The 117,297-nt window shown below is 37.9% G+C and overlaps 3 protein-coding genes across 5 annotated transcripts; 2 read left to right on the forward strand and 1 right to left on the reverse strand.

Moving 5' to 3' along the window:
- The first annotated feature begins 3,575 nt into the window (after nucleotides 1–3,575).
- ZDHHC2 (zinc finger DHHC-type palmitoyltransferase 2) lies at nucleotides 3,576–60,852 on the forward strand. Of its 3 annotated transcripts, none has more exons than XR_004315424.1 (14): nucleotides 3,576–3,904; nucleotides 30,664–30,690; nucleotides 31,802–31,896; nucleotides 38,526–38,646; nucleotides 40,594–40,663; nucleotides 41,321–41,353; nucleotides 43,671–43,791; nucleotides 45,969–46,101; nucleotides 48,076–48,202; nucleotides 48,477–48,569; nucleotides 52,340–52,452; nucleotides 54,011–54,085; nucleotides 56,390–58,514; nucleotides 60,051–60,852. XR_004315424.1 is itself a non-coding variant. In XM_032468663.1 (14 exons), the coding sequence occupies exons 3-13, from the start codon at nucleotides 30,669–30,671 to the stop codon at nucleotides 54,049–54,051; spliced, it is 969 nt and encodes a 322-aa protein (XP_032324554.1). In that variant the 5' UTR covers nucleotides 3,786–3,904; nucleotides 26,326–26,424; nucleotides 30,664–30,668; the 3' UTR covers nucleotides 54,052–54,085; nucleotides 56,390–60,852. The 3 variants fall into 3 exon arrangements, 2 of the variants coding, with proteins under 2 accessions (XP_032324552.1, XP_032324554.1); XM_032468663.1 differs by adding an exon at nucleotides 26,326–26,424 and having other exon boundaries at nucleotides 3,786–3,904; nucleotides 56,390–60,852; XM_032468661.1 differs by having other exon boundaries at nucleotides 56,390–60,848.
- A 2,227-nt stretch (nucleotides 60,853–63,079) lies between these two features.
- On the reverse strand, nucleotides 63,080–78,201 carry CNOT7 (CCR4-NOT transcription complex subunit 7). Its single transcript, XM_032468664.1, has 7 exons — nucleotides 78,001–78,201; nucleotides 76,284–76,494; nucleotides 74,496–74,689; nucleotides 70,995–71,156; nucleotides 68,333–68,477; nucleotides 65,989–66,099; nucleotides 63,080–64,741 (listed from the first exon to the last, which is right to left on the reverse strand). The coding sequence occupies exons 2-7, from the start codon at nucleotides 76,398–76,400 to the stop codon at nucleotides 64,613–64,615; spliced, it is 858 nt and encodes a 285-aa protein (XP_032324555.1). The 5' UTR covers nucleotides 76,401–76,494; nucleotides 78,001–78,201; the 3' UTR covers nucleotides 63,080–64,612.
- Nucleotides 78,202–78,296: 95 nt separating this feature from the next.
- On the forward strand, nucleotides 78,297–111,332 carry VPS37A (VPS37A subunit of ESCRT-I). The gene is made up of 12 exons (XM_032468660.1): nucleotides 78,297–78,655; nucleotides 89,254–89,328; nucleotides 91,162–91,276; nucleotides 91,784–91,884; nucleotides 98,864–99,089; nucleotides 100,466–100,536; nucleotides 103,514–103,641; nucleotides 103,722–103,780; nucleotides 103,854–103,922; nucleotides 106,858–107,001; nucleotides 108,054–108,134; nucleotides 109,734–111,332. The coding sequence occupies exons 1-11, from the start codon at nucleotides 78,531–78,533 to the stop codon at nucleotides 108,132–108,134; spliced, it is 1,194 nt and encodes a 397-aa protein (XP_032324551.1). The 5' UTR covers nucleotides 78,297–78,530; the 3' UTR covers nucleotides 109,734–111,332.
- The last annotated feature ends 5,965 nt before the right edge of the window (nucleotides 111,333–117,297 follow it).

Consider the following 117,297-nt stretch of genomic DNA (forward strand, 5'->3'; position numbering starts at 1 on the left):
CAGAGTGATCTGCTATATGGACAAATGTTCTTTTAATTCTTTTCAATTTTCTGAATATGTTTTTATTAATATTAGCCACTAAATTATAGCATAAAACTGTATAATTATAATAATTAGTTATAAGCATGTATAATTGATCATGAAGTTATAATTCATGATTTATAATTGGCTTGGTTAAACTAAGGGCTGATGCTACTAAAATCTAAGATACCAGGAGAACTGCACTGTGTGGTATGCGCCTGCCATCTAGTGGCAAGATACATTAACGCTCTCCTAGAGACCCCGCAGGGCTTGAAAGGCAAGATTGGCCAGAGACAGTTTTTCCCACTTTATAATTTTCCCAGTGTTTTGACCTAGTCCACCAGACACTCCTTAGGCCTTTGAAATTCTCTTCCATTATATTCCATTACATTCCAGGTTAACTGCAAACTATAAATCTCTTGAGAACCAAACTGTATCTCAGCACCACTTTGAAACACATTCCCTAAACCAAGTTCCCTTTCTAAGACTGCTTTAATGTTACTTGTGTCCAGAAATGATGTGTGGTTTGGGCATGTTATGAAGGTCCCACAGAGAATATCTTGGTTACTCTTACACAAGTGCAAATTAACACTGGAGTCGTTGATGTCACAGATTGCTGAATTCTAAAGGAATTTCTCCTTTTTCCCCCAAGAATGATAATCTTAGTTTAAGAAAACAATGAGGGAATCTATCAGTATTTTTTCAGACCGCTTTAGGGTGGTTTGGCTGCAAAAATGAGATGAGGTTGGTACAGGCAGCATGAATGGAGGTCCATGGCTCCCTGGGCTTGGTCCATGCCATTCTTGATTCATACTATGAAAGGCAATAGGTAAACATTTTAATCTGGATCTGGAAGGAGGAGGGAGATGTGGATGACATAACCATGGTGACAAGCTAGACTGGAGGTTTGGGGGAGGGATAAGAGGAAGATCAAGTTTCCCTTGTGGGGGCAGGGACCTGGTAAGAGGGGTTTTTGAAGGTGAAAGACATTGATAAATGGGTGGGTGGAGCATCATGGCAGAGGCCTGCTGAGGGCAGAGTTATGGTTCCTAGAGACCAGGTGGGCCAGGTAAGGGGACTTCCTCTTCTTCTCAGATGCTGCTCTTGCCCTCCCGCTGCCTGGCCATTCCTTTCCTCTTCTTTCCCTTTGTGTTGCCCTCTCCCTCCCTGGCTGTGGCTGACTCTCTTTTTCATAAGTGGCTGTAGCAGTTTTATCAAAGTTTATTGCCTGGAAGTCATAATTTGATGTCATTACTGAGTATCTAAAATTGGTGACTCGGACCTTCAGTACTTCTCTCTAACGAGTAAGTCTCCAATGAAGTTTCTTCTTAACTGTTGATAAACTTCAAACTGTTCTTCTGGGGATGCACAGCTCCAAATAAAGCAAAACAAGGGATGACATAGCTCAGAAGTAGAGTGAGATTCTGGGTTCAATCACCAGTACCTCTACTAAAATAAAAAAAATTCCTGAGTTAGACTTTCCATTTTAGATGAGAGTGATACCCTAGGAGAACTCAGTAATGGTAGTACTCCTAAAATGACTCAAAATAAGTTGCAGTTATTCCACAAATACTTATTATAAATATGAATAATTAAATCACATGTTAGATACTAGTAATAAAAATGTAGCCTCCTTTAAGGATGTTACACCCGCATATTCTTACAAAAGGGTAAAAGATATGAAAACCATCAAATGCTCTCTCCATTGCCCACCCCAAAGCCCTGTAAGACTGAAGAGAAGCCGCACAGGGCACTGTAGTGTTCAGTATCTAAAGAGGCACAATTTGCACTTTCTTTTTTCCAGTCTGGCAAAATTGATCCCCTACTTTCATTCCTTAGAATTCCTCAGTCACCTTCAACACTGATTTTCTTATCTCTGTGGAGGTGCCTCAGTCCTGGTATGAACTTTCATTTCTCGTTTTTAGAGTCTTCTGACTGGGAGCGTAAGTTGAGGTTTCCAGGGAAGTTATGTTTTTATATTAATCTACCCTACCGGATACCCATAAAGGGTATGAGGTGCTACACTAATATAAAGTGATTCACTGGGATAGAAATGACCTCATTCCAATTATTTAAAGCCCCATGGAAACTTGACTGGCTTTTTCTATGCATTTTAAAATAGATGTGCAGAGATTCTGGTGTGTGTCTTTAATATAATAGCTATTTCAAGAGAGAAGATCAGCTTGCTGTTTAATCTAGTCACAGGAAGATAATCGCAAAGACATAAGAGCTTAAATTTCTTTGACTGAATTTATGCAAATCAGTACTTCTTTTTATTTCTTCATTCTACAGACGAATATGAAGATGAATATAAAGTAATTTCATCCAATATGGTTGCCGTGTAGTGTAAGCACATATCCATTAATGTTAAATAAAATTATGCACATTATATATCATGATTATGTATATAATTCAGGGATGCTACATTTATTGAGGTGCTTCCACGTGGAGTTAGGTGCGTTCATAATCAGTTGAAGGGAAAAAGAAAATCTCAGAAGCATTCGTATCTTTTCCGTTTCATCAACCAAAGTGCCAGGGCTTCGGTCTCATTACCTCTAGGATTCTTTCAGGATTTTTAGCAACCACTTTCGAACCAGCTCTACGCCAAGTTGAGAACTGCCATCACAAAGGAAAACACTGTAGCAAAGAACCGGCTGGAGTACACAGAGGGAACCCCCGGACTCAGGAGGGGCGGTGGGAATGGTTACTCTTATAATCTCTAAATGACTTAAAAGAGTTCAAATTCTCACAGCAAATAAGTGTTTCTAACTCCGGGGGGAGGGGGGTCTCTGGATTCACAAGCCAAAGTGCTCCTTCCTCACCCACCGTGCACGCAGAGTTCGGCTCCGCAGCCGGACGTCGCGGCGCATTCCCGAGGCCCCCCAAAAAGCCGGTTAGAGAGGAGGCTTCCCCGACGGCCCGCGCTCCTTCAGGTCTGGAGCACCAGCCCCGCCCTCGCGGTCCTCCGCCTGTTTACCAGGACCCGCAACTTGAAGCGAGAATGTTCCAAGAGGGAGGCAGGGACCGGGCCCTCGGTGCCTAAAGACTTTCTCGAGGTGCAGCCCACGGGGTGGGCGGCTCGCCCCCTCCGTGCTGGGCAGGCAAGGGGTCCACTCCGCGCAGGCGGCTCCCGGGGCCGCCCCTCCCGCCCCGCCCCCGTGCGTCTCCGCGCCCCGCGCGCCGCTACCGCCGCCGCAGCCGCCGCCGCCAAGTGCCCTCGCCCCCTGCCCGCTTCACCCCAGCCCAGGGGCCAAGCAGAGGGCGGAGGGGCCAACGTGGGTCCCTTCACTCCCGCCTCGGGCGTCCCTGAGGTGCCCGGAGGCGAGGGCGCAAGGGCTCGCGTCGCAGCGGGGACCGCCCGGAGTGCCCCGAGAGCCCGCCCGGGGGCGCAGCGGGCCGCGCCGGGGAGGCGGCCGCGGGTGGGGGCGGGCGGGACGCGCAGAGGCGGGGCGGAGGCTCAGCCGTCTCCTCCTCTCCGTCCTCCTCCTCGCTCGCCTCCTCCTTCCCGTCCGCCTCCCCCTCGCCCTCCTCTCGCAGCCACCGCCTCCGCCGGGCTGAGGAGCCGGGAGTCCGCGGCGCCGGCTCGGGGCTGCGGGATGGGGAGTTAGCGCCACGGCGGCGGCAGTGGCCGCGGCGAAACCGGCCGCCGCCCCCGGGCCCGTCCCGCCGGGGACGCCGGGCGCGGCCAGCCCGCCCCGGAGCCAGGCCCGCGGGCGGCGGCGGCGGCGGAGCTGGGCAGGTGGATGCGGCTGGAAGATGGCGCCCTCGGGCCCCGGCAGCGTCAGGCGGCGGTGCCGGCGGGTGCTGTACTGGATCCCGGTGGTGTTCATCAGCCTCCTGCTCGGCTGGTCCTACTACGCCTACGCCATCCAGCTGTGCATAGGTGAGTGCGCGCCCGCCGGCGCCCCGGCCCTCCCGCCGCCCCCGGAGGAGCAGCCCGCTCGCCCCTCGCCCCCTCCGCCGCCCGCCTCGACAGTCCCGGGACGCGGGGACCCCGAGCGCACGGCGCCCCGCTCCCGCTCTCCCCACCCCGAGACCCCCTCGCGCCCCGGGCGCCGCCAGCTAGCTGCATCTCCGCTGGCACCCCGGCTGAAAACAGCCCCGGGGCAGCCTCCTGTCACTCGCGCTACCCTTGCCTTCCCCTCACAACTCTCGGGTCACCATGTCACCACCGCCCCTACGCACAGGCAGCCCGTCCACCCGCTCCGCCTTCCGCTAACCACCGCCACCCCAGCCACACCCCCTACCTCGGCAGGACGGTGCCCGGGAGAACTGTGGTCCCCGCTGCCCGCAGCCTCCGCGGAGGGGTGAGGCCCGGGGAGGCTGCGCTGGAGGCTGGAGGGCTCCCAGCTGGGCCCAGGATGCGAGCTGCGCCAGACCCGCGCGGGGGAGGGTGGCCTCGGCCTCGGGTGTCGGAGCTAGCCCTTTCTGGTTGTCCTTAATCCACTTTTTAAAAATTTGTGACAGAACTCAGGCGCGTTTTTGCTGCCTTTATGATTCGAGGTTGCCAATTGGACACTTTCTAGTTAAGAGGAGGTGGAGGAAACGGGTGAGCGGGCTACTGAAAAGTGTTTTGGAAGATATATGCAGTACGCAAGACCAAAATTTAGATGTTAGAATAATAGAAGGAGGGGTAGGAAGGAAGAGGTGACCATATCCGATGTTTTTTCGCGCAGAGAGCCAAGTGGCTCGAGTCCAAGTTTTAGGCTCCTGAATTGCTGTATAGGATACTGTCAATGCTGAAGATCAGAAGAAAACTAAAAGTTGATGGTGTACATTTAAGGAATACCAAATGTCCACCGATGTAAGCAGGCTTCTACCTTAGAGGGTTTGTGAAAGATGATCTGTGTTATCAGAGAAGGCGTTAAACCAGAGGAGGATGACCTTTCTGCCAGTGACTTATGAATGCTTTTTGTGTTTTCACCCTCCGGAGCACGAGCTTCCGGAGAGACAAGGAGAAAGGTTAAGTCATGGCCTGTTGAGTTGAACCTTCTCCACTCAAGCATATTCAGAGCTTCAAGATTCAGACATAGAATCTTGCCTGAAGCCATCTTACCTCAAAATGTTGCCTTTTGTGAGAAATAGTAGGTATCAGAATAATATACTAATAATTATTGACAGTAACTTTAAAGAGTATTGAGACTAACTTCCCATTTCATATAGCTTTAAAATATGATATGATTACTTTATTGAATTTAGAAACAATAGTTTGGTACCAAAAAAGTGAGTCTTAAAAAAAAAGGATTGAGTACTGAAATCAAGACAGTGCAACTAAAATATAATATTCAGGTTATCAAAGGTGTATAGGAAGAAAGTTGTCAGATAATAATACCTTTGTATTCACTGTTGATATTAAAGTAGCTTGTCTTACTGAGATGTACTGTTTGTGTTGCATAAGTATTTAGAAACCTTCGTTGTTTTTCATTCCTTCAACCTTTTAGAAGCCAGGAGCAGTTTCAATTAATGTGACTGGTGCACAGGCAGGAAGTCTCAGAAGGCCTCAATTATCAAAAGAGACAACTCATTCACTTGTGTTATCACATTACGCTAAGAAGCTCAGCCTGATACAGTCTCACGCCTATCAGGAGGAAGCATATGAAGGCAGGGAGAGCTTTTCTTCCCTTAAAGTTTCCTCTGCCCTGGCTGAGGTTCTACAAGGGAGGTCTTAGTGCCTTAGGTGGACAGGTGATCGGGGAGGAACTAAATGGAAAATTGCTGTTTTATCTGGATATTATTTTTATATATACTCTCTGTAAGTTTAAGATTAATCTAAAGCATCCATGAAATCCACATCACTATTTTAGTAAGGGCCTAAGTGACCTGGCCTGTGTTTGATACTTTCCCTGCTGATCAAAAGTGAAGGCTCCTATCACTTCTCATTGCTGCCTGCCTGGCCTGGTACAGTGCCTGTCAGGTGGAAAGCAGTCAATAAATAGTCTTGAGTAAACAGCCACAAAAGAATGATTCAGAGGCAGTATCTCTGAAACTGTCAGAAAGTAGTTTTCTGTTTTATTGCTGTTGAAACATATTGTAAGTTATCATATGAAAGGTCTAGATGACAGAGCAGCTTGAAAATGAATTTGCTAGAAACTATGGCAGTTCAGGAATGGTAAGCTCTAAAAGCTTGGATAGCCCTGGTTGGGTGGGAAGCTGAAATTAACTGTACAGTTCCTTTACAGGCACTGAAAGAGCAGGCCACTGGTGTGACGGGCACGCAGAACCAGGCTCCTCTCTTTTCACAGAGAAAACGCATGGGAAGGCCTGCCCTAGCCACCCACCCCCGCCCCCCCAGCATTATTCGTATCTCAGGCTGCCCTGCCCTTTGTGGATTCTTTTTCACTTGGAAGTTGCTTTTTACGATCAGATTTTCCAAATTTCACCTATAAAACTTTGGCCTGGGTTGGGACCAGAGGGTGGGGGGTTGGAGGCTGGGAACGAGCAGGTAACAAACAGGATAGAAAAACAGGGCGGTTTACCCTGGCTTCCTTCTGCATCTGCTGTCAGCTGGGGTGATCGTGAGTATAAATTACTTTGTGCCCTTTGCTGAATTAACTGCAGTTGAGGAGTAGTGCGTACCCTGGTATCCTTGGAAACGGGAGATAATGATTCTCATTATAGTTAGTTTCTATATTTAACAACGTGGATGTGTGGCTCTCGAGGCACTTTTCCAATTAGCATGTTTCCTTAGTGTTTGTATTTTTGGAAAATAAACTCATATCTCTTTTTGGAATGTGTGTATATTAAAAGATATGTAACATGTGCATATATTGTATGAGAGCCAAGTACTTGGGGGTTGACTTCCTTCGTCTACTAAACAGGAAATAAAATAGACCTGCTAATATTGGTGATCATTTGGAACATGTTTATCTAGTTTATTGATTAACTAGTCTCTTTTATTCATATTATTTCTCCCCTCCCTCCCCCCTTCTCCCTCCTATTCATCTCTCCACCCAGGCTTCTTTTGCATCTTATCTGTCTTTTGATCCCTTGAATTATTAGACAGCTCATTTTCCATAAAGTAAGACAAATTCCAAGGGTAAAATTTGTTAGGTGGTGCTTTAGGATGCAGAATAGAGGGAGAGGGGTGGCCTCAGGTGTGTGTGGTTCAGTGGACATACTAAACCTGGTTTATATGTTCTACAGATCCATTGTGGTAGGTACTGTATTAACTTTGTTGAGTAAGATAACTGAAGTTTTCCCTTTTAAGTGCTAATGTTTAAAATTGTTTTAACTATTTTTTACCTTTTTATTTGATTATAATTTTAAAGTTTCAAGAGTAGTACAGGAAAGCTCCACATACACTTGTTTAGTCCTTTTGGTTTCTCCTTTTTTTTTTCCCATTTTTTTATTGAGTTATAGTCATTTTACAATGTTGTGTCAATTTCCAGTGTAGGGCACAATTTTTCAGTTATACATGAACATACATATATTCATAGTTGCATTCTTTTTTGCTGTGAGCTACCACAAGATCCTGTATATATTTTCCTGTGCTATACAGTATAATCTTGTTCATCTAGTCTACATATGCCTGTCAGTATGTACAAATTTCGAACTCCCAGTCTGTCCCTTCCCATCCCCCCCTCCCCCGGCAACCACACGTTTATATTCTATGTCTATGAGTCTATTTCTGTTTTGTATTTATGTTCTGGTTTGTTTGTTTTTTTTAATTCCACATTTGAGCGATCTCATATGGTATTTTTCTTTCTCTTTCTGGCTTACTTCACATAGAATGACATTCTCCAGGGACATCCATGTTGCTGCAAATGGCATTATGTTGCTGTTTTTTATGGCTGAATAATATTCCATTGTGTAAATATACCACATCTTCTTTGTCCAGTCATGTGTCAATGGACATTTAGTCTGTTTCCATGTCTTGGCTATTGTAAATAGTGCTGCTATGAGCATTGGGGTGCAGGTGTCATTTTGAAGTAGGGTTCCTTCTGGATATATGCTCAGGAGCAGGATTCCTGGGTCATATGGTAAGTCTATTCCTGGTCTTTTGATGAATCTCCATACTGTTTTCCACAGTGGCTTCACCAAACGGCATTCCCACCAGCAGTGTAGGAGGGTTCCATTTTCCTCACAGCCTCTCCAGCATTTGTCATTTGTGGACTTTTGAATGATGGCCATTCTGACTGGTGTGAGGTGATACCTCATTGCAGTTTTGATTTGCATTTCTCTGATAATTAGTGGTTTCTGCTTTTCTAAAATGTATTATTTCTCTGCTGTCACCTTAGGCAGGTGCTATGAAACATTTATTATTAAGTTGTGTGCTCCTGCATTTCTGAGTTTGCATGTGGATTTACTGAAGTCATTTCAAACAGTCGTGAAGATTGAAAAGCTTAAAGATCATCTAGGCCAACCCCCTCTGACTTCTGTAGATGAAGATGTTGATTGTTGAAGAGTTGCTCCAAGTTCTGTGTCCTTTCTCCAGATTAACCAGCTGCTGTGATTTAAACATTCAGATGTCTCCCTTTCTTTGCAAACCCCTCACCAAATTTCTCTAGCCCAGTCAAATCATTTATCAAGTCTGTTAAACTTTGTTGTTGTTTAATAAGAGTTAACACAGCCCTGAAAGTAAGCTAAGAGCCTTTACACAATAATTTCAGAGTTTTCAAAGGGTTTGTAGTTTGAGCCAGATAGTTACAGCTACTCAACTCTGCTGTTGTAGCAACTTTAGGTAGTATTTTAACAAATGGGTTTGGCTGTGTTCCAATAAAACTTTATTTACAAAAGTAGTTGGCAGGCCAGACTTGGCCCTTGGGCAATAGATTGCTGACCCTGGCGTATGTTAGAAGTTAGACAATTGGAATATTGGGGTTTTACTCATGATTTTGCAGTCTTTATTAATAAACATCTCCCCTCTTATATTCCACAATGATTACTGAACATATTCAAGAATTAAAAGAATTAGTCTACATACCTAGGAACTGGTTTGGGAGCTATGCAGTCACGTTTTCCTTCTTTTAAAGATATCTTTAAGGATAAACCATATAAAACCTCATACTTGGATTCTGTTATGTTGTGGTCTACCATTAATTCAAGGCCATGGCAAGTTCAAGAGTGGAGACTGAATGTGGCTTTAAGTTGCTTTCTGTCATGAAAGGAACTTGAGCCCCACAGAGAAAGAACTGTGTTCTTGTTATTGGTAAACTATCATTTAAAAAAAAAATTATGCAGGACTTTAAAGTTTTTCTTAGAAGAAACTATAGACAGGTGATCTTGGGAATAAATACTGCTAATCTATAATTATTAAAATAGTTTTAAATGACATGGAAGGTACATCCATAGAAGATGGATGTGTACAAAATGTTTAATGCCTAAGTACTTAGAAATTATTTCTTGTTGACAGTAACGATGCAAAATATATTAGTTCTATGACTTTTCTTGGTATTATCAAATATTTTCAATATTTTAAATTATCTGAACAGAGGGATTAAAAACTCAACATTTCTTCATATCTAAAACTCAAATGCATAAAGTATATGCTCCAAATTATTGATCTGTATATCTTTTTACTTTAATCTAACTGGTCAGTGGGAAAGGAGAAGAAAAGAGACTGCTTAATGCTTTCTTGGTTCCATTTAGTGTGTCAGAAAATTATTTTTAAGTTATATATTGGACAATGCAGCATTACTGTTTGTTATTAAATCCTGTTAGAGATAACATATGCAGGGCAATTACCATAGTATTTAGCATGCAGAGGTGCTCAATAAAAGTTGAATGAATTAATGTCTGATTTTTACATGCAGATGTATAATATAAATAGGTAAGAGATTAGGGTCTAGAAGTCAAAACTCAATTTAAAAAGTTGTTGTAAAAAAAAGTTTGTTTTCACATGCTTTCTGAGAATGCCATCCATACCATTAAATTCAATACTTGCCCAAGTGTTTCTAGTAATTAAGTAGAAGCTGAAGGGATGGTTTCTTCAGTCAAGATAATTGTCTCTAGAGAAGGTGCATTTCCACGAGGTTAGAAAGAGGCCCCAGCTTCAGAAGGATTTGAGGGCTGACTTAGAGGAGATCTGAGTGGAGATCTTTTCCTAATAGCTAGGGGGAAAAAAAATTGCCTCTGGAAAAGCAAAACAAAACTGAATCCTTCTGTCCGGATTGGACAGGAGGAAAGGGTTGTTAACTTTCAGAATGCCACTCCACCGCCCAGGGGCAGGAGAGCAGAAGTGGGAAACGAAACACCCCCCTCCTGGGAGCCTGTGAATTGGTTGCTGGACCAGTGTTAAGGAGTAATCGATACAGCAGGTAAAAGGAGCTGATGGGGAGCACTTCAGTGGTAGTGACTGTCTCGTCATCAATCTTCCCACATGGAAGCAACTCAGAGCAAGGTGAGGACCTGTCGTTTTCACCCCTGCCCTGACCTGCATGGCTGTTTCCACTTCCCGGTTTTGTACCTGATGCATGGGCCCCTTTCACTCTGCTCCCAGCTCAGGGCCTGTGGCTTGTGAGTGAATGTGAGGAGACCGTCCATCTCAGTGACTCCACGGGAAGACTGGAGGACCAAGCTTAGAACATGAGCAGACACTGAGGGAAGGTAGGGGACGTGAGGCTGACCTCGTACCAGAGGAACGGCCATTGGAGGAGCTGCTGCCCTAGCAGCCAGCCAGCCCTGAGCTCCGGGGCCGCCACTGCTCCCTGTGACCTGTAAAGATGGCTCTGCGAGCACCGGCTGGCTGAGCTGGGGTGGTTGTGCCCACGTCCCAGACGGCAGGGTTTAGCAGGAGCAGGTGTTTGATCTCTTTGGCTTGCATGGTAGGAAGAAGTGCCAGGAAGGCAAAACACAAACAAACAAAAAAGACAAATATTCCAGAGATTAGTATAGATGAGGAGTTCTCAGTGAGAGGATTCTCAATGATTTCAGTTGTTTGTTTACTTCATTCATTTTTCTTTTTCATCTTGATAGACAATTTGTAGTTTTTCTTCTCAGAAATGGAGCCATGACTTACATGGTATAATTTATAGTGCTGATTTCATGCATTTTGACAATTGTAGCACCTCTCTCAGCCTTCTTTTCTCTGGAAAGTGGTGAGTTCATGGGTCCCCTGTGATGACCAGAGAAATACTATCTCATCTTACCTGCATGATGATAGATTAGCCATAGATTGTTAATATTTACTTTTGGGAAAATGATTTTCCAAGTATCGTTTAGAAAGGTAGTCTTCATAGTATATGGACTCCTATGATTTTATATTACAATGTAGATATATTACAGAGAATGAATAATAAAAGTATAAAATAATTGAATTAGGTTCTTTAATAGTCCATTAAAAATTGTTGAAATATTTTTCTCTTAATTCTTTTAAGAGTAATATTATTTTATCTTAATTGTTAGTCAAATGCTGAGAATGGAAAAAGGTGGAATTTGCAGGGCATGGGGTGGGGTGAGGGCAGCAGGGAGGAGACAGATGACCTGATTTCTTAAGAAGCATATGTTAGCAACAAAGTGACTGCCTATGATTGCTTGAAATTTTTCCTTTCAAAGTTAAATCACATTTTGAAACATTTGTGTAGCATTTTTCCTAGTTTGGCTTTCATCTGACTGTGACTTTTAAATTCAATTATAAATATTAGTGCCAGGAATGTTAAAAATCCCCTTTTATTTGGGAGACACTGGAGCAAAACGATCTGCTGCATTTATCATCTTAGCTCTGCTCTGCGCTCTAAAACGCATGCTTGATGGTAGTTCTCTTTAGATGTGCTGTTGATTACATTTTAAAATGCAAATGAAAGAGAATGCTTTTATAGATGACTGAGCTTTATTTCTTTGCCAGTATTTCTCCATGGTATCCTGAAATTTCCCCTTATAGGAAGTGTCAGTTAAGCTTTCCTGCCATACTTAAAGTATTTTGATTTCTTTGTCTTTATTCAGTAGCATTGCCACCCTAGAGGAAAATGGTCCGGGTCAGCGTGTCAGTAAAATAAACAACACGCAATAGTCAAAAACCTTTTTCTCTACATCCTTTAAAACCAAATATCCAAAGAGTATAGTAGTTTCAAGGTAGTTTGTTTATCTTCATGGTCATCTTGTAATAGATGTAATCCTTGTGAAAAGCAGTTCATGTATTTCCATGCACTTTATAGATTTATTTGATTGTAATTCAGTGAAATTTGGCAAACCGAAATGCTTTGTCATGCTTATCTATTTTCTTATATATATAAAATTAAATATTTGTCTCTGTTTACTGCATTATGTAAAAAGTGGATTTTCACCATATTTGAATGAGTATGTTTAGAATGAAGTGACTTTAAAACCCAGACTAGACTGTGTCCCTGATGCTCTGGTGGCCCAAAGATCATCTCAGAAGAGGTGGCAGGTGGCTGAATCTGAAGTGTAGCTTTTCACCAGATTTGTAGGGTTGTGAGAGATGGTGCAACTTCAAGCGCAGTGTCTGTAACGTCCATAGAATTCAGCATTGGAAATGCCGTAGTGGGCAGAACAGCTGACATTGAGCTGTAATGAGACACCTGATAACATTTACAGAGAAAAAAAAAAGATTTAAATTTTATGAGCCTCAAACGGAAAGTCGCACGCCTGCTTTGAACTGCAGGGGCGAATTTGTGATCAGGTTTATTACTCAGTGGGCATCTCCGTGTGACATGTCTTAGGAAGAAAGGCAGTGAGGGATTTATGTACTTAACTGTGATGACGAGTGATTATCCAGGGCACCTCCAGGGAGGTCCATTAATGTGAAAGGATGCAGGGCAGAGACCAGCTGGACTTAATCAAGGTTTTAATTATAGCATATTTTTAATGAAATGAAGTTTGTTCCAGGACTGGGACATACTGAAAACTTAAGACGTGCAGAACTGAGAGCCGTGTGTCAGTTGGAGGGGGTGGAGAGGCGTGATTCATTACAGGCCCCTGTAAACTTGCATTTTAGCAAATTCTTTTAAAAACCAAGAATTGAGTGCATTTTAGCTGTCCATAATTTATTGAATACACTTTTAGTTTGTTCATTAATTCAGAAATATTTGTTAACTACTCTTCAAGTTTACATTCTAGTTGGGGGATGGGGAGAACAAATAAGAGACATTTGCTTGTGTATAATGTGTTAGAACGTCCTAAGTATCGTAACAGAAAAACAGAAAGCAGAGTAAGGAGGTTCGGGAATGCCAGTGGAAGTTTTCCCTTTGTTTTCTTTCCTTTTTTTTTTTTTCCTTTTTCTTTTCTTTTCTTTCTTTCTTTCTTTTTTTTTTTTAATCACCATAATAAGTCTAGTTGTCAGCTGTCACCACATAAAGATACTAGTTAATTATTGACTATGTTCCCCACACTGGACTTTTCATACCTGTGACTCCTTTATTTTGCAACTGGAAGTTTGTACCTCCTAATCTCCCTCATCTGTTTCTTTCCTTCCCTCTGGCAACCACCTGTTTGTTCTCTGTATCTGTTTACTCTGTTTCTTTTTAGTTATGTTGCTCATTTGTTTTTTAGGTTCTGCATATAAGTGAAATCACACAGTCTGCCTGTCTTTCTCTGTCTGATTTATGTTGCTTAGCTTACTGTCCTCTAGGGCCATCCATGTTGTTGCACACAGCAAGATTTCATTCTTTTTTATGGCTGAGTAATATTCCAGAGTGTATATAGATAGCACATCTTCTTTATTCACACGTGTGTAGTGTGGGTGTGGGGCAGGGGGAGCAGAGTGGTCAGTGAAATTTAAGCAATGACCTGAAGATGCTGAGGGACTCATTCATGCTGGCATTGGGAGGAAATGCATCTCTGGCAGTGGGATGGGTCAAGCTGAAGGCCTGGAGGCAGGAGTGTGTGAGCGTGTTAGCAGAGGAACAAGATCGTTTTGGCTGGAGGGGCGTGAGCAAGGGGAAGGGAAGTAGGTGACAAGGTCAGAGATGGGCAGAAAAGGTACTGATGACAGGGCCTCATGGGCAGCGGTGAGGATTTTGGCTTTACTTGGAGTGAACTGAGGAGCCAGGGCAGGCACCGAGTCCGGAGTGATAGGCTGTGTCTTAGTTTAGAAAGGTCGTCTGGCTGCCGCGTGTGATCCAGGTGAGACATGCTGGTCTGTGAGACCGCGGTGGGGGTGCTGGCAACAGGGAGACGTGGCCAGCGTCTGGATGTGCTTTTAGAGACAGCAGGATTTCCCAACAGACATTTGTGAGTGGTTAAAGAAAGAAAGGAACCAGATGATTCCACTGTTTTGACCAGAACCATCGGAAGGCTGCAGGTGGAACTGAGTTGGTGGAACTGGCGTGGTCTTGGTGACGGTGTGTGGATGTTGAAACAGAGATGCGGAGGAAGCAGTTGCATAGATGAGTTTGGCATTTTGGAGAGAGTCTGGACCGGAGGAGTAAACTGGGGAGTCCTCAGCATTTAATAGATTTAATGAAGTCACACTGGATAGTTGTTCCATCAAGGAAAGGCATGTACACTAAGCAGAGATGTGGCCCAAAGAGGACCACTGTTGAGAGTTCAGGTGACACGTAGGAACCAGCAGAGAAGCCTGAGAAGGAGCGACTAGTGAAGTGGGGGAAATGGAGAGAGTGGGGGCTCCTGAAGCCTGGAGAGGAAGAGGTCTCCGGGAGGAGGGAGCAGTCCGCTTGGACAAACAGGTTCATGTGTTAAGTGAAATGAGGACTGGGAATTTAACAACGTGAGAGTGAACTCTTGCTTTGAATTTATTACTGACTATACTCAGAAGACCCCAAATTTAACTTTAAAAGGTTTACCAAAATGAAACACGTATACCAGTGTGTGGGATATCTCCGTCTGTTCAATCCAAATTAAAAAGACTCTATTCTATTAGGCAAGCTTAACTGTCTTATTTTCAGAAGATAACTTGTGGAAAGCCACGAGAGTGGTAACCATGTCTGATTACGGCTATAGCCCTGGTGCCTGACACAGAGTAGCATTCGAGAGGTACTTTTCTTAAATGAATGAATGCTGGCTGAACCTGTTTCATGGAGCCTTTTGTGAGCACAGAAGACATTTCAAGCATCAGAGAACATAAATCCTTTATGAGAGAATTATCTGCTTAAGCTTTTTTTTTATTTCATTACTCAGATGTTCATAAATGAGTTTCTAATATTTTTACAGTTTTACAATTCGCAGTCCCCAGGACCTCAGAACATGGCTGTATTTGGAGGCAGAGCCTTTAAAGCGGTAATTAAGTTAAAATTAAGCCATTAGAATGAGCCCTAATACCATGTGATTGGAGGAAATTTGGACTTAGACACGTACTTAGGGAAGACCATGTGAAGACACAGGGAGAAGACGGCTGTCTACTCGCCAAGGCAAGAGGCCTCAGGAGAAACCAAGCCTGCTGAATCCTGGTCTTGGACTTCTGGCCTCTGGGGTTGTCAGAAAAGATATTTCTGTTGTTTAAGCCATCCAATCTGTGGTACTTTGTTAGGGCAGCCCTAGTGAACTAATACACAAATGTAACAATCAAACGCCCCTTTTTTTCTTTCTGAATATTGAAATGTAATCATCTATAGTAAGGGCTTAGATGATAAAATTATTTGTTAACCCATTTGAAAAATTTTTTTGAAAGTCAAGAATAATTTAGAATATGCAAAATATTTGCCTGTATTATAAAATAATCACTAAAAAAACCCAAAATAAGTGAAATGTATTTGTAGGAGGCACCCAAACTTAGCCAGCAGTTGCCCAGAGATGCTGTATTCCATTTTAATAGTTTTCAGATAACTAAAATCTCCCCTTAGAATGCTAAAATGTTTACCCATTTTAGGTTTAAAAAAAGAAAGACTTTCCAAAAAGAAAGACTTCCCCTTTCCTTGCCCCAGCCTTCTTAAATAGAGTATACTGTAGATAATTTAATTTGAGGCTGACAGTCTGAGACAGATACATGTATGAAGTTAATATCCCAGAATTTCCAGGACCCTTGAAGTCTTTGGATTTTACACTCACAATTTCATCTATTTCCCGTTGACTGGAAAAGGCCAAGGAGGCATGGAATTGGTCATTTTGCAGGGGCATTCTTCAGAATCTCAGACACTGAGAATCTGGGAAGATTCATGAATGAGCCACTTCAGTAGAAGTGCCTAGCTAGACATCTACAGCTCGACAGAGCTTTGTTTTTCTCTACTCACCACTTCTGAGCTTGCTTGCTTCAAAGTATTAAGCAACAGAAACCCTTCATTGTGGAAATTACCAGAGATGGTAAAGAAAACTTCAGCTACTGATGAATATTACTTTAATGTGTGGTTTGAGAGTAGTCTCTGAAGCAGGTTTTTTTTTAAATTTTTTATTGTGGTAAAATATACATAATATAAAATTTTACCATTTTACCCATTTACCATTTTAACTGTGCATGTGGAGTGGCATTAAGTGCAGTCACCTTGCTGTGCAGCCACCATCACCATCCATCTCCAGCACTTTCTTATCTTCCCCAAGGGACACTCTGTCCCCATTTAGCAATAACTCCCCATTCTCCCCGATCCCCAGCCCCTGGCACCCACCATTCTGCTTTCTGTTTCTATGACTTCTACTATTCCAGGTGCATCATACAATTGGATCATGTATTTGTCTCTTTATGTTTGTTTATTTCACTTAAGCGTATGTCTTCAGGGTTCATCCATGTTGTAGCATGTGTCAGAATTTCATTTCTTTTTAATAATCTGTAATATTCTGTTGTATTATATACCACATTTTGTTTATCTGTTCATTGGTTGGTAAACATTTTGGTTGTTTCCTTCCACCTTTTGGCTATTGTGTATAATGCTGCTGTGAACATTGGTGTGCAAATACCAGTTCAAGTCCCTGATTTCAGTCCTTTGGGTACATAGCCAGAAGTGGAATTGTTGGATTATATGGTAATTTTGTGTTTAATTTTTTGAGAGCCGCCATACTGTTTTCCTGGAGCAGGTAATTTCGGATGGACCTGTGATTCCAGAGAAGCCTAGATGTGCCCTTGGAAACATAACTAAATCTGAGGTCTCTGGACGGGTCTGTGACGTCGGTGTCAATGTCACCACAGCAGGTTTTAACCACCTTGCCCTTTCATGGTGCAGCAGGAAAGCTGGTGGTCAGGGAGTTGCAAGTAATCCCATCTTGCCCGTACAGCAGCCTTCTTTCCTGGGGACCGTGTACCTCGTGAGAACACTGGCCATCACGTATGGCCAAGGCAGAAATGTTGAGAGCTGCTCGCCTACTGCGCTTAGTGTAAAATTCAGTAACTGTTTTGGGGGAACCAGAGCACTAACACTAACTGGTAGACATAATATCTTTTTAAAGAGCCACATGTTAGCAGGTGGTGCATTCACTGGGTAAACATGAGCCGGTGGGGAGAAGAGGCAGACACGTACCTGTTTCTGTGGATGTGTCAGTAACCCACGGTATTAACCGTGAGCCAGATCCTTACCCACAGCACAGGGCGTGAGCACGATTCGTGAATGAATAGAACGGTATTTGTTTTGCCTGCAGGTCTAGGGTAAGTGACTGGTGGTGTTAGGAACAGAAAAGAAAGATCAATACATACCATTTGAGGAGAGTTTCCGGCAGGAAAGCTGAGATGTAGCTCACACACTGAGCAGAGGAGGAGACTCAGTCCAGGTATTGATGACTGTCTTCCTCGTTCTGTCCACCGTCTCGTAGAGCTTCCCACTGGTGTTGATGAATACATCTCATGTATAATTAGGTGGAATTTGTATCCTGTTGCGCTGCTGTACTGTGTCTTACCGCGGTGGTGGTGCAGATCTTTCCTCTGGGACCTGCCGGTTTAGGATTATGTCAAACTTGCTTTCGCTGCAACTGAGTGTACGTACTGTCACTGCAATTACTGTCAGGCAGGCTGTGCTGGTGCCGTTGTGAGTGCCATATGGGCCAAGGACGTGATGGCTGCAAGTAAGAGGAAAAATGCATGCTGTAATTCAGGCTGAGATCAAAGGAAGATTGTGTGTCTAAGAAGTTTACTTCGTGAACATATGACAGTGAAGAGAAAATACCGCTTCCCAGTGACCCAGTACTGAAGGGTGAGGCAGTGAATAGTTTGATACCCTTGCATGTTTTAAAAAGTATTGTGACCCAGTGCTCTACTGCAATAATTACTGCTGATGCTAATGTTGTTTTAAATCTCTTAATTCATCCCTTCGAGTGTGCCACTGTAAATTCTATTCTGACGAGCACCGTAAACACAAAGGCTGGAATTATAGCTTTGTACAGTTCCTTTCTCTGGAATACTTCTACGGTAACAGAAGTGTCAAATAATTTACATGAACTTAGAAATATTGGTTTAATTTTTAAATGTGTTGTAGGTGCTCTGTTATCAGTACTCTGATCAAATAGTACTCAACATGTGGCAGCTAACCCTGGGAGATAGTCTTAGAAGGTTGTCTGTTTCCATGGAGAAGCAAACAAGAAGCGTTCATTTTTCTACTTAATAAATCAGAAATCTGATGTTTGGTAGTGAAAAAAAAATTCTCTCAGCATTATCATCTCTGTTATAATTCATTATCATCTCTGTTGCAATTCTGAGTATACCAAGTAATAAGAAATTGATCTAATGACATTAAATAATGCACTACAAAAATTATTTCCACCTGATTTTATGTATGTATTTTTAAATGCTAATGTAACCAGAATACAAGTTAGATTTTTGCTTGCTACCAATAAATAAATACATACCTATATAGGAAAGTGGTTACACTGGGCAAATCAATAATCATTAAGGCCCTTCCAATTCTGAAATTTGGGTCTGACTAACTAGGGAGATGTTTTCAGGACCTAAAGTCCCAACTTGACCTTCCCCCTGAGAGTAGACTACCATTATTGGGGAACCAGGTAGAACTTTGCTGAAGGTGTAGTGTCCAGCACCAACCTGCATGGTTCAGAGAAGTCAGTCATGCCTCGCAGGGCCAACCCAAAGAAGGGCTTCTGGAACTGGAAAGGAAGGAGATCGGAGTTGAGAAATCTGTGCATTGGAGGAACTTCAGTTGTAGCCATGTGTGGAAGTGGGAGGACCCATGCTATTCTATCTAACAGGGTAAATAAACTCACCGGCACTGAAATCCACATACCTTGTTGGCACTGAGAATCTCTTCCATTTTAATTTGAGACAGAGGGATTATGGGAATCCATGGAGAAAGTTTTGACATGAGGACACCAAGAGCAAGGGACCAGCCCTGAGATCTGATTCCTTATCTAACAGCACTGCTCAGTACAGTCAGTGAGTCAGGAACTGCCTCTCTCTTTGCCAAGGGGAAAGTGGCAGTGAGTGTTTTCAGAGCCACAGTCATGAGACAGAGTCTTCATTCTCCTTTTAAAACTGATGAATCAGAAGACCTTCACGTGCCTAATGATTAAGCACAAATGTGCAGTGACTGTGTTCCCAGCCTTCAGTTTGGCTACCTTAGAGTTTACAGTGTCAGTTTCTTAGAGTAGAGCTTCTTAGATATTTAGAGCAATGATTTGGTCAAGTTGCTGAAGAATGTTGAGAGAGAGAGATGAACTTCTAACTTGAAAAGTTAGAATTACAAATTACCATTCCAAGACAGATGTACGTTCCATCTCTCCTCTGCTAGTAGGGGATAAGCCATAGGAGTGTTTCTGGGGAGTTCTGACCTCAGGGTGATCTTTCCCTCTGGTGCAGAGAAGGGAGGTCGGGAAGCCCCTGCACATCTCCCAGTCTTCTCCCCTGTATCACCATCTCACTCTTGTCCTAGGAACACAGAGCTCTCTCCCTGCCCCAGCTCTTGAATTGAGAGCTCAGGAAGGCTCGGCTCTAAGTACTAAAACATGACCAAATACTTGAATTATGTGTGTCCAGGGTTTGTAAAACGATCTGTTTCCAGGTTATGTTTAAGTTGGTTGGCGGAGGATGGGTGACAGAAGAGGACATCTTAAACCCTGATCTCCAGAGCATCCCTAGTGAGAAGTAGCAGGTAGTGGCCCAGGTGGTAAAAACAGACAGGCAAGGATGTGGGAGCAGCTGGAGGAGACAAGCTGCCCAGGACGAAGGAGCCCAGAGGGGATCTGCGGATCCTGGGAGGCCGGGTGGAATCCTTGAAAGAGTTTTGGAGTCAGAGTTAATATTTAGATCCTACCTTCATAGGTTATGACTGAATGACATTAGAAAAGTTATTTTACTTCTGTGAGACTGTCTTCCCAACTTTTAAGATTATGATAATAATGCCTTTTTTACAGATTATTGTAAAATTTAAATGAGGTAAGCATTGGAGAGAACAGCACGATTCCTGGCCTGGAGTAAATGTAGAAGAAAATGCTCCCTTCCTTCTGTTTATTCTCCCCCATTGCCCAGGCCCAGCCCCTCACCAGCCCTCTGATGCCCTCTCCTCCCCAGCCAGCCTTCGCCCTGCTCCATCCACAGGCTTATTTCAGAGAGTGTCGCGGGCTGAATCGTGTCTTCCCCAAAATTCATAGGTTGAAGTCTTAACCTGCAGGAGTGGAGAATTTGAAGGTAAGGCCTTTAAAGAGGTAATTAAGTTAAAATGAATTCATTAGGGTGAACCCTCATCCAGTATGACTCATGTCCTTACAAGAAGGGGAAATTTGAATATAGAGATATACAGAGAGAAAACCATGGGAAGACACAGGGAAAAGATGGTCGTCTGCAAGCTAAAGAGAGAGGCCTCAGGGGAAACCAGAACCAGCCCTGCCGACACCTCGATCTCAGACTCGTATCCCCCAGGACGTGAGAAGCCACCCAGTCTGTGGCCCTTTCCCAAACCGACTAACTCAGGGGTCATCGCTGAAGACTGAGGGGTGGGGGTGGGTCTGCTCTCGCAGCCTCTTGTTCCCTGTGATGAAAGGGAGGTGAGTCTGAATGTTGCAAACGCAAAAAGGCTTCCCTTGACACAGTAGCTGGTTTTTGTAATATTATTAATTTGCAATTTTGTAATATTCTTTCAGGTACATTAAGCATTAGAAAGGCTTTTGAGGGCTGATACAGAGGCCTGACCCCCAGGTAACACATGACTGGCATCACCTTTTGGATCATAACCTATTCTGAAGTGAGAGACTTTCCGTGTCTTGATTTATAGTCTGACACTGTGGTTTGTTTTTGTCTTTGATGTTGCATTGTGGTGTTCCTCAGGAGAAGGTGTCATGGTGGTTTAATCATTTCTAACATACAAGATACCCAGTTTAGATCACTGTAGTTGGTTAGATATGAATTCTGGGGTACAAGTAGGGGGAATGTATCAGACCACCTGGGAAATCCTATTTCTCCCCAAATCACACAGCTCCCCTGCTCCTCACATTGAGACTCTGGTGCATGCCATGCCGGCTCAGTGCCTGGACAGGCCGTGGGAGGTGGGTGGGGGGCTGAAGAAAGAGCCTCTGGAAGGAGTAGGGAAAGAAAATGTAGTTTTAAAATTCACTGGTTTAGTGTTTTCTCATTATGTTAATTTGCCCACATTGTAATCCACCTGTTGATTCACACTCAGAAAGGTGTTCCAGCAATTTATTCCCAACCACCTGGCATTTCATTCTCCAAAGAAACTATAGCTCTACCGTAAGTTTAAGATGCAGGGTCTGCTTCTTTCTCCAGATTGTTTAAAAAACTGTTAACTCTGAAGCTTGGGGAACTCCTACTCTTAACATTTCACTGTTTAGCAATGTATTTATGCTCCATATTCAGCTGACATTTACTGAGCCCCTAGTATGTGCCAGGTTGTATTCTAGGCGCTTTTACTTGCATTACCGAGTTCATTCCCCCAAACAGCCCAATGAGATGAATATTGAGACAAGACTGAGAGAGGATAAGTAACCCGGCTGAGAAAACATCCCACGGGGCAGAGCCAGGATGCAGACCTCAGTGAGGGTCATGGAGGGGAAACAAATAAAAACAATTACAGCTTGTGCTAAGTGCTCAGAGAGAAAGCGTGTTGTGATCAGGACTGTAGGGGCAGACTAGACAGCGGGCCTTGTCTACGGCCATACCACCCTGAACGCACCCGATCTCGTCTGATCGCGGAAGCTAAGCAGGGTCGGGCCTGGTTAGTACTTAGATGGGAGACAGCGGGCCTCTGTGAGAGCTGACGTGTAATTGAAGCTGAAGGATAAACAGGGGTGAGCCGGGAGTGGCGCCAGGTGAAGGGGGTAAGGACACTAAGGTTTAGTGTGTTCTGGGAACAGCCGGAAGGTCAGCCTGTGTGCAGCTTCGTGAGCAGGAGGATGAGTGGTGAGACGCGATCTTGGAGAGGTGGGGAGGAGCCTGATCATGTTCCAGCACTGCGGCTTGAGTGAGGAGATTGGACTTAAGTTCATTGCAGAGCCATGGAAGGGTTTTAAGTGAGATGACATCATCGGTTTACATTGTTAAAGAGATCATGGTTTTCTTATTACAAAATATGTTCAAGGAACCGTATGGGGATCCGATGCAATGGGAAGTGTAGATTGCCTGGCCTGTGTTCGTGGTTGGGGCTGTTAGGAAGGCGAGGTCTGGCTTTTAGGTACCTGAGAGCCCACATTGGAAACCACATGTTGAGGGTCCAAGTGATGTGAAGCCTTACCCTTACTCTTTGTTTCTGTTCTGAAACTTTTACCTGTCCTTGACAAAAGAGTTCCTACAAACTCACCAATAAATTTATTTGTAGACTATTTTTTGCCCTAGGTTTTTCAAAGTCAATGATTTTTTTCAAAATACTTGAAAGTAGGACTGAGGGTAATTTTAGAGTTGGAGGACCCATCAAGATAAAGTACAAATTTTTGTTGAAACAATAGAATCAAAGCACAGATCAGCTGAATATCATGATCAAGTTCACACTTACTGGGAGGATTGGAGTCTGAGTCTTCTACCACACAGTTAAATGCAAGGGCAGAGGATCTAGAGAGGGGACGGTGTTGGCATGTTTAAGAAGCAAGACAGCCCAGAGTGGCTTAAGCCCCGTGCACAAGAGGGGAAGTGGCATGAGATGAGGTTAGCGAGGAAGGCAGGAACTTCTGCTGTCGGTAAAATTACAGTGCATGTGAGGATCACCAATGAAAACACAGTTGATAAAGACTTAAAAATGTAAGTAAATCTGTAGTAAAGAAAATAAATTCAAAAACATTTATTAGGAAGAAAAGGATGCCGTTGAATTGCAACTGGAAATACCGTGTAAATAATATGTTTTTCTTGGGTCTGTCATTAAAATGATGTGGCACCGTGTCACTGGTATTCATGGGACTGACTTGATGTGTCTCTCCTACCACCCAAATTCTGATCTCCAATACATTACAAGTGAACTAGAGCTTCTTGGAAAGTAGCTGAAAGGACAAAGGATCCTGCTTCCAGGGGGTTTTCTCTGGCCAGTTTCATCAAAGAATTCACTGTCGGTTCAACAAAGCATCTCAAAAACAGCCTAATTAATTCTGCTGGTATAACTCAAGCACCAAGAATTAGCAGTAGGGGGGTTGTTGGTGACCTTGACAGCAGTGATGCCAGTGGCATGTTGAGGCTGCAGACGCAGGTAGTGTTTGGTGGAGGAAGTAACAAGAAATTAGAAGGGAGAGGCAGTGCATTTGGATGACTGTTAAAATAAGTTTTCCTGTGAAAGGGCCAGGAAAATGGGATGGCAGCTAGAGATCTGAGGTCAGAGGAGCAGTGTTGTTAGTACAGGGGATAGTGAAGCTTATTTGTAGTACTACTCCTGTTTTTGTCTTGAGTTTCAGAATCTGATCTGCTTCTGTTCCTTAATTGAGAATGTTTTAATGTTTCAGTGTCCTTGTTTTTTCAGTTAGCTTTAACTTCTAACTAAAATGGTCCCATAAACTCTTAAGCTTTTTGAATAGAAGAATGGAGTCTTATTTACTATTTTATCCTCAACAGTGCAAGTATGGTATAGTCAGTGAATGTGTTTCAAAAAAAAAGAGTTAAAAATAAGCAGAAAAAAAAGAGCTTGTCTGTAAAGTTATCCTTAAGATTTATTCATTGGAACGGATTCTTTATTTTTGGTATTCTTCGTTATCAGGCTGAGTATATGGGGCTAAGATGTGTCTGTGTCAGATGAACCTGGAAATAGCCTAGTGGATTTATAGAGAAAAGATACTGAGTGTATGCAATAAAAGTAAATTATTCCTCCAAAACAGGGAGTTTGAGTTTCAAGGTAAGAAAAAGAAAATTCAGATTAAGAAAAAGATAAAAATAAATAGATGAATAAATTCATCACATATACATTTGTGATGAAAATACCCCAAAACCAAATTGTTCTAAGAGCAATTATGTAAGTGTTCTTTGCTAATTTAAGGGGGGAAAGTACATTTTAAAAAAATAATCTACTATGAAGGCGTATTTTAGCATCTGAAGGTTTGGATTTTGGATGCACTTAGAACTAAAATTTGAACTAAATTCAAGTTACTGACAGTGTAACAGTGGTGGGCTCCAGCTTATCAAGATATCGTTATATAGATACCATTATACCTTGTATAGATACCATTTTTGACAGCATACTCTCAATTGTATAATCGCTTAAAACAAAATTTTAAAAAAATCAGTTGGTAAAATGCAGAACTGGGATGATCTTTGAGATGAACCTTTGCTTTTAATCAAGATCGAATTTAAATCAATTTAGACTAAATCAGGTCTAATATTTTTAGAGCTCTTTAGAGAACAGGGTTGGTAGCACCCTTAGGCTGTCATGTTAAGTGTGTATATAAAGTTAATTTGGATAGAATTATTTGCAGTCAAGTTTTTAGAGTATGACAGAGGATTTTATTATTGTTTTCCCTCTAGCAGATACATAAAGTTAACTTATGTAGTTACTTTGCTAGATGTAATTCTAACTTATTAATTTATAGTAATAAACCTGGCTTAAGAACTGATGCAAAAGATCAACACATATCCTTCTTAGAAGAATATTTCCAGAGTAAAAATGAATTATAATTCAAAGTATGATGATATTTTGTGTGTCATCCGGGCCAGGCTGTGGTGGCCAGTTGTCTAGCTGTTGCTGTGAAGACATTTTTTAGATATGATTAATGTTTAAATCAGTGGACTTTGGGTAAGGCAGGTTACCTTTTATAATGTGGGTGGGCCTCATCCAATCAGTTGAAGGCATTAAGAACAAAGACTTAGGTCCCCTGGAGAAGCAGTTCTGCCCCTAGACTGCCTTTAAACCTAAGGCTGCAACATTAACTCTTCCCTGGCTCTCCAGCTTGCCAGTCTGCTCTGAGATTTCTGACTGGCCATGTGTGCCCATCCTTAAAATTCATTCTCTCTCCTGTCCCTCCTTTTCCCTCCTTCCTGCTCTTTCTCCCTCTCCCTTTCCCTCTCATATATATATGTAGATACATACACACGCACACGCGCACACACACGCACACGCCCATTGATTCTGTTTCTCTGGAGAATTCGGACAAGTCACAGGGGTTGAAAAGCTTTCTCTACAGAGGACTAGACAGTAACAGTCCAGGCTCTGCCAGACATTCTCTCTGTCCCACCTACCCCCCTGCCGTGGTAGCGCAGAAGTAGCCGTGTAAGTGAGTGGATGTGTCTGTTTCCAGTAAACTTTATTTACAGAAACAGGCGGCTGGCTGCCTTTGGACTGAGGACTGTCGTTTACTGACCCCTGGATTAAATGACTTTTTGATAATTCATGCGAAAGAGATAAGTGAGGTATACGTTTTTAAGGATGAATACTCAAGCTAGATTTGGAAGAAGCAGCAGTTTGTCCTCCTTTTGTATATTAAGGGTTTCTACTTTGGCTGACAGACTCCTCAGCTTTGGTTTTACCTATTTTATTTTTACACAGTTTCTTAAGTCAGTACTACAGCAAAAGTATCACTCAGCAGCTCTAAGCTGATGCCTGCCCAATCAGCCTTTTCTCTGATGCCCCATTCTGCTTCTTCAAGAAGTGATTAATGAGGGAGGAGGGGGTTAGGCAGAAAGGGCAGCCAGAAAACAGAACTGGCCCCTCAAATGACCAGCCTTGCAGTATCTTGATGGTTCCACATTCCATGGTGTAATTCTTAAAAGCCTTTTTGCTCTGGCGCAGCCTCGGTAACACTTGTAATAATTTGTCATTCCCACACTCTCTCTTCCAACACACCATCAGTGCCAAGAAGGTATTCCTTTTTGTCTCATTGTATTGCAGTTAATCAGGGAAGTGTTATAAGTTCTGCAGGTATATTGGAAAGTTAGACATCTCTAAAGCAAAATATTATCATTGTAGGCTATGGAACTGGAAAGAAATTAGGCTAATCCAAGATGAAATTAGGCAAATAAATTTTCGAAATGAAAATCAAATTGTGACCCACAGTGTTACTATTGTACATATTTAGGTGGTCACTAGATGTACGAAATGTTTTATTGTGATAGTAACAGTGCTCTTATTCTCAAGAGCAAATTGCGCCTAACTTCTTTGCCACATCAAGGATGAAGTTTTAGTCTCCTCCTCGCCCTGTGTTAAGGATGAGCACCGCCACGTTTGTTTATGCTGTCCAGTTTCTGGAATGACCCATCTGCATAAAGAGGTGAGATACCGAAGATACTAAGTTATTTCTCACCTTTCCTTTTTCACTTGTTAAAGTCTATTTTCAGCCAAAATTTTGCATCAATTTCTTTCAGCAGTCTGTACAAATACTACTTTCCTCTTTGTAATTTTTCTTCGTTGTGGGTCCCCTTTCCTATATGTTACATATTACAGTTAGTTATTAGCAAAATCAAATACTATGAATTGTTTGTACACTGGGGGGCTTACTGTGTGCCGGGCACTGTGATACCCACGTTACCTACGTCATTACCTGTTTTAATTCCGCAGCAGCGCTGATGGCACTGCTGCTGTTGGTGTTCCACTCACGTGGTGACGGACTGCTTGTGTGGAGTGACTTGTGTAAGCCCCCAGGCAGCCGAGCTGGAATGGAGCTTTGCCGGTCTTTATCCAGAGCATTTGCTCTTTAGCACCATTATGCTTAGTAAGATTCGCTTTCATTTTGACAAACTGAACTAGTGAAAAGTAAAATGAAGAGCCAAAACCTGGTGGGAAAGACCCTAGGAACGTATAAAAGTTTTCTGTCTTCATTCAAAGTTGCCTGAGGCCCAGTTGAAGCTAGTATATATCTTCTTCAGCTTTTCCTTTTTAAAGGGTCGTGAACACTTGATCTTCCGTCTCTCCTTCCTTATTTATATAATGAGGTTCTGCCTTCATTTCTGGGCACCTGTGCGAGCAGGTGAGTACAGGTAAGATTACTTTTGGTTTTCTAAATTGCTAGTGGAGTGTCCGCAGCGTGCTAACGTGACAGGTGAAAGAAACAACTTCTTTCTTGAATTGTTTGAGCCTACAAAAGAAAGAATTAACATTTCTCATAGGTCTGCTTTGGGGTTCCTCTTCAATGTGATTCAAATGAATGGTATTTTCTTCTGTTTGCCTTAATCGCTTTTTTATTCAGTAAACATTTATGGGGCAGATGTTCTATGCTACTTGCTGTGCTTTAATGAGGAACTAATTTTAATAAGATCCAGCAGAGCCTAAAGTCATAATATTTTTGTCACATGCATAAAACTAAGACTGAAAATTAACTAATGTGCTACTCATTGTGGCTTGGAGTAGAGGTCATCTGCCTCCATTTTCTTTTAATAAAAAATAGAAATAATTACTAATTTACCTCAAAAGCTGGTTTTTAGAAAATATGATAGTTGGTTATTAAAGATTTGAAATTTCTGTATGTGTGCAGTTGAAGAATAAGTATCACCATAATTTTTAAATTGACCAAACTGTGAAATTCTGTGAAATAATAAAATACCACTGGGTAAAACTCAAAATTCACACTAAAGCCCAATAGTTACTTTTGGAAGATCTGTCAATAAAAAATGATTGGTATTGCTATTTAATTCTCATGTTTGTGTAAATAATTAAATTACATTTGACCTACCCTCTTGTTTTCCCCAAAATGAGTCTGTATTTTCCATATACTATCTTTGTATACATACATATATTGAAACATATGTGGCAAAATCACAGCCTTTTCTCAAACACTTATGAACAAAAATACTTGCATTTGCAAATAACGTTGTATTCTATGTGTTTTTATAATGAGAAAGGAAACATTGAAATTGACAACTCTTTTGCTAAATGGAAAACTGTGAAGTGATCATTGACCTACTAACCAGGCAAACATGGTTGAAAGAACATTCGTTTCCTCAATATCGTAAAGCAAAATCAAGTATAGTCCATGTGTCTCTTAACAAAAGAGGTCAGTGTGAAGGTTTTGATATTGCTGTTTAATCGGGGATAAATCATAAGATTTTGCTAATATTTACTAAGTCATTTGGAAGTAGTTATACATGACGTTATTTACATACGTAACAAATATGGGATTACTTCCCAGAATATATAAAAGCCTCTCAGTAAATAAAAAAGAATAGGGAAGTGGTAATTCAAGTAGAAGAGATAGGGAAAACCATTTTATTTTTAATAAATCTTACTTCCTTTCTTTGTTTTACGAGGGGGAGGTAATTAGATTTATTTATTTATTTATATTTGGAGGAGGTACTGGGGGTGGAACCCAGGAACTTGTGCATGCTAAGCATGTGCTCTCCCACTTGAGCTATACCTTCCCCCCGGTAAAACTTATTTTTCTTAACTTCACTAGTAATCAGGGAAATGAATTCGAAAACAATGATTTTTATTTTGGCCTAGAATGTTGACAAAAACTGAAGGCATGTTATGTTTATAGGAAATTGGATAGGGTCAGAATTTTTGTGGGTGTGTAATTGATACAGCCTTTTTAGAATTTCACATTTTACTCTATAAATGTTATCTGAATTGTTTACCATGAGCATGCATCCAGGAGTAACTTGTTTAATTGGAAAAAAGAGATAGAAGATCTGTGAATTTTGAAGTACATTAAGAGAAACACAAGCTGTGAAGGGCAGAAATAGCTATTCAGAAGGTGTCTTTGAATGCATATCCAGCCAAAAGAGTAATGGTCCAGGTCAAAAATATTATCACCTCATACGAACTGTACTTCTTTTTTTAAATGTCACTTTGTTTTACTGTTTTCAGTTCTGACAGCTAGAGTCATGGGTTAGCAAATACATTTTCTTTAAAATGGCAGCATCTCTGAAATGGTCATTAAGGGTCATTCCTACATAAATGCACAAATGGAATCAAATTACTTTTGCATTTCCTTAGATTAGCTGGAGGATGGGAGATTTGATCCAAGGAAGAACTGTAGTCAGTTTTGGAGCACTTTGAAGACAGGGAAGTCAGTGCCTAAGGAGAAATGCATGAAGGATGTGGTGCGGTCAGATGTGAAAGACAACTTAACTAGGGTCCTTCCTCTGCCCTCACGTGAACCACTTCAGGATCCTGTGAGAAAGTGCACTGGGACTTTCTAGCCTCTGATTGACAAGCACACTTGCGGAACAGGCCAGGTGTAAGTAACGATCATCTGTGTCTGCCTGACCTGTGCTGGAGATCAGAAATGTTGAAGGAAATTGAGAGACCAGGAAATACTTAAAGGAGCCACATCAAGGTTGATGAGAAATCTGGAAATCATCTGTTATTTGGGCTAAAAGAGAACATTTAAGGGGGATGCAATAACTTTAACTATATGAAGGTCTGCCGTTTAGATCTCTGCCGTTTAGATCTTCTGTTTATTGCTACAGATTGGAAGCCCAGATACCATAGGTAGAAGCCACAAAGAGGCTCATTGCAGCACAAGCTAATCTTACAATCATTCTTCAAGCAATCCAATACGGGGATGGGCTGCCCTCCAAAACCGTGGCTCCTGCTGGCTCTAGAAATGGCTAAACTGACTGGCTTTTAGTAGCTTTCTTGGGAAAGAGGTTGGTTGGATCAGGTAATCTTAAAAGTCTCTCACACTGTTACCCTCTGATACCAGTGCTTCTTAAGGCAATGAAATTATATTCCAGGACGAAGGCCTGGAATACCGTACCCCTTTCACTAGCCAAATAGGAACAAAAAATACATAAATAAAGTCAAATCTTCCCTTGCTACAGCTAAGATAGTCCAAAACTCCCCAAAGACTTCAGTACAAATTGAGGAAGACCAAAGGGGAAACAAAACAAGCAGGCAACACAGAAGTAAGAAAACTGCCTGGGTTACTAGGTGGGGTGTCTTGTCCCAGCTTGTTGGAGCTCTGTGGTCCCTGCCCGAATCCACCTGCCAGCTTGGGATATTTACAGCAGCCCCTCAGGGATGGCAGTTTCTCAGGAACGTGGCCTGGGCCCCTCATTGTACAGTAGGGAGCGGTCAGTCATTGGCAGTAAGCATTGGTACTTTTAGAAATACGAGAAGGGAAGTGTGCACTGTGGACACAACATTTTTTCCCTTCTGGAGAGTGAACTTGGTGGTTGCCAACTTGTATAGAGCAATAAATGTCTCTGGAAACGTGATGAGCTGGAGAACGCTGCTTTTATCCGAGCTCTGTAGTTGAAAGGAAAACCGAGAAACTGATTAATATTAGGAGTAAGACCTACGAGGGCCACGCTGGACAGGTCTGGTTTTCGGCGTGGGAGCCAGGGCTGCAGTACCAGCAGGGGCGTGGCTGAAGCAGCCTCCAGTCTTCCCTCCCCCCGCCTCCCCCTCCTTGCTGGCCTCTCTTCTAATCCAAGTAGAACAGATATGTAAAGAATGTTGGTTTGAAAAGGAGCCAGATTAAACTGCTCAAGTGCCTGTGTCTCTGTCAGGCCCTCTGTTTGCCATCAGCTTCGCATAACCTATCTCTTTTTTCTGTTTATTTCTATAGTATCCATGGAAAACATTGGAGAACAAGGTAAGATATTATTGCTTTAAATATAAAACTTCAAAAAAAATAGCTTGAAAAACCAAACAGCATTCATTGGTTGGAGTTAATCAGTTATACTTTGAGGATGTTTGGGTCAAGATGGGGTTAAAGACATCTCATTCTCCTAGTCTCCAGGCTGAATTCTCTCAGACACTTGGCAGGGAGCTCCACCCTGAAGTGGCAGTCACTGTGCCAAAGACTCCTGTGGTTTCGAGAAACAGGAAAATCAACAACTCAGAGTATTATCCCATACCTGAGTCACCTGTGTAATTCATGAAATACCATTGGCTCCAGTCATCTCACACTGATTTAAGTGCCTTATTAGATAATTGAATGTTTCACTGATTCTATGAGTATCACCATTTTTGAAAAAGTTAAAAATTGCTTTTAAAATTACCAAACATGCTATATTTTAAACTAACATATTTTGTTCAACTGTATCTGACTGAATTAAGTTATATGTTAATGTATCTGACTGAATTAAGTTATATGTTAATGTATTATCCAGAATTAATTGTTATCATTCTACACGAAGTTAATGTTAGTTTTGCAAAGTACTTCAAGATTAAAACATCACACAAAGTGTGTTTATGTACATAATCTAAAAAAAAGTATTCAGAATGCTTTTCTTAACAGTTGTCCCATGTGATAACTAAGAAACTTGGACTCCTCTAGGAAGAAATCTCTTTGTTCACATGGTCTCTGTTTAAATGTTTTGTCACTGAAACAATTAGTGCCACCTGATTGGACTCAGGCTGAACAAAATAAGCAGACAGCTTCTCAAGTAGGAACTGCTTTCGCTATTCTTTGTTAGTGAAGCACAGTTCTTAAAGCCTGAGTGTTTTACCATTTCTTTAACACTGTGTTTATGATTTAAAGTTGCATACATAACTGCCTTATTTTTACAATCTGGGAGAGGTCCTTATGGCCATTTTGCCAATAGATGGGCCTGTTTACAGATGAGAGGATTCTAATCATGGGGTATTAATTAAATAATTAACTTATTTTGTTATTTTAGAACAAGCACATCTTTTGTGAATACCCTGGTTTTAGTTATGTGTTTGCATTTACAGTGATAATTATGTTTCTCTCATTTTAGTTGTGTGCCTGATTGCTTATCATCTACTTTTCGCAATGTTTGTCTGGTCATATTGGAAAACTATCTTTACGTTACCAATGAATCCTTCAAAAGAAGTAAGTTAAAATATTAGTATAGTTATCTCCTAAAGATGGAAATCTGTAATACTGATGTCTGAAGTGTATTTTGTCTTTTTATTAATGTTGCAAACTTATTAAGTGTAATGATTTTTCTTATATTAATGTGTTAGTTGAATACTTGAATTTTCATTTGGTAAATAGTATTTTTGCACTGAGTGAATATTATGTTTCTAGAATCAAATCTGTTATGTGTTCCATTTGTACTTTAGAGTCAGGATGGATGGATGGATAGATATGATAGAGCTGAAGGCAGACATGTTTCTATTATAATTATCATACTAATGGTGCATTATTTGGCTGTCAGCCACCAGAAACAACAACAAAATAACAATGTAACTAATCTCTACTTTCAAAATCTGTAGCTAGTCTACAGCTGCCCAGGTACCCAGGCTCCTATCCTGTTGCTCTGACATGTGTAGCCTCCATCCCCAACATTTCCTCTTGGCCTAAAATAGCTGCTCTAGTCCAGCCATCACATCTGCATTCCAGCCAGCAGGCCAGAGAAGGTAGAAAAGAAGAGTAGAAGTAAATGTCCTTCTCTTTAAGGACGCTAGTAGAAATTGCTGATACCATTTCCACTTACGTTTAGAACTTAGTTATATGGCCATATTTACTTGCACAGAAGGCTGGAAATTTAGTCTTTATTCTCAATGGCCATGTTAACCATATTAACTAAGTGAGAAGAAGGACAGAGTGGATACTAGGGGACAACTAGCAATCTCAGCTACACAAGGTTTTTCAATAGAGTTAAATGGCCAAAGTTGCATTTTGAAAAGATCATTCTTGCTAACTTTGTTCCTAGGTCATTCAGTCCTGGTTAAATGTTTTTGAGCAAAGGACTGTGTCTTACTCATTTTTGTATCCTTGGCACTTAGTCCACGTTGTTGAATAGAAATTCTTTGCTTCAGTAATAATAGTGTGGTTTTAATAAGTTAGCTTAAAAAAAAAGTCTAGGCATCACTGTAAATTGTCTACTGAAGTAATCTGTTTGAAATGCAGCTGTGGTCAAAAAGGCCAATGAATATTCTATATGAACTGGGAAAGGATATTAAAAACAAAACCACAGATATTTGGACAGAATTAATGGCATGTATGGCCTCAAATGTGTTAGAAATAGCCTTTTTTTCTTCTATTTTTTTTTCTATGTTCTTTTCCTCCCTCCTACCATGTTTGCTTATTTCTTATCATCTTTCTTACCCCTATCCTGGCCCTAGTTGCAGGTTTGAAGGAAAATGCTGACTTTTATCGTAGGCGATCTCAATATTCTCTGGTGATTTACCTATGACCTCTACGTGGACCATTCTCAAATCTATTTCAAGCTCCGACCTCTCCCACCCATTTCAAACTTAGATATCTCCCTGCCAAACACAGCTCTTTCCTTCATCATTCCACTGACATCACAGATATTACACCTCAAAAACAGAAGTCACCACCCTCTCCTTCCCCAAACCATGACTCATCTGCTTCTTATACTGCTTCATACCACTGCCAACCACACTGTCATTCAAGCCAGAAGCTTGGCAGCCTTGCCCCTCCCGAAATACCCAAATCCTGGAATGTTTCCACCTCCTAGTTGTTCTTTTTCAGTCACAGCCCTTTTCCTTTATCATTGCCCTAATTCAGAGAGCCTCAGTCATCTCTTTTGCCTGAGACATTGCAGTCTTCTCCATGGCGTCACTCTTTACCATCTTGCCTGCGTTCCCTTCCGAGAACCCTGTAAACATTCATCCTTCATCCTAAGCTGAAGTTTAACACTTTCATTCTCCTGCTTGTGTCTATTCAGTGAGTCCATGCATCCCACAGGGGATTTTGTGTTTTTGTTGTTGTTGTTGTTGTTGTTGTTGTTGTTGTTGTTGTTGTTGTTATTGTTTTGAGCAGAGAAAGATTTATTGCTGGGCTGAGCAAGGAGAATACATGGCTCATGCCCAAAAACGTCCAAACTCCATGAAGGGTTTCAGCTGAGCATTTTTAAAGTTCTGCTGAAGGAGGGGCATCCCAGGATACATGATCAGCTGTGCACAATTCTGATTGGTGGATGGTGCACAACCCTTGGGCACCAGAAGATCTGGGGGCCATGTCAAGTAGCTGATTCCTTCCATTCCCTATAAACCTTTCCTTGCTGTTACTTTTCTCTGTCACCTATCGTTCTGTAACTCATCCCAGAGTCCTCTTCCATTCTGTCCCTAGGCGGTAGGCTCTACAACAGCATGAACTTCATCTGTTTCACTCACTAATTCATCACCAGTACCTAGAGCAGTGTCTGACCCTTCAAAGGTATCCAGTAAATGTTTGTTACATGGTTGAAAGTAGAGACATTAAGTGTGTAGATACAGGTTTGTATTTATAGCTTTGGTAGAAAGTTGAGGTGGCTTCTGACTTCTCCCTAAAATTCTATGTGAGATCATCAACTAAGAATGATGGGGAAGGTAGGTTGACTGAGATTTGGGAGAGGAGAGAAGGCTTGAAAGTGTAGTCGGGAGAGGGGAAAAAATGAAAAGATACAAAAATGCAGAAGAAGTAACATAGTGTTGAGGGAGTAGTTGAGATTGATGACAGTGAGTTTACAGTTGTACCAAGCTTTGTTGGGTGATTTTTGAACAGAAGACATATACCTTATTCAGTTCATGTAACCGTGGGAGATAGGTGTTTATTTATTACCATGTTACAGATGGAGCAGTAGGCTTGAACGTGAGCCCATTATCCTAAGGCATCGAGTGCTTGTATGTGACAGAGCTGACTTTCAAACCGAAATCCTTTTGACCATCGAGGCTGCACTCTTTTTTTTTTTTTAACATTTTTTATTGATTTATAATCATTTTACAATGTTGTGTCAAATTCCAGTGTTCAGCACAATTTTTCAGTCATTCATGGACGTATACACACTCACTTGTCACATTTTTTTCTCTGTGAGTTATCATAACATTTTGTGTATATTTCCCTGTGCTATACAGTGTAATCTTGTTTATCTATTCTACAATTTTGAAATCCCAGTCTATCCCTTCCCACCCTCCACCCCCCTGGTAACCACAAGTCTGTATTCTCTGTCTGTGAGTCTATTTCTGTCCTGTATTTACGCTTTGTTTTTGTTTGTTTGTTTTTGTTTTTGTTTTTTAGATTCCACATATGAGCGATCTCATATGGTATTTTTCTTTCTCTTTCTGGCTTACTTCACTTAGAATGACCTTCTCCAGGAGCATCCATGTTGCTGCAAATGGCATTATGTTGTCGGTTTTTATGGCTGAGTAGTATTCCATTGTATAAATACACCACATCTTCTTTATCCAGTCACCTGTTGATGGACATTTAGGCTGTTTCCATGTTTTGGCTATTGTAAATAGTGCTGCTATGAACATTGGGGTGCGGGTGTCATCCTGAAGTAGATTTCCTTGTGGATACAAGCCCAGGAGTGGGATTCCTGGGTCATATGGTAAGTCTATTCCTAGTCTTTTGAGGAATCTCCACACTGTTTTCCATAGTGGCTGCACCAAACTGCATTCCCACCAGCAGTGTAGGAGGGTTCCCCTTTCTCCACAGCCTCTCCAGCATTTGTCATTTGTGGATTTTTGAATCATGGCCATTCTGACTGGTGTGAGGTGATACTTCATTGTAGTTTTGATTTGCATTTCTCTGATAATTAGTGATATTGAGCATTTTTTTCATGTGCTTTTTGATCATTTGTATGTCTTCCTTGGAGAATTGCTTGTTTAGGTCTTCTGCCCATTTTTGGATTGGGTTGTTTATTTTTTTCTTATTGAGTCATATGAGCTGCTTATATATTCTGGAAATCAAACCTTTGTCGGTTTCACTTGCAAAAATTTTCTCCCATTCTGTAGGTTTTCTTCTTGTTTTACTTCTGGTTTCCTTTGCTGTGCAGAAGCTTGTAAGTTTCATTAGGTCGAGGCTGCACTCTTGTCACTGCTCCATGCTCTGCTATGAAGAGTAGACACCACACAGTGTGCCCAGGACATCAACTGGAACATGGAGAAAAAAAATAGCAAAACTTCTATTTATATGTTATTCTTTTATGTTTTTCCTTTTTCAGAAGTTTCGTATATAAAGTCCATAATATATTAGCTAGTAAGAGTACATGTATAAATAAATATGCATATATTGGCAGTGCAGTCTCAAACTATTTTTTATTGATGGGGTACATGATCAAGAGAGTTTGGAGACCATTGTCATGAAAGAAGAAGCCCTTGCTTGCTGGTTAAAAATCTGGGGTTATTCCATTAATAAAGTGCAAACTCTTGGGCTAATCTCCTAACTGATCAGCAGCCAGAGACCCTGCATTTTTAAAATGAGGGTCCTGGACTATTCTGACAGCTAGGTGCTCTTAGGTGCTTAAAATCCTTGAAAAACAGGACTAAATAAGTAGAAGGATAGATAATATAAGAAAATAATGTTAATATTTTCTTGTCACCATTGAGAGAATATAATTTTTCAATTCATGAAGTTTTCTCCCAATATGAAAGTAATAACAACCATACTAAATTATATTTTGAAAATGAAGAGTAGGCAAAAAGAAAAAGAAAAGAAATCTCCCCACTCTAATTCAGCCAGTTTACATTCTGAATTTCTGTTTTTCCTAGTTGTACTCAGAGTGCACATGTTCTTTTTTTTTTTTTCATGTAATAGTTCTTCATTGGTTTATTAAATCATTTAAAATAACAGCATAATGTTCTTATCAAAACACTGGGATTTTAGACTGATCGCAGCTTTTCATATTATAAATAATGTTGTTAACATGTTTGTATATGGAGCTTTACCTTTATTTTGAGTTATTTCCTTATAAATTCACAGAGGTAGAATTACTAGATGAAGAAAATGTAAGTCATTTGCCAGATTGCTTCCCAAAAGGACTGTAGCAGTTCCCAAGGCCACTGCTTTCATCAGAACCCTGGCACTGCATGTTGTTACTAAGAAAACTGTTGCCAGCTTAATAGGCAAAAAATTTATATGTTTTAATTTTGTTTCCTGTTTGTTACTAAATTTTAGTTTTTTCCAATTTGTACATCTTTTAAAAATTATACTCTCCTTTAATCTGAAGACTACACTTGATCCCAGATCTTGATTTCTAATATCATTCTCTAATAAAAAGAAGACTTGGTTGAAGTATAACTGAAACACTATGAAATTAATTAATAGTGAGCAAATGCTGTGAACTTTTAATAGGAGGAACACTTAATGTGGACAATACATTTACTCAAGTATCTTTCAGAAACTCTTAGGGAGCCTAACTGCAACATATCTACTAGTTGAATGCATGTAAATTTGATATGCTGATTTAGAATAATTCATATTATGTAAAATGTCTACTTAGAGAAAATTTCTTTTTATTTACTTTACTTTAATGGGTCTGAAATTTTCAAATTAAAACATCATGCATTAGGGAATATTATGGTAACAAAAATTACTTACATTTGAAAGCTGGAGATTTGTTTCTGTTTTTAAAATAACCTCAGCAGAATTGTCAACCTCTAAACAGATTTTTAATTTTTATTTCTCTGAAGATAAAGATTTAGACTCAAATATCATGACCTTGTTTTCAGCCAAATTGTTTTTCTTTCCTTCATTGACATACTTAGGTCATTTTTTAAAAGCTAATAAAATGAAAACACCTAAACAATCACTCGGCCAAATAGAAACATTATTTATGTTTTCGGTGTCTTCTGTGTTCTCCCATGTTGTATTTCCCTGCATTTCTCAGTATAGCTATCCTGAGTTTTGTATTAATCATTTCCTTGTTTTTCTTTATAAATTTATCATATATATGTATCTGTAAACAATAATACAGTTTAAAGTGTATTTTACTTATACATGTATCAATACGTTGAGAGTCTGTTGTGCACAACTGTATTTCATTCACTGTGAGGTGCCGTATAGGATTCAGTTATTTAGATACATCATACTCCTACCTATCTATACATTATCCTTTTCATGGACATTGGGTTGTATTTAGTCTTTTATATTTCAAAAAAGGATGCTGTACATGCCTCCTTAAACACACTTATAGGAGTTTCAAACAGACTTTTAAAACCGTTTTTTATGATTATCAAGTTGAGGAGCCCAGATTTTTGTTTTTCTCAAATAAGTATTTTTTTTAATTGGATGGGCCAAATTGGCAGGACAGGAAGTAAAGTTAATGACTAGTCCTTTTAAGTCCCAGTGAACTCATGGAATGATTATCTCTAAGTCAAAACTCACTTCGACGAGAACACACGCTTGATGTCTTTCTATTCTTGTTTCTAATTATAGCCAATTGAAAAATGCATCCATTGAGCCGAATTTATTTTGCCATTTCATCTATTAATGTAACTAATATTTGGATAGAACTCTACAGTTTAGAAAGCACTTGTACATGCTGTATTTCTCTTGATTTTCACAAATATCTGAGAAAGTAGGTATGATTATTTCTTTTGTTAGATTTATAAACTAATGATCCATGAGATTTAACAGACTTGCTCTGATTTCAAACTCTTATTACCTCTCTGAATATATATGTCATATACCATTAATATTTTATAAACACCTTTTTGTGGGCATAGTGGATCAATATGTTATCATTTCTTTGAGAACACTGATTAAAATTTAAATTTCTTCCACAGTTCCATCTGTCTTACGCAGAGAAAGAACTGCTGGAGAGAGAGCCCAGAGGAGAAGCCCATCAGGAAGTTCTCAGGCGAGCAGCCAAGGACCTTCCCATCTACACCAGGACCATGTCTGGAGGTAGATGGCAAAGAGTTTTTGGCGGGACAGGTTTTGGTGACTGTTAGAAAGCGTATTTATACTGGAAACGATCAAACACTCACTGAAACACATTGTGTTATGACCTGGATCATTATTCAGTCAGCTCCATAAAACAGAATGGAAGCTTGAATAGTGCTCTGGCACAGACATCTCAGCCAACTCAGAACTGGCTTTGCTTCTTATTTTACCTTCCTGGTTGTGCTCAGTGAAGGTGTTGGAACAGCTGAAATCTTGATGTGTGGTTGTATTCAGTTTTAAAGGTTTAATTGTAGACCTTCCTGTTCTTTTTAATTTAATTTAAAAGAGCAGTATCTATAATGAACATAACATTGATAATTTTACATGAATTTAAAAGTTATTATATAAATTATACAAAACTTAATTCAGGTATGGATACAATATCTTTAAAATGTATGGTAATTTTTAAATAAAGGCAACTTAATAAATGTCACTTGGGTCAAATTTTTTAGGTAACTTAGTAAGTATCTAATTAAAGAGATGTCTTGCAAATTGAACATATGGACCACCAAAATTCACCTGGAGATTCTGTGACTTTAGACCCATGTACCCATTATGGTAACCACTAGTCCTTTGTGACTACTGACGACTTAAAATGCGACTATAAGTGTAAAACACATGACAGGTTTCAAAGACTTGGTATGGAGAAAAAAGTAAAATATGTCACTAATATTTGTATATTAATTATATATTGAAATAATATTTTGAACATATTAGGTAAAGTAAAATATATCATTAAAATTAATTTCCCCTGATTCTTTTTACTTCTTTTAACGTAGCTTCTAGAGAATTTACGGGTACTCACAGGGCTCACAGTGTATTCCTTCTGGATGGCACGGCCTCACGCTCTGATTACTCCCCAGGAGCCAGTGGTACCTCATAGCTTCCCTTGGGGTGCACCTGGGAGACCTGTGCCTTCAGGAGATGAGCAGCCCGTGCCACTCATCTCCGGAATTCCTGGAAAAGAAAGTCATAAGGGGACGATTAAGAACTTATTTCAGCAATGAAAACAACTCATCTTGGCCATTGTTGTCTTATTAAAAAAAAAAAAAAGCAAGAAGCAAATTTTATTCTTAGTTTATAGTGGACGTTTCCTTTTTCGGTCATTCTAATGTTAGCTAATATAACCTTGGCAATTGCTCACCAGCATTTTTTTTTCCAAATTTTAAATTCATTAGTTTGGTTTTTCTGTGGTCCTACTGGACTGCTCACTTAACTACTTTCCTGTAGTTTTGGTAAACTGAGTGCATCCTGTCAGGCGCCTGTGTACTGAATGAGCATCTCGGCATCAGTCATCCATAAGACACAGCTGGCCGTTGTCTTTGATTAGAGAAGAAAGGAGCAGGACTTTGGTCCCAAGAATCAGAATTCTCTACTGGAAGTACTTCTTCCACTACTCGCTTCTGATCTTGTATCTCACCCAGCAGACAAGATGTGAGCTCTTTCCCAGTTTAGGCAACTGATTGAGTTTACCCACAAATTTCTAAATTGTGTTTCTCGTAAAAGCTGCTAAAATGTGCTTGTATTCTCACCTAATTATCCTGGCAGGCACAGGGGATACATTGATTTGAGAGAGACCCTCTGTGTACTTTGATAGACGTGGACATGGTAGCATCCTTCGTGAGCCTTACTAGGACTACTTTATGAAGTATCCGTATACTCGAGAGTGCCTTCGAACAGTTTTGCCCAAAAGATTTTCTTTTCTTGGGAAACCTTTTCAGAGAACTGAGGCTGTAGGCGAGTTGTTCCGTTTTTGTATTTACTCAGAGTCAAATATGTCACTTTTTTACCAAATTTAAATTCATTATGCTTGTTAGAATTTAAATTTGGATAGATGATTAAAAGCCATATCATTGTATATTCAACTCACTGTAAAATCTGAGGCTAAGTGGAGCTTTTTGTTCGTAGCAATCCGCTATTGTGACAGATGCCAACTCATAAAACCAGACCGCTGCCATCACTGTTCCGTCTGTGATAAGTAAGAACACCTTTTACTTCTAAAATGTCTACATGCTGGTGCTCTTTTTATATAATGTGTTAATTTCCTTTTCTGAGTGTGGCTGAGGACCATGATGAATTGTCCCTTTTCCCCCCGATTCATTTGGACATGAATGAAGTGCATGATTTTTAGCAACTCAGACTTGGCTAGTTCTAGTTAACAAATCCTTATGTAACTGAGTTCCATCTTTATAAAGATGATCAGCTTCATGACAGTCTGGTGTTATATAATTAAAGGTCCAAGGACAGTACTACTTGGCTTAAGACTGGACATTAACAGAAAAGTTTTATCCAGACTTTCTGTAAATACGTTGACATTTTGCACTTTCTTTAGCATAAGATAGTTATATATTAACATACTGCATTGTTTTTAGAAAACGAGTTATTTTATTTGCACCTTAAAGCTTGTGTATGTTGAATTTAAAGTCCTATTATTGTATCATATATAATTGGCCACAGGGTTTGTTTTAGATGAGGACTTGTGCTATTACTCAGTTTTTAGATAAGTAAATAATCTTGCAATATTTTACTTGCCACCACTCTTTTGAAGTAACTGTTTTATATTTCCTTTTTATAATGTATGGGGATTACAGTTTTGTGGGATGTTGAGTTTTGTGTGTGTGGTTTTTTTTTTTAGATGTATTTTGAAGATGGATCATCATTGCCCATGGTGAGTATGGCCCTATGCTTAAGTTCTTTCCTTTATAACATAATAAGTTGAATCATTGATCTTTTTAAATCGTTTTATGAATGATATCTTGCCTTTGCTGACCTAGGAGGTCCTTTCAGATTTAGTTTGTGATATTTGTTTAGTTAACTCAGAAGAACCTTTCTTTATTCAGGAGAGTTTCCATGAAATAATTTTAACACCAGTTGGTTTACAATGTAAAAGTTATTTTCTCATATTTGCTCAGAGCAAATGCGTTTCTTTTTTGCATGTGTATAAACACAGAAATTCTGAAATACTTCCCAGAAATTACACCAAAATGTACACATAAATTATACACAGTGCTTCACTTGAAGTTTTTCTAATAAAGCTGCCTGTTTTTAAGAAAGTAAAGTATTATTAAAAATATGTATTATTACTGTATTTCCTCAAGTATGAAGTACATATCGAACTCTAAAATACTTGGTCATTATTTACTGACTTTCTCTGACAAATTACACCATGCCCCTAAGTAGAAGTTAAAGTAGGCTAAATTAGATGTTGTAAAAATCTATATTCAAAATCATTTTGCTTTCTATAAAAATGCTATTTGTCATCTGATACAAAAGCTGCTTCTTACATTCCTCTTGGAAGAGAAACAGTCTTTCCTATTCTCATGTTCCCCTAGTCCTCAAAAGGGTCATTGTCTTCATCCACATGGTCCAGTCTTAATGCTCTCAGCCTTTGTCTGTCCATTCTCTCCTCCTGAAACCAGTACAAGTAAGTGAAGGGAATGTCCCCTGTCCTTTTGTAACAGAACACAATTAGATGAGGCTTGTATGGAACTGTCTGCAGTATTCTTTCTTGCCGTTACTTCCTTCAGATATCCTAAGAGGCAATCTCAGTAACTGGTTTGCACTCGTACTGGAATCTTCTAGAGCTGCAGATCTGACTGTGCTCATACAAGGTGCACGCACAATTTTTGCCCTCTTTATGAATTCATTTGCCATACAAAATACCCTTAAGTTCCAGCATGACTAAATCTAATGCTGTTCCCTTTACCTTGTATCTTTTGAGGGAGGAAGATATAAACATTTTTCATTTTCCCCCCAAATTTCTAGTATTTTCATAAGCCCAGTAAATGTTTAATTTTTAATTTTTTAATTAAAAATTTTTTTTATTGCAGGAACACTTACCATGAACTCTGTTCTCTTAAAATTTTGAGTGCACAATACAGTATTGTTAACCTTAGGTGCAGTTGAGTAAACATTTTTCATATCAGCATAGTTCCACTGTAAACATTGAGAAAGTCAATAGAGAGCGAGGTTACCTTACCCACATTAGAGCAGAAACAAAGGTATTTGAGGAGAGGAAACATGTATGTTCGATGCAATGGGTATGTTATACCAGTTAACAGAGTTAACCTTCCATCTAGGTCTTGTGTCATGTTTGTACAAGATCGTCCAGGAATTCCCTTGTCTTTATGAAAAAGGGAAAAAATTAAAAGCTTTGATAGAAAAATGACTATAAAGTACAAGTGGTATTTGTATTTATGTTTATTAATAAAGTAGTTGGAATTCTTACCGTCCCCACCCCCATCTCCAAATATAATGACTTCAGAGTAAAAACGGAGAATTATAAATCTCCATATTTGGAATCATAGCACATAAAGCTGGTGCTCAGAAAAGATCTCACAGTGCTTTTTTTGACAGAGAAGGAAAATGAAGTTCTTAGAGACTGTCGCACTTTATTAGGGCCTCATAGTTAGTTAGCATCAAATGTGCATGATGACCTGGCTGCCTGGCTCCCAGTCCTGTTTCTTTTCTTAAACCTCCCATTTAATGTACTTTGATCATCTGGTTGCTTCAGTGGTGCCCTAACGGCAAGTGGCTTGTGAAGAGACTTCATCTAATTTGGGAAAGCCTGAAAGATTTTTAAATTACTTAATCGTAGTTAGGAATCAAACCCAAAGGTAACATAGAGAAGAACTTAGAAAATTCCCCTTATCTGCTTGATATTAGTAGATTTCTCACAAGATCTAGGCTTAAGGCATGTGCTTATTTGAATAATTGGGCAGGAAATACAGTTACAGGGTTCATGATTGTTTGAAGCAGAATTACATATCAAATTTTAAAAAGCTGAACACAGAAATTCCTTTCTAGTGAAATGAATGTCTTTAAATGTTTGTATGTGTAAAGAAATCTTATGAGTTATGCTTAAAGAAACACCAATAAATTTTAAATGATAGGAGACCAAATACTTGTGTTAAGGTTGAACCTGTGTATACCTAGGGCGACAATGCAAAACTCATTGAAAATGTTGTTTTTTGTTTTGTTAACAGGGTGAACAATTGTGTTGGATTTTCAAATTATAAATTTTTCCTCCTTTTCTTGGCTTATTCTCTGCTGTACTGCGTTTTTATTGCTGCTACAGATTTACAGTATTTTATCAAATTTTGGACCGTAAGTCATTACCTTGGTGACTTTTTTTGGTATACAAAAATACATATATAGATTTTCAGTAGTGAATTAATTTAGGCACTAATGTTATAGACAGAGCTAATTTTTATATAATCAGTCCTCATTATTCGCAGATTCCGTGTTTGTGAATTCACCTACTTGCTCACGTTTATTTGTAACCTCAAAGTAAATACTCAGCATAGCTTTTGTGGTCATTTGCAGACATACACAGAGTAGGAAAAACTTGAGTCACCCATGTGCACATTTCTAGTCGAGATCAAACAAGATGACCTGCTGCCTTCCTGTTTGAACTCGCATACTGTAAATAAGTGTGCTTTTCAGTGTATTTAGTGCCATGTCTTTTGCATTTTTGTGCTTTTTTTGTTGGTGATTTCATTGTTTAAAAGGTCCGCAAGCGTAGCACTGAAGTGCTGTCTAGTGTTTCTGAGCAAAAGAAGAGGCTGTGATGTGCCTCCTGGAGAAAATACGTGTGTTTAGATAAGCTTCCTTCAGGCATTAAGTTATGATGCTGTTGGCTGTGAGTTTTATGTTATTTAATATATGTTAAATAAGGTATTAATAAGGTGATTATAAGCAGAAGCATGCATAGAACAAGGTTACATATTGATCATTTGACAAAAATGTTGTAACCAGAGGTTTGCAGGAATCTAACCCTGTATTTTCCCTGGAAGAGGTGGTTCAGGGTTCACAGATTCGGTGTTCATGGCAACTTTGTAGAACATCACCACTGCGAATAACGAGAATTGACTATATAAGAAGTTTTTTTTTTCCAGTATTTAAAAACAGAAGTATTTCTTTATGTGTAAAAAGATTATCAAACTGTTATGTCTATGATGTCCTGAATTGTTATTAGGTATATGCTTTAGGCAGCTCATTTTCTTTTCTGCACTGTATATTTTAAATGTAAGCAAAATGAAATTCTAATTGTGGTTTTTAAATACCCAAAGAGACTTAACTCCTCATGAACATCAAACAATAGTTTAAAAAAAAAAAAAGTTATCCCCTGCCAGAATTGCTTTATTACATGCATTAAATGATCCTTCATTTATGGTAAGACTTTCTGAATTGCTGGATCATTGACGTGAGATTCGAGCCACATTCAGTACCAGAGATTTATTGAGTGCCTACTATGTGTGGGTTACATCGCTAAGCGCTAGGAATACAAGGGCGAATGACCATGCTCCTCGCGTTCAAGAACACTTCCGTGTCCAGCGAGAAGAATGACCCCTGATGACTGTCCGAGAGCATATGCCTCACTGCTCCTCATTCCTGAGGATGGTTTCATATCCAAACCACAAAGGTGTGTGTGGAGGAATGATTGGTTTTCAGTGTGAGGACTCTGCTGTCAAAGCCGTCAGTGAGAGCTTGTGACCTGGGTCAGTCTGGCAGATAGTACAGGTCACTGGAGCAGCCTCAGCAGGGGACCCCTCCTAGCAGCTCAGGTGCTTCACTCAGTGTCCCCAAGCCTGCCATGCAGGAGGGAGGGCAGATCTCCTTGGACATATGCACAGTGAGAGGCAATCTGGTTTTGCTCCAGGATGGCTGTTTTCATCCAAAAGGTGTTGTAAGGTTTATGTTAGATAGGTGTTATACACGGGTGTTGACCTTTGCAGTGAAAACATTATTTAAAATCGCTTAAAGCCTTATTGTGGGTGTGTTGTATGTGTTCTTGTAGTTGATTCTTGTTTGTTTGTAGTGATGTAAAGCATCAATGAGAATAGTAGTTAACTTGTGCCAGTTCACCTTCATTTTCTGGCATTATAATAAAACTGTTTAAACGTCAGTCAATCTGGAATATGTTAACAAAACATTTTCAGAAAGTTAATTCAAAACTATATTCTGTAGCTTCCTTTTATCTTGCTTCCTACTGATAAAGTTTATACACATATTACCATAGTTTTTCTATGAATTTGGTGGTACAAAACAAACGAAATAGTCCAAATTTTAATCTTTTCCATATATATATATACTCATGTTATAGTAAACATTTATTTGAATCTGAAGATGTATTTTTTTCTCAAAGTTTTAACATAACGCCATGTATCTTTCTCCAGATCTAAATTTAAGGAAAAATTTAAACAAACAAAAATCTTATTTATAAACATAGGGAAATACTCATCCCTTTGACAAAACATTTTATTTTCTTCCTTTCTTTATAGAATGGCCTACCTGATACTCAAGCCAAGTTCCATATTATGTTTTTATTCTTTGCTGCAGCTATGTTTTCTGTCAGCTTGTCTTCTCTGTTTGGCTATCATTGTTGGCTAGTCAGCAAAAATAAATCTACATTAGGTGAGTATCCAATTCTTGTAGTTAACAGAACTTTAAATACAAAACTAGGCATTCATCAGAAGTTGCTATATGAGTAAATGCTAACCTGTCCTGAAACTGTAAAAATCACTCTTATTTCCCGTATTGTCTTGTGGGACAAATACAAATTCACTCATTCCATTTATTTTTTGACTGTCCATTGTGTGTGAAACATTGTGTATATACAGTGGTGAGCAAGGTTGAAACAGTCCAGAGACGGACACGGAAAGTCAGTAGCCAAACATGAAAGTGACTAGAAAATGCAAAGTGCTTTGAAGGAAACAAGATGCTAAAGTGTGAATCAAGGGCTAGAGGTGGTGAAGGGAACCTGCTGGGGCAGAGTGGTCAGGCAAGAGCTCACTAAAATGAAAAGTATTTAATCTAAGCAATCAGTCATGGAAAGAGACAGACCATCTCAGGCAGAGAAAACCGAATTCCAGAAGCCCTACAGAGATGGGGTGCAGCAAAAGCAGTGCTTTGCAGGCAATGTACAGCCATAAATGCTGACGGTAAAGCAGGAATTCCTCAAGTCAGTAACTTTACACCTTAAGGAACTACAAAAAGGAGAGCAAAGTAAACCCAAAGCTAGGAAAAGGTGGAAAATAATAAAAATTAGACAGGAGATAATGGGAATAGAGAATTTAAAAAAACAGAAGATCAACGAAATCAGTTAGTTCATTGAAAATATCAACAAATTTGACAAGCCTATAGTGAGAAAGAAAAAAAGAGGACTTCAATCATGAAAATCAGAAATCGTGACTCCCAGCTTTGCAGAAATGGAAAATGATTGTAAGAGAATTCCGTGAACAATTGTACATCAAAAAATTAGGTCACCTAGGTGAAATGGACACATTCTTAGGAACACGCAAACTACCAGTTTGACTCAAGAAGGAATAAAAACCTTAAATAGACCTGTAACAAGTAAGGAGATTGAATCACTAATTTAAAACCTACCAACAAAGAAACGCCCAAGACAAGATGGTTTCACTGGTGAGTCTACCAAACATTTAAGTAGAATTAACACCAATTTTTCTTAAACTCTGCCAAAAATTAGGAGAGAGGGAAATTTCCTAACTCATTCTATGAGGCCAGCATTGCCCTAATATTGTCTGACCAAAGTCAGAGATACCACAAGAAGGCTACAGACCAAAATCCTTTATAAATATATGTGCAAAAACCCTCAGTAACATCTGTAAACTAAATCTAGTAACATATTAAGAGGATTATATACCATGATCAACTAGGATTTATCCCAGGAATGCGAGAGTGGTTTAAGATACAAAGATCAATCAGTGATAATATACCACATTAATAGAACATTGATGACCTTGTTCAAGTTCCACTGCTGTTGTTTATTTTTTGTGTGATTTTGGGCAAGTCCCACAGCCCCTCTGAACCTCAGCTTCCATAAGCAAAGTGGGCATAACTGAATACAGCGTATGGTTCTGCACTGGATCCTGACTTGGACAGAGACTTTAAAGTACATTTTTAATCAGCTAGAAAAAACATTTACGATTGGATGAGATAAAATTTTAATGAAACTGGAAAATGGAATTTATTAACTGAAAAAAGGTTGTAGTCTCACTTTGGTTAAAAAATCCATATATTTGTATCTATTTCTAGCCAGCCAGCCAGCCACCTATCTAATAAAGATCTAACAGATGTAAAGTTTTCATTTATTTGCTTGTTGGCATTTTCTGATTTTCTTCAATGCATGTGTGCTGCTGCAAGAATAAAAGGGTAACTTAAAAATTAAAGTAGATCTAGTCATATTTTCTATTTGTTTTAGCAGAATAGACCATCTTCACTGCAGGGCTATTGGTAGGCACATAAGTAGTCAGGGGAAGCCAGCCATTGGTTTTCAGAGTTTCCTCATTCAACCTGGTCATTTCTGACTCTAGGGGTTACTGATTGATGTGCTCTTTACTTATGTGATTGCTCTCCCATCTCTTGTAGAGGCATTTAGAAGTCCAGTCTTTCGACACGGAACAGATAAGAACGGATTCAGCTTGGGTTTCGGTAAAAATATGCGACAGGTTTTTGGTGATGAGAAGAGGTACTGGTTGCTCCCCGTTTTTTCAAGGTACTTTGTTGTGAAAGTATTCAGCCTTTAGACTAATGCAAGTCATCCAACAAAAGATCTCTAATTCTGCATAAGAACTCCTATTTTTAAAAAGTATTATATTATGATTCACTGTTATATCCATATGGAAATCAGTTCGTCACATCATCACATCCCCATAAACATGCTGTATTGAAGGCAATGTCTGATGCACACATTTTGTCCATAATATAATTATGTTCTACTCACAGACGTCATCTTTTTTACTGCGCAATTGTGTTTATTTTAATTACAGTCTAGGTGATGGCTGCTCCTTTCCAACTTGCCTTGTTAACCAGGATCCCGAACAACCATCTACTCCTGCAGGATTGAATTCAACATCCAAAAAGTAATCCCGTTTTTTTTTGTTTTTTTTTCTATTTTACTTTCAAATAATATATTTTATCCTCGAGTCCTATGATTATATGTTCCTTTGAAAAAAAATTTTAAGAACTTAAGATAATTTACTACAACTGGTTTCCACTTGGGATGGAGGAGGGAGGAAAGTGTGACTGGGGAGGGGTCCCTAGAGGGCTTTAGTTACAATCGTACAATTCTAGTAGTCATCTGGGTGGTCAGTAAACAGGTGCTAATTCTCTATACACTTTGGTTTATTGAAATATAGTATGATTTTCTAAATGTAGTGCTTAAAAGAAAAAAATTGTAAGCCCAAGTTAGTCTCCTTATGATCAAGTGAGCAGCCAGGTAGACTTTCCCTCTGACCCTCCAGGTCTCTCCTCTCCGTGGGAACTGTTAGAAAGAGATCAGAAAAACTTCCCTGGATCAGGCCTTAGAAGATCAAATGGAATCCCAGCCACCTGCTTGATAGTCCTGTTAGCAGTGTGCACCGTGTTCCTGGTGGACTCTTTCAAGATCTCTAAGCATGATCTGAGCCACTTCTGTGGAGAGAAGGAGTCTGGGGAATTCATTATCTGGAGACACCGTCCTCCACGTTAAGTCTCTTGGCTTCAGTCTATCAAGCATTTGAGGAAGACCTGAAATTTGATTCTCACTTTGCTACTAACTGGCAAAAGGCAAAACCACCAAAACTTTAAAAATGCTTTATATGAAGTTTATAACTTTAAAACTTATGTTTTACATCTTTAAGACAGATTTTTGTATTTTGGAATAGGACCATACCTCTCATTTTTAAATGAAAGCCAATAGCAAAAGCATGATCATAATCTTAAATTTTACAGATTTTCCTTTTAGGAACACCTTGTGCACGGCACCTTTGCTTACACTCCTCCTGTCCAGTTCCCATTTCTCACTGATCACAGCCTTTCTCCCGTGGAGCCTGACATGACACCAGAATCCTTCAGAAGGCAGTGACCCTGGTAGCCATTCCAGAATCATTTAAAATTGTCGCAAGATGAAATCTATTTGCCACCTCATCCCCAGAGTGAGCTGTGTACAGATTAGGCCTTTCCAGTTAATGAGGAGGCCGTTCTGATCTGTGCCACAGGGACATTCAAGGCCACCAGAGTCTTACTGGGTCTTGCCCTATAAATTTTGGCTTGAAAATTCAAGAGCTAAATCCTGTTTTTTTTAAAACCTCAGTGCAGAAAAATCTAGTTTAATAAATTATTTAGAATATGTCTTCATGCTTTTATAACATTTAACAGCAGTTTTCAATATTTTTTTTTATCCTTGTTAAGTGGTTTTTGTGGTTTAACACTGTTTGGGTTTTAGAGATAGTGTTTCTCCTGCTAAGTGTACCATGGGTGTTGGAGAAATCCTTTCTGGCACTGTTACCTGGCTAGGTGATCTTGAATAGTTCAAGTACCCTCTCTGGGCTTCTCTTCCCTTTCCTTTTAATGTTGAGATTGGATTTTGACGGCTAAATTCTCTTCTACAGAATTCTACAGTTCCCCCGATTTGCTCGTATAAATTTGCTGTGGATAGTGCTGGTCTTCTCTCCGTACTCCAGAGCTGTGTATTTGTCAACTTAACGTTACCACCTACATGTCTTAAAGTCATTGCTGACTGAACAAGTGCCAAGCAGATCTCTTGATTCCCAGCCATCTTATACCATCGCCCACACCTGAAACCTGATTCTCCTCCCTTCTTTCATAAGTCGGGGTCGTGATCTCCATTCTCCCAGGGGCTCGGGCCAGAAACTTTGAAGTCACCCTAGATACCCTCCTTTCAGTGACCCTGTGTAACATTCCATTTGCAAATCATCAAATTTAGGATAGATAGACAAATAGTTGTTCCCTCAAAATATATCTATTATCTGAATACTTTCTTATCACCTCCCTGGTGCTTTCCTGGTTGAAGCCGTCATTTTTCACATAGAGTATTTCAGTACCTTCGTTACCGATCTTTCTGACTCCATGTTTTCCCAACTCCAGTCCATTCTCCATTAAAAAGTCAGAGTGATTCTTTTAAAACGTATATCAGGTAGTTCCACTCTCCTGCTCAGAACCTTCCACTGGTTTCCCATCCTTCTCAGCATGAAAGCTAATGAATGTCCTTACCTTGTCCTGACAGATCTGGCGCCGAGCACCTCTCTGATGTCATCCCTTACCACGTTCCCATCACTCACAGTTCTTGGACACATAATCTTGCTGCTCCTCAGATACACCAAGCATGTTCCTTATTAGTTAGTGCCTTTGTACCTGCCAGTTCCCCTTCCTGAAGGTCCTTCCTCCAGGTGCCGGAATGGTCTGTGCCTTCTCGTCACTCACTTTCTGCTCAGGTGTAACTTCACAATAGCGGCCATCTTTAAAACCCTTCGAGTAATAGTAACCTGCCTCTCCCTTCCCTTTATACTGTCTTTTATGATTGACATCGCTCTTATTATCACCTGACTTATTTTTTATTACTCTTCCTCAATCACAGCAAAATTTCCGCGAGATCAAAGACATTGCTCATTGTTGTCATACGTCCTCAATGACTCTTGTTGAATGAATGGATCCTTGCCATTTGTTAGAGTGCTGTTAGCAGTAACCAATGTCAGGAGTCCCTGAACCAGGACTGGGCTTTCCGCACCTGGTCTGTGGTCCCTTTCTTGAGGAATAATCAGAATCAGAATAAAAGCAGTTTTTCATATGAATAGGAGCTTTTCTTTTTCAAGATTTTCCTCCAAAATTTTAATGAGGGTTGTTAAAGCTGCACAAAATTGAAATATTCTCAAATTTTAGATAATGCGGTAATTATTAAGGAGCATAGGCGTATCCTTTAAAAATATATGTGAAATTACTGTCAGAAGGATTTTAAGTAGTTTTTTTCTTTGGAACATTATTATCGTTACTATGTTAGGGTGTTGTAAAAAGTACACTAATACTTTCTATGGAAATAATTTTTTTAATCAAGTGAAATGTTATTTTAATCATTGTATATTTTTCATATTATCCAATAGGTCAGTATGTGGCACATCTACTTAAATTTTAAAACTTAAATTCTTTCTTTTAAACTCTTTACTTCCCAAATTAAATATCAGATTTTTAAGACCTGAGAATGTCACGTGTTTTCAACATTTCTGCAAGATAATGTTCAAATTCACTGTTTCAGCTTTAGAGAGAAAGACAGAGAATTCTTTGTGCGAGACCAGTTAGGCTACTTTAGAAACGCTATGCCAGTTTTTTCTCAAACTTACCTTTCCACCATCACCTTCTTATGTTTTTTCCCATATCCACGTGCCACTTGTGAAATTAATATTTTTCTTTAATATATTTATTTAAATTGGTACTTAAATTTCTCTTTAAACCAAACTTTATATCACTGTCATAAGTGAGAAACTATAGTATGGTTTGCCATAGAATATACCTTAAGAAAATAAAATTGGCAATAAAATATTGTTAGGTTCTGACTAGATTCCGTTACCTGCCCAAGTCTAAGGCTCAGGCCTATTCTCTGTGTTAAAAATGGAGATTTGCCAAAGTTAGCAACTGTCATCGTATTGCAATCGGAAGAAAGAAAAGAGAACTGAGGAGAGACTTAACTCACTGTGAGTCAGTGAGGTTTACTGCCTTGTTCCGGTTTTCCCCAAATTCTCTGGGGTAACTCCTGCAATTATCTTGCACCACAAGTGGTTTGAGGTCCATCCTTTGAGAAACACTCACCTTAATACTATCAAGAGTTAATGTAATGATGATGATGATGATGATTTTTCAGTTCTGAAAACCATCAATTTCCTGCCAAGCCATTGAGAGAGTCCCAGAGCCACCTTCTTACTGATTCTCAGTCTTGGAGCGAGATCAGCACAAACCCGGGAAAAGGCAAAACTGGTAAGGAAACTTGTTGCACGCCTTGGATATAGTTTATTTTTAGAAGGTAAAAGTGGTGGAAATTCTTCATTCTATTACTTGTGGAATTCTTGTTTTGGAGTCAGACTGCCGTTATAAGTGTAGAATTATCTTCAAAGGACTATTTGTGAGGTACTCTGATTCATGTCTGTAAGCCATAGAAAATCACTTTGTGAAAGAGATCTACGTTGCTTTTTTTTCCAGTTTAGAGAACCACATCTTTACTACTGCATATTAAATACAATGATAGAAATAAACTCAGAATGTAACATTCTTTTAAATTGGAAAAAAATGCAGTTAACGCCCACAAAAGGTTGAAAAGTATCTGCTGAAAAGGATCTCAAGTTATGTAGTTCTTTTACTCTAAGATTTCTATCCAGTTTCAAAATGTCAAAGTAAAGGGATTGCATGGTTGCCGTAACTTTGTCTGCCTGTTATTTCTTCATATCCCACTCACAGTTCTCTTGTTATTGGTGTCGATTTTAATCTTTTGATTACTTGGGTCAGTATAGTTAATTGGCAAAGAACAAGCAAGTCTTTGAAGTCAGACAGATATGATAATCAAATCCCAGTTTGAGCACCTAATCAGCGTGTGGTAATTGTTCATTCACCTCTTTTTGGACTTAGTTTCCTCTTCTTTAAAATACTGCTTATTTCTCAGGGTTGGTAAGGATTAAACAAAGCGTGTGATCATACATGCTGGAGTGTGTATACATGTGTGGTCCCTTGAGTGGAAAACTATACACCCATGATTAAGGCACTGTTAGCCAGAAAATCTCCACTTAATGGGTGTATATGTCCTCTGAAGAGCCCACCATTGAGGGTGTTCATAATTTGGTGTCTGTCTCTCCACCTTCAGATGTGCCATTCCATTTTTTAGTCTATGGGAAGTACTAGGTATTATCTAAATAAAAGCTGATGACACCTACTTGCCTCTTGAACCCTTCAGTTTCCTTAGAGACAAAGAAGTGATGTATATTTGGGTGGTAGAAAGACAAAACCCTCTTCTTCCTCTCAGAAGAGATTCATATTTCACCTTATGGTTCTACATTAACATAGAAGTGATTTTCTGGTTTCTATGTGCTTTTAATTTGGGGGCATGTTAGATGAATTTTCCGTTACTTTGATAGATGAGTTGAGAAATTGAAGTTTAAAGGATGGTGCAGAAGAAGGAAGAGGAATATGAGAATGGTGAGATGAGAAAGGGCTCAAAGATCAGTTTGACCCGACTGAGGCAGGTAGATGAAGAATGAGAACGTGGTACCTTAGGTGATGTGAGAAGTGCTGGGTTCAGTGTGTCTTACAGTATTTTGTTCATACCCCTACTTCCTCACGTGTGTGTCTCTATTTCTAAAAAGCTTTTTTGTGACACTGGTTGTGGCCAACTGTATTGTGTGTGTGTGTGTTTCTGTGTAACCTTCTTATTAACACCCATACTATGTACAAGACACCTTTGGAAGAATACTGGGCGGAATTCATAGATGAAAAAACAATCTCTCCCTAGCAACAACAAATTGCTAACTTACGTTCTTTCTTGAAGGTATGAGCAATCCTGCACTGACCATGGAGAATGAGACCTAACTCTTCTAATAAAATTCACTCAGACTTTATGAAAGTAAGAAAAACCTTTCCTGTATTGTTGTTTTATATTTTTAGTAGTTTTCTAGTTCTCTTAGAGCAAATAATTTCCAAAAACAGTTATTTTTGAGTGGCTCAAATAAGAGGTGTCTTAGCTGACCTCTGGACATGGATTCAGCTTCAGTATCAGCTAGCATTTAGGTTAAGCTGATAAATTATAAAAAATAAGGTGATGAACAAAATTCATTTTTATAGTAAGGCATTAAATAGCAAGGATGCAAAATATTGAACTTTATATGACAGTTTATCTTGTTAATTCATAGAATCATGTACGATTTTTATTTTTGGTTGTTTCTGTCCTTCAGGATGTACGGTGGTCATATCCTTGACCCTCCGTTAGCTGAATCTCACTGGGTCTAATTACAAGATGATTACATCTTGTTAGCACAGATCTCTGCCACCCTATTTTCGGTCACAGTAAGACCCCAGAACATGTGTCACCTTTAAAGTGATAGGAGTTCCAAATCATTTTCTTTAACACATAATTTTCTTAAACCTGTACTTCCAAATCATTTTTCTTATAACCAAATCTTTTTATACGTCTATAGTCAATAAAAAGCTACAGTAAAGAGCCCGCCTTGGAACAAAGCTAGAAACATCTTAACAAAACAAACAACTCTATGTACTGTTACAAGAAACAATAAAGAGAATTGAATATTAAATTTACCAAGATCGCTCTCTACTTGCAGATCTGTGACTTAGCAAGAGAGTAGCATCTAAAACAGAATCATTTGTGTCGAAGTACTTCATGGCTGTCTGGCTTTAGTTTGGTTTTGGTTTTGAAGAATAGCTATGTAACTCCGTGTACCAGTGGGCAAGTGTTTTGGTTTTGGATAACTGTACGTGATGGTATAGTAGATCAGACTGATCATACCTGTGGTTGGAATAGTGAAAATTTAATGTTCTTAATTTGGTTACCAAAGAGACAATGTAAATTTCTGGAAATAATTCTTAAAGTGTAACTATGATTGTACAGATGTGAATCACTAGCCAATACCACACGCAAAATATTATAGTTCTGGAGAGCATACAAAGTTTCACAGGATTTTTTTTTTCAGTATGTTAAATTAGTTATAATTACCATTGTTTGTGATGTTGTCTGTATTAAACATTTTACAAGTTGACGTAGTAACGTGACGTCATGTGTAAGTCAGGTAGATTTCCCAGGATTTTGACAAGATCAATGTTGTGTTTGTTCATCATTATTCTCACCACTTTGCAGTGCCAGACACAGAGTAGGTTCTAAATAAACCATTGGTAAATAGGTGATAAAATAACACCATGAAATTAAAAATCTCACAGAAACTTGATTTTATTATATTTGAATATATGACCATAGTGGTCATAAAAACCCAATGGAGCATGAATCAGGTGCATGATGTGAGAAAAAAAGTCATTTTCTGATGTGATGTTTTTCGTTCTGTTGACATAACCAATGATAGGAAAATACTTCTTTAAAAAAACTGGATTTTCCTAAGGTAGCTAATAGACAGTCAGAATAGCTTTCAAAAGTTTTTCCTGCGTTACATCTCAGACTTGTACTTCATTCAGTACACTTTATACTGAACAATATTATCTGATATTGATACACCTAATTTTACTGTATTACTAAATGAAATCTTCATAGTCTCTCCTCCTCTGTTTGAACTACATTAGTAAATGACCTGTGGCCTTTTTATAAAATGTTTCTTAGTTCATCATAGTTGCCACATAGTCATCCTGTGCCTAAGCCCACAGTAGTGCTGAAGGGTAGATTAAATTTAGCCTGCCCAAACTTTGCTCTTATGCAACAGAAATTTTTAAAATGTAGTGCTTCTATGCACTTGAAATTTTAAATTATTCCCCTAAATCCCCTGCCGATTTCACTTGTCACTCCTAAACGCCCATGGGTCTCAGACAAATTGAGAACTAACAACATAGAACTCTGTCCCTCAGACTGGGGCCCCAAGCCACAGCATTGGTATTACCTGGAGCTTAATAGAAAGGCGGAATTCTGGACCTTATCCTAGACTTACTGAATTCGAATCTGCATTTTAACAAGACCCTCCTGTCTTGTGTGTGTATATTATAGTTTGAGAAGCACTGATGTAGAGGTCTTTTTCTGTATTGAAGAACTCATCTACTGGGCCTTCTAGCATAGAAAACATTTAATTTTGAACAAGGATGTTACTGCAACAAACAATGAATGAGTTGGCTTGCTTTGTTTGCTTTTTTGTTTGTTTGTTTGCTTTTGTTTTTATTGTTAACACAATGGTTTCACGTTTTTCTGTTTCATTCCAAGGTATCAATACTGTCAATGGATGGAAGAGGCTTCCCACACGAAGGCACCATTAGCCAGTTTTTCCCATTTCCCTCTGGCTGGATATACAGAATATGAATTGATTAGTTCTCTCCAAGCCGTTGCTTAAAGCATAACACATTTTTAACCCAGTATACAGTTTGTTTCAACTAACACAAATTCCTGTTAAATACTAAAAGTGGTTATGGTTGATGAATCAAGGACAAAAATATCTTCTATCATAAAAACCTGAAATAAATTCATGGGCCAGTTTTCACCCAAATATTTGGGTAGCACAGTTTATTACATAAAAAGCCCATTTGATCCTCTGATTTTCTGTTCATAAAATTGAAAGTATTAAGATACTGAGATTTAAAGGAATTCAAGTCACATTGTAATAATCAGCTTTATTCATAAAACCTAGTAGTTACCTGTGAGAAGGGGGAGGTAGTAAATGGGACTAGTTTACTCCCTCCAGTGTGAATCCAGCCTCAGACTGCGTGGACTGTAAAAACTATGAATTTATTACAGATTTCAAATGGCCTGCAGTTGAAGATGACCATCAATTTTTTTGCCGGACTTTAATCTAATTCTAGCCTTTGTTCCCTGCTGGAAAAGAAGTGTGATCATTGAAGCTGGAGCTCAGCTGGCTAGAAAATCTTTGTCAGAACGAGTGCATTTCCATTACATCAGAAATGTATTTTCATCTCTTTTAATTATCTGAAAATTGGGGGAAAGTCTACAATCCCAATTCTGAAGATTGGTTTATGTTATTCTTTTGCTGGCTTGGCTTTTGAAAATCTCTTTTTAGGTTATTTCTCCTATTGAACATAGAAAAAATATTGAATTTCTGTTAAGAATTCATCATGGACCAATAGATGAATCCTCCATTGATACCTGTTTTATTTCTGTGTCCTCTCATCAAAAGTTTGACAGTTTAACTACATAGGTCCTCAAAAACCGGCTACGATTAAATTATGTAAATCATCAAAAATCACATTTTGAAATTTTAGTTCAGCGTGAACTAAACAGTGGCTTGCTGTTTGGAAACTGAGTTTAAGGTAAACTAAAGTGGTGTGTTTGTTGATGCCAAAATGTTCGGCTTCAGTAAATACACCAAGAAGCTCTTGTGCCTTGTATGCACTATTAAAAAAAAGTTTTATTTTATTCTTTTTAATTTGATGGAGTGCAAGTTTTGTAAATGTTAGCAATTAGAATATGCTGTATACATTTTTTTGGTACTGATTTTGAGAATTTAAAGCAGATTACCTTTTAAGACTACACAGCTAAGGAACTGGTATTTAATCAGAGAAAACGGTATTAAAGTTTTCAAAATCTGACTTAGACAAACTGAACACAAACTAGACTAGAAGATGAGAGGATAATGGAGTAAAAGATCCTTGCAATTATTCACGCTTGCTAAAAATACAAAGTTTTATATTAAATGACTTTATGAAAGAACCAATGTCAGCCCGGTCCATTTCATAAGTCATTTCAGTGCAGTTCTTTGAACAATAGGATGGTGGTCTTTTTCAGATTTTTTTTTTAAGCTAAAGCTTTTGATCTGAGAGTCTACTTCAAGAAATCTCAGAAGGTATGATACATTTTTACTTTCTATCTTAAAGTATTTTTGGTCATCATTTTTCATTACCTGAAGTGCCAGGTTGGAACCTGTAGCTGCTGCTTGAAGTCTTAAGGGCAACAGCATCATGTAATGTATTAAAAATTATATGCAGCCAGGTTTCCTCAAAGCACAGTACTAGAGCTGTCCTTACTGACAGGTGTCCCCTCCTGTCAAACTAGAAGCTAGGGGAAGAGTGGGCTTTTGATTCTTCACTTTGCTAGAGTGCTGTTAACCACCCCTCTTTAGCTTTTTCATGTAATTATTGAAACACATAAATCAATACACATTAGAATCAGATTTGAAAACATATTTTAAAATAAAATGTTTTTCATTAAATTGTAATGGTCCCCTTTTTGGTTTCATACAATGACAAATCTTTAAAGGGTTTTTTGTTTTGTTTTTAATTTTAGGGGATTATAATTTTTGGAGATGATGGCACTGATCACTAGATATGCAGGATACATTTTACTGGAGTGAATAAAGCATCAAATAAACCTGCATTTTGTATGTATTTATAAATTGCACCTTAAAAACACCTTAAACATTTTACTTTAAATACTCAATAACTCAGATTTGAAGACACTTGAAGCATGAGTCCTGACAATCCATTAAACTGACATTTTGATTTTTCCTGTTTTTAGAGATTCTATCATATAGGTATCAATATTTAAGAATTTTTTCATTTAATAATATTGTACAAATGCTTCATATGTATTAGCTAACTATTTGCCATTGTGTAGGGAAAGAATTGTTTTTTTCAAAGAAAGAAAAACTGCATCTAAATACAATGATGAGACATTCAAGGAAGTGCTTATCTGCAAACTCCCTCCTGTTATTCCATAATAAAGGCAGGTTGATCACCTTTGTTAGCTGTTTATATGCAATTGCCTTTGCACTGACAATCTAAATGGCTTTAAAGATACACTTTTCCTAACAGACTGCCAGAGCTACTATAAAACTCATGTCTGCAGCCTGCTCATAACATAGGTCTTTTGAGAAGAGATGGATTAAAGGATGATGTAATTACTCCTTAGTAGTTAAATGAGCCTGAAGACAATTAGGAACAGACAAAATTCAAGCACACTGTAAGCAACAGATAATTGGAAATTTGGTATATGTTTGACAGAAAACTATCTTCACTAGGAAAGTCAAACACAAAGGTCTTATAAACCATGTTCATAAAAAAAAAAAGTTAAGCTAGTAATCATGTGATTCATGTTTCAAGAAAACCTGTGAAAAAGCTGTTACCCTATTATCTTACCAACTAGCAAGTTTTCCCTATTTTGAAACAGTACGTGTAAACCTACTGGGCTGACTCTGGAGTTAACACTGTATACTTTGGTATACAATTATTATATTGTCAGATATTTACTTGTATAAGTGATAGTTCTGATACCCTTATGAATTTTTTAAAAATACCACATACATACAAACCCCATAAATGTTAAAAGCAAATCCGCTTACACCGTGAACCACGATGAAGGTATCCTCCAGTATGACCATCCCATCCACCTTCACAGACTACAAATTCCGATCTCGTCTGAAGTGACACAGTTCAACAGTGGATTTTCCCATGTAACATACATCTCTAGGTTAAGAGCCTTCTGTAGACAACTGTCTGAAGTCATCCCAAATATTTGAACAGCCTGCACTTCTTTCCACATACTTAGCCAGTGAGGACTTATTTCCTCTTACGTGTGGAGGCAGACTGCCTTATACACCTTAAGTATTTGTTACTCTTTTACAAAGAACCACTGGAATTTTTTTTAACCTTGTCTTGGTAAAAATTCATAGACTCTCATGTTTATTGAAACTTCAGCAATTTGATCACATCACTTATTAAAAGCATTAAGTACATTCCAACATTAGAGAAGTCTTGATTTTTAAAACTAGCAGTCTTTTCCTCCACTAGATTTAGAATTTAGTAACACAAAAACCTTTGTTACAGAACACAAGCAACTGTGTTATACTTTTTTAATGGTCCAAACCATGCACTCTCCTTTTTCTCTTTGCCATGATGAGTTTGTTATTCTTTTACAGTAGAGTCCTGATTTGTATCAAGTGGACATCACTGAAGGGATGACTTCGAGTAGGCTTGTTTCAAAGGAACTCCTGTGGATCATAAACTATGCACACGAAGTATCTCCCAGCATGATGTTCAGTGTAGCAAGAGGCTCTGAAATAGGATGTTTTTTCTGTCTTCAGAAGAAGAGGATGTAAGTAAAGAGGATGCTTGTCCATAATGCAATCCTAGGTTACTAAGAGTGCAGACTCTGACACCCTTTAACTGTTCTTTAGCAACAAAAAGTTCAAATGAAGTAGCCTGGCCATTGCCAATAAAGACGACTTTAAATCATTTGCAGTCATTAAATCTCTTACTACAGGAGAGTGATAGCAAAAACAAAACTGGTGACGGTGCCCATAGTTCTTTGATATTCCTGTTCATAGCCACTATTCAGTATTCTGTTTACACTTGGTGGGGAAATATGCGTTGGGGTTATTCCTCTTTTGTGTTGACTCAATTCTGAGTACCAGTTAAACCAAAGGGGGCCTTTTGATAGGTGATTTTAAACTCTGATGTATGCTAAAGCAGCTCCTTATTGCTCAGAAAAAGCCAGAACTATTTAGATTCAGGAAAACAAACTGATTTATGTTGCATCTTCCAGGGAAGGTTTAACAATGTAAGGAACTCAATTCTGATGTGAATGTAATACTTATCTTAATACGTCTTGTTTGACAGATAAACGTGCTTAATCAAACTGAGGGGGAAAAAAAAACACCATACATTGGCTCCAACGTAGAGTTCTGTTGATGCTGAATTAAAGAACTGCTACCATGGAAAGCCTCCGTTCTGTTGTTTTTTATTCAGCTGAAAGTAAGGCTACTGTCAGAGTTTAGATTTCATGTCTTTTTTTTTTTTTGGTATGTATAGGCCCTAAAGTCTAGTATTAAAAGTACCTTGTGACCTGATCAAACATTTATTGTGTGAAAGTTGAATACTTTTTTAAAAAGCAACCTTAATTACACACTAACCTTAGTGTAAAATGCAAACATGTTTTAAAGTTCTTTAAAAAATATACTTAGGTAAGAAGTAGAGGATATGGATGAGTCCTGAATGGCTAGAAAGGAGCAACAGGAGGACAGTCTGCTTATCTGCATATGTACACTTCAGGTATGACGATTTTGTTCGTTTATGTTTTTACATGTTCTTTGCCCTGGTATAAGACTCCAGCTAACAATAACCGATGTTAATTCTTGCTTAGAAAAAAAAGAAAACAAAGATGTATGACACAAGTGAAATGGGTCCCTGCCAAACCAAGCACCTTAACATTTTCATAAGTTTTTCAACTTGAGCAACTAAACTTTTTCCCGCTCCTTGTATATACTGTTACATCATCCTGTCTTAGACTCCGCTACTGACATAGCGGTTCCTCAGCTTCTTTGAAAATATTCTCACCTATAGTTATTCCACAGAAACTTAATAATTAGAAACTAATTCTTTAGTCACTTCAAACACAGCACTGATTTCTCAAAAATAAGGAATAGCTGGGCAGTACTGGTAATATCTGACTCATTAAGAGCCAAAGAAAAACACTCAAAATCAACTGTCTTCTTCCATAATTAACTGTTGATATTGTGCCTTATGTCCTCACTTTTCAAGCAACTGTTCTCATCAAAAAGCTGGTCTTAAATTCAAACATGATGTAACTCCCCATCAGTAAATGGCTTTGCTTGGCTAACAGATGGGCCATTTATAAACATACTGTGGTTGTAGCCCTATTTTCATTTTTTATTTCTGTAAAGAAATTAGACTGTGATGAGGTACTTCAACTTCAAAATTCCTAATTCTCCTAACTGCTGCTTTCCCATGAGTTGGGAACACTGTGATGAGTACTTAGTCTGGTTATATGAATGAATACATGTTGCACTTTTCTAGCACAGTTACAGTGTGATAATTGCATAATAAATACAGTATTTTTTACCATATAATTTGATAATATAATCCACACTCCAATGTACCTTAAAAACACACCATTCAAAATGCACTTTTCTTGTTTTGACATACACAGTGCTATGGTACAGAGATACACATGGCTCTCCCAATGCTGTCAGGTCACGATGTGCATCAGATTTTGTAGCATACTGAGCAGGAATGTGAAATGATGAGAATGCCATGGGCAGTTTCTGCAGCAGTTGCTCAACTTTCCCACTGTAGTGCAAAGATACCCACAGACAGCACATAAGTGATGAATGTAGCTGCATTCCCATATAACTATCTTTGGACACTAAATGTTCAATTTTATATAATTTTCACATGTCTAGAAATACTATTCTTTTAATATTCTTTTAATTTTTTCCCCAACCATTTAAAAAATGTAAAATCCATTCTTATCTCATTGGCCATATAAAAACAGGCAGCAGGCTGGTTTTGGTCAGTAGGCCAGTTTGCTGACCCTTGCTCTAGTAGATTTAATAAAATATGGTGAGTCCAGAATAAATGGCTTAGGAAAACTAAAAAATTATCAACCAAGTATCTTTTATCCAAAAGCTAGATTTAGTAAAATAAAGGTCATAAAGTTCCTCTTTTAGAAGTTATAATAAAATGCATTAGTTCTTAGAGACAGAAACCAAAATTGATACAAACTATGAAATTCAGCAACTACATGGCTGTTCAAAGGCAATCTTTATAATTCCTATTTTCTTAAGAAGATGAAGATCAAAATAAAGAGAAATCAACTAGATACCTGCTCTACTGTGTTGGCTTTAAAAAGAAACCACAGTAAGTTATCCAAATGCATTTACTTCGTAAATCTTTCAGAATAAATGCATTCCTGGAAAGGGTAGATAGAAGTCAGTTCTTAACATCTAGCTGAGGTATGCATAAAAAAAATGTCAACACTGTTGAAATGCAGAAGGTTCAGGTTGACTTTTCAATTAAGAGATTTAAAATCAGCTAGTTAATGAAGTTACTGAGTTCAATTCAGTTGCCCAAGTTAAAAAAAAAAAAAAAAACCCACACTATCCCTCAAATAAATATTTATAAAACAAAATTACCAGTCATCAACATATATAAGAAAACATTTCTGAAGCCTTTATTTACAAAAGCTTTAAAAACAAATACCTTCTGTTTCGCAAATAATGTTTTGTTTAAAAAGGACCACCCAGTTACAGCATTGCAATATCATGAATAGAATGTACAAGGGGAACAAACCAATGTGGTGGCTAACAGTTGGAGATTTGCTAATACTACTGATTGAAGTGTAGCTAACACACATCATAACTTGTAGTCCATCATTTCAGGGCAGAGTTAATGATTATCAAAATGTCTTCCTACACATGCTCTGGTCTGGTCACATATTCTGCATGGCTAAATATTTCACAGTCTCTTTTGTCAATATATATAAAATAGATTGCAAAGATATACACAAAAAAATAAACAAGCATTACACTCCTCAGGTAATTTTATTAGCTATATTTGCATATAGCTAATAAATATATATTTCTTGTATTTTGTTGTTTTGCACCAAATCTGTCCATTATTTATCTCTGTAGTAACTGTGAAAGCACAAATTTTTTGTCTTCTAATTTAATTTGGTACAAAATATACCTAAAGACTTACTATCTTTGGATTTTAATGAAATTGATTTGTGGAATCAACAAATCAAGAGCATCCTAAGTATGGCTATAAAATTTTTAAAAAATTAAAAATAAGGGTACACAGCAATGGAATAAAAAGAAGCAGGTCAAGGGAAGTGTGCGATCATAAAATAATTGCAGCTTCAACATCTTGGATACCAATTTCCTGGCAGACACTAAACATCCAATCACAAAGTATTTTTCCTGAAGGGTGTAAAGCTGGTTTGAAAAATTCTTCAGTCACAGAGCAGCCTACACATGCCAATTAGAACTGACAGACACTAGATGTGCTTAGAAGATTAAATACTACGTACAGAAACAGCAGTTACTAAGCTCCTCAGTAGTTTTTTGTCTTTTTTTTTTTTTGTAGTCTTGCTGAATCAACCATTTGCACAATGCATGTGCTTTATTCTGTGGGTCAAAAACAAGTAAATACTGTATAAAGTTGACAGACGGTCATTTTTCCAGCTAAGAGCAAGAAAAACCAAAACTGCTGATAAAACAGAGGATGTGAGTCACAATCACTCTCTAAAGTGCAAAATTGATGGTCCACAATCTCAAATAGCTAAAACTCCTGCAGAATGGAAGGGAGACATGAAACAGGGAAATAAATTACAGTCAGTGCTAGTTAATTTAGGAAAGGGAAAAAAAATAATAAACCAAGCTCAAGTAGGTAAAGTTTATAGTATTCAATATGATGTAGCTTTCCCCACCTTGTCACATATATCTACTAACAAGTATATTAAGTTAAGGCCAAATTTAACCTGAATGCTTTTCTATTTATTAAGATCTGAGATAGGAATGGTCATACTTAGTACTGAAAGGCAGAAAATAAAATGAGCTATGAAAGAAAAAAAAAGAAAAAAAAGTAATGTCTATTGTTCAAGGGATTCAACAAGAGATAAAACCTATATACAAGCATGTGTGTATCTCAAATAAAATAAAAATAAAGGAACTATTTCATGTCATGACTGCTTGTTGGCTTCCTCTTCATATGCATTCCCTGTGCCATTCTGTACATAGGATGAACCAGAACCAAGGCCATACAAATGACCACAATATTTGGCATCATCAATATGATCTTCAAAGAACATCTAAAAAGGAATTTTGGAAAAAAAAAAAAGATAATTTTAACCAAAAGGTACCACTAGTAATTTATATTTCAGCAATGTAAGTACTGACTGTTCATTAACTATGATGACAGCTCTTTCCTATGATGCTCCTTTGAAGCCACATGTTTAAAATCAATGACTGACTGATGTTCTCAGGAAATACACAGCTCAAAAGAAACCAAAGAAAAAGACTACCAAAAAATGTATAAACACACGTCTTTCCTATTAACACTTAGACCAATTTTATGAGAATACAGTCAAAATCACTTCCGAGTCAGTTCTCACTTGGCAAAATAGCTATTATGCTTTCTACTATTAATACATTTCTACAAAAAATTTTAAACTCCCTGAAGTGTTTTCAGTCAATTCTTTAATGTCCAAGAGGATATACTCCAAAAATGCTATAGTAACTATTTTGCAAAAAGGAAAATTTTTTTGTAAGCAAAGGAGTCCATTCTGTTTTGTATCTGCACAGCTGGCTTTCTTTTCTCTGCATTTACTTACAGTGAAATATCCCTGTGCCTATCACTTAACCTAAAAGTAGACTTGTGTTCATTCAATTTCACTCTTACGTACCTAACTTCTTTATATTTGAAGAACTTATCTCTGCCTTTTGCCACTTAAGGAGTGTCTGCCCAACATGATTTTTAATTTAACTAACATTTCAGATTTATGTAACCACTTTAGAATTCAAAACCTCTTTGTAAGAACCTCCTAAAAAGCATGCATCCTACTTTGTAAACCCTCAAAGGACAGAAGAACAGCAAGAGCAAATGGTATTTTCAGCAGCAGTTTAATGCCTAAGAGAAGCCAATGCCAGGGGAACTTAACATATGGATTCCTTGACTTTACAGAAGCAAAACTGATGTGTCTACAGAAAGTTCTCTGGAGTTCTCACAATAGTCATCAGTATGACGTTGGATAAAAGTTGCTAGCTTCTAGCCTCAGTTTCTTCACCTAAGAAATAATATGGTTGGACCTACATGATTCCTAAGGTAGCTTAAATTTTTAAATTTTTTATTCTATAATGAACTTATTTTTTCATTTCCTTCTGAACTACATTTCAAGATGACTAATTTTTGATTACTTTCAAGTGTGGTGGATATGACTTATATGGTACCTATAATTTTATCGTCACTTAAGTACTTATTGCCCCCAAACTTTTGCCATTAGATTTAATGTTCTCAACCTAACAACCGAGAGAGAAAAAGGCACTGATGTCTTCATACTTCTCTCATTTTGAAAAAGGCCATTCCTGTGAGCAGTGAGTCAGATCCTGCCTGATGCTGTGGTCCTATCCGTTCCAGCTCTAACTGTTCAGCAACTTCCTGTAAACCACCCTAGAAGAAAGAAAAATTTGCCCGTCAAAAGAAAGAAACATTGGAATACCTGAATTCACAAATTACATAACTTAAACAATGATCAAAATAGAAATGAACTTCTGTATGTAAAGACGGACCTTATGAGGATGAGCAAAAAACAGAATGTGCATTACTGATTATTTGCTGAACGTGGAAAATTCATCATACAGGCAAAGTGACATGCAGACAACTGTACTGCAGATGTGGGGGAAGCAGGTCATACACAAGAGTAACAGGTATACAGGGTTATGTTTATCAAGCACATTCACAGTCCATGCATCAATTATTACAAAACTGACTGCAGTTACTTTTATATTTTCTTAAGCTTCACAGCAATCTATCTCTAAATAGTTTCATCTAAATAATTTGTACAAAATAAAGCTGTTATGACTAATCAAATCTGTAATAATTCACTAAATGCTTAACAATGGTTTTTGTTAATTTAAAAGAAGTGTTTTAAGAATAAGCTCCTTAGAAGGGTCCGCTAAACACGCCTACATTAATATTGCTAGGATTAAAAAAGAAAGATGAGAGTGAAACTTAGGAAGCAAGAGAATAAAACAGAAGGAGGGGAGAAGGAAAGGGGACGGAAGGAGAATAAAGAAGAGGAGGATGAGAGGAGAAAAAGGAAAGAGACACCAGGACCCGCGACAAAACACAAAACTAAATTGTGGAGGCCTCCGCCAGCAAACTAGCCCTCCCCGACACCACAGCTTCAAACAGTGCTTCGCACGCAGCTGCTTCTGTGCTAAAAATAGCGTGAGGATTAGGTATCACTAGCAGCTGCTTAGAGCAAGGAGAGAGTCATTCAGTATGGGATACTATAGGGCAAAAAAAAAAAAAGTACCTTTGTCACTAACGTAAATTTTAACACAGCTGGTTACTTGGCATATTCAGAGTATCTACTGTGCTTAGAAATTCTCCAATCACATACACATAATGAAGAATAATTTGATTCTCTGTTCTCGAAACTGTCTTTGAACAGACATGTCAATTTTAAAAAGCATTTTCACAGCCAGATGAAAACACTTCGGCCTTGGGTTCCCAGTATGCAGTACTTGCAGGGGCTATCCTTTCCAGAGTAATAAGGATAGCCCACTGCAAGTTCACCTGACTCACAGAAGTCTCTTTAAATTGCACAGAATTCTGCTGTGCTTAGGTGGCACAAACGTGTAATAAGCTTTTTGAGAAATTTCCCTGGTTAGATGTTGTATCCTGTAACAAGGCAAGCAAACCTGGCCAAAAGACTGCTGTTTCAGTTCATCTGTCAAAAGCAAAGTTTCCTTATTCAATTCCTAAATTATTTCTTTCTGCATAAAAGTAAAGCTCTTAAAGGTTTTACCATTTCCTAGAAGTCTAACTTTCCTTGCACTTCCAGAAAGCTGGTGAGGAGAAAACTTGGTCAACTTTGATGTAGGTTCTATGAACCAACCACTTTACCTAAATGTTTTCCTTTAGTTAAAGCTTAAATACAAATACACCTAAAATAATTAAACCATTATATTCCTTAGGACCCTGTACCCCCACAAGTGAATTCATTCTCAAATTAAAGGAACACTTTTCCTTATTAAAGACCTTTGTTTTTGAAAGAATTAATGTTTAGAAGTAACAATTATTACATAGGTGGTAAAGAGTGTCAGAATGTAAGCTACTGCCTAGACAGGACCTACCTCACTGTAGCACTTACTGTTAACAAGCTGACATCCATGGGCCGGGGGAAAGAACCTTTTAGTGATGTAATTTACTCCTAGGAACATGACCCTACGACTAGACCCAACACAATAATCTCTAGCCAAAATAAGCTGAAGGGGAAGCTCTCTGCTACATGTCTGACCACCTCTGCACACTGCTGGCCACTTCAGATTTTATCTTGCATGGAGAGACTGCCTGTGTGTTGGAAGAAGGAGAATCTGCACTTCTGTGCAGGGAGCCTCAGTTTCTGTGATGCTCTGTGATTTTCAGCCTAACAAGCAATGACAAAAATCTGATCTTTGGTTTGAATCGTGCTGAAAAACTTATTCTGCCGATATATACTGAACCTTTGTAAAAGGACTTCATATAAATTATTACTTATGCAAGAAAATGAATCAAATAACTACTTTTAATATAAAACTTAAAAATACGGTTTAAATCAACATCCCAGCCCAGGATCTTGTAAGTCACCCAGTGTGAACAGTGCACTGATTACAGAAAAAGCCACTCCAAGCCTTACTTTGAGATTTTTGCAGCTCTTCATGAGGTACTTCACATCATAAATGACAGGAAAAAACAACCGAAGGATCTCAAAGAAGTCAAGTTCTTCTTCAGGCAAGTTAGAGTTGGTCAGGATTTTGATTAGGTAGCCAAAGTCATAACCACTAGAAAAGGGTTAAAGAATACAGAAGAGAGACCATAAATACCAGAGATGAAAAAATAAATTTTTTTCTGATACAACTTTTAAGTGAGTCATACTGTTGACAAGAAAAAAAAAAAGGAATCAACCAAAAAAAGTACACAAAAGGACAGAGAAAATAAACATGTTTACAATTATGATGGGAAAATGCCATCAGTTCGGAATGGCATTCAGAGGGCGAAATAATATCTTTCCATCTTTTACATAAAGAGATCATATACTTCAAAAATCCAAAGAGTAATTCCCTAAAAAGTATTTTTACTTCCCTTAAGTGATTTTAAGAGGTACTCTGTCCCCTCAGATTCTGTTCCCATCTCAATCCCCAAGACACTGATGGGACTGCTGCACGTGAAAGCAGTGAAGGGAGGAAAGGCGGAGAACTACCACCCAGAGGGTAAGAAACCAACCCCACACTCTCACACTCTCACATCAAGGTCTCCTAACCTCAGTGTTTGACTTTTCCCACAGCTTTATGCCTCCCTATACTCCTGTCCACAATCAGACCCCCATTTTTCCTATCTGCCTTTCCTTTGAGGACCTCTCACAGGAGGCTCTGCCTGAAGAGCCCGGTTCCCAAAGACTGTTCATACATGCTGCTTCCTTGTACTGCCCTTGAAAGCACATGTACTGTTTCCTCCACATGTTTAATTAAACAGGGTAGGTATCACATCTAAAAAAAATTTTTTCTTATTGCACATAGTTGGGACTCAAATATTTCATGAGACATGCTATTAACATATTTTAAGTGGGGATTACAAATAATATTTACATTGAATGTTTAGAAATTTACTTCTTACTTCAGAAAGAAAAAAAAATTTTAACAATGAAGACCATTAACTAATATTAAGGTATAAGCAATAAACAGCAGAAACCTTTAAATTTCTGGTAGGTGACAAAGAGGTAACTTTAACTTTGCTGTCTATCTAAAACATAAGTCAATATATTTGCTTACTACTAGTAAAAGTAAGATATTAGAGTTGAGGATTTATAAATTTCTGAAACTAGTCTGTGTACTAGAAATAGATTAGAATATGAAGAAAACACTTAATGACATTTAGTAGAATAAAATCTTAACATATCCTGACAAATCTTCAAATATATCAGTCTAATCTGGACCCTAAACTCTAAGACATGACCCCTTTCTGTTTTTCCTCATCTTAAGATCCCAAAGCCTAGCACAGTATTTGCTCATAGTATTTTCTGAATGAAAGAACATGTCATGCATAGTAAAAAGGACAATGCTTTCCAGTTCTTTTATATCGTAATGACCAGAAAAGTGAAAAAAGAACTCAAAAAACATTCAAGTTACCAGAGACTTAAGCCTCATCTCCTGAGGTATAAGCTCAAGTGGAGAATAGAGAAGAAAGATAGGTGGAAATTAGTATATTCAATACTCCAACTGAAAAATTACTGCTGAATGCTGCACTGAAGTTTACCATATGAACAGTTCTTCACGATTCTTACTCATCACACAGGCCAGCGCTGGAAATTCTAAAGCATGCAGGGCCTTTTTTTTTTTTTTTTCAAATGTGTGAAATGGACCAACTATAAGAACATTAATACCTGCATAATGCAATACTTTTAAAAACATAACAAAAGGCCAAAGAAAATCATTCCCAAGGCCACTGATAGTCCCTGGGCTGCCAGTTTAATTTAGTTTACTTAGATAGGAAAACTCTTTCTCTTTTCTAAGTCTGTTTTTACAAAATGGAATTAATTTCACTTCCAGAAATTCTCTTCCACACACTAGCTTTACTTCATAATAAGAAAGAATTAAAAACTACCAGTTACTGAGAATTTACTGTATATAAAACACTTAATTAAATGCTTTAAATGTTATTACTGATCATTAAAACAATTCTGTAAGATATTTCCAAGTGATTTCTTCCTAATACTATTTTTAAAAAAATTAATACCCACCACACACACACCCCTGGCTTTCTCTATGCCATTCTTTTTCCATAGCACTTACCACCATCTCAGAACCCACAATATACATTTCATCATTTAAAAAAAGTTGTCTACCCCCACCAGAATGTAAACTCCATGAAATCAAAGATTTTAGTGTATTTTGTTCATAGCTTAATTCTAAGAATCTTACCACAGTGCTTAGCCATATGGTAGATAATAAATAAATATTTTTAATGAATCAATGGTTTCATTCATTCTAAGGCTTAGAAATGTTAAATAACTCTAGGTAACACAAATTCCAAATGGCACTGCTGGATTGAAACCAAAGCCTATTTCCCAGCTGTACTCCTTCCACTAGGCAAGACTCTCCTTCTCGTAGGCTACGGTGGATCCCACACCATTAAATGAACCTGTAAGCAGACCAGCATCAGCCTGTTGAGTTAGGAGACGGCTGTATGGCAGCTGATTCTTTGTAGAACTAAGCCTGGAATTCTGACACAGTGACCCAAGCCAAGTATGAAGCAGCTAGGGAACGGTAACACAAATGCCACTTTCAGGGCAATCTTTTTACCTATGAAATGACAGCCATTTGACCCCTTCACAGAGGACCACTCCTGATGTCATAAGAAGTTCTGCAAAATACTGGGTCTCAATTCCTTCCTCCTCATGTTTTTTAAACTGGATACCAGATGTTGTTAGTAGCTCTATAGAGTCCTGGGCATACATGTCCTCCCTGGCAGGAGAAAAAGAAAGACAACATTCAAAAGTGCCACAACTGTTTAACAAACTGTTTTTCTCCCACTTACATCCACAACTACAGTGCCAAAAACAACAAGTGAGAGGACTGGCTTGGGTCCATTTATCCCAACGTTTCACATATATGGAGAGAAAATAAAATTTAAATGCAAAGGTCATTCAGTGTTTTAGAAAAATGTACATATAGTAAATAATCATTCAAAGCAGTCCAATGGTGAGATTTTAATCTTTGCTATCAGTTTCATTAGCCTTTCACAAGTTAAATAAATTCAACTGGATTTGAAAAAAAGGGTCCTCTACTCACCAGTGGCTACCACCACAAAGTAACAGACAAGTTCCTGTCAGAGGCTCTCAGGCTCAGCAGCCATTTTAACGCTGCCAAATGGAACTGTAGCCACGGGGGTGAGGGCCTGATCCATATCCCATGCTCTCAGCAGCACCAGGAAGGAGACCAAGTGGAAAACATCTGATGTGGCTGAGTTAAACCACATTCTGTCTTAAAGGAAAAGGAGATGCTTCCTCTCCCTAATGATGGGTCTTTCAAATGGCTCCAGTAAGCAGTAAACTGCTTAAAATGAAGGACTCCATTATAATAGCAATAATTTCTTCTTCTAACAACCTTAGTCCTAGAAGATTACCTTCCAAAAATCAAACCAGGAAATCTAAACATAAACCTATCTTTCAAGATTTCACTTAAGCCAAAAAGAAAGCCATCTCTAATTTCTAAGCGCAAACACACAGGTAACCAAAATACTGTATTAAATCAATAAAGTGACCAAAATGAAGATGTATGTTTCTGAGAATAATGAAAAGTATTTGGAGCACTGACCGCTGGATTTCTCCTTTTATTTATTTTTAAAATTGTGAGGATACTGGTTTCCACTGCATAACAAAAGAAAATTCTATAAAAGCTTTAATAAAACTAAACCGAAAGGAACATTATTACCCTTGGGCCAAAAAGTATTCCTACGGTCTACTCTCTGGGAATCAATTTGCTTCTAAACTGTCTTTGAAAAGTAACAAAACCAGGAACTGAAAAACAGAGTGGAACCGCAACAATTACTTTAAGTCAAAATTTCCTGGAAATTTTCCCTGGAAAACCCTTTTGGAGAGATATCTGAATAAATCCAATACAACTAAAAAAAATTATACAACAGATATTATTGGCCTTAAGATGCTAAAACCTTGAACAAGTAGACTCTCACTCATCAGGCCCTGATGCTCACTGAGAGACATGCTTTAGCAACTACAACCAACCAAAGGCATAACAGACCCTTTCTCTAGGCTCACATTATTCTGAGACAATATGCTTCCTCTTCTTTTCAAATCAGTGTTCCCCAAACTTACCCAATGAAAACAATCACCCAGAGAACTTGGCAAAAATATGATGGATTCCCATGCCCCTCGCCTGGACCCACCAGATCTTAATCTCCAGGAGAAAGACCTGGATGAGTACCTCTCGTGTTTTGTGATCAAGTATCATATTTTGCTTCAATTTTCCTGTACATTAACAACTCCGAATTCAGTTTAGAGCGAATTACCAAATGTTCATCAGTACCTAACAATTCTAATTCTTGGATTTCAGCAATACAAAGCAGACAGAAGAGTTACGGGACCATGAAGTTATAATGGTGATGATCAACTCTCCTCAGCACTATGTCCCTGGTGGCTAGCACAGCTGCTGACACATTGATTCTAGGTACTCAATTAAAAAGTCAATTTTCATCTTTCTTCACAATATCCAAGATTCTGTTCATGGTGCTCTTTCTCCACATTAGGTCGTATCAGTTTTATCTTCCAACTGACCTTTTCTATTTAAATAGTATTTTTCACTCTATCCTTCTTAAACATCTCTTCAGACATTAACCTTAGTATGAATGGCAGCAAAATCTGGTAGCAAAACTATCGTAGTACTCTCTGTATAAGAAAAAAATGCCTCTCAGATATTGTAATAACAAAGCAGTTATTAATAGAAAAAAGATGTTTCTAGAAAAAGAAAAGTGTCAATTTCATCAAAACTGAGACACTGATGGGTCACCTCCTACTCATGTACTGAGATCACAACAGTACCTTAATAAAGAACAACGTTCTAATTATCAGCTTAGAAAAAAGGTAACATGGAACAAATGAAATGGGAAAAAAAATTTTTAAGGGCTATCCTTTGCAAAAAGGATAAAAGGCAATTTTCAGAACTATAATACTTACAAAAGGTTATTATCAGTTTGGATAGAGATGAGTACTTTTCACCCTTTACAAAGTTCTGGAGAGTACATTATTAAATCCAACAGAGTAAAACAAAGAGTCAGGCTAAACATAATACAATTATAAGCCAAACTATTAAACCACTGACAACACTACCCTCTAAAATCATCAGTCCTGCTTTTTTTTTCAGCTCTTATATGCTAAATGCCACATTACAGAGCCTGGGAGGTTCTTACATTGGCACTACCATTAATTGTCCTATAGCTTCTTTTACTGTTTTTCAAATCAGATGTTAGAGCCTATGACACAAGCAGAGGCTGTCAAATAGAAGGATGCTACAACATAGTAACATACTTAAAACGTATTAGACATTTCCCCAGCATACAGTTTGTAAATAATCTGCCCTCACCCTAAGACACGGGAAACCTCCCTAAGCTATCAAGACTACTCCTACCAATGATATAGAAACACTGTTAAGTAGGAAACTAGGTTCTGACCCAGGGCTTAAGAAATCAGATTCTGAACTGTTTCTAAAAGAAACACCAGGTTCAAGAAATACCATTACTTCTTCTAAACATAACTTACAAGAGATTTTGTGGGCTGACCTGGGAATATAAGCATTATATTATATAATATTGATTTAAAAGGACAAAGCACCCAAGTTTCCACGAAATATCTTACCACCTATGACGTGTAATCTGCTCATAAACTGACCATAATAAAAATCTCCTCATAAGAAGGATAACTATTACAACAAACACAGATATATTTCAAACTGCACACAAAGTTTGAAAGCAAAATTAATGTTGCAAGGTCATTTTTTTCTATCAAGAAGTACTTTCAATACCCAGTTTTCTAAATTTTGAAAGAGCGGCAGTCATACTTTTCAAATAACATCTCTAAAACTCAAAGTATTTGAATTTAAAAGTCTTTATCCTAATTTTTTGGTCCCATAACAAAAAGAAGCATAACCTTTTGAAATTTTAGGTTTTAACTATTTCAGGATAACTACACCAAGTTTAGTTTTGAATTTCATTCATCATACTTAAGAGAAATTAATCTGAAAACTAAAAAACTACAAAAGAAATTTGGGTTATATTAATTTCCTACTTACGTCAAATTAAATTTAAAGTTAAACTGCCAAGTTGAAGTTCCTGGAGGGTATTCTCCTTGTTCATTCATAAATGTCAGTCCAAGCTGAATTATCTTTAACAAGTCTACATTACACCGCAACAGCTGGTACTGATAGTCAGCATTGCTCCTGAATTCTCCAATGGGTCTTGCAACCACACCTGGAAACTCGGTGTCCTGTAAAATAGTTTTAAGATTCATTATTTAGTAAATATTTGAAACCACAATCCACAAATTCCTAGGATAAATAATTTGGGGTACAAGTCAAAGAATCCTATTATAGGTGATATTCTACACAGTTCATACTCAAAGTACCTTTTAACTAGGAATGGCATTACTTTTTAGAACCATAAAATAAAACTCTACTATCTTAATGACTTCTTCTTACTTTAAATATAGTATCAGTAAAAAATTACTATGTATAATGTACACATGATAAATGCAACTAAGTACTCTATTCCCTAGGAAGGGGGGAAAATCACAAACTCATATTTCTCAAGGAGTATGTGAAACTATGCTCACAGTATTCTAATGTTAAAAGCAATGAAGAACTGGTTAAAAAGAATGGAAAATGCACCATATCTTCCAATTGCTTTTCTGAAACAAGATTTATCTGAACACCAAAAACCCTCCTAATTTCTTGCGCTAACAGTACTCCCTCTCTCTACAATCCACAGAAAGCACGCCCTTAAAAACTGCATGCCACCCACTCATTCCTGTAGAGTGTTATCACATCTCTAGTGTTGTCATTCCTTATCATCTGAGAAAATAAATAATCACTATGAATTTCTACTGGAAAAAAATAACTTCAATTCTAATTATGGGTAAAGTACATCTATTAAATAGAACACTGTCTATGTACACTCAAATATTCGTATTTTAACCAGTCAAACCTGCCCCTCCCAAAAGAAGTGTATTTATTTATTTGGATTACATAGAATAAGAAAGTAATACAAGTATCAAAAGTCAAATTAGGAAACTAAGAACAAAACCTAAATACTACCTCACTATGAAGTAGTAAAGAAATTAAAACTTAACTAAATCCAGTTCAACCCAACAACCAGTATATTGGATGCTATGTGTTATGATAGGTGTTGAGGGGAGAAAGAATGATTAAGACATGAATCTCTTACTTCTCAGAGCCAATAATCTAGAAAACAGCAGAGCAGCCAAAACAGACATTCACAGCTAGGTGCTAATGTTCCTCTGCTGAACAGAAACAGTTTCACACTCTTAACATCAGACAAGGCCACTCTGTGACCGTAGCTGAACATACGCAAAAACAGACATTGTCCAAACCACAAAAATGATCCCACATCCTTCTATTGTGACTGAGTGACTGTTGCTTCCTGACAGCTTTAGCCTCCCTCTCGTCTTCTCTCATTCTAGGTGAGACTTATTAAGATACCCTATCACAGAATCACCCAGCTTCCCACCAGCATCCAATCCAGAGCAAAGCCCTGCTTCTTCACTCCCTCCCTAAAACCACCTGACACAAGCCCAGATTCTAAAAGTCTTTTTAACACTTTCTTACTCAAGTGTCCCACAGTTCTAACACTGCATTTTCCCTCAATGCAATGAGTAAAAAACCCCACTTGTCATACCACAGGTGTGTTCCTGGTGGTCTTCGGTTGGAGGTCATTGACAAAATTCTCTTTTCATAATTAAATTAATTCCTTAAAAAATCAACCAAAGGGTGGAACTCAAGATGTTTAAAAGCCCCTTTCCTCTCTCATAGAAAATATTTTAAGAATTTTGCTCATAGGCATACCATAGCAACGTAATTATATTTTCGGATAACTTGACGAATTTTCTTCATCTCTTCATCCAGGTTGCAAGCCCAAACTTCACAAATTCTTTGGCTATGATCTACAGTTGCTGCTGGCATAGTGAGGACACAAGGAGTCTAGCTGCCAAGCATCAAAATGTTATACTTGATTGAAGAACTGTTTCATAAAATACTTTATCCTTTATTTGTGTACCTGTCAAAATAAGAACCAGCTATATCAGGAATATGAATCATACAACAATTGAGTTGACAGAAACCTAAGAGATTAAGTATTCAGAGTCCCTGATTCATAAGAAAATCAAAGTTTAGAAAGTGACTTGAAAGACTAGACTGTAAAAGTCACACAGCTAATCAGGAGAAAAAGGACTACAACACAGGTTTCCTGGTTCTAATATGTTATGTAAAAATAGTAGGTTTTGTGTATATACTAATTATTTTTTAAAACTTTCCATTAAAGATTGCTCTGAATTCAACCCACTCTTTGAATAAAATTTTATAAAGACATCCATCTCCAGATAAAAATGAAAAGTGAAATACTGATATACATCTGACAAGATAAGTTGTTACCAGGACAAAGGTAGTATTTGCTTTTATTCCTCATCAATTTAACATTCAAAGTCTGATTTGGTTACAAAATCTACTTTACTGGAGTTTATTCAAGTCAGACTGGAGGGGCTAAAAGTAAATCTTTTTTTTTTTTTTAAGCTCCTTCTGAAAAATAAGTATCAGCCACAGAAACTGTTTCAATGTCCTTAACTGAGGATGGGAGAAAGAAAGGAAGCAATATAGTATATTTTAAATTGTTTCTTTCTAATTTCCTAAAAATCAGAGCATTTTCCCTGGTTACCGAACACACGTCACGTTTCTGGTCCATAAACACAGGTGTCATGGTACATAATGATAACAGTACAGACCAACATTTTGATTCTTGAGCAGGGAAATTCCAGATGCTCCTTCATTTTTCACACAAGTTTGAAAACAAAATGGTAACATGTAAAAAAGGAAATTGTGACCTCCCCTTCTAAACTCTTCAGTCACCTCGAATGCTCTAAGAACAGAAACCAAAGATCCAGGGTACCCCTCCTCTGTAATCCTCTTCACGACGCTAAACACACACACACACACACACACACACGCACGCACACACACGCACATACACTTTGGAAAGACCCTGTAGTTTAAAATCGCTTTCCTCCACCTCTCTCTCTCTACTACAGTTCCAGAAGCCCCAAAGAGGCACCAGAGGCCTCATTACTGGAGGTAGCATCTCCGAACAGCGGGTTCCCAACGAAACGCGAGGATCGTACAAACACGTTCAAGTCACGGATAACTCTCATCCCTGGCAGAGAGCCAGTGCGAAGGCGCTGATAACCCTTTACTGGAACCCGATTGACTCCCAGACACCGCTGCGTGAAGGAAAACGGGGAGCTGAGGATCTAGGCCACCGCCCTCCACTCCCGATTTCCGCCCCACAGCCTCGAAGCCCCAGGTACAAAGCCTTCGCGTCATCAGTCCGCGCCACCCCCTGACATACCCCCAAGCCCCGGTTACCCTCCCCCCTCCCCCCGGCCCTCTCCTTCGCCAGCCGCGCTCCAATGGCGCCATCGCGCACCCTCTTGGGTTGATCGTTCCCGCCCCCTTTCTATTTCCCCAACCCGCCCCTCCCCCCCCGCAGGGTTGAGGCAGACGCAAGATCTACTTGTGTCGCTGAGCTCGCGCTCCTCCTCCTCCTCCTCGCCATAGAGACAGCACCCAGCGGCGGCGGCGGTGGCGGTAGCGGCGGCGGCAGCGGGTGCCCCATAGACACCTCTCGCCCGGCAAGGGGGAAAGGGGAGCCGGAGCTGCGCCGCACCGCGCTGCGCCGTCGCTTCTCGCACGTCTGGGCGGCGGCGCCAGATGATGACGCAAGACGCAGAGGGGGCGGAGCACGCAGGTGACGGAGATTTGGGTGGAGGAGACGGGGGCGGTCCCGCAGCGTCCAGGCGGTGAAGGTAGGACTGCCAGTCCCGGGCGGCGAGTTCCCTCTCTCCAGCTGCCCGCTGTAACAGCATGCCCCCCGGCCTCCGAGGACCCCCGGCCGGCCTTGCTTAGAGAAGACGCGGCTCCCCAGCACTGGGGCCGGGGCGTCTCTGCCCGCTCCTCCTCTGTCGCTGGAGAGCTGCCGTGCTGAGCAACTGGGAGAAGCAGGCCAGAGCCTTCCAGGGCCTCGGGCCCGGGGCCCCGTGGAGGATGAGCTGGCTCTTTCCCCTGAGCAAGAGCGCCTCCTCCTCCGCAGCTGGGTCTCCCGGTGGCCTCACCAGCCTCCAGCAGCAGAAGCAGCGCCTCATCGAGTCCCTGCGGAACTCACATTCCAGGTGACTGGTCGCTGCCTCTCCGACAGGAGGAAAAAGTAGGGCGGGAGGGTGGGCTGGACCTGACCACACTCGCAGCTTCTCTGGCGGCTCCCCGCCGGCGGACTCCTGTTACTTATTTCCTTGGTCCTGGTCACACGCTTGCTCTCCCGTCCCTGCCCCACGTCCAGGATTTTCTTCCCGACTCTCCCTTCCTCCCTCCCTCCCTCCCGCCCCACCACTGCCCAGCTCCTCTAATTCCCACTTGCTCATCCCTCCTGACACATCGCTGCTGACTAATCTGTCTCAGGGTCTATAATATGCTTCGCTTTGCTCGGCTTCCTCACTAACCTTTCCGTTTGCCGCGTTGGTAGAATTATTAAAATTCTGATTTTGGCTAAAAAGAATTGAGAGTGATCTTAAGGTTTCACAAAGAGCGGGCCGTTTTGAGGGGAAAAAAACTTTCAACATCAAAGGAAAGGGAAGAGAGTTTTCATCAGAGTTCTTCTCTAGGAGTGATCTACTCAATCCTTTTAAGTCTAGTAGATTTGCGGCGTCCCAACAACCTCCCCCGTCTAGCAACTACCAGTCTCTGTATTCATCTTGATTGTTCTATTTGCGTGGAATGAGGTTTTAATTTTCAGTGTGGTCAGAGTAGAAATATTTTGCAATTCAAGTTATTTAATCCATTTTTACTGGACACTGGTTTGCTGCAGCCCTTTATATTGTAAATATCTGTGGCCTTTAGTGATTTTCAAAAATTAGAACTGCCACTTTTTATTGTATGAATTATGCAAGAGTATTTACATAACAGTGCCAGGTCATGTATTTTAATGTAAAGATGTCAACATCTGAACACTATTTTAAAAAGACGTTTCATACATTTAAAATATATTTTTTCAGAGATAATAGAATTGATTAATTCGTGTTGAAGGAACTACTAGGGGCCATTTTATCTGTTAGACTAATGATTCTTCCCAAGCAAGTGATAGTATAGCACAGTTTGGGTGTGCGCGTGTGTACGTGTCTGTGTTTTAGGGGGGAGGTAATTAGGTTTATTTTTCATGAAAGTACTGGGGATTCAAACCCAGGACCTCGTGCCTGCTAAGCAAGAGCTCTACCGCTGAGCTCTAGCCCATCCCCCTCTCCCCACGTGTAGAGTAGATTTCAATTAGATACGTTGTTAAAAGGGGAAAAAAATCACAACAAAATGAGCTTGGCTAACGTGAGCCCTATTACTGATTGAACTTCAGGTGTTTCTTGGTTGTTTGTCTCAACTGTTACGCTTTTTCAGAGCTTTCAAAAGGTGAAAATTTGTGGTGTTAAACAGGAAAGAATGTAAAGCTCTTTGGTTTAATGGTAGCTTTCTTTTTGGAAAATTAAGTTCACAGATTTCTTACAAGTCTGTTTTATTCTAAATAGTGTTCTGACATGTAACATGTTAAGAGCTACTCTTACAAAATGTGCTTATAAGGTGAATCCTTTTTAACAAGCATGACAAAAGTTTTGTCTACTTAAAAGATGTCACCTTGGAATACTTTGTATACTAAACTAGTACTGCTATTGCTAAAATACTTTTTAGAATCATACCTTTGGAATTAATTGCTTTTAAGCCTTTATTCTGTTAGATATCTTCACTGCTGGCAAATTTTTATTCTTTGAAGTTGCAGTTGAATTTTTCAAATGCTCCGAAGTCCCTTGCTGCTAAGGCTGGTAAATAAGGGAAGTGATTGATGTGATCTATTTTTTTTTTTTTTTTTTTTTTGGCCTTCCAGGTAAGGTGAGATTCTAAAGCAGAAATTGCTAATCTAAGGAGTTCTGCATTGGTTTAAGAGGATCAGTAAATATCCTAAGTCAAGGGCAGAAAGGATCCATTTTATTTGTTATTTTTTTGAGCCAAAAATTATGACTGTATAATCAAACATGTGACATTATCTACATTTTTGTAATGTTATGAACAGCTAACAGCTTGATTCCTTAAAGATCTGTTATAAAAATATTTGAAGTTTTATTTTATTGAAATATTGCACATTTATTAGCTATACTTGGATGATTCTGGTGACAATTAAATAGGTCATGTATTTCCAGTTTTCAAATGGTACAATCTCAGAAAAAATGTCACGCACCTTTTCTTGTTAAGACAAGGCATAAATTTTAAAGCTAGCTGATAAAAATGATCTGTGCAGTATCTGACAATATGTTGGTTGGGTAACCAAATTCAATACAACTTATACTTAAAGAATTTTGTTCATAATGAACTGAATAACGAAGAACAAATTTGTTCTTTGAAACATTAAACACATAGTTCTTTAAAAAAAAAAAAGGCACTGCAATTTGGTTATTCTGAAGGTGCACTCTGCAAAAGTTGAAAGAATGTTTCAAATGGTATTTTAATGAATAATACACAACTTCATCAGTTAGGAATATTACTATTTTGTTGCATGCTGCCCCCCTCCCTCATGCTTCATAATCTACCCTTCTCCAAAATAAGGTTAGCAGCTCTTTCCTGGCCATGAAAGTATCTGACTTTTCTCCTGCCCTCCTCAGTAACCTTTCCCCACCCCATTTGCTCGTCTACCTTCCAACTCGTATTTTCTTTTAACTCCTTAGAATTCAAAAAATCCCATTTCAGGAAAGAGTCTGTTTAATTCCTTTTCTCTAATTAATGTAAACCTCTTTTTTAGTTACCTTAAGAAATTCTTGCCTCATCTTCCTCAGGCCACTCTTTAAGGTTAGCTGAACTTTATATTTCTTCATCCAAGTCTCACTGGTAAGGCAGGGCGAATGAGAAACCAAAAAAAGTGTTTAACTGAAGTATAATAACACATTTGTCTGCTATGAAAATGGAAACTGAAAGTTATGTAGATTACTAGGTTCAAGTAATATATTTCACCTTCTAAATAACAGTCATCACAATATTCAGTTTACCACTGAAATTCCTAACTCTGGGCAGGAGTAGAACTGATTCTGTTGTTTCTTCTACATCCTAAAGAAGCTCACTCTAAGGGACACTGTTGGTTTCCCATCCAAGTCTATTTCTCCTGGTTTCTTGGAAGAAAACCTGCTTTTATATGGGTTCCCAGTCTGCAGGGCCATATATTTAACAGAGGCTGTGCTCTTTCTAGCCCAGTAGGTAAATAATGGTTGTTTATGCCAATGATAATGGTCTCATTCCCCCTGCTAACTATTGTGGAATCGGGACACCTGACCTAATCTTGGTCAGTGGGACTGAAGAAGTCTGCTGGGGAGCTGCTCAAAACATTTTCTTAATAATAAAGATGTCTAAAAGGAAATGCCTCTCTCTGTTTTGGATATTGTTGTGTTGCATGGGACATCTGAACAGCTTGGATCATGAAGGAAGTCAGGCTGACTACCGAATGGAATAGAGCAGAAAGATGGAATGTCTGTGGGATAATATTGTGATGCTGAATTAACCACCTTTGGACTTCTGGCTATACAAGATTATACATATACACTTGTATTATACATACAAATAGCCCCTCACTGTTTAAAACACTTGCAGCCTGGTTTTTCAATTACTTGCAGTTGAAGATATCCCAAGTGATACTAATCCCAATATTTAAAGATTCTTTGGAAGCAAAGCTGTTAAGTATCCCACTGCATTGTACCTGCAATCAAAAAATAGTAGAAACTGATGGTAAGTTAATAGTTGCCATCCTAACTATCCTGCTTTTTTTCTCTTTCACAATATCTACAGTTAATTAGCTTCTTTATTATTTAATTTCCTTAGCTCTAAAACAACAACCTGGAGCTATGTTGTGAACGGTAATTATTATCTGTAATTAACTATATAAATTCAAAGTTACACAAGTAGTACTTCTTTGTTACCTTTTACTCTGGGACATCAGCTCTCTCAAGTAAAGGACTTCATCATTTTAATCATCAGTTAGCTACATGGTAACTTCTGGTGCTATTTTTAGTTTATATTCAGTAAGAAGCTAATTTGGGAGTTATTATGTTTGTCAGAATTGTTTTCTTCGCTTTCACTCTGGTATAACTAACAGTCTTAATGAAAGAGGCCCTGAACCTGAAGTCAGGGGCTACTGAGGCATCATTAGCTGGTGGTGCAACCCTGGATGTCTTTGTAACCTTAATGGGTCTTAGGACCACTGATGTGAGAGGATTGACTACCTGCCCTCTTACTGCCCAGCGCAACTGTGAAAGTCTCTTGGTTCCTTGGTATGAACACTCTCTTAGAGATAGTGAATGAAATGAATTTGAGCAACATAAATGTTAGCAAGTAAAAGTGATTGACATCAAGAAAAGTAGCATGACCTAGGTGAACTCTAAGCTCCAGTTCCTACCTGTAAAGTCAGGAGAAGTTGTGGTTCCTGTCCTGTAGGATTGTTGATATCTAAGTTAATGTTTATAAATGTTTATTAGAGTATCTGGCACACAGTTAGCTAATACCAGATTATATTACTTCTTTCCACTGCATAGAAGCGGTGTGCCTGGAACTTTGCCCCTTAGCTAGCCTGCGTGCATCTAGCTAGCTTGCGAATCCCTCACAAGCCCACCTCCAGCTCACTTATCTCTGGCAGGACTACTTCTGACTTTCCATTTCAGAAAGCAAGTCCATTCCAGAGATATTTTCTTGACAAATGAAATGTAAGATTTCATTTGAAAGATTTTAGATGTAATACATGTAAAAAAACTAGAATATTATCTGACACACAGTAACTACTCTGTAAATGCCAATTATTTTATTTTTGTATCTTAAATATAATCCGGTCTCCATAGTCTTTAAAAATTGTTTTGAAATTTTATTTTGCTGTCAGTCGTTGGATATTCTTTCTGATTACCCAAATCTTTAAAAACCTTATAACTTCGCTGGAGAGTCTGCTATTGTATAGTTTTCTACCCTGTAGCTGTTAAGTTTAACCCCTGCTCCCAGTTGTAAGGCTGTCTTCTGTAAACTTATGGGCTGCTGAGTAAACCTGGATTTCAAACCTTTCTTTCTGTAGTTTTCACTGTCAGCTCATAAGGACTCACAAACAAACTTGATAACACAACAGATTTGTAATGAGAGAATATGTGTATATGTTTTGACCTGTCCAGTGTTATATTTTTAAAAAATGAATCTGTTGTCAGCATTTATAATTTGAGATTTTTTCATTAACATATCCAAATTTCCAACTTTTTAAAAATAGATTTTATTATTTAGGGCAATTTTAGCTTCACAGCAAAGTTAGCACAGAGATTTCCCATATAGCATCTGTCCCCCTCCAGCTTTTCTTTTACAGTAGAAAGATCCAGAAAGATCTGGCACGTAGCAACATCTTATAGTGTACTTTAAAATTATGTTTATCAAACAGCCCCATAATTCATTGAATTTTGATATATTACATCATATAGTCTGTTTATAACCAGTGATTAAGAGTTATAATTGCAGAGTACATGACATGATAAAGCATGTTACCATTTAAGAAAACTTTTGCTACATAGAGCATAACAGTCAAGTGCTGTCTCTAGTTAATTTTCCCTTAGTGGTATTAGTCCATACCTGCTTAAAAAGTTACCAAATTGCCACACAGGTAGTCATTTTCCATTTCTAGTTAAATCCGGTCTTCTCCTTCCCTCCTACCTTTGAACTTCTTCCAGGTGTCTCTGCTATCTGCTCACCTCACCCAAAAACCTGGTCATCCTGTTTTCGCTTAGTTATCCCTACCACCACGGAGTTAACTGTTTTCTCTGCCTCCCTCCAGTCTTGTTCCCTTAGCTTTTTCTTCCACATGGGCACCAGAGTAATCTTTCTAAAATTCAAATTTGACCATTTTACTCCTTTCAGTTGCTTCCGAACTCTTCCCTAGAAGAGTCCAGCCTCCTTAGCTTAATGCCTAGTTGTCAGGGAAGATGGTGATGTGACTGATGGAAAGGTGTCAACAGACAGAATATAAAGTTTCCTTAATGGCAAAGGATCTAGAGGCTTTTAGAAACCTGTTAGTTCCTGTATGAAGCTTTTCTGATTGTGTTTCCTCTGCCTAGAATGTCCACTTCATTTCCCGATTCTCCTTCCTGGCTATTAACTCTTAGTTGACTTTTAAATGTGGGTCAGATATTGTTTTTTCCCGGAAGACCCTACCCCCCCATTCCTGTTTAGATTAGGTGCTTTCTTCTGTTGTTCCTATAGCTCTTTGCACATCTGTCATTATCCAATGTGTTCAATGGAACACTGTTCAAAAAATACTGTGGAATAAGTGGTCCATGTTAAACAGATACAGAAAAGAAACAAAATCAGAGTTTAGAATTTCTGAAAGCCTTTATTTAATATGCCAAAGTGCTTCAGTATTGTGCAAAAGAGGCATACAGTATGAAACATCTTCCAAACAGAGCACTGAACCATTTATTTGAGCTATTTAGCTTTTTTTTTTTAATTGAAGTATAGTTGGTTTACAGTGTTGTATCAGTTTCTGGTGTACAGCCTAATGCTTCAGTCATAAATATACATACATAAATTCCTTTTCATATTCTTTTTCATTGTAGATTACTGCAAGATATTGAATATAGTTCCCTGTGCTATACAGTCGAAACTTGTTGTTTATCTATTTCATATATAGTACTGTCTGCAAATCTTGAACTCCTAATGTATCCCTTCCCACCACCATTCCCCCTGGCAACCATAAGTTTGTTTTCTATGATACCACTTTTATGTGGAATCTTAAAAAATAAAAAGACACAAATGAACTTATTTACAAAATAGAAACAAGCTCACAGACATAGGTGCTCATTTTAAGTTTCCAGTTTCATAATTGTTCATTTTCATATCAACCAATGTGTGTCTGTAAATGCATGTGCTGTTTTGTTCCTCTGAGGATATTACACAGTTTATAGTCTCCTGTTTCTCACTGAACTGTTTCCTTGAGTCTTTGTGTTTGGGCTTACTGAGTTTGGTGCATGCCTTGCATGATTCTGTTTAGACCTTTGTTTAGACCTTTTCAGTGTATTCCTTTGTGTATTTGAGATTCCTGGCTGCCTTGTTTGTAGATATTTAACTGTTTATCATAGTCTGCCTCAGGTGATAGAGGAAGAAGGACTCGCTTTGGTATGGGTCAAGCTGAAAGTTGTCTTTTGGAAATGGAGGCTTTGTGGCAGTCAGTAGGGTCCTCAGGCGCTGCTACCTTAGAGGCAGCCTCACCGTGCTGTCCGAGGGGCTGGTACTACTGCTGACCACTGGCTGGAACCAGCAGGGCACCTGGAGAGTGCTGTGTGCCTGCTGGTCCACGTGTCTCCCCAATGCATGCACTGCATTACCCTGAGAAGTGCTCCTGCCTCACCCTTTGCACTCTGGTCTGCATTGAGTTGTTTCAAGGGTTTGCAAAGGCTCCTGCTTTGCGTTGGTCTTATGTTTTGGGTTGCCATTAGTTCTCATATGCCTTTTTTTTTTTTTTTGAACCCTTATTTCTTAAATCCATTCCCATCTTTTTTATCTTTCAAAGATTCCTCAAAGTTTCTTGTCAGTTTATAGTACTGTTTGCTTTTCAGCACTGTTATAGATTTGCTTTTTATTTACTTATTTTACTCATTGATTTATAAAAAATCTTACTATATGCCAGGCTCTGGGGTAGACAGTGACTAAAATAGACATGCTCTGTCCTCATGGAGCTTTCAGTCCAGTTCTAGTTCCCTCACATTCTTCTGCCTAGATAATTTTGATCAAGGCCTGGATTTCCTCATGTGGGACATAGGCAGATGATGGTGTAGGCTCAGCACAGTGCCTGGCATGCAGCGGCGACTTAGCTTTCAATAATGACATCCTACCCCGAGACCTCATGTCTTCAGACGTTTGCTCACTTGTGACTTCTAATAATGGCAAATACCAGGGTTTCAGGAAACCTGAGTACTAGTTCATAGAGAAAATACTTCATTTTGAGGAACCAGTGGAGTAGTTTCAATTCACTGATTATTTTAGTATCGTTTCATTTGCTATACTTACTGGGTAGCTGTATCAATTTGTTAGTTCGAGATAGATTTGCTTCTTAAAAGTCACTTTTTTTTTTCCTGGAGATTGAGGTGGGAAAAGGAAGTTGTCTAACCTCCATCTGCCATCTTCGTGTAGGCATCTGAATCTTACTGGAGGGGATCATCTAAACACCCTTGCTTGAGTGCCCAGCCCTGTGGGAAATGCATGACATCAGTATCTTGACTTGATCTCTTTCAGTCGCTCGCCTTCCTCTTCAGGCTGTGTGCCCCCTCAGAGCAAACACCACACTTTTTCCGTCTCTGTATTTTCATTTCCTTGCAAGATGCTGGATGTATGGTAGCTGTTTAACTGAACCTAGTCTTAGTTACAAAATCCAAGTTAACACAAAATATAAAGTTAGGAAATGAATGATTGTTCTACAAAAGGAATCTTTTAACCATAATTAGTGCCTCCCTTGCATTTCAAGTTCTGTTTATAGTTTTAGGCACTATCAAAGAAATGAGGTTGCCAGTTAATCACACATTCTGACAAAGTTATCTGTTGTTCCAGCTTTCTTTAGTCCCAGACAGATTCAGAGCCACTGAAGTAAAACCATGCTAATACACTTCTCTCAGAGAACCTAGAAAATAAAATTATTAGTGGAAGGTCATTTAAAATTTTCTCTTGTGGTGTGATTACAGTGTTACTTTAAAATATGTGTGTGTGTGTGTGTGTATGTGTGTGTGTATTTACAGCTAAAGAGTACTCCCTGTCTGCATGAAGATATGGCTGTAAGAATGTTTATCAGAGCATGGTTTATAGTATTAATACTTGGAAACAATCTAAATATCCAGTAGTACAAAATAGGTTGAACATATACTAGAACATTATGCATCCATTAAAAAATGTTGTAAAATAACATTTACTGATTTGGAAAGATTTTTTTTCTCAATGAGAATGAATTTTTTTTGGAATAAGTTTTTAAAAAGTTATTTAAGATACCAAAAAAATTCAAAATCACATTTGTAGTAAAGATTCAGGAAATGATTCTTATTTTAATTAAGTAAAACAAACATCTGCCATTTTTGTCCAATGCAGCTAGCATAGAGGAGGAAAAAGTTTTCCTGGACTCTCTTGGGGTTCCTAGCTGGGTCTGCAAATTAAACTGACAAAGACAGAGTAATAGGAGAAAACCTTACAGACTTAATTAATATAAGTTTTATATGACATGGGGGCCTTCAGAAGGAAATGAAGGCTCAGAGCAGCAGACCTGAGAATTTTGTGCAAGGCTGGATGACGAGTGGACAGTTGGGAAGGAGTATGATGGGTTAAGAAGTGCGACACTGCAGATTCAGTGGCAGACCACCTCAGGAAGGCAAGTTACATAAAGTTTTTGATTTCCCAGTGCATGTAAGAGTTATATTTGCGCTACTGTAGTCTGCTTAGTGTGCAATAGCATTATGTCTAAAAAAACAATGTGTGTATCTTAATTAAAAATACTTTATGGCTAAGAAATGCTAACCATCTTCTGAGCCTTCGGTGAGTTGCAACCTTTCTGCTGGTGGAGGGTTTGAAATATTGCAAGAATTACCAGTATGTGACACAGAGACGTGAAGTGAGCAAATGCTGTTGGAAAAATAGCCCCAATAGGCAGGGTTGCCACAGTCCTTCAGTTTGTAACAACAACAACAAAAGGCAGTATCTGTGAAGCACAAAAAAGAGAAGTATGCTTGTAATTGTAGTAAACGGGGGCGGGGGCAGGGAGAATGGTTGTGGGGAGGACAATGATGACAAAGCAGGATCAGTTCATTAGGATTCTTCTTGGCATCGCTTTGTCTTCTGAGATCAGAACCTTTCCTCTTGGTATAGGGAAGGCAGCTCTTAATGCGGTTTTATGACCTGTTTAAAGGAAGAGGGGGGATGAGGCAGAGGTCAGAGTAACCTTACTGTTTCTGCTACTTTCTTACATTCCTTTGCTTAAAATATTCAAGATGCCAAGGTGCCACATTTTGGAGCACATCCTGAACCCCATCAATTGCCATAATTGACCAGTTGTTTTAGAATTTGGTAATGATGGTTCAGCTCTCGTTAGTATTACAACTATTACCTTCAGTTATCTTTGCTACCTCATTTGTAAAGGTAACTTGTCAAAAATTTAAATAAATGTCAAGAATATAATTGCAAGACAATGAATTGAACACTTCTAGCCAATGATTTAAGTAAACATTATTTTAATGAAATTCACTTTATTTTCTATAAAATTTTCTGTAAAAATACAGTATCTGGAAAACTGAGTTAAAACTTTAGTAGTACAAATTTAGACAGGCTCCAACTCAGATGTGTGTTCTAAATGCTTATTTAAGAATAGCTAACGTATATTGAACAGTCACTAGCATTACGTGGAGGGCTTTACATGCATTATCTCACTCTAACAACTCTTTTAGATAGACGGATACTTTTAACATCCCCATTTACTATTTGAGAGTGAAGACTTAAACAAATTAAGTTGCCTGTGAGCACACAAAGAAATGATAGAGAATGAGAACCCAGGAAGCTTAATTTAAGAGGTCATGCTCTTAATCACTAAGATGCTCTACTTGGCTTTGAACTTGTGGAGTAGACCCAAAGGTTTAACATTTGTTTTTAACATTTATGGTTTTATAAGTTCAGGTAAATATTTTTCTCAAATTTTCTCCTACAGTATAGCTGAAATACAGAAAGATGTGGAATACAGGTTGCCATTCACCGTAAACAACCTGACAATTAACATTAATATGTAAGTAGAATTGTATCCTATTTTTTTCGTGTAATATGACTTTAAAAAATCTTTTTATTGTTTCTTAATTATTATTAGAAGTAAACTGTTTAAAATGAACTTGTTTTCCTTTCCCATAACAATTTCTTAAACTCACACAATTTAATAAAATAAAAAATTTAAAGACATCATTGTAATATAGCCTTAAGAAACTATATGAGGAAATGCAATAAAAAGATGTAGTAATAATCCTTAGTACTAAAATCGTTTTTATTGATTTGCACCGAAGTCTTGACTGGAGGTCAGCTGAAAGAGTAAGAATGAATGATGACAGACAACCAAAGGGATCATGTGTGGAAAACCATTAAAGGGGTGTTCACCTTGACATCAGAAACAAGTGAAAATATTCTAGTTCGCAGCAACAGATAAACTACATCAACCAGAAAGTTCAGGGCTGAATTTGATCTGCTGAATATTTTTAAAGAAAAAAAATTAAAAGTTAAAAATATAATCATGAGGTTATAATGTTACAAAGAGGAAAAGTTGGACAGAGTGATCACTGAAGTACTCATTTAGCCTTAAGTGCAATTACTAGTCCTTAGTATGAAAGAACGCAGTCATCACCTCAGATTGTATCAGGTGAGTGGCTGCTGGAGTGAGTGGTGGGTAAGGTGAAAAGGCACCTAACTTGAAGACAGGAACTGTGCTTTTTCATCTTCATAGCTTCATTGCCTAGCATGGTGCCTGCACATAGGAGGCCTTAGTAAATCCTAGTTGAATAAGTGAGTTAAAGCATGAATATATAACAGTGCCAACCATTAAGATACGTTGTCTTGATATATGGGAGCTTTTTGCATCCTCATAGCAGCCCTGCAAATTGGAGCAAATGACAGATACATAGGTAGTGAATAGCGTAATCAGGGTAGTTACTGCACATTGGTTGGGCAACAAAGGCCATTTATTGCCTTTTTTACCAAACTAGTTTAACCTGTTCAATGATATAAATGAAATAATCATCACATGCCCTAGGTGGAGCTAAGTAGGAGGAGCCAATAAGGACTTCATTTTCTTCTTGACAATAAGTAATTTTCTAAGCCAGAAGAGGAAGAAAGGCAATTTAAAGGGACATATTCGTCTGAGTTTTGGAGATTTGGAAAACAGGGTTCCATATCCAGTAAAATCTCGTTTTTAAAGACTTCACTCCCTAATCTTAAATTTGTAGTAATTCAAAAAAGGTTCAGATTTTTTTTACTCTTTTTCTTTTTTGTATTGAAAATTTACTGTTCTTCACTTGAAACCATGTGCTTGACCTCAAAGTTGGGAGAGATGTGTTAATTGAGACATTTAGAAGACAGCTACATTGTTCCAATCCTAGTACTCTCCATTTTATCTGCTTTTTAGAAAGTCAATATATAGTGAAATCATTCTTGGCAGCATTTCAAAAGTAGGAAAACCATATGGCCTGAACCTGTGGTCTAATATATAGCCAGTCTGGGTTAATATGGTTCACCTAGTACAAATGCCTGATCTAATTTTTAGCTGAGATTTTCAATAGCTTGGTATATTGTGTTTGAAAGCAGTTAAAATTGGCCTGGTGGGAAGAATAGTCTGTAATTCTTGGTATCCTTATTCCACATTAAGGTTTTACTATATTAAGTTACTTTATAGTCTTGTTGCCAAGGTGTATCTTTTTGTATATTTTAATTGACTGAACAACCATAATAGAGCACTTATTACAATCCAAATGAAAATATAAAAATGTAATTTGCTTTTGAATAACTTTAAGATTATGACTGTGTACTATAACATCTGTCATCTTTGTTTTTGTTTTTCAATCTGTTCTACTTTTACCAGATTGCTCCCTCCACAATTTCCTCAGGAAAAACCAGTGATCAGTGTTTATCCACCAATACAACATCACTTAGTGGACAAACAAGGAGTGTATGTTACCTCTCCGTTAGTAAGCAATGTATGTATGTGGTATAATTTATTTCAAACATTTTCACTACATTTAATAGATAATACTGATTTGAAGGTTATTTGTTTTTCAGTGGTGAGCATCTGTTGATGTTAGAATTTTGTAGCTCTTCCATAGTTGTTAGGAAGGGATAAAATTCAAACATGCCTTAAAGTTCCTAGAATATGTATATGATAGATTAACATGAAGAACTATAACTTAAATGTACTCTCGGTATTTACCTTTGAACCTTCAAATTATTGTAAATAGTGAAGTGTGGAACTATTTCAGCTCCATCATTAGCTAAATTGACTTTTAACATCATCTATGATATTGATTCTATAAGAAAATATTGTAAGATGTGGATTGCTAGCATGTTCATTTGACACAATATCTTCTGCTTTTCATTTCATTCTTGACTTGCAAAAGTAGATTTAAGATTAAGTTCTAGAGTGACGCTTATCCTGATGAGACTTTCTGAAAGTGATTTTGATTATCCTGAATTACTGTTACTTTTAGTTTACAATGCACTCAGATCTTGGAAAAATTATTCAAAGTCTATTGGATGAGTTTTGGAAGAATCCTCCAGTTTTAGCTCCTACTTCAACAGCATTTCCATAGTAAGTATGTATGTAAATAAAAATGTGTATATGTTTATTTAATCAAAATATAGTTTAAAAATGCAAATGGTGTTAAGAGGCAACCCTCTACTTTCTGCATCCTCACATTCACACAAATACTCATACTTTTCAGAGGCAACTTTGTTTTCTTTTTTTTTAGCTGCTTCTCTTAGTATTTTTACCTTCACCTTTCTGAATAACATATACATACTGCTATCTCTTGATTCTTTCATTTTAGGTATAATCTGTTGACTTCCTGTTATGATTGGGAGGATTTTAGTTATCTTTCTCAAACCTCCCTTTCTCCTCATCCTTTCAGTGAAATTGTATCATAGTTTTTACTTAAATTCATGTTTGGGATTTTCATTACATTGACTCTTTAAATATTCTCTGCTGTTGAACCAAGCACTTTATCATGATTACATTTCCTCATGGGATAACTTTGCTTTTTTCTGGAGTTAATTCCATTTTCCATTGGTTTTGTTTCCTTTGATCTTTTTAATTTTCCACATCTTTCACCAGCTCTGAAAAATACTTTTCAAGTCGTTTCTTCACATCATCAAACCTGTCAGGTGATCTCTAGGTTCTGCTGCACAGCTGTCGTCCTGGGATTTCCCTTTCCCACTTTCCTGTATTGGATTCTCCTTTTCCTGAATCCTATGTTTTTTACTCTCTCAGGCTATTTCCTAGTTTTTTGCTTTACTGCTTCCCAGTAGTTTCCTAAGTAAAGATATGTTCCAATAACTAGAGGTGAATATCAAATTACCCTGAAACGTGTGGTTAAAATAATGACGGCACTTATTTTCCTGTGAGTCTGTAATTTTGATTAGGGACTAATGAAGATACTTTGTTTTTGCTCCACGTTTTGCATCAGCTGGCATGGCTTAAAACAATGAACACATTTATTTTGCTCACTAATCGTCAACTCAGGAAGTGTTCTTCAGAGAGCTCTTGTCTTCTCTCCTCACATCAGAGGCCTTCAACTGGAGCACCTAGGTGTGACCCGGGCTTCCTCACATCGTGGCAGGGCTCCCAGGATGAACATCCTGGGAGAGCTGTGAGAAAGTCATCTTCGCCTTCTCTGACTTAGCTGCTGAAGTCATTCAGTGTCACTGTTGCTTTATTCACTTTGTTGAGGCAATCAGAAAGTCCTGACCAGGGGAGGAAAAGTCTTTTCCTCTTCATGGTGGAGTGAGTGGCAAGTCTGGGAAGAGCATATGGGACCAGAAATACTGCTGTAGCCATTTTTAGAAAGTACAGTATGCCACAAGATGCTTGGAAGAATAATTTTGACACTTTTTTTAAAATCTGCAAATGGCCTAATATACCCTCACACTTAATAGTTTATGAAGTTCAAATTCTGTGTTGAAGTGGTTTTTGAAAATTTTGAAGGCATTTTTCTATTGTCTGTATATAAGCTTCTATTGCTAAGATGTCCAATGCCATTTGGATTTCTAATCCTTTGTAACTTTTTTATCTGAGGTATTCCGAAATTGCATGATGGTGCAACTTGTAGTCTTTATAATTCCTCTTCCTGCAGTACTTCTTTGGCTTAATTGTCCTGTCCTTCTACTTAATTTCCAAGAACTTTTTCTTATTTCACAGTCAGGTGGCATCTTCAACTGGTTGGAGATCTGCTTAGGCTAGCTTACCCAGGTCATTAGGTATATCAGCCCCAGCCATCATCTTTGCCCTCCTGTGTCTTTGTCCTGGACGTATGAGCCTTACTGACATTCCTTATCTATAAACTAATTCCTGTCCTCTGTCAGGATGGGGTTAGATATAAACTCATTCACCTTATTTGAAGATAGAAGCCAACAAGTTTGCTTGTTCTCACTTCAAATAAGTTCTGTGAGCTAGTACACATTATTAAAAAGGAAGTCTGATATATTTCTTAGATTATTTTATAGGTTGTACTTGCTACTGAGATCAAAATAAAGCAGATTGGTTCAGAATTATTAAGACTGTTTCAAGGATAGGATAAGTATTCTCTTATATTCTTTCTAAATAGCTTGTATTTATATACATATTACCAATATATACCTTTAGATAAAACTAAAGTTCTAAGATGAAGATGAGCCATACTTTGAAATGAACGAGCATATTAGAAAACTTTTTTTAACTTAATTTTTTTCGATCATAAATACACTTGGCTCAAGATTTTAGGAGTATAAAGCGGTTTGGGGTGAAGTCTCCTTCCACTTGTTTTTCCCTTGCAACTTAGTCTCTCTTCTGTTGGATCCAGAGTTGTTTGGCTGAGTCTGTATATATAGAATTCCTGAGATATTTTATGCGTATACAAGGAAATATGTATATGTAGGATTTTATTCCCTCTTTTTTTATACAAATGGTAGCCTACTATTCCCTTGCATTTTTTTTTTCCTCTCACTAATTGATATGGTTTGGAGAGCTTCCAAGTTGCTATATAAAGCACTTCCTCATTCTTTATGGCTGCAGAGTATTTGTTTTATGGATGTACTATGACTTAGTAAGACTACTATTATGGATATTTTTATTGTTTCCAACTTTCCTAAAAGGTCCACCCTCCTTCTCCATCAGTGATGCAGTGTAAAAATGTTTTAACCAAATGTAAGTGTATTTGTTGGGTACATTCTTGAGGTGGTATACATATTTGTAATTTTGACAGGTACTGCAAACTTGTACAGAGTAAGTTGTACTAATTTCTACTCCTTTACACATTGCTTATTCCCCCACACCTTTTGCCAACGTAGTATATTTTGCCAGTGTAGTATATTATGCCAGTGGATCTTTGCCAATTTATAGGCAGAAAATGATATTAGTATAATTTTTTTTGTATTTATCTTACTACCAGTGAAGTTGAACATCTTTTCCTTTGATTTGAAGATGTTTTTCTTTCTTTTTCTTTAACCTGTGTATTCTATCTCTATTTTGCTGTTGGATTGTTAGTCTATTATTAATTTGTATGAATTCTTTATATAATAGAGAATTTATCCCTGTTATCTGTGATATGAGTTTCAAATGTTTTCCCCAAATTTGTTGTCTTTACTTATGTTGAGCTTTGTCATGTAAAGTTTTGTTCCATTTTGTTTTTTTAATGTCATGGAATTTGTCATTATTTTCTCTTATGACTTCTGAATTTGGGATCACGGGAAGTCCTTTCCCACCCCACGGTTTTAATTTCCCAAGGCTCTCTTCCAGTTCTTTTAAGATTTTTTTTTTAAACATTTTAAATCTTTGATCTTTGATTTGGTTTTTTAATCCTATTATAAATATGAGAGTTGGGCTCCAGTTTAATTTTTTCCAAATTTCCCAACACCATTGACCAATCTATCCTTTTCCCACTATTTTGAGATCCTGTCTTTATTATATCTAAATTGCCATGTATGTTTGGGATTTTTCTGGATTTTTTAATTTAGTTCCATTGATCTACCAATATCCATTTGCCAGTATATGCTTTAAAAAAATTCTTTTGATTATTAAGGTTTTCTGATGTGTTTGGCTATATGGCAAGGTTAATCTCTCTTTACCCTCTTTTTTCAGATACTTTTCCTTCTATCCTTTTTCCATGTAAACATTAGTATTATTATAATTTCAAAATCTGTGACAAATGTTTTCTGCCAGCATAATTCCAACTCATGTTTATTTATGTCATTAGGTGAAATAATAGTATTCCCATTTTAAAAACTGTTCAAGCTTGATCTGTTTTGAAACATGTTTCAGTACTGTGATATGTGTTTTTTCAACACCACCAAGTAATTCTCCAGTTCTCAGCTGACATTGACTGTGTTTCCTACAAATTTAACTCCATTCTGATGCTATCTACCTGGAGATGGCATCAGATTCCACAGATTAAGGGCTCAGTCTAACAGACTGCCCCACTTCACACACCAATCAAAAATCCACGGGCTATTATTACCTATGCTTCTGATCAACTGGTTATAAATCAGAGGGTCTCATGACCCTTCCTCGGGTTTGATTAATTTGTTAAGGGGCTCATGGAACTCAAAAATAAATTTACTTAGGTTTACCAGTTTATTATAAGGGATATTATAAAGGGCGGATGAATAGCCAGATGAAGAGGTACAGGCAGCCTGTCATTAAGGCTGATGATTTCTTACAGATTTTCTGTCTGGATAATCTGTTAATAGAAGTGGGTATTAAAGTCTCCAATTTTTATTGTATTGCTCTATATTTCTCCCTTTAGGCCTGTTAATATTTGCTTTATATATTTAGGGGTTCCTACGTTGGGTACATAAATAGTTATGTTATATCCTCTAGTTAGAGTGACCCCTTTATCATTATGTAATGCCCTTCTTTGTCTCTTATTACAGTCTTTGTTTTAAAGTCTGTTTTGTCTAATATTAGTATAGCTACCCCAGCTTTCTTTTGGTTTCCATTTACACGTAATATCTCTTTCCCTCCCTATACTTTCTGTCTGTGTGTGTTCTTACATCTTAAGTGAGTCTCTCCATATGCATGAGATAAAACATACCTTTAAGGACAAGACTAGGCGATGAACCTTATTCAACCCTATTCTAGCTCTTGACTCTCTCTGAAACCTTTGTGATTGTCCAAGCAACCTATTTTATTTTTAATTGCTCCCAAGAATTGAGGGTGTACCAAGACCTGTCCTCCCAAAGAGGAGGATCTCAACTCCTAGATTTAGGCTGATTGGAAGCAAGACCCTCAGGCAGCAGCTTTTAATGAATGCAAATATAAACATTCCTGTGGGACCATAAGCTTAAGTCCTGGTGGCCACCAGAGCCAGGTGGCCTTGAGGTGTCCCCTGGGCAGCAAAAATCAGGACTCCAGACGAGTGTATAAGCTCCTTTCTGAGAGAGAATGGTGAGCAGAAGTGCAGCAGAGGGAAGAGTGCAGGGGTGGCGTCCACTGGCCTCCTTTCCCTGAGAGCCCCCCTCAGACCTCTCCATGGGCGCCAAGCCTGAAGCCTGCCCCAAAGCCCCAGGACAAGCAGTGAGGCCTCTTAAGATTGTGGGTACGTTTACATCTGCTGTCTGTGCATTGCCCCGGTGTGGTGGCCTGCACAGAACTGTCTACAGCTGTTACAGTCCTGTGAGACTCGGGAATGTAAGCCAGGTGAGCAAGGGGCATTCCCTGGTTGAAGCTGCAAAAAAAAACAAAGCACCAGACACTTGTAAGATCTCACCTACAAGACATGCTGGTGTTTTTAGATCGTGGCCGAGGGAGAACTTTAAGATAAAGCCCACCCTCTGAGGTCTTTGGAAAGGATTACATTCTGCCCTTAGATTTGTGTTTAATTAGAAGCCTGCCCCTCAGGCTGCAGCAGTGATAAGCTGATAGGCCTCCTTCACAAAAAGACTGAGCTCCTGTTGCCTCTTGCTATGCCCTGAGGGTGGTAACCAATTATTTAGTTATAATCTGTGAGACCTGTGAGTGTAAACCCTGATGGAAGTCAGAACCAGGCTATGTTGAGGTGTCCCCTGGTGGTAGCTGCAAACATCTGGCTGCCAGGCAAAGGTATAAGCTCCTTTCTCTGAGATACCGGTGCGCTGGAGGGAGGCAGAGAGCGAGTGCAGAGATGGAGTCCACAGGCTTCCATTCCCTGAGAGCATCTCCATAGATGCCTGGATGTCAAAGTTCCCAGACGAGCAGGTAGGCCTGTTTCACAGAAAGACTGTGGCTGTGTTTCAGTCTGCTGTCTGTGCAGTGCCCTGGGGATCGTAGCCTACCAAGAACTGTCTCTCTGATTGTTACAGTCCCCTGGGACCCAGGAATACAAGCCCGCCTGGCATCCAGAGCCAGGCAATCAAGAGCTATTACGTGGGCAGCAGCTGCAAAAACCAGGACACCAGGTGCATGTAGGAGCTCCCCTCCAGGAGATAACTGGCTCTCCAGAGCACAGCAGATGGGGAGCAAGATGTCACCCAGCAGCTTCTATTCCCAGGAAGTATCCCAGCAGGCCCCTAAATGTATGTTAAATGGATGCCTGCCCCTTTGGGCTGATGCTTTAAGATTGGCAAATAAGCCTCTTTTGCATTAATTCTGGGTGCCACTTCTGCTCTGGGCTCTGGGGCAGGGGAGTCAGAGCATGGGAGTCCTTTAAGAGCTGTTTTTTAGTCCGCTTATATATACCCTGTGAGTCTTGGACAGCAGTTCCTCGTCTTCAGAGCTAGATGTTTTGCGGGTTTGTCTGTCAGATACAGGCTTGTCTATTGCCAAGGGTGAGGTTTATGGTGAGATGTGCCTCAGCCTCTCCTGCCTGCTTAGATGTCATTTTCTTCCTGTTTGCCCACTGTGTAGGAGTCACTCAGCTAGTTGCTAATTTTTTTTCACAGGAAATTGTTCCATATGTAGCAGTAGATTCAGTGTGTCTGTAGGAGGAGGTGAGTTCAAGATCTCCTGTCACCATCTTCAGCCAAAACCCAGTATTTATTATCTTGCAAAAATGAATGGTTTTTCAATCATATCTTAAGTTATACTGCTGTGCCACTTTTTCTGACAGATACACATGGCTTTTGTATGCATCCTTTAATATTTTAACAGCAGCTTATCTATACTTAATTTAATATTTATATTTAATTTTTCTTTGAAATTTCTAGAAAAGCAGCCTTGACTTTCAGTCAGATTTTTTCCAAATGTAGTGAAAGCAACTTGAATAGATTTTCTGGATTAAATGTTGTTCTCCATTTCTTCTGTGAAGGTACTCATTGATGCCAGTAGAATGCTCAAAACTCACATATGACTTATTTGTTCACTTTTCATGGGACCAGTCGAATTGTATGTTTTCTAAAACTTTTCATGGAAGGAAACCAAGAAGGTTCATATTTGATCAATTTGTATAGTATCTAATTCAGTTGTATAATTGTAGTAGTTAGTGGTACCTGCCATAAACAGATCCCAGCTATAATGTGTGACCATTGCTATTTAGAACAATTTAGAAATAATTATACAACTTACCCCGAAAATCTAATCTTATGTTTATTCTAATCTTAGGTTTTCCTCTTCTTCTCTTTAGTCTGTATAGTAACCCAGGTGGGATGCCTCCTTACGCTTCTCAGAGTTTTCCATTTCTTCCTCCATATCCTCCTCAAGAAGCCAACAGGACTATCAGTTCTCTGTCTGTTGCTGACACTGTTTCTTCTTCAACGATAAGTTACACAACAGCCAAACCTGCTGCTCCTTCAGTTGGTGTCCTCTCAAACCTGCCATTGCCTGTTCCCACGACAGACACTTCCATACCGGTTGGTATCCTCAAATATCTATATTCTGTACTCTGGAAATATTCAGTCAATAAACATACACCTCCTTGTACTAGCGACTAAGGCACAAAATAGGAAAAGATTAAATCACATTTTCAACTTAAGTAACAGTGTCAGAGAGGTGACCAGCAAATAATTAAGCAACTGTAAGTAAGGATCTTCCAATATAGAAGAGGTAGTCTAGAGGTCACGGGAAGACTCAGTTGAGGGGAGAGGTCAGTGCTCCCAGGGATCAATGTAGAACTAAATGGGAAAATGTGATTCTCTTTTTTACATCACTTTGTCCTTGGTGCTTTGACCATGCCTGATACATACAGTAGGTGTTCAGTTAAAACGAAGCAGATGAGTGAAGAATGAATTGACACTTGAAGGCAGATTTTTAGATGGTAATGAATTTGCCAGGGTGACAGGGGTCACATAAAGTGTTCTGTGAAGAGGCAGCAGCACTGACAGGCGGGGAGGCAGAAGCTAGATGGCGTATTTGTGCAGGTGCCTGTAGCGGAGCTCTCTGGTCGTCACACAGGCAAAGGCACAGGAAGTGGTCACATGGGAGAAGCATGTATCAGCCACACGTGCAGAGGGTCTACTATAGCAACCATGGGCTTCTAAACCAATGTCCCACTGGTTTAAAAAATCATGTGTTCTTAAATTAAGATGTGACTATGTGCGATGTTTTTGAAGAAGAAACTACTGTTTGGACATAAAACATATTAAAGAGATTTAAAAACCTTAATTTTTAACCACTAGTGAATATCACCAATAGTAATACTCGGATATTTAACAATTTTAATATCCAACTTTATGAATTTTAGTGTTTGTAATAGTTTAGAATATAGACTCAAGTGGATTTTGTTAGTAGTATAAATAAAACTACAAGAGAACTTTTTATGGGTCCTTAATTTTAAAGTCATCTATATTCAAACTATGGATACTCTATTCCTTATCTGCCCTGTTGTCTCATGGAACTTGGTTATGTAACTATTCAAACTTTTGTCAACTTACTTTTTCTATACTTAATGCCTTTCACTTGAGTCAGACACATTCACCAGTGAAACCCACTGATAATTCTCCACATTTGTCCCCAGATACACTTAAGAGATTTATTTTATAGCCACATACTTGCCCAAGTAAGAGAGCTAACACAGGTACTCACATAATACCCACCAAAAAAAAAAAAAAAAAGGTAACCCGATGTGTATAAAGGTGCACTGAAAAAAATAGTGAAGAAAGGGGAGTAAGGACTATAAAGTGCTAAGATGACAGTTATGGGATGCAGTACATTAAAAATTATTTGTATAACTAAATAGGAACATTCAAAAATACGGCTGGAATTTAATACCATTTCAAACTCTCTTTAGATAAGCCAGAATGGTTTTGGTTACAAGATGCCTGATGTCCCTGATGCATTTCCAGAACTCTCAGAACTAAGGTAAAAAACAAAACAAAACAAAAAAAAAACCTTAGATAGTAATGTTGGTATTTGTTATCTGTTTAATTTGTAAATACAAACCATCATTTTCATATCCATATGAAATAAAAAGATTTTTAAAGTCTGCACTATTCCTTTAGTATAGTTGTCCTAGTGGAAAAGCTTTACAGATCAGTTGTATGTCTTGTAGGCTGTATTTATTGAGTGCCTATTCTGTACCCAGGGATTTTTGTAGATGCTGGGAATGATCTAATAGTTACCAGGATAACAGTGTCCTTTCTCTCATGTGGTTTACATTCTCATGAAAATTATTTCCAAGTACATGATTCTTGGAGGTTTCAAAATATATCTTGGCCTATTTTAGACCTTTACATTGTTCCTTTAGTAGATAGAACTTTGTATGTAGAGAAATAGGTTGAAGTTCTCGGAAAGTACTAACAAAGAGTTTTTATAGAGCCAAAATTTATTCAAATTTATAGCAAATAAGTTTGTAGTATTCAAGTTTAAGGTATCATTTTTCATGGAACAGTGCTCCTCTAAGATGTTCCATTAAAAAAAAAAGTGTTTTGTGGCCACTGAAGTTTGAGAAGTATTGCATCCTTTATACCCCTGTTGAAGGTTTATAGTACTCATAAGGCTGTTAATTACTAAGATTGTGGAATGCAATTTAAAATGTTTTGCAGTTCTTTTTGTCTTTAGTATATATCCCACCAGGGATGTACAGCCAAATCCAGTAGTTTAAAAAAAAGTTTAGCTTTATTTGACCCAATGTGTAACAGTCATTTCTAGAAAATAGTAATTTATGATTTTCTGCTAATAATATTAATTAATGAAGTTTATATCACATACACATTAGGATTAATGTTTGCAACAACCCCATAAAGTAGGTATTATTGTTGCCATGTTATAAAGGATTCTTTTATTTTTTCTTCCTTCCTTCCTTTTTAAAAAAATTATTATGAAAATGTCAAAAATACAAAAAGGAGAACCTCTTTGTCTTGCTTCGTATACCCTTCTTCCAGCTTTTCTCAGGAAGTATGGGTATGGGTCAGGGTTATTTTAAACCAAATCTCAAATATCATTTTCACCCAAAAGTTCTTCCCTAAATTTCTTCACCAGGTTAAGACTTTTGCTTTGCCATAACCCCAATCCACATCATCATCATAGCTCACAATATTAATGCTGATTCTTTGATTATTTTTCCAGTGTCTTAATAATTAAACCTTTTGGTTGGTAAGTTTATTTAAATCAGAATTCAAAACAAGATCTACCTATTGCATTTGAATACTATTATCTCTTACGTTTCTTTTCATCATGAACCATTTTCCCATCTTTATTAATATTTTTGTGTGTGTAATATATATATATATATAACAAACACATATATATATATATCACAAACACATATACACACATATATATGCATACATACCTATAATATACACACATACACATGTAAATACATATATATGATACATGTAAATTAAACATATTTTATTAAATACTTACTTAAGAAGCTGGTTATTTGTCCAGTAGAATTCCCCATACCTAGTGTTCGCCTGATTGCATCCTTGTGGTTCCATGGAGAATGTTCCCCTGCTTTTCGTATTTCCTTCTGGTGGCTAGATGTAGAGTTTTGATTAGATTTAGGCTTACTTTTATCAAATTATTGCATTGTATATCTTAAACTTATCTCTCAAGAAAGCTATGGAAAAAAGATGTAGGTTTATTTCTTTTGCCAAGACTATTTACATTGTAATTAGTGCATACACCACATAAGGCAGCAAAGATGGCTGACTGCCCTATTTTAAGACATTAAGATTAAAATAGATTGAAACACTTGGAATCATTGACTATGCATTATTTCATTAAGGATTGCAAATGTGATTTCCTACTGCCAGAACTAGCCAGAAATCTATGAAGAACTTTCCTAAATCAACTGTTCAGTTATTTTGAAGTAGACTTCATACAAGAAAGGCAAGATGAATGCTTGATTTTTTTTTCCTCTTAATTTATCAATTTTCACAATAATGAGTTAATGCATCAGCTAGCTCCAAAGGTTCTGATAGGCGAAAGGGTTTTGTTTTTATAGTTGTTTCTGAGTTATTATAAACTCAAAAGTTTAAAAACATTTTTGGTATGTTTCAATCAGTTGCAGTCATTATTCTTTTTGATGCTTAGACAGGTCTATCTTTAGTCCCTAGAAACCCTTCAACTGGTTTTCTCTATCCTTTCTGGCAAAACAAAGATGTCATGGGCTCACCTGGAACATATTTTCCCTGACCTGAAGCCAGTGATTTCTCTAAAAGGCACTTGTTCTTTTTCAAAATAACAATACCAGTAAAATAACAATACCAATGATTATTGAAAGCAGGATAAGTTTTTGTTTTGTTTTTTACACTTCTTTTGTCTTTAGGATATTTGGCACCAGAGATGTGCAGCCAAACACTGTTTTTTAAAGTCTTTTTAGTAAAACTTCCCCAGAGGATTGTATAACTGAGGGGAAAAAACACAGGTTCATTTATTTTCATTTGCTTTGCATTTTCGAGACTTTTTTTCTTTTTAATTTAATTTTGTTTTTTAATTATAGAATGCTTTTATATGGATCTATAGTCAAAACTGAAAGATAAGTTCAGAAAGATTCAGCTGCTTCCCTGTCCCATCCATCCAGTTCCCTCTTCTACTCTCTGGATATGGATTTTTGTTTTGGGATTAGCCTTCCATGATTGCTTTTAAAAAAACATTTTTGTGAATATATGTTACACAGACACATATAAATATATCTTTTATTGTGATAACCTATCAGCTAAATAGGCATAGAGGTTAAAATTGGTAAGATTGTTAGAGTTGTCCACAAACTCTAGTCTATTTAGAATCCTATCAACTGAATAAAACTAAAAAGTTGTGAATATTTATCCTCATGGAGAAAAACTAGATGACTGATACTCATTAACATTTTTTTCTGTTGTGTTTTTAGTGTGTCACAACTTACAGATATGAATGAACAAGAGGAGTTATTACTAGAGCAGTTTCTGACTTTGCCTCAACTAAAACAAATCATTACTGACAAGGATGACTTAGTAAAAAGTATTGAGGAGCTAGCAAGTATGTCTTCCCTTCCTTCTTAAATTTCCTAAGAAAAATGTGATCCTTGCCTAGAAATAAACTAGAAATTTATCTTACAGGAAAAAATCTCCTTTTGGAGCCCAGTTTGGAAGCCAAAAGACAAACTGTTTTAGATAAGGTGAGTTATCATTTTGAAGAAATCCATATAATTTTAAAATAGAATTAAACAGCATTTTTATTTTCTCTTTTAGTATGAACTGCTTACACAAATGAAGTCTGCTTTTGAAAAGAAAATGCAAAGGCAGCATGAACTTAGTGAGGTAAGATTGTTTACCATAAAAATTTTTCATCTTCATGTGTGTGAGCCACATTCTCACATTCATTATTATCAGAAAGTTTTTCTTAGGTATCTCAGTCTATAAGGCATGATACCTTTAAATGCAGGTGTACAACTCTCAGTTGTGAACCATAGTAAATCACTGATGCTCATGCGAGAGCATTTGGTTCCAAAACAGAAAAAGATGACAAGCCCCTAAATAACTTTTCTGGGAGAATTACTGTAAGTCTAATAAAAGCTAACAAAAATTTTTTAAATTTTAGATTTACTTTTAAGCTTATATACAGATTTCTTTATATAGCAAATTGAAAAACATAAAATATAAATTCACCACAAATAATAGATTTTTTTCCTAGAAATCCAGTTATGTGAGAAATCAAATGCATTTTATAAAATCTAACCCATATTTCTGAAAAAATTAATCTTTAAAAATAAAAAGGGAATAGAGGATATAATCTTTATATCGCATATCAGTAACCCACATTGTAATTAACAATAATTATTTCCTTTAAAATCAGGGATTCTGGAAGGTAAAATCAGTGTAATAATACATAATATAGAAATATAACAACAATAGCAAAAAAATGATGGTAAAGGAGAATATAAATTTATAATAGATTTCAGATAACCCAAATATGATCATTCTTTAGAGTAAAAGATATAATAACATGTAACATTATGCAGTTGTTGTCTCTTGCATTGCACTAAGCTATTTACATATATTGTCCATTATTCCACCAAAACCCTATGAGGTATATATTGTTACTATTTTTCCACTTTACAGATAAAGAAACTGAGGCACATGGATATTAAATGATATCCGTGAGATCACGTATAAATAGAAAGTTTCAGAGTCAGGAGTCAAATATAAGCAGTCCTCCTTCACTCTTGACCAGAAAATCTGAGAAAATCAACTGAAATACTTCTAGATGCACATTAGAGCTTAGCAGATGCCGCAGAAGCTTTTCACAATAATCAACATCATTGCTTATACAAACTCTTAGTAAACTAAGATAAAATTAATTCCTTAACTTAATAAAGAATATTAGAAACCAACAGTAAACAGTCACACTTAATAACTAAACATTTCCAGAATCCCTTTAATTTAGGAATGAAACAGTGATGGCCCAATATCACTGCTCTTTAACATCCCTTGGGAGGTTCTGGACACTGCAAGAAGACAAGAAAAGGAAAGGAGGTATAATGTAAAAGAAAAGATGAAGCAGTTATTAACCAAAACCAAACAAGTAAAAGTCTTAGCAACTAGAGAAGGTTTTTCTCTAGATATCCAGCAACTACCTGTGCAAAGTGAAGTAGAGGAGAAAACGTCATTTACAGCATCAACAAAACTGTCAAGATATTTAGAACTAAACCCAATGAAGTAAGTTAAGAAACTTTCCTGAATGACATAAAAGAAGACTTGAGGAAATGGAGTAACAGAATTATTTATGGACTGAAAGATACAGTATTATAAAGATTTCACTCTTCCCCAGCTTAAAAATGTAATATCCTTCCAGTCAAAATACCAAGAGTATTTTTTTTTTTATTTTAATAGATTTATTCTAAAGTTCTGAAAGACTTCCCAAAAGCAGTCGGGAAGAGCTTGAGCAAAGAAAAAAAATGAGGAAGAACCTCCCTTACGCAGTACCGAAATACACTGTAAAACCTCATTGTTTAAAACAGTAGAGTAGCTTACTAGGAAGAGAAAAGTAGTTTTATGAAACAGATCCTGCAGTTCAGAAAGACTCATGGGTAAGTATATGAGTAATTGGTTAGAAAAAAATTGAGGATTTAATAAAATACACTATTGGCAGTCCATTTAGAAAAAGTTTAGATCCCTGTAGGTATACACAGAAAGATACTCTAGAGGAAGTTTTTAGGTGGAAACCATAAAATTATGAGGGACAACCATCTAGGATTTTTTTAAGATCTTTTCAAAGCATTACAAAAGGCAGAAGCATAAAATGAAAAATTAAGTATTTAAGCTGTATGTAAATTTACAGCTGGTGTACATTGAAGATCATAAAATCGAAAGTGAAGTAAAGGGGACGAATATTTGTAGTGTATATGACAATATTAATGCCAATGGTCCATACAGAATCCTTAAACACAAAGGGAAGAATAGGAAAGTCACAAAAGGAGAAATAATGAAGGTCCAATAAGCATTCTGATATAACACTTGTTCTGACTTCTTGAAACATTTTAAAAACCCTTGCTTGCTAGGTTCGTTTCTGGATGTGCTCACTCAGTCTCTGAGGATGAAGAATCTTCTGTACACTAAAATAGAGAGACCACTTCACTGGACTGTTGGTGGCATTAGTGCAGGAACCTGTCCTGTTGTTTTCCCCCGTATACCCAATATGTGGTCCAGTTCTTGGCAAATAGTAGGTGTTCAACAAATATTTAATGAGTAAGTAAATGGAAACATTTGAGAAGATGCTCAACCTTACAGTAATACTAATAAGGGAAATTACAGCATCTGTGTGAGCCATACTTGTAAAGATAGATAACCATTGTAGGTAAAGGTGATTTAAAAATGGTACATTCCTGTATATTCCTGTGTGTGATGTATCTCAGTGCGATACCACCTCACACTCACTAGGATGACTACTATTAAAAATAGTGTTAGTTCTGACATTTATGTCTTTGATCTGATTCCTAAATCCCCAGGAGAGGACGATGATTGGCCCGGTTCTCTCACTTAATAGTTGGCAGCCAGTGGATTGGTTTGTACTGTGTTAGGTGTCCACCCTGTATCCACAAGGTGAGGACTTGGTGGGGCCAGGTTTCCTCAAAAAGAGGCGACGTAAGCACATAATGAATTGCGTCTCCCTACATCTACTTCTACCTCCATTTTCTTTCCCTCTAAGGAGATTTTCTGAGCATTAGAAACTAATACACTTAATTCTGTTTTTCAGAGCTGTAGTGCGAGTGCCCTGCAGGCAAGATTGAAAGTAGCTGCACACGAAGCTGAGGAAGAATCTGATAATATTGCAGAAGATTTCTTGGAGGGAAAAACTGAAATAGATGATTTTCTCAGTAGCTTCATGGAAAAGAGAACAGTATGTAATACTCTTTGGTTGAGGACAAGTGACAGCATAATATCAAATTACTTGTGTACATTCATGAGTTAAAAAACCTTCTTAGCACATTACTGGGCTGGAGTTTTGAGTGCCGTGAGAGGAAACTGAAGAGCCTCTGTGAGAATGACAGCAGCCTCCTCCTGTCCCTTTAGAGCTGCTTGTTGCGAGTGCACAAGTAGGTAGATCACGTAGCAGCTCTGTTTCAGAAACCACAGTGTCTGTATCATCCTGCAGTAAAGCTGGTAAATTAGCCCAAGTCTGGTCTTAATAGTTGTAATACACTCCTGAATAACCTGTTTCACAAGCTTTTTAAAAAGAGAATAATCCATAGAGATTTAAATTTTTTTTGTTTTTATTATTATTGAGAACATTCTGGGAATAGTTTCTGTTCTGATATTTTCATTACATTTAAAGAAAAATTTTAAGTCAGCTTAGCATTATCTTGTCCTTTGATCAAGTCCTAAATATTTACCTGATTTTTCTGAAACATCACATTTTTAAAATAACCTTTTATTAATAAACCTTGTAAACATTTACTATATGTGTGTGTATGCTGCAAAGGAAAATGGGGCAGATTTTTAATATCCCAATTTTCCGTGAGAGAAAAATTAAAGTTCGGAGACGTCAGTGACTGTGGTTGTAGCATTACCAAGGCACTGAGTTCTGGCCCGTTGTTCTTCGTATGATATAACTGTGCCTTGAAATGTGTGTTTGTTAAGCTTCCCGGTTAGCAACAGTAAGATCTATTTTCATATTTTTAAAACAGATATTTGAACTTACAGAATCAGAGAATTGGTATAAAGGGTCAGAGTGTGTTTTACATTCTGGAAGTTTACAGGTAAAGATTATCTTCCAAACACAATTAAGTGTTTTTTCCCCCCAATTCTTAAATTCTGCACTACCTTAGACATTCACAATTTAAGTAATGTCAACAAGTTAAAAGATTGTTATGTAGAATTCTCTGAAAACGTAGGAAGTAGCAGGCAGATTATTGGAGAAGTGACTGGTACTTTAAATAATTTATCTTTTAGATTTGCCACTGTAGAAGAGCCAAGGAGGAGAAACTTCAGCAAGTGATAGCGATGCACAGCCAGTTTCATGCTCCACTCTAGGTAAATTGTATTCCAGAAGGTTTGGGTCTCAAGGCTACTGCATGACTATTTCTAATGGCGTGTCCTTACCCATGCTTGTTCAGCCAGCTTTAAACACCATACTGTCATTACTGCTTTTGTGCTACACAATATGTAGCATGCTTTGTATTATACATTAAGCATAATGTTACATACCGAAGCAGTACAGATTGTTTGCATACTTTCAGTATGATATTTGCGTACATGAATTTTTTTTCAACATTTGATAGCTACTTGTGTAGAGTTGTAAGCCATCATTAGTTCCTTTCTCCCGTCTGGTGCGTGGAGCATGCCCTGTCACTTAGTTGACGTATTTCTCATTCGTCTCCTTTGTCATTTCTTCCTTTAAAAATGAACTTCCGCTCTCTTTTCCATCTCACATTAGGATTATTCAGTAACTTTCTGGCCCATCCTCTGCCTTTAGGGTTTCTTCTTCCTGCACAGCACTGACAGAATGATCTTCCTAAAATACCACTCTGTGATAACATTTCTCTGCTCCAGAACCCGCAGTGAGCCCCTAGCAGCAATAAATGCTGAACTTCTCTCTCTGGTTTTAAGCCTTCTGTAATCTGGCTTTTGTATTTAGATAACCCGTTTTAATTTTCCATTTTCCCCTTATGTTCTCTCACGTCGTGTTCTTTTTTTCTACCACCATGTCTTTGTTCATGCTCTCACCTGACCTCAAGCCACTCTTCCTTTTCCTCTCCATCTGTCTTCTTAGGATGGATTTAGTTGCAAGGACTAGCTCCCACCTTGGCAAGTTTAAGGAAAAGCTTGTGTTGCTGGATGATGCAGGGAAACGTAGAGCCAAAACGCAGGAAAGGACACCTCATTCACCTGGGAGTGAAAACACGACACGAGGCCATCCATAACCAAAGCAGCTCCTCTTTCTCAGACATGTCCTGAGGCTGCTTGTTTCTCATCTCTGTTCTTTTCTGCCTTTCACTCTCACTTGCTGTCTCGCTGGCTCTTCAGAGAGCCTTTCTGTGCTATACTTGCACGTGACTCAAGCATTGCTGCCCACAGGCCTGATCACATCATGACAGTTCAAGCAGCCATTGGAGACCGACAGGGGTCCCGCCACAAACCCCCAGGAAGGAGACTGGCCCAACATAGATGGTGTCCTCCTGACCTCAGCAGTTTGACCTGGAGATTGGTGTCGTGTGGTCTTCTGCACACCCCACTGGGCTGCAGGAGTAGACCTGAGAAGGGAGCATGGGGTTCTCTAAGAAAGGGAGCAGGCTGCAGGGAGGAAAATGCCAGGCACTTCCCATCTCCAGCTCAAACCTGTCTGCCTCTTCTCTCAGTGTAGTTGTCCTTAACATTAATGCCAACATTGAATTATTTTATTTTACAAATCATACTGTTATTCTTTGAGGGTAAGAGTTGATTTTTAGTATCAAACATGTATTTCTGAAGCTTGAGAAGTAAGTGGGCACTGAGTAACTGCTTACTGATACGAACCTGCTAGAATCCTTTCCCCACCTCTTTTCCCTCAGAGTCAAGTTATCATCTTATGGATAAATCTTAATTTATCATCTTAAGTTAAATCTTAGATTTTTTATTTTCTTTTCTTTCCAGATTTTCTTGAAAACATGAACTGCCAAGAGAGGAATGGGACACAAAACTAAGCACATTTATATTTATAATTTGCAAATTGGCATTTCATCACAGTGGCTGAATTCATAGATCTACTCTATAGATTGGATACAGAACTGAGACTGATTTTGTACAGATTAGAATGATTGCTGTGATCTTTGCTCTGAGGATTTTTTCTGCACTATTTGCACTAAAAATGTTTATTTATTGTTGAGAAATCCTATCATATTTAAGTTCAACTGCTCTTCCTCTCTTATTGTCAATTAAATACCTATGCATGTAATTTTAGCTAGTTTTGATATTTTATAAAATTACTTCATTTAAATATGTATTTTTAATTTGAAACTGCCTCATTTCTTTATTAAGAATGGTTTGTTTAGATTTTTTTTCCTCTCAACCTTTTTTGAAAAATTATCATTTCAACTGTAGACTCTTATTTTTCCTTTCTTTCTGGATGATAAAAAATTCAAATATAATTTGTTCTTAACTATTCATAATGTCAGGAAACACTGACCTTCCATTGTGCTGCCTCCAGAAAGTAACTTTTAATACATACAATAAATCAAAAGAGCGAACCAGCTGTTTTTATATATTGTTTTATTTTTAAAATTAAAGATGCATTTAAGAGGCAATAAGGTGAATAAATAATTTACCTAAGAAAAAGCTGCCTTTTACTTAAACTAGTCCAACATAAACTTGCATGCTAACTTTTTAAGTACATGATGGGTTTGTGGTTAGATGAGGATATGCTCACTAAATTCCCAATGTTAAAGTTTAAAACAATTTTTTTGTTAATAAATAGTAAATCTAAACACAAAAAAGTCAGTGAATTTTTCTGACCTTTACTGTATTAGCTTTTCATAAAAGAAATGCTTTAGTAATAATATTTTTAGGCAGTCTAGTTTTTAATTAATTTAATTAGATTTTCCTCTGTACCATGTTAAGCAGTTTGCTTTTATATCATATTACAGAATGAACGTATTTTATGGATAGCCATGAAAGCTAATTAAATAGAAAAATCTGAACTAAATATCTGAGGCTTGGTAAAGTAGTATCCAGATCACCAGACAACCTAATGCGTATTTTTGTTTAAACTTCATCCCAATATGATTGGCACTCCAAACACCAGCATAAAATACAGTTGTTTCTTTTCGTCATTCTTTCTGTGCATGTTTTTGGCAACAGAACTTTAAGAAAAACAAAATTATGTTCTTAGACTTGAAAAATACTTAATACTTACTCTATGTGGAAGGGCAAGTATTCACATGGACTATAAAGATACAATTTGGGTAAAGAAATTAACTTTTATTAATCTCCTATCTTCCTGGCCCTGGGCTAAGGGCATGCCATTTAATCTTCAAAAGGACCGGACAAGGAAGGTATAATTATCCCGGATGTATAGATGAAATAACTGAGGTAAGTGTTCAAATTTGTGTCAGAGTCTTCTGGGTATTTAGAAACTTTTCCATATTGTGCTGGCCACTGGAAGCTCTCATTTTCCAGGACAGAAAATAGCCTGCATTTGAATACGTATAAATTTTGGTTCTGTTATTACAATAAAAATTGAATGACTTTTTTGTAGTTTTATGGCTGTATTACTTTCTTTTTAAATTTCACCATATTGGAGAAGCAGGGACAAAAAAATGCCTGCCAAAGCAGAGATTCTGATTTTACTTTAACACATAATAGAAGACTAGATGGAACTCAGAATAGTAGAGAATAGCCTAGGAGTTATTATTCAGAGCAGGGGTTTGCCATGGATAGGAATTTAAAGGCTGATACCCCAAAATAGGAGAAAGTGTTCTAAATAAATGAGATGTGTGTTAAAGATACTTGTTTCAAACTTGGAAAAATCTAGACTAGGAAATTTATATTGGAATAGAGATTACTTGATGGGTAAGTCTGATCATAATTCATACATGCTTAAAGCAAAGGGCAGCTCAGATTCACTGTTAGGGAACAAAAGCAAACTAACTGCTCTTAAATAATAAAAACAGTGGGGAGGGTATAGCTCAGTGGTAGAGCATGTGCTTAGCGTGCACGAGGTCCTGGGTTCAATCCCCAGTACCTGCATTAAAATACTAACAAACCTAATTAATAAAAACCTATGCCAGGGTTTCCCTTCTGTTCCCTTCTGTAAAAAAGTTTCTTTGTTGACTGCTGAATCATGATCAAAATGCTTACTTCACATCATTAAATTTTGCTGAATATCACTAAATAAATAATTCACTTGAGCTGTAAATATTATTAGTTGGGGAGTAATCTGCCTTGAGTCAGTTTTACGTTAGTCTATTCCCTACGCTTTAAACCAGCTGCTCTAAATAAAACACTTCCTGATTGATGTTTTAAAATGAGAGTGTACTGTTAGAAATTTTAGTCTTTTTGAATTGGCCATGCTCCTTTAAGGCTCTGTAACAGCACAATAAAGTTTTAATAAGCAATAAATGTAACCTTTTTTGTAAATTTCAGTGTTAGGTCAACTTCTAATAAGTAGTCTAAATAATATACACATAAATTATGTCTTATAAAATGTTTAGGAGTGCTGAAAAATTTGATGTAAAAGACATCACATTAAAGAACTAAATTTTAAAATATCAAATATTTCTATTTGCTTTATTTATTCCTGTTGATATGGTTACTATGTCATTTTTCTTAAATCTGTTTTTTATTTTTATAGATGTACACTGCCCAATGGAAGAAATTAAAGTCTCATCCTGAGTATTAGGCAAAGAAGTTTGAGAGTTGACAATCAGCTACAAGAATGGGATGAAGTGAGTTGTCATAAAAATGTAACAGCTATTATGACTATATCCTCAGTATGATTAACAGGGTATTCCCTACTATTTACAGTATGTTATAGAAAATTAAACATTCCTTGTATTTGATTTGGAACTGCTTAGTACAGCACACTCAAATTGTATTCTGAAAGAGTTACACGTGCTTCATTTACGTTGACTTGAGTACATTTATAGTACAAGTCTCTAACATATTAAATTTTTCTATTTTTAAATATGATTGACATGATTACAATTATACTGTATTATCTCATATATATTGCTAGACTCCCTCCAGTTCCTCATACTAGAGATTTTAGCAGTGTAGTTTTCTTGCCCTCTCTCTGGTTTTTTTTTCCCAGTTTTATTGAGATATAATTGACATGTATCACTGTATAAGTTTAAGATACACAGCATAACGGTTTGACTTACATATATTGTGAAATAATTACCACAGTAAGTTCACTTACCATCCCTCATCCCATATAAATACAATGAAAAGAGAAAGCAAAGAAAAAAAATTATTTTCCTTGTGACAAGAACATTTAGTGTTTATACTCTTAACAAACTTTCATATAAATTATACAGCAGTGTTAACTATAGTCATCATGCTGTACATTATATCCCTAATGCTTATTTATCTTGTAACTGGAAGTTTGTACCTTTTGACCACCTTTCTCCATTTCCCCAACCACCTCCCACCCCACCCTCAACCCAGGTTAACTACAAATCTGATCTCTTTTTTATGACTTTGGTCTTTTTTTTTTTTTACATTACACATATAAGTGAAATCATAACAGTATTTGTTTTCCTCTGACTTATTTCACTTAACACACTGCCCTCAAGGTCCATTATATTGTCACAAAAGGCAGGATTTCCTCATTTTTTATACCTGAATACTGTTCCATGGTGTGTGTGCTCTTTATTCATTCATCTCTTGGTAGACAGGTAGGTTGTTTCCATGTCTTTGCTATTTTAAATAATACTGCTGTGAACACAGGGGATGGGGGTTACAGATATCTTTTCAAAGTAATGTTTTCATTTCCTTTGTATATATTCCCAGAAGTGGAATTGCTGGATCATATGGTAGTTCTGTTTTTAATTTTTTGGGGGGTCCTCCATAATGTTTTCCATAGTGGCTGTACCAGTTTATGATTGCATCAACAGTACCTTTTCTCCACATCATTACCAGCATTTCTTATCACTTGTCTGTTTGATGTTGGCCATCCTATCAGACGTGAGGTAATGTCTCATTGTGGTTTGGTTTTGATTTGCATCTCCCTAATGACTAATGATACTGAGCATCTTTTCATGTACCTGTTGGCCCTTTCATGTATCTTCTTTGGAAAAATGCCTATTCAAGTCTTTTGTCCATTTTTTATTAGATTATTTGATTTTTTTGCTATTGAGTTGTATGAGTTCTTTATTATATTAGCCCCTTCCTTATCAGATATATAGTTTGCAAATATCTTTTTCCATTCCTTAAGTGGTTTTTTTCACTTTGTCAGTTATCTCTTCTGCTGTGCAGAGTCTTTTTAGTTTGACTAAGTTCTACTTATTTTTCATTTTGTTGCTTGTGCTTTTGATGTCACATCGAAAAAATCACTGCCAAGACACATGGCCGGGAGGCTTTTTTCTGTCTTCTTTAGGAGTTTCATAGTTTCAAGTCTTACTCATTTTGAGTTAATTTTGGGGCGTGATATAAGATACAGTCAAGTTTCATTCTTTTACGTGTGAATATCCAACTTTCCCAGCACCAGTTAAAGAAGAGACCGTCTTCTCTGCACTGAGTAGTCTTGGCTCCCTTGTCGAACAGTTGCCCATATATGCTTTGGTTTAATACTAGGCTCTTGATTTTGCTCCACTGATCTATTTTTTGGTTTTAAAGCAGTATCATTCTGTTTTGATTGCTGTAGCTTTATGGGAAAGCTTGAGATCGGGAAGTGTGATGCCTCTCTCTTTGTTCTTCCTTTTCAGCATTGATTATTTCATGTTTTTTTGTGGTTCCATATAAACTTCAGGACTGTTTTTTACTAGTGTGAAAAATATCTTGGGAATATTGATGGGAATTGCATTGACTGTATAAGCAGCTTTTGGCAATATTAGTTCTTCTAATCCATGAATAGAGGATTCCCCTTCCATTTATTTGTATCTTTGATTTCTTTTATCAATGTCTTATAGTTTGCAGAGCAGAGATCTTTCACCCCGTTGGTTAAGTTTATGCCTAAGTGTTTTAGCTTTTGTAAGTGGGATCGTTTTCTTTCTTTCTCAGATAATGTCATTGTTAGTGTATAAAAATGTTACCAATGTTTCATGTTACATTTGTATCCTACAACATTACTGAATTTGTTGATTATTTCTAAGAGTTTTTTTGGTGAGGTCTTTAGATTTTTATATAAAATCATGACATCTGCATATAGAGGCAGTTTTACTTCTTCCTTTCCAATTCTGGTACTTTTTATTTCCTTTTCTTGTGTAATTGCTCTGGTAATGACTTTCAGCATTATGTTGAGTAGAAGTGGTCAGAGTGGGCATCCTTGTCTTGTCCCTGACCTTAGTGGAAACAGTTGCCCATATATGCTTGGGTTTAATACTTTCAGCACTGAATATGATATTAGCTGTGGGCTTATCACATATGGCCTTTATTATGTTGCGGTACATTCCCTGTATACCTAAATTTGTTGAGAGTTTCTATTGTGAATGAATGTTGTATTTTGTCAAATACTTTTTCTGCATCTATTTGGGTGGTCTTTTTTTTTTTTTCATTTAATTAATGCACCTTATCACATTGATTTGCATATGTTGAACCATCCTTAAATTGTCAGGTATAAATCCCACTTGATCATGGTGAATGATCCTTTTCATGTGCTGCTGAATTCAGTTTGTTAGTATTTTAATGCAAATTTTTCATCTGTTTCCATCAGGGATATTGGTCTGTAGTTTTCTTTTTTGGTGGAGTCCTTTTCTGGCTTTAATATCACAGTGATGCTGATATCATAAAATGAGTTTGGGGGTGCTCCCTCCTCTTAGATTTTTTGGAAGAATTTGAGGAGTGCCACTAATTTTTCTTTAAATGTTTTGTAAAATTCACCACTGAAGCCCTGTGGTCCTGGGATTTTCTTCAGTGGGAGATTTTAATTAATGATTCAATCTCTTTACTAGTAATTGGTGTATTCAGACTTTGTCTTGTCCTCATTCAGTTTTGGTAATATATTTCTAAGAATCTTGCATTTCTTCTAGGTTGTCCAGTTTGTTGGTGTATAGTTATTCATAGTAGCCTCCTAGGATTCTTTATTTCCATACTATCAGCTGTAATGTCTCCTTTTCTTTTACAATTTTGTTGATCTAGTTTTTTCCCTTGGTTCTAGCTAAAGTTTTATCAATTTGGTTTATCTTTTCAGGGAACCAACCCTTAGTTTGATTAGTCTTTTCTGTTCTTTTCTTATTCTCTATTTCATTTATTTCTGCTCTAATTTTTATTATTTCTTTCCTTCTGCTAACTCTGGGCTTAGTTCTTTTTCCAGTTCCTTAAAGCACAGAGTTAGGTTGCTTATTTGGCATCACTCTTGCTGCTTAATGTAGGCATTTATTGCTATGCTCTTCCCTCTTAGAACTGCTTTTGATGTATCCCGCAAGTTTTATTATGTCGTGTTTCCATTTTTCATTTGTCTCAAGATACTCTTTATATCCCCTTTAATGTCTTCTGTGATCCACCGGTTGTTCAGGGGAGTTTTAATTTCCATGTGTTCATGAACTTCAGTTTTCCTCTTGTTACTGATTTCTAGTTTCACACCATTGTGGTCAGAGAAGATACCTGGTATGAGTTCAGTATTCTTGAATTTGCTGGCTTGTTCTGTGGCCTAACATACGGTCTATCCTAGAAAATGTTCATGTGCACTTGAGAAGAATGTGTATTCTGCTCTTTTTGCACAGAATGTTCTGTATGTATCTGTTAGGTACTTTTAGTATATAGTATGGTTCAAATTTGCTATTTCGTTACTGATTCTCTCTCTGGATGATCTACCCATTTTCTGGAGTAGGGTATTAAAAAGTCTTCAACTATTATTTCTCCTTTCAGCTGTTAGTTTTTGCTTTATGTATTCAGGTGCTCTAATGTTGGATGCATAAATTGTTATATCTTCTTGATGTATTGACCCCTTTATCACTGTATAATGACCATTCTGTGTATTTTAAGCCATTCTGTGTCTTTTAATTGGAGAATTTATAACTCATTTAAAATAATTATTGATAAGTAAGGACTGACTATTGCCATTTTGTTGATTCTAACATCCTATTTTAAATGACAGCTTAACGTTAATAGACTTCCTAAGCTTTACACTTTTATTTCCCTCCTCATTTTAGGTTATTAATGTTACAATTTACATATTTTTATATTGTGTAACTAATAACAGATTATTGTAGTTATGGGTATTTTTAGTATATTTGTTTTTTAACTTTTAAACTAGAGTTGAGTGAATTATAAACCACCATTACCCTATTACAGAATCCAGCTTTGACTATGTATTTACCATTACCAGTGAGTTTACACTGCCTTCTTACGTTTTTCTGATGTTAATTAGCATCCTTTAACTTCCACACAAAGAACTCCCTTTAGCATTTCTTGTAAGGCGGTCTAGTGGTAATGAACTCCCTTAGCTTTTGTTTGTTCAGCAGGTTTTTCCTGCCTTCATTTCTAAAGCATTCTTGGTTGACTGTTTTGTTTTTTTCTTTCAATGTTTTGAATATGTCATCTCATTCTCTTCTGGCCTAAA

This window comes from Camelus ferus, chromosome 26 (assembly GCF_009834535.1).
Source record: "Camelus ferus isolate YT-003-E chromosome 26, BCGSAC_Cfer_1.0, whole genome shotgun sequence".
NCBI classification, from domain to species: Eukaryota; Metazoa; Chordata; class Mammalia; order Artiodactyla; family Camelidae; genus Camelus; species Camelus ferus.

What these genes read in the sequence shown, in the direction of transcription:
- VPS37A (XM_032468660.1), top strand. Translation starts at nt 78,531, where the DNA reads ATGAGCTGGCTCTTTCCCCTGAGCAAGAGCGCCTCCTCCTCCGCAGCT. An exon ending in CTGCGGAACTCACATTCCAG is followed by an intron (nt 78,656 to 89,253) that starts GTGACTGGTCGC and finishes TTTCTCCTACAG; the next exon opens with TATAGCTGAAATACAGAAAG. An exon ending in GCTTCATGGAAAAGAGAACA is followed by an intron (nt 107,002 to 108,053) that starts GTATGTAATACT and finishes TTTATCTTTTAG; the next exon opens with ATTTGCCACTGTAGAAGAGC.
- CNOT7 (XM_032468664.1), bottom strand. Translation starts at nt 76,400, where the DNA reads ATGCCAGCAGCAACTGTAGATCATAGCCAAAGAATTTGTGAAGTTTGG. An exon ending in AAATGGCTGTCATTTCATAG is followed by an intron (nt 68,478 to 70,994) that starts GTAAAAAGATTG and finishes ACCCTTTTCTAG; the next exon opens with TGGTTATGACTTTGGCTACC. An exon ending in AGAGCTGCAAAAATCTCAAA is followed by an intron (nt 66,100 to 68,332) that starts GTAAGGCTTGGA and finishes TCTTTCTTCTAG; the next exon opens with GGTGGTTTACAGGAAGTTGC.
- ZDHHC2 (XM_032468661.1), top strand. Translation starts at nt 3,778, where the DNA reads ATGGCGCCCTCGGGCCCCGGCAGCGTCAGGCGGCGGTGCCGGCGGGTG. An exon ending in CACCAGGACCATGTCTGGAG is followed by an intron (nt 38,647 to 40,593) that starts GTAGATGGCAAA and finishes TTTTGTTCGTAG; the next exon opens with CAATCCGCTATTGTGACAGA. An exon ending in ATGGATCATCATTGCCCATG is followed by an intron (nt 41,354 to 43,670) that starts GTGAGTATGGCC and finishes TTTTGTTAACAG; the next exon opens with GGTGAACAATTGTGTTGGAT.